This window comes from Eleutherodactylus coqui, chromosome 1, assembly GCF_035609145.1.
Source record: "Eleutherodactylus coqui strain aEleCoq1 chromosome 1, aEleCoq1.hap1, whole genome shotgun sequence".
Taxonomy (NCBI): domain Eukaryota; kingdom Metazoa; phylum Chordata; class Amphibia; order Anura; family Eleutherodactylidae; genus Eleutherodactylus; species Eleutherodactylus coqui.
The window spans coordinates 479,544,469-479,688,647 of record NC_089837.1 but is presented as its reverse complement, the minus strand read 5'-3'; the positions used below and the strand labels follow the sequence as shown (position 1 = coordinate 479,688,647).

At 47.0% G+C, this 144,179-nt stretch overlaps 3 protein-coding genes across 4 annotated transcripts in view; 1 reads left to right on the top strand and 2 right to left on the bottom strand.

The window, feature by feature from the left end:
• The window catches only part of SLC39A5 (solute carrier family 39 member 5), a 17,077-nt gene extending 13,278 nt beyond the window's left edge, over positions 1–3,799 (bottom strand). The window contains exons 1-4 of the mRNA XM_066594055.1: positions 3,755–3,799; positions 3,355–3,624; positions 1,519–1,670; positions 1,140–1,365 (exon numbers count right to left, since the gene is read on the bottom strand). Coding sequence (XP_066450152.1) covers positions 1,140–1,365; positions 1,519–1,670; positions 3,355–3,624 — 648 coding nt within the window. The 5' untranslated portion in view covers positions 3,755–3,799. The remainder of the gene's footprint in view (positions 1–1,139; positions 1,366–1,518; positions 1,671–3,354; positions 3,625–3,754) is intronic.
• Positions 3,800–26,578: 22,779 nt separating this feature from the next.
• NABP2 (nucleic acid binding protein 2) lies at positions 26,579–45,305 on the bottom strand. 2 transcript variants are annotated; one of them, XM_066585304.1, is made up of 7 exons: positions 45,224–45,305; positions 41,895–42,009; positions 40,362–40,500; positions 39,667–39,738; positions 34,144–34,225; positions 33,088–33,154; positions 26,579–30,650 (listed from the first exon to the last, which is right to left on the bottom strand). In XM_066585304.1, exons 2-7 carry the CDS (start codon positions 41,971–41,973, stop codon positions 30,472–30,474), a joined length of 618 nt encoding a protein of 205 aa, XP_066441401.1. In that variant the 5' UTR covers positions 41,974–42,009; positions 45,224–45,305; the 3' UTR covers positions 26,579–30,471. The 2 variants fall into 2 exon arrangements, with proteins under 2 accessions (XP_066441401.1, XP_066441408.1); XM_066585311.1 differs by lacking the exon at positions 45,224–45,305 and adding an exon at positions 45,111–45,215.
• A 35,923-nt stretch (positions 45,306–81,228) lies between these two features.
• On the top strand, positions 81,229–130,992 carry RNF41 (ring finger protein 41). The gene is made up of 6 exons (XM_066585290.1): positions 81,229–81,378; positions 114,799–114,906; positions 118,793–119,064; positions 124,760–124,895; positions 128,493–128,596; positions 129,984–130,992. Exons 2-6 carry the CDS (start codon positions 114,817–114,819, stop codon positions 130,333–130,335), a joined length of 954 nt encoding a protein of 317 aa, XP_066441387.1. The 5' UTR covers positions 81,229–81,378; positions 114,799–114,816; the 3' UTR covers positions 130,336–130,992.
• Positions 130,993–144,179: the final 13,187 nt, after the last annotated feature.

Sequence of the window (144,179 nt, the reverse complement as noted above, 5' to 3'; positions counted from 1 at the left end):
ATCAAAAAAATAATCTGAGTCGAGAGGCAACTTTTAGGTCTCAAATCATGAACGAATGTGCAACTTGTGGGAGAATATACACTTAGGAAGGAAATAAACACTTTCTGGAGCATTTAAGTAAATTGATTAATGAAAAGCTATATAATCAGTTCAACAGGGAGGGCATAGGGATTTGGGTCAAGAGTAGGGACTTTCCTGCCAAAAGACATCACATGAGAGGTTGGAGGAGCTCATATGCATCAACACGTATTTCGTTTTATTGACTTCTAATGAATTTTCATCAGGTGCATTTCGGATCAAACAAGACCAGTACCCAAGGCAATTTATAGATCAAGTGTAAAATGCCCAGTGCCACATTAACCCTTTCCAATCCAATTTGTATCCCGGTTTTCCTAGGGGGCTTACTCTTTTTCTGCCATTATACAACAGCGCTATATGCTGGCTAAAGCCAGTACTGCATGAGGTGACACGTTGGATAGGCTCCAACAGCAGAGAGGCTGGCAATATACAGCAAGAGAACCCCGACGGACGTCTTCCAACATCGGAGCTGTACAGCCTTAAATCATAATGTCTTCCGACGTCAGACAGTGGATTGGAAAGGGTTAAAGGAAGAGCATAAAGGGTTTGTCTCCCGAGGCCTCCATTACTCAACTCCATGAACAGGCTGGTTTTATTAAACCGGTTGTTAAAATCACAGCTAAGAACTGGTTGACCAGTGGGTACAAGGGAACCTTACGCTTCTTTCTTGTCATACACCTTGCAGACTACAGGGTATTTCTTGCTGCAAGCTACCATGCATCCTCTTTACACAGAGACTGACTATCCTATCTAGCCAAGAAGAGATTAAAATATGGCCCTCTACTCTGAATTGAAGTGTAAAGTAGTTGCTGGCTTCTCTGTCTCTGCAACTCGATAGGCTTCAATGCTGGGGGCCACACACATGCAATGCCACCACTCGTAGGGCTGGTTGCAATAATGGGTCACAAGTGATCTAAGTCCCAGAGGTGGGCCATATTAATTGCCAAGGACTTCTACAAATCTTGAATATGCCCCTTATGTTTGCTACCTGGAAACACAATAAGAGGAGCTCCGTTAATTCAGAAGGGTCATAGGATTGCTGTAACGAAGCAGTGACTTACGTCTTCATGCTGATGGCTGTTCTCAGTATGATGGAGGTGTAGCAGGTGTTGCAGGATGTCTCCGGGTTGCCCCTGTGTTTGCAAGTGGTTCACGTTCGCACTTTTTCCAGCGTGCACTGTGCTTTTTCTAGGTTCTGGCTTCCTTGTTACTGTATCTGGTACGCTGCTTGTTTGCAATTTATCTGAGAAGTCATGTAGACTATTCTCCCAGAGAGAAAGAGCAAAGCTAGTTGTGTAAAACGTAATGATTATAGTAATAGTCAACAGAAAAGTCAGCAAAATACATTTTTCATCCCATACAGCCAGCGCCGCTTGTTCCAGACTTAATCTCCAAAACAAAAGTTAAATAAATTGTATCCATTGTGATGTGAAAACAAACCTGTCATTATACTTTGTTTCCTCGGGGGTTGAGAGGGCAGATAGGTGTTCCCAGGAGGAATGTACATGTTGGTGTTTGTTGTCTTGAACATCAAGGATATCCAGATGAGAGACGTGATCATGTCCCAGTTCTCTGTGTTGTATCTGCACTACCTGGGGGGTGGGAGATGAGGACTGTTTTATAGTAGTTCACCTTCACAATACAATCAGTCAATGAAATCTGATTAGGCCGGCTTCACACTGGCATATTTGCAGCCACAATACGCAGAGAATAAAACCCATTGATTTTAATGGCTTTTTCACATTTCCATATTCTGTGCTCGCATTTCATGTAATGTTTATTACTGCTCATGATCGCTGCAATTGGTGGCCACAGTGGTTACATGCCATACTGTGAACGATGATGCCAGTAGGATGGCTGCAGTAGTAGCTTAAAGGGGTTGTGCCAAGTTATAAAATTATACTCTACCTACAGGATAGGGGATAAGTTTATGATTAGTGGGGTCCAACTACTGGGATCCTCATCGATCCCAAGGATTGGGGTCCGGCCGGTCCCCAAGTGAATGGAGCTTCAGCAATCTCCAGCACTAGTGAATGGTGCAGTGTTGCTGTGCAGCCTCCGCCTCAGTCACTCAATGACCGACCAGACCCCTGTTCTCAGGATTGGTGGGGGCCTTAGCAGTCAGATCCCTATCGATCATAAGGTTATCCCCGATCCCTATATAACTTGGTGCAATCCCTTTAAAGGGAATAAGCTTATGGGATCAAACTAGCTGACCTGCTGATTCCAGGTATGTAAGTTTTATACGTAGCTGCACTGCTACTGCAATGCATTCGTGGACTACATAGGTGCGTGCTAAATACTCTTCTCATTCTGTGAGCGCAATTAAGTAGTCCGCTGGAAGCGTTCAGTGGTAGGTTTGAGAGCCAACAGCCATGAAAGAATGAGGAAGCTAAGTATAAAACTTAGGCCACCTGCACACGAACAGATTGGTGTTGTCGAATCCACGTCTAGCGTCCACACCAAATACCGTTTGTAGCATGCTATGTAAAGTGCTTCTTCCTGCACACTCGCAGAACCGAATTGCGGGTACCAGTGTTGTCGCCTAGGAAAAGTAAACTTTTACTTTTAGGCTGGGTTCACACGGGGCGGATTCCCAGCGGAAATCTCGCGGTTTGGCTGCAGCGGGAAACCCGCGAGATTTCCGCCGTGAGAAGCGCAGCTTCAAAACCCGCGGCACTTAGCCGCGGGTTTTGAAGTGGCCTGGATGCTCGCTCTTCCGCTGCAGCCGGCGCTCCTATAGAGGAGAGCGCGGCTGCAGCGGAGGAAGAAAAAGAATAAACATGCTGCGGCCGGCAAATCCGTGCCGCAGAGCTGGCTTCACCGCGGCGGATTTGCTGTCCCGTGTGGACAAGATTTCTCAGAAATCTCGTCCACAAGGCTGGCTAACCCGGGGATTAGCATCCGCAGGCGGACTTGCCGTGGCGAAATTCCGGTCGGAATTTCCGCCCCGTGTGAATCCAGCCTTATAAATCTGTACTGCGGATGTCTGATGGCGGCTCGCCGCAACCATCTGGAGTACAGAGAACGGAAGAGAAATGACAGGTACACACAGATGCCGGCTGTTGTCCGTGTCGGATTTCACTACGAGCTCCCGCATGTGAATTCCGACCCGTTCGTGTGCAGGCGGCCTTGCATCCCCGATCTCTGCGGGTAACCTACTTTGAGCCCATAAGCTTAGGTAATAGGGCTCAAAGTAGCTAACAGAATCCCTTTAAGAGCAGTGTCTGCTGCATAATGAATGAAGCGACATTCCTCTATCATTTAATCATTCACCTGCACTTTACCAAGCCCCAGGTTTTGCAGCAGGGAAGTCAATCCTTCATAGGTTAAAGTATCATTCTCGCCGTACAGATGAAACAGTTGCTTAAGATAATATTCTTGTTCTTTTTCAGCTTCTTCCAGTCTGGATCCATTCTGCTTATATTCAGTCTGTTGGTTTCCACTTGAAGTGACATTTTCAGTATTATCTGGGTCCAGACAGGCGAATAAAGGGAAGGAAGTGCAGAGGCTGAATAGCAGGAGCCGGACCCCGTGGAGCCGCATCTAAGGAGGACAAACACTTCAGTGTTACACTAAATAAACTGAAAACTCTGATGAAATTACCAAAACATGTTGACCAAATGGACACAATAACCAAACTACAGAATACAAAGTATCTAATCAAGATCCATACCAATGCAAATGAGGGTCGGCTGGGCCTGATGTCTCCTCTCTCAACTTGTCCAGGAATATGAAAGAGCTCATTTGCCACATTTGTTTAAACGCCCATCCCCCACTTCCCGCCACATTTGTTTAAACGCCCACCCCCCACTTCCCGTAAACATCTTGAATAGAGATGAGCGAACACCAAAATGTTCGGGTGTTCGTTATTCGTAACGAACTTCCCGTGATGCTCGAGGGTTCGTTTCGAACAACGAACCCCATTGAAGTCAATGGGCGACCAGAACATTTTTGTATTTCGCCGATGCTCGCTAAGGTTTTCATGTGTGAAAATCTGGGCAATTCAGGAAAGTGATGGGAATGACACAGTGACGGATAGGGCAGGCGAGGGGCTACATGTTGGGCTGCATCCTAAGTTCACAGGTCCCACTATTAAGCCACAATAGCGGCAAGAGTGGGCCCCCCCCCCCTCCCAACAACTTTTACTTCTGAAAAGCGCTCATTAGCATGGCATACCTTTGCTAAGCACCACACTACCTCCAACAAAGCACAATCACTGCCTGCATGACACTCCACTGCCACTTCTCCTGAGTTACATGCTGCCCAACCGCACCCCCTCCCCCCCACAGCGCACACCAAAGTGTCCCTGCGCAGCCTTCAGCTGCCCTCATGCCACACCACGCTCATGTCTATTTAGAATTGCGTCTGCCATGACGAGGGACCGCAGGCATACACTGCAGAGGTTGGCACGGCTAGGCAGCGACCCTCTTTAAAAGTGGCGGAGCGATAGCCCACAATGCTGTACAGAAGCAATGAGAAATAGAATCCTGTGCCACCGCCATCAGGAGCTGCACACGTGGGCATAGCAATGGGGAACCTATGTGCCACACACTATTCATTCTGTCAAGGTGTCTGCATGCCCCAGTCAGACCGGGCTTTTTAATTCATAGACACAGGCAGGTACAACTCCCTATTGTGAAGTCCCTGTCGACCCACAGCATGGGTGGCTCCCTGGAACCCACCGGCGGTACACAGAAATATCCCATTGCATTGCCCAACACAGCTGAGGTAGTAATGTCGTGCTTAATGCAGGTGGGCTTCGGCCCACACTGCATGCCCCAGTCAGACTGGGATTCTTTACAAGTGGACACATGTAGGTTTAACTCCCTGTGGACCCACTGCCTGGGTGGGTGCCAGGAAGCCACCGGCGGTACATAGAAATATCCCATTGCATTGCCCAACACAGCTGAGGTAGTAATGTCGTGCGTAATACAGGTGGGCTTCGGCCCACACTGCATGCCCCAGTCAGACGGGTTCTTTAGAAGTGTACAGATGTATTAAAAACTCAGTGTGCACCTACAGCATGGGTGGCTCCCTGGAACCCACCGGCGGTACACAAAAATATCCCATTGCATTGCCCAACACAGCTGAGGTAGTAATGTCGTGCGTAATACAGGTGGGCTTCGGCCCACACTGCATGCCCCAGTCAGACTGGGATTCTTTACAAGTGGACACATGTAGGTTTAACTCCCTGTGGACCCACTGCCTGGGTGGGTGCCAGGAAGCCACCGGCGGTACATAGAAATATCCCATTGCATTGCCCAACACAGCTGAGGTAGTAATGTCGTGCGTAATACAGGTGGGCTTCGGCCCACACTGCATGCCCCAGTCAGACGGGTTCTTTAGAAGTGTACAGATGTATTAAAAACTCAGTGTGCACCTACAGCATGGGTGGCTCCCTGGAACCCACCGGCGGTACACAAAAATATCCCATTGCATTGCCCAACACAGCTGAGGTAGTAATGTCGTGCGTAATACAGGTGGGCTTCGGCCCACACTGCATGCCCCAGTCAGACTGGGATTCTTTACAAGTGGACACATGTAGGTTTAACTCCCTGTGGACCCACTGCCTGGGTGGGTGCCAGGAAGCCACCGGCGGTACATAGAAATATCCCATTGCATTGCCCAACACAGCTGAGGTAGTAATGTCGTGCGTAATACAGGTGGGCTTCGGCCCACACTGCATGCCCCAGTCAGACGGGTTCTTTAGAAGTGTACAGATGTATTAAAAACTCAGTGTGCACCTACAGCATGGGTGGCTCCCTGGAACCCACCGGCGGTACACAAAAATATCCCATTGCATTGCCCAACACAGCTGAGGTAGTAATGTCGTGCGTAATACAGGTGGGCTTCGGCCCACACTGCATGCCCCAGTCAGACTGGGATTCTTTACAAGTGGACACATGTAGGTTTAACTCCCTGTGGACCCACTGCCTGGGTGGGTGCCAGGAAGCCACCGGCGGTACATAGAAATATCCCATTGCATTGCCCAACACAGCTGAGGTAGTAATGTCGTGCGTAATACAGGTGGGCTTCGGCCCACACTGCATGCCCCAGTCAGACGGGTTCTTTAGAAGTGTACAGATGTATTAAAAACTCAGTGTGCACCTACAGCATGGGTGGCTCCCTGGAACCCACCGGCGGTACACAAAAATATCCCATTGCATTGCCCAACACAGCTGAGGTAGTAATGTCGTGCGTAATACAGGTGGGCTTCGGCCCACACTGCATGCCCCAGTCAGACTGGGATTCTTTACAAGTGGACACATGTAGGTTTAACTCCCTGTGGACCCACTGCCTGGGTGGGTGCCAGGAAGCCACCGGCGGTACATAGAAATATCCCATTGCATTGCCCAACACAGCTGAGGTAACGTCAGCTGTAATGCAGGTGGGCTAAAAATTAATTTGATTACACTGTAGGCGAGGGCCCACAAAAATTGCTGTACCAACAGTACTAATGTACATCCCAAAAATTGGCCATGGCCAGCCAAGAGGGCAGGTGAAACCCATTAATCGCTTTGGTTAATGTGGCTTAAGTGGTAACTAGGCCTGGAGGCAGCCCAGTGTAACGAAAAATTGGTTCAAGTTAAAGTTCCAATGCTTTTAAGCGCATTGAAACTTATAAAAATTGTTCTGAAAAATTATTTGAGTGAGCCTTGTGGCCCTAAGAAAAATTGCCCGTTCAGCGTGATTACGTGAGGTTTCAGGAGGTGGAACAGGAGGAGGAGGAGGAGGAATATTAGACACAGATTGATGAAGCAGAAATGTCCCCGTTTTGGATGGTGAGAGAGAACGTAGCTTCCATCCGCGGGTGCAGCCTACGTATTGCTTACGTATCGCTGCTGTCCGCTGGTGGAGAACAGAAGTCTGGGGAAATCCAGCCTTTGTTCATCTTGATGAGTGTTAGCCTGTCGGCACTGTCGGTTGACAAGCGGCTACGCTTATCTGTGATGATTCCCCCAGCCGCACTAAACACCCTCTCCGACAAGACGCTAGCCGCAGGACAAGCAAGCACCTCAAGGGCATACAGGGCTAGTTCAGGCCACGTGTCCAGCTTCGACACCCAGTAGTTGTAGGGGGCAGAGGCGTCACCAAGGATGGTCGTGCGATCCGCTACGTACTCCCTCACCATCCTTTTGCAGTGCTCCCGCCGACTCAGCCGTGACTGGGGAGCGGTGACACAGTCTTGGTGGGGAGCCATAAAGCTCGCCAGGCCCTTAAAGACTGTTGCACTGCCTGGGATGTACATGCTGCTCGATCTACGCACATCCCCTGCAACATGGCCCTCGGAACTGCGCCTTCTGCCACTAGCGCTGTCGGCTGGGAATTTTACCATCAGCTTGTCCGCAAGGGTCCTGTGGTATAGCAACACTCTCGAACCCCTTTCCTCTTCGGGAATCAGAGTGGGCAGGTTCTCCTTATACCGTGGATCGAGCAGTGTGTACACCCAGTAATCCGTAGTGGCCAGAATGCGTGCAACGCGAGGGTCACGAGAAAGGCATCCTAACATGAAGTCAGCCATGTGTGCCAGGGTACCTGTACGCAACACATGGCTGTCTTCACTAGGAAGATCACTATCAGGATCCTCCTCCTCCTCCTCCTCCTCCTCAGGCCATACACGCTGAAAGGATGACAGGCAATCAGCCGGTGTACCGTCAGCAGCGGGCCAAGCTGTCTCTTCCCCCTCCTCCTCATCCTCCTCATGCTCCTCCTCCTCCTCCTGTACGCGCTGAGAAATAGACAGGAGGGTGCCCTGACTATCCAGCGGCATACTGTCTTCCCCCGCCCCCGTTTCCGAGCGCAAAGCAGCTGCCTTTATGGTTTGCAGGGAATTTCTCAAGATGCATAGCAGAGGAATGGTGACGCTAATGATTGTAGCATCGCCGCTCACCACCTGGGTAGACTCCTCAAAATTACCAAGGACATGGCAGATGTCTGCCAACCAGGCCCACTCTTCTGAAAGGAATTGAGGAGGCTGACTCCCACTGCGCCGCCCATGTTGGAGTTGGTATTCGACTATAGCTCTACGCTGTTCATAGAGCCTGGCCAACATGTGGAGCGTAGAGTTCCACCGTGTGGGCACGTCGCACAGCAGTCGGTGCACTGGCAGCTTAAAGTGATGTTGCAGGGTGCGCAGGGTGGCAGCGTCCGTGTGGGACTTGCGGAAATGTGCGCAGAGCCGGCGCGCCTTTACGAGCAGGTCTGACAAGCGTGGGTAGCTTTTCAGAAACCGCTGAACCACCAAATTAAAGACGTGGGCCAGGCATGGCACGTGCGTGAGGCTGCCGAGCTGCAGAGCCGCCACCAGGTTACGGCCGTTGTCACACACGACCATGCCCGGTTGGAGGCTCAGCGGCGCAAGCCAGCGGTCGGTCTGCTGTGTCAGACCCTGCAGCAGTTCGTGGGCCGTGTGCCTCTTATCGCCTAAGCTGAGTAGTTTCAGCACGGCCTGCTGACGCTTGCCCACCGCTGTGCTGCCACACCGCGCGACACCGACTGCTGGCGACATGCTGCTGCTAACACATCTTGATTGTGAGACAGAGGAGGAGGAGGAGGAGGAGGGTGCTTTAGTGGAGGAAGCATACACCTCCGCAGATACCAGCACCGAGCTGGGGCCCGCAATTCTGGGGGTGGGTAGGACGTGAGCGGTCCCAGGCTCTGACTCTGTCCCAGCCTCCACTAAATTCACCCAATGTGCCGTCAGGGAGATGTAGTGGCCCTGCCCGCCTGTGCTTGTCCACGTGTCCGTAGTTAAGTGGACCGTGGCAGTAACCGCGTTGGTGAGGGCGCGCACAATGTTGCGGGAGACGTGGTCGTGCAGGGCTGGGACGGCACATCGGGAAAAGTAGTGGCGACTGGGAACTGAGTAGCGCGGGGCCGCCGCCTCCATGATACTTTTGAAGGACTCCGTTTCCACAACCCTATACGGCAGCATCTCAAGGCTGATGAATTTTGCGATGCGGACGGTTAACGTTTGAGCGTGCGGGTGCGTGGCGGCGTACTTGCGCTTGCGCTCGAACACTTGCGCAAGCGACGGCTGAACGGTGCGCTGAACTACACTGCTGGATGGGGCCGAGGACAGCGGAGATGAGGGTGTGGGTGCAGGCCATGAGGCGGTAGTGCCTGTGTCCTGAGAGGGGGGTTGCATCTCAGTGGCAGGTTGGGGCACAGGGGGAGAGGCAGGGGTGCAAACCGGAGGCGGTGAACGGCCTTTGTCCCACCTTGCGGGGTGCTTGGCCATCATATGTCTGCGCATGGTGGTGGTGGTGAGGCTGTTGGTGTTGGCTCCCCGGCTGAGCTTTGCGCGACAAAGGTTGCACACCACTGTTCGTCGGTCGTCAGGCGTCTCTGTGAAAAACTGCCAGACCTTAGAGCACCTCGGCCTCCGCAGGGTGGCATGGCGCGAGGGGGCGCTTTGGGAAACACTTGGTGGATTATTCGGTCTGGCCCTGCCTCTACCCCTGGCCACTGCACTGCCTCTTGCAACCTGCCCTGCTGATGCCCTTGACTCCCCCTCTGAAGACCTGTCCTCCTGAGTAAGCGTTGCACACCAGGTGGGGTCAGTCACCTCATCGTCCTGCTGCTCTTCCTCCGAATCCTCTGTGCGCTGCTCCCTGGGACTTACTGCCCTTACTACTACCTCACTGCAAGACAACTGTGTCTGATCGTCATCGTCCTCCTCACCCACAGAAAGTTGTTGAGACAGTTGGCGGAAGTCCCCAGCCTCTTCCCCCGGACCCCGGGAACTTTCGAATGGTTGGGCATCAGTGACGATAAACTCCTCTGGTGGGAGAGGAACCGCTGCTGCCCAATCTAAGCAGGGGCCCGAGAACAGTTCCTGGGAGTGTTCCCGCTCCTGAGCAGGTGTCATTGTAGTGGAGTGAGGAGGCTGGGAGGAAGGAGGAGCAGCAGACAGAGGATTCGGATTGGCAGCAGTGGACGGCGCAGAACTGCGGGTAGACGATAGGTTGCTCGAAGCACTTTCTGCCATCCAGGACAGGACCTGCTCACACTGCTCATTTTCTAATAACCGTCTCCCGCGTGGACCCATTAATTGGGCGATGAATGTGGGGACGCCAGAAACGTGCCTCTCTCCTAATCGCGCAGCAGTCGGCTGCGACACACCTGGATCAGGAGCTTGGCCTGTGCCCACACCCTGACTTGGCCCTCCGCGTCCTCGGCCGCGTCCACGTCCTCTAGGCCTACCCCTACCCCTCAGCATGCTGTATTACCAGTGATTTGATTTCACAGGCAGGAAATAAATTGGCGCAAGACTGCAGGCCAAATATAATTTTTGCCCTTTTTGGAAAACGAAAGGCCCCACTGCCTCTAGTGAATGAATTATCTAAGTTTAATAACTGTGCTGTGTCCCTGCTTATGTGTCACAGAACGTGAGGGTAGCAGAGTTATTAACTGTGGCAGAGCAGGTATTTTTTTTCCCAATTAAGGAAAGCAAATGGCGAACCCAGCAGTAAAGCGTAGCTGGGTGCGTATGATTTAGCAATGTTTTTCACGCAGCTCACACGTCTCCACAGGCGTAAGGACGGACACAGGCTGGACAAATAGATTTGTTTTCAGTTTTTTTCCCACCAACAGGCAGCACTGCGTATATTCAATGAACCTGAGAAGTTTAATAACTGTGCTGTGTCCCTGCTTATGTGTCACAGAACGTGAGGGTAGCAGAGTTATTATAACTCTTGGAGAGCAGGTATTTTTTTTCCCAATTAAGGAAAGCAAATGGCGAACCCAGCAGTAAAGCGTAGCTGGCTGCGTATGATTTAGCAATGTTTTTCACGCAGCTCACACGTCTCCACAGGCGTAAGGACGGACACAGGCTGGACAAATAGATTTGTTTTCAGTTTTTTCCCACCAACAGGCAGCACTGCGTATATTCAATGAACCTGAGAAGTTTAATAACTGTGCTGTGTCCCTGCTTATGTGTCACAGAACGTGAGGGTAGCAGAGTTATTATAACTCTTGGAGAGCAGGTATTTTTTTTCCCAATTAAGGAAAGCAAATGGCGAACCCAGCAGTAAAGCGTAGCTGGCTGCGTATGATTTAGCAATGTTTTTCACGCAGCTCACACGTCTCCACAGGCGTAAGGACGGACACAGGCTGGACAAATAGATTTGTTTTCAGTTTTTTCCCACCAACAGGCAGCACTGCGTATATTCAATGAACCTGAGAAGTTTAATAACTGTGCTGTGTCCCTGCTTATGTGTCACAGAACGTGAGGGTAGCAGAGTTATTATAACTCTTGGAGAGCAGGTATTTTTTTTCCCAATTAAGGAAAGCAAATGGCGAACCCAGCAGTAAAGCGTAGCTGGCTGCGTATGATTTAGCAATGTTTTTCACGCAGCTCACACGTGTCCACCGCCCGTAAGGACGGACAGAGGCTGGACAAATAGATTTGTTTTCAGTTTTTTCCCACCAACAGGCAGCACTGCGTATATTCTATGAATAATAACTGTGTTGTGGCCCTGCCTATACAATTCTTTCCCTGCAGTATCAATGGAGGGTGGAATGCTCTGCAGAGGCGATTTTGAGAAGCCCCAAAAAAATGCAGCACAGCCAACAGCAGCCTGGACAGTACTGCACACGGATAAATATGGCCCTAGAAAGGACCGTTGAGGTTCTTGAAGGCTACACTCACTCCTAACACTCTCCCTGCCTATGCAGCACTTCTGTCCCTAATGCCAGGTGCAACGGTCTGCAGAGGCGATTTTGAGAAAAAAAAAAATGCCACTGCTAACAGCAGCCAACACACAGCTATCAGTGGCCCTAATAAGGACCTTTGGGGGGTCTTGAAGCCTACACTAACTACCAATTCTTTCCCTACAGCAGCTCCGGTATAAACAGCACTGTCCCTCATCTAACTCACACCGCATCTGAGGCGAGCCGCGGGAGGGGCCGACTTTTATATTAGGCGAACACCTGATCTCGCCAGCCACTCACAGCAGGGGGGTGGTATAGGGCTTAAACGTTGCAGGGGGAAGTTGTAATGCCTTCCCTGTCTTTCAATTGGCCAGAAAAGCGCGCTAACGTCTCAGGGAAGGAAGTGAAAGTAACCAGAACACCGCATGGTGTTCGTCACGAATAACGAACATCCCGAACACCCTAATATTCGCACGAATATCAAGCTCGGACGAACGCGTTCGCTCATCTCTAATCTTGAACTATCATTCAAGGGACAGGATGTCTGAGGTCGGCGTCACACGGCTGTAAGCGCATCTACGCACAAATTTGTATTACATATTTGCACAATGGATGTTGAGCTTTTGGGCATGCCTGTGCGGGTTTCTGTATTTTTTGTGCACGGAAATTATGCATATTTTCTTGCGTGGTAAAAGCACACCCCCATTGATTGCAAAGGGGAATTAGTTAAATATTTTCTATTTTCCTGCACAAATATGCAGGAAAGTAGAGCATGCTGCGTATTTTTTGCGCAAACTAAACGTGCATGCAAAATAACAAGACTGGACATATTCATTGTGTATGCGCAAAATGCTAGGCAAATACACCTATGTGACACAGGAGTTTAGGGCTTATTCAGACGACTATTTCGGCCAGGTTTTCACGCCCGGCCGATATACAGTGTCCCTCTCTGCAGGGGGAGGAGGCTGGAAGAGACTGGAGCAGTGCACTAAGCTTACGCCCCTTGCCACTATTTGCAATGGGAGGTGGTGGGACGAGGCGGAGCTCCGTTCCGCCCCTCCCATTGCAAATAGTGGCAGGCGGCGGAAGCTTAGTGCACTGCTCCAGGCTCTTCCAGCCTCCTCCGCCTGCAGAGAGGGACGCCGTATATCGGCCTGGCGTGAAAACCCAGCTGATATACGGTCATCTAAATAAGCCCTTATTCACCCAAATGTATTTGCGCAGCGTATTGTGCGCACAAAGTTTGCTTGTGCAATACGCAGTTAATGTATTCGCATTTCATTCGCTCAAAAAAAAAAAAAAAAGCAGCATGCTCTATTTTCCTGCACATGTGCACAGAAAAATAGCACATATTGAATTAATTACACTAATTGCCCATTGCAATCAATGGGACTGTGCATGCGTGCTTTTTTGCACGCTGAAAAATGCATTTTGCACATGCAAAAATACAGTAAGGACTCAAGGCCATTGGGCATATGCGAAAAATACTGCTGGTCTACCCATTTTTTTGCACATTTTACCCATTTTTCCACCCCACGCTCTGCTGGCAGAGACCGTACATGCCCACGTATCACACACGGACATGCACAGTGTGATTTTTTATTTTATTCCCCGCTCTGTTTTAGAGCGTTTCATACACAGGCCATACAAATGTATATGGCTCATGCTGCGAGGGTACGCAGAGAAATAGAGCATGCTGCGATCTATTTCTCTCATGAATCGATACGCAGTGCCTACACGCCGGTGTGTATGGATCAATGAAAGTTCATTGACTTTCATTGACCCCATTTATCACGTATCACGTGTCCATGCAACACACGTGTGATATGCGGTGAAAATACAGTCGTGGACATGAGCCCTAAAACACACAGAGGCATATGAAAAAATGCAGTGCCCATCGTACAAATATTCAGCGCAAGTGCGTGTGTAAAGCCGTCCTTAAGATCATATATAAAGGCATTAAAAATCAGAAAAATAATGTCTCTTTAGAAGAAACTATTTACAGTTATAAGCTTTACAAAAAGATTATGATCAATCATAAGTGAATTTGTCATTCTGTTCACTATTATAGGCACAGAAGTAAGGCCCCCTGTCCATGGGCGTTGCGGTATCCTCCGGCGGATATCTGCCGCCCGGGAGCAGGAACCGTAGAAGGATCCCCGCTGTCAGCCTAATCTGACAGATAGGCTGACCGCGGAGAATCACGGCAATTCACAGCATGCTGTGATTTGCCGTCCGCAAGCGGAGAATTGCAATGATTCTCTGTTTGTGGACACTGGGCCGGTGCTTTCCATAGCAACGCTATGGAAAGCTTCGGACGGCGTGATTCGCTGGCGATTTACCTCTGGCAAAATCACGGCCGTGGATAAGGGGCCTAGGCTGCCTGTCCACGGGCGAGTTTGAGTTGCGTTCCCCGCGGCGATAATCCAGCTGCGGTGAACGCAGTGAACGCTCTCCATAGCATTGCTATGGAGAGCGCAGCCCCCTTGTCAACAAGGGAAGAATCATTGCGATTCTCCGCTTGCGGCTGGCAAATCGCAGCATGCTGCAATTTGTCGTGATTCTCCGTGGTCGGCCTATCTGTCAGATAGGCTGACAGTGGAGATCCGTCTGCCGGCTCCTGCTCTCCGCCGCGGAATACCGCAACGCACGTGGACAGGCAGCCGTACTAACCAAGAATTTTTAGAAGGGATGAGCGGTGGTGGCAATTTAAGTTACAGAATAACCTGCAAACTCGTCCAGCTTCAAAAACATCTTGGATCCATCTTTTCTTTATTACAGACTCAGAACAAGCCTCCTATTGTGAATGAATTGTCCTTGACTTTATGGGAAGTTGGTAATCATGTTAATGAGACACTTAAAATTGCTGACATGATGGACCGCTGGTGTTCTGCTGTGAGACAGCAACATATTGCTAGATGATGGCAACTGAAAGACTCCGCATAATGATGGCGAGTATCCAAGTGCCTGGACAGCAGCCAATCACAACTTCAATGACTTCTAAGTTTACAGTTAGGGCTAATGCCCACAGCCGGATTCCTGCTGCATTTTACGCGGTGCAAATCTGTGGCATTGCTCTGCAGCTATTAGGTTCTATTGAACTTAATACCTCAATTTTCACGCTGTGGAACTCCGCAGCGTGAAAGAAACCGTGGTATGCTCTATTTGCCATGGGAATATGCACGGCCAGCTTTTATTGTAGTCAATGGAAGCCGGCCATCACGCTATACTTCCGCTGTAGCACATCGGCCACCGCCAGCCGCGAACATCCCGCACTGCCAGTGCGTCAAACCGCTGTACTGCGCATGTACGCTGGCCCGCCAGGAGGGACGCGTACAGCGGATCCGGAATGGTGAGTATGGGGGTTTTGGAGGGCGCCGTGGCGGACTCCACTGCGATATTCCGCAGGCGGAGTCTGTTACGGCCGTGGGCATGAGGCCTTAAACATTTTATATTATATTCAAACTTGCGCAGCAACTGATGAATTTCTTGGAATCATTACTACTGAGCAGGAGCCTATTTGGGGCATTATTACTGAGTGGGGGCATGAAGGGAGCTTTATTATTGAGTTATGGCATTTGTACTGTGTGTGGGGCAGGATGAGTGGCACTTACTCAGTAGGGCCTGTGTAGATCTAGTGTGGAGTTCTGTTAGAGATGCCACATTCTTGCTATAGGCAAGAGAAACTGGGGAGTGTTTGGGGGAGAACACATATATATCACGTTGTGCCGCCACCGTTCCCACACAGTTATTCTATATGGCAGAGTAATAAAGACTGGACAAGTGTATCATAATTCGGGTCCTCAGGAACGGTTGGGGCCCGGTAAAACATTACTTGAATAAACTTTGTAAGCAGGTAATTACAGGTACAATCACAGTAGCAGTTACAGGTTGGGAGGAACAATATGACCCTATAGTCCACGTTATCTATATGTCACCGGATATTATATATACTCTGGAGGAGGTAAAAAGTCAAGAATCTCTCCACATACTCTCTGGCAATAAATCACTTAGAAGGAGGCTTAGCCTAGATGCACCCCTAACATTCTCTGCATGGGTGTCACAATCATGTACCTCTGTGTGGTGATCCTATTGACGGAAACACAAGAAAAATAAATGCCTGTAGTGATTTGCATTAGGCAAATTATTACTTTGTGGGGTCACAGAGTGGGTATTATTCATTTTTAGGGCCACAGAAATGGAAATATAGTGCTATGGGGGAGGGAGGTCACTGAGAGGGGCATTAGTGGTAGCAGGAGGATGGGGGGTCTTTTTCCTGCGCAATTACTCAGTGCTTCATGCATCTCCAAGCGTATTTCACAAGCATTTGCGCATCCTCATTAACCTCTATGGGGACCTTTGGTGTGCAAATGCACCGGAAAATAGAGAATGCCACAGTGTTTTTTTGCACATGTGAACGAACAAATTGAAATCAATGGGTGCTATTCACTGCATATTGCGTGTGCAAATACATCCCTTTGCATCTGGTCTAATTCACAAGGCCACCGACCGACTAAAAAATAGAAACCAAAAGACCAGTGTTTTTCCATTTTATTTCAGTCTCCCCTCCAAAAATAGAGCAGAGAGACGGAAACTCTGAACTGACCCTAACACAGGTATGAAAGCAGCCTAACTGTAGGGTAATCACTGTGTAGAACCGGTATCTGACCCCTATTTGCATTAGTTAGTGATACACTACCATACACAGAGCTGAGTCCCTGTATCTAAGCCCGCCATGTTATAGATATACCGTCTCCAATTTTTTTGAGGGGGGGGGGGGGGTTTCTTTGGGGCCCCTTTACTTCTATATACAGCTACACAACAGATGATTAAGAAAACAAGCTACAGGCTTACTTCAAGGGGTTATCCGAGTTATGTAAACTGCATGTAAAGGGTCCCCCATGTTGAAGAATAAATCACCTGCCAGAGGCTCTGGGTCTCCCAGCTGATGTAATTACAGGCTGTAGTTAGTCTCATAAACAGGCTGCTGCAGCCAATATCAGCGCTCATCACTGCTCGTGGTCATTGGCTGTAGCAGCAGGTTTACAGAACATCACAGCTTGCAAACATTACGTCAGCGGGGGGACTATCGGGGAGAGGAATACCAAAGAATCGTCCAACAAGTACAGGCCTTGACCAAAATATCCAGCAGAAAACAAAAATCCTCATTAGTCGGCAATTACTTACCACTAGGGGGTTGTAGGTTCTTAAGTAACCTTAGGCTGGGTTCACACGGGGAGGATTTGCCGTGGAAATTCCGTGCGGAATTTCGCCGCGGCAAATCCGCATGCAGCCGCTAATACCGGGATTAGCCAGCCATGTGGACAAGATTTCTCAGAAATCCCGTCCACATGGGACGGCAAATCCGCTGTGGCTAAGCCGGCATAAGCCACTGCTGCGGAGCGGATTTGCGGGCCGCAGCATGTTCATTTTTTTTTTTTTCCGCTGAGGCCGCGCTCTCCTCAATGGGAGCGTGAGCATCCGGGCCGCTTCAAAGCCACCGCAGGTTTTGCAGCAGCGGTTCTCCCGGCGGAAATCTCGCCGAGAATCCGCCCTGTGGGAACCCAGCCTTACTGAGATGTCTTGCATGCACAAGAAAAAACTTTGCTATACAGCTGAAAAGTGGACCTGCACACGTTCTGCCTAGATTTAGCGTGGCCCATGAGAATAATTTCCTTTAATGGGACCGAAAGAACCCAGTCCCTCACTACACAGAGCAAAGCCTGAGCTACAGACAACTATTTCCAGTACTTACCTGTTGTGATGGCAGAAATCTGCTCTGCAGTCCTCTTCACAGGTGCTGCATTGGCAAATGCAATACTAGTCATGGACTAACCTGATGTTACCTGGGAACTTCTCATGTGCAGGTGTGAAGAAACATCTACATTCCAAAGGATCAATCTGATTGGAAATGACAAAGCAGTCGGGTCAGCAGCGACCCGCTACTGCCACATGCTGGAGAACCAGATTCCTTACAGTCTTACAAAATCGCATGGACTCCCAAGGTAAAAGAAAACGTGTATCACAGGGTACAAAGGTCTTCATGGCAAGAACCATAGCTAATTACTCAATAGCAAATATTCAGACATACGTGTAGCTTGGGCTGACAAAAAGTATGAAAACAGGAACAAGAAATAGAAAAAGTTTTGTAAGAAAAGAAAAACGTTTTTTCTTTGGCTGTGTTCACATGGGATGGTTGGGGTGTGGTAAAAACTGCCTTGACACAACTGTGGCACGAATATGCGTGGTTTTGCTGAAGCTGTTTTCACCACACCCCATGTGAATACAGCCTAAGCTTAAGGCTACATTTCCTGGATGGGCGCGATATCGGGCCAAGTTTCTTGCACTTGCCAACTTGCGTTATTCAAAAACGCCTCGCATCACTTCTGTGAAATTGCAATCCTCCGGCGGGTGTGTCACATGTATCAAAGGATCACAAATGGTTTCCATCGATTTCAATGGAAAACATCACATCGCATAGCATGCAAATGCCATGCAAAGTCTTTTAAGACTCCATTGAAAACAATGGGCGAGGCGTTCTGTGGGAACACCCAAAGCTAGAACAAGGCTGCGAATCTTTTTTTTCCGCTCATGTGAATAAATCTATTTAAAAGAATGGATCTCATATTCGTCTGAGTGTTGTGCGCATCGCACAAAAGCCGTGCGGGAATATCACTCGGGTGAATAAGACCTTCCTGTGTACAACACAAATGAATCCTATTCAGTTCTATCATATTCCCCAACTGCAACCAATGGCCACATTCTATGGGTATTTGGACATTATACCATTTTGCCTCTAATACGATGGCAGAAATCTATGGTTAAGCCGCAGATCCACACGTAGATTTGACCCTGCAAATATTTAAAATCCATAATTCACGCAGATCCGCATTAAAAAATGACGTGTCAAGAATTTTGCCCATTCAAAGAGCAAAATACGTGACCAAAATTTGCAGCTTAGCCGCAGATTTCTGTAGTGGCTTTAGGGTTCAGTCACGATGCGCCCGTGTTACTGCACGAAGAAGAAGGCCGGACTGCAGGACGGACGACTCACCACAGTGCCGGAAGAAAACACATGACCGGGAATGGAGTAGTTCACATGTTCTTTCTTCCGGCGGTGCGGAGAGTCATCCGCATCTGTAGTGCGGCCGTCTTTTAGTGCAGGAACACGGGCGCCGATGCGCCCGTGTGACTGAGCCCTTATAAGTGGATTCCGCTGTGTATATATACCCTTAAGTTGAACAGTTGGATGCAGAAGACAAGCGACCCCGTTTGTCTTCTTTCCCCACTCGGAGTGCAAGGTGATCACTCAACGATCACTCACCTTGCGCTGTAAGCACACAACGATTATCGCTCAAAAATCGCCCAAAAGATTTTTTGAGCAATGATCGTTGTGTCTAAACAAGGCTCACAAACTGCAGTCATGCTCATAAAATGTGTTCTGTAACTTAGATAACCCTAGGCATGAGTTCTGTTGGGGCACAGTGTAAAGGAAAGCTGGGGCTACATGGAGACTTACTGTAGCGCGACCTCCCAATTTTAAAGGGGTAGTTTGAGTAAAAATATGTTCCCCATGAATAAAATAACGAATCAGCCTTTCCTCGCCTGTCCCAGCTCCCGCAGTGTCCTGCGCCGCTGCCCCGGGTCTCCCCTCTGACGTCACATTTACAGGCTGCCCCAACCTGTTTACAGGACGTCACAGGCGCTGCAGTCAGTAACAGAGTTCAGCGATCTGTTTGGGACTGCAGCCTGTAAACAGAGTAGTGGAGACCCGTACATCGGGAGCGGTGAGGGGTGAATATGTACCGATTTATTATTTTGCTGCATGGGGAAAAAGGTTTACTGAAAAAATAACTTGGACGAACCCATTGGCCGCCTGCAGACGGCCGGGTCGGATCCGGCAGCGAGAATTCCCGCCGCGGGACCCGACCCAAGCGCCTGCAGAGAGCAGCGCGTACTCACCCGCGCCCCGCAGCTCCGGATCTTTCATGTGGCAGCCGGCGCATGCGCAGACCGGAGCGAGCCCCACACAGAAATAGAACATGCTGTGGTCTGTTTGCCGTTTGAGATTTAGCGCGGCCAAACTGCAGCCGTCTGCCTAGGATTGCGTTTGGGGGGGGGGGGGGGGGAACGGCATGCGATGTTCACACGAGTGCAATGCAAGGTTCCCCATTGAAAACAGTGGAAAACACCTGCCGATCAGCTGCACAAGAGGATCGCAACTGTACCGATGGGAGGCGTTTTTTTTTTTTTTACACAAACGCCTCGCTTCTGCAGGGACATCGCACATGCAGGAGCGTGATATCGCGTTTGGACGTGTGTAGGAAGCCCAAGTCTGGGTTGCAGCAGAGGCACCACCGACTCTCTCTGTGTAGGAGTCCTACTCTTCACTGCTGCGGCCCTTTCCAAATATTGAGTAAGCTGCAGACCTGTAAGGCCGGCTTCACACAAGCGATAAAATCGCGCAAGATTTATGTGTTACGAGAAACAAATATGAATCCCATTCTTTTGAATGCGGTCATACACATGAGCAATATTTTCCTGCATGGCACCGCGATACAATGCTATGTATGAAACAAATCGTGGCGTATTCTATCTTTTGCATTGTCTTGCATCACTGCCCCCTTATTTTCAATGGGGTCAGCAGCATCGCACAATGTGCAAAGTACATACGATGTGGTGTCTCCCGTTGAAAACAATGGGAGAAACTCTGTGAACCTCCACGCCGGAGATTCCCTGCATCCCCGAAGTGATGTGAGGCTCTATTCACATGAAAACGCCTTGCATCCTCGGAGATCTCACATGGTGGGCAGCGCAATATTGGCTGGATTCATGGCCCCATATTGCACTCGCCTAATGATGTATTTCTGAGGGTATAGCACGAGTCCTCCCACCCAGTCCACCGGTTTATTTACCCATGTTACTATATTCAGGTGTTGCCGATGCCAACATGGAAATTGCAGTCTCCGGCCTCCATCACAGCGTGGCATTTATGGATCTAGCAATTGGCTGGGCAGTTACACGTACAATGAGCGGCACAAGACCGAAGCCATTTCTACTGGGACCGGAACAACAGGGAACATATGATTTTATTTTTTTAAAGGCTTTAGGGGTGTGATCACAGCCGATTTAATGCAGATTCTGTTGCTAATTTTGGTGTGATCTACAGTAGATTTCACCCTTTCAATTGACGTTGAAGGGGTTGAAATCTGCTGCAGACCCACCCCAAAATCAGCAGCAAAGCAGCTGTGCGAACACAGCCTTAATTTCAGTTTGCCATTGCCTTCCAGTTATCTTTTACCCCCCAGCAAGCTGGGTACTCATTTTACCGACCTCACAATGAAGGAAGGCTGAGTCAACCTTGAGCCGGCTACCAGAACCAAGAAATGTAAAGATACAGTAAGCTCCTGAGTTTTCAGCTAACTTTTCAGAATAACCTTCTTTCGTGCCATTATATGACTTATATTCTGCCTTCTTCCCTGCCTATGGTATACTGTAGATCTGGTTCTCTATCCTCTCAGGACCGGTGGAAGGAGCAGCTGCTGTGATCTGCCTATAGACCTTCTTAAGAGAACTACAGAGATTGCTGAAGCTACTATCTCACAGGCAAGCACAATTTCAGGCTAAGAAACCCAACCCGATATCATACTTGTGAACGTGTGTTTTACCCGCGGACGTGAGGCGTTTATCATGTAAAAACACCTCGCATCACTTCTGCAAAATTGTGTTCCTCTGGCACTTGTTTCATACCCGTCAGAGGATCAGCAAGTATTTCCCAATGATCTCAACAAGGAAGATCACATCACAGCGCATGGCCCGAGATGTGTGCCTGTCCCATTAAAAACAATGAGCGCTGCCTTCTGAGGAATGCACTAAAATAGGACATGCAGCGATTTTATTTTAATTCGCAGCATCGCGATGAAGGAAAACATCACTCACATGTAGGACTCCATTCAAAAGAATGGCGTTCATATTCGCACAAGTTTTATGCGTTTCGCAACACACAAGATTCGCACTCATTAAGGGTCAAACCCCACTGTCATATGTTGCTTCCTTTAACGTATGGAATTTGGAAGTATATCCCAGCCTGACTGCAGGGCTCCTGCCTGCATATGATGCTCGGAGGTCGAGTTGGGAGACCTGCAGTCAGCCCATGACCCACTTCTGAAGTCAGTGTAGTTAACCTGTAAATGCTAAGTCCACACACACAGACAATCTCATTAGGCATTAATGTGCCCAAAAAATTAGTAGTGTACCTCTGTCTAAGGCCAGATTCATACGGATGTTTTTGTGGAGAGAACAAGGTTTTTTCCGTGCGCAAGGTATGGACATTTGCACGCACCAATTGCAATGGCTATTTAGTCCCATGAGTTCAAGAGAAGTTTTTTTTCCTGCACACTTACACAGTTTTTCATGCATGTCCTAGCGGGGTTTTTTTTGTGCATTTTGGATATCCCTATTGATTTCTATAGGGACATTTGCTGCACAGGAAAATAAAGCATGCTGGGGGGGTGTTGCGTGACCAAAGAGCACAGGAAAAATACATATATGAAGGAACTCATTAAAAAGAATGGGTTCTATTCTCTGCGTATTGCGCGTGCAAATATGCCAGTGTGAATCTGGCCTAAGCAGCAGCCATCGCCATTATCTCTACTTGTAGCTCTCCGTCTGAGGGTGCATTCACACGAACGTATGTCGGCTCGGTTTTCACGCCGAGCCGATATACGTTGTCCTCGTGTGCAGAGGGGAGAGGATGGAAGAGCCAGAAGCAGGAACTGAGGCTCCCGCCCCTCTCTGCCTCCTCTCCACCCCTCTGCACTATTTGCAATGAGAGGAGGCAGGACGGGGGCGGGGCTAAGGTCCGGGAATTAGCCCTGCCCCCGTCCCACCTCTCCCCATTGCAAATAGTGCAGAGGGGCGGAGAGGAGCCAGAGAGGGGGCGGGAGCCTCAGTTCCTGGCCCTGGCTCTTCCATCCTCCCCCCTCTGTACACGAGGACAACGTATATCGGCTCGGCGTGAAAACCGAGCCGACATACGTTCGTGTGAATGCACCCTGAGTCTTCACGTTCAGTTCAAAGAGCAATGACGACTCATCCCGACTGTCCTATTGTCCACACCAGTCAATCAAGAGCTAGCAGACAGTGGCCAGCAAGGTAGGAGCAGGAGCACTTCAGAGTGATTTTTCAGCACAAACCCATCATTTTAGATAATTGACAAAACTGCTATGTCCTTTATTTATCACACTGGTTATCATATAAGCGCAAGTTGTTTAAAAAGTTAGTGTTGATTTACATTTTTTTTATCTTTACTTGGCACCAAGACACTGGAGACAAAACAGGTGCAGATGTAGAAGGACTTCAAGAGAACAGGGTACTAGTCAGCAGGTGACAGCAAGGTTACAGATAGCTTTATTAAATATACTTATATGCCAATTCATCTCCATTTGTTTAGATTTTGGTTAAAAGTTAACTTCCTTCACCCTAACAATTTTGAATGGAGACTAATTAAAGAATTTTTTCCAGCCAGAAGCTTTGATCTCAGGAGTGTCCATCTACAGGCAGGCAAAGATTCAATCCGCTACGGTCTGCGCTGTAAGTTGCATTGGGGAGGAAGGTGCCAAAGAGAGCTAACAGAAGGAGGAGGATAAGCTAACATGACTACATCCACATCTTTAGGGTAGATTCAGACGAACATATATCGGCAGGGTTTTCACGCCCAGCCGATATATGTCGTCTCTCTCGGGGGGGGGGGGGGGGGGGGGGGGCGGCTCCTGTCCCCTCTCTGTCCCTCTGCACTATTTGCAATGGGGAGAGGTGGGACAAGGGCAGGGCTAATTTGCAGAACTTAGCCCCACCCCTTTCATTGCAAATAGTGCAGAGGGGCAGAGAGGGGACAGGAGCTCAGTTCCTGCTCCTGGCTCTTCCATCCTCCCCCCCCCCCCCTGCAGATGAGGACAACGTATATCGGCTCGGCCTGAAAACAGAGCCGATATACGTTCGTCTGAATCCACCCTTAGGCCAGTTTCACATAAGTGTATTGTAATACTGACATGTTACAAATGACATCAGTCAACGAAGACATATGGTTACATTGTATTGGCAAGAATAAAAGTCATGCTGCGTTTTTAAAACCAAACCATGAAAAATGAAGTAAGGCCATGTCAAAAGATATATAAATTTGCATTAGCTGCCCAGTATGGTCCACAAAATACAGACCAAATATGTAGTAAAAATACGCTTTCCTGAAAGTGGCCTTAGGTCTAGCATATACAGACATACCAACTTCTGGGTGGCTTAGGAGCCGCTATGGCTGAAGGGAAGGAATGGCTGATTTATGAAAGAAAGACAGAGCACAGTCCCTGATTAACACTTTAAAGGCCCATTAAGATACAATTATCGTTCAAAGGCAATCTTCTGAGCAATAATCGTTGTGTGCATTTACACAACTAAGTGATCGTTCAAAATGCGCTCAAACAGCAGTTTGAGCGACAGATTTGAGCGGTCACTTTGCATAAGCTCTTAAATAGCTAATTATGAGCTTCGTAGTGTGTAAATGAAAGCTCCCGCTCTACACAGAAGACAGCTGGGGCTTGGTCTTCTGTATACAGCTGCTATGTTGACAGAGCGCTCAGCTGGTATCCCACTGAGCACTCCAAGCTGGGTATGCAGAACACAGCTGGAGTGCTGTCTTCTGCATACTCCTGCTGTGTTTACAGAGCACTCAGCTGGTATCCCACTGAGCACTCCAAGCTGGGTATGCAGAACACAGCTGGAGTGCTGTCTTCTGCATACTCCTGCTGTGTTTACAGAGCACTCAGCTGGTATACAGCAGAGCGCTCCGAGCGGGGTATGCAGAACACAGCTGGAGCGCTGTCTCCTGCATACTCCTGCTGTGTTCTCCAAGCTGGATACCAGCTGAAACAATAGCATCAGTGGTATCCCAGCGAAAACTCAACGCGAAGCCCTGAAAACCGATGAGCCAATCGTTAACAAAAACTGCACGATGGCTGCGTGTTTAAACACAACGATTATCGCTCAAAAGATGGCTTTTGACCGATAATCTGAGTGTCTAAATAGGCCTTATGCACTGGAAATACTTGTTTGAAATAGCCAAGACATCTTCATAGGGCCTGCAGTGGCTTCCTAATCAAGTTACACGTAATCAAAATGTAGCTGAATATGTAGTTGTTAGTTGGCTAATAAGAAAGTTTATATTATGCGCCGGACTGCAGAAGGCAACTAAAAGTAGCTGAAAAGTTGTGGATCATGTTGCAGTTATAAAATAAATAAAAGTTAGGGGTTATGGGTGATCAACTTTAGGTATGGAGCGTCAAGCCTACTTTAGTCACATTGAAATAACGACATTCAGCTAAGAAAAATCTAAAATATTCTGGTACCGAGGATAGACTCTTTAGGGGAATAATGCTGCAGAAATGGTCTAAAGGGTATAAAAATTCTTTGGCATCCCTTTGAGACACAATGGATTCCGCCATCATAATCTTTCTACATCACATTTTTTGCATTCTGCTCTGAAGGGTCCCCAAACCAATATGACAGGAGCTAGGCCAGCAGACATCTATGTTTGGAGATCCTTGACAGCGATATGCAAGTAACAGATGAGCAGCCCTTTGAAAAAAAAAAAAGTTTGTTCAGTTTGCTAAATTTCGGCAAACATTTGGTTCAGCCGGAATTAGTGAGAGCTGAACTGGATTTTCACAAATACCCCCAAAACTGGTATATAACAAACACTGCCTCTAAGAGCTATTAAAGCACTGCATAAAAGACACTTAAAGGGGTTGTCCCGCGAAAGCAAGTGGGGTTCAGCACTTCTGTATGGCCATATTAATGCACTTTGTAATATACATCGTGCATTAAATATGAGCCATACAGAAGTTATACACTTACCCCCTCCGGTGTTGGTCGGCGTCCCCGTCTCCATGGCGCCGACCAAAGCCTTCTTCTGCCTGGATTAGATGTGCTTGCGCAGTCTGCCCTCTTCTGTCCGGCTCTGGCGTGCTCGCGCCGCAGAGGTCTTCTGCGCATGCGCAGAAGACCTGTGCGGCGCGAGCACGTCGGAGCGGCTCCTTCAGCGCAAGCACGTCTAATCCAGGCAGAAGAAGGCTTCGGTCGGCGTCATGGAGACGGGGACGCCAGCACCGGAGGGGGTAAGTGTATAACTTCTGTATGGCTCATATTTAATGCACGATGTATATTACAAAGTGCATTAATATGGCCATACAGAAGTGCTTAAACACCACTTGCTTTCGCGGGACAACCCCTTTAAGTCACTTAAGTACTTTTGAGCGGTTTTAAAAGGCAAAGTTAATAAAAGTGGAAGGAAAATTAAAAAAAAAAAAAAAAAAAAAAAAGAGAGGAAGGATAATGAAGACAAAGGATAAAAGGAATAATGAAGAAAAGCAGGCAAAAGGATGAATAAGAAGAAGGGGTTCGGCCAAGATGAAGAAGCCAAGGTTCCGGTTTGCGCTGAACCAAACTGTTGGCAAAATTCAAAAAGGTTCTACTTCTTCAGTTCTCTCAACACGAATAAGTAAAATGACCCCAAACGATGAAGCTCATAAGCAGAGATACCCCAGCAAAGGGCAAAGTAGCACCTGAATACAGCCTATAACTGATCAGCAGCGTGAAGGGGCAGCGGGACGTGTCGCCTTCATTATCTATATACCATTGTTTATACGGGCTGCCTGGTATTGCTAGGAGATTACATTGCAATACTAGTTAGTGTCACCCACATATGGGTACTCCGTTTACAGAATCCTCAGTTTACAATAACCCCTTTTAGTGCCAACCAACCATTACAGACCGGCAAAAAAATGAGACAATATAAGAAAGCAATTTTATTAAATTGTGTGCTAATCCCCCATTCATAGTTGTAAACTCATTCAGGTTGAAAGAAATGGCAAGTTCCAGCGGAATAAGCACAGAGCCGACATACATGCGCTGGAAAACACATACGCTACAAGAGGAACAGATCACATATGAAAGCATTAACCTTTAAATTCACAGTAGGATTTGGTGCAACAGAGCATATATAGTGCACAGTGCATGTGACAAGGGGTGTCGGGTCTATCACATTCACATATACCTTATCATACAGAAAGGCAACTTGTTGCTCTCCGGTGACTGGCAGAAGATACTACAGGCCAACGACGAGAGCCTCAGTATATGGCTATGCCAAAGAATACTTTTCATAAGGTAATCTAAAAAAGAATATACGTCATGAACCTCCTATTCAAGCAGTGGAATAATAGAAACTAGTTTCTCCATTTGGAGAATGCAGATTTGGCCACATCCACACAGGCGACGCAATAGCGATGCCAGAAAATCTCAGCAAAAATCGCATCAGTGGTCCGTGCTATATAGCTGCATTTTCTTGGAGCAATTTTGTGGCGCTACAAAGTCACATGACTTTATAGCACCACCTGTGAGAATTTTCAGGGAGTGGGTGGGGCTTAAAATATAACTCTTCTTCAGTCTTCTGCCAGCCCTTCCTGGATTGGAAGATCAAAATCCCTGCTCCAGGAAGGGCTTTCTCTGATTGTCTGAGCACGGTCAGCCAATCAGAGCCGGCACTCGATGAACCAATCACAGCATTCATTCATTGAATGGCTGTGATTGGTTCATCGAGTACTGCTTCTGGTTGGTTCCTGAGTGCCGTGGCTCAGCCAATAACAGCCAGCACTTCCCGGAGGGATTTTGATCCTCCAATCCAGGAAGGGCTGTCAGAGGACTGAAGATAAGTGACGGATGTGAAGAAGAGACCAGCGCCAGAGCCAAACAGCGCTTTTTAGGTGATTTATTATTATAATTTTTTTACTGCAGCTAGGGCTTAGCTTAGGGCTTTTACAGTAGGATTTCCTACTGTAAAAGTTGCATCGCACGAAAATCGCGTTTTCGTGCAATGCAACAAAAGGAAGGCTCTATAGAGAAACATGGGCTAGAAAAACAAAAACAAAAACAAAACACAACTCGCGGCTGTATAGAGCAGGCCACGATTTTGTGGTCTCGCAATGTCGCAGGCTACAAACATCACTTGTGTGGAAGAACCCATAGGAAAGCATGGGCTCTACATACATGCCATTTGTAGCACTGTTGCATTGCGATAAAATTGCGCAAGAAAAAAAATAAAAACGGCTGTATGGATACGGCCTTAAACATATAGATGATCCCCAACTGCAGTGTGAAAAAAAACAACCACGTTAGCAGAAAAATTTGCGTAATATGTACGAATCCCTCAGCTCTAGGCCACGTGGGATCGTCATCAGATCACACTTTTATCGATAGTGTTTTAGGTAAGACATATTTGCACTGAGTTTACAAAAACACTTGACTAGGTAAGATTTGGCGGTCAAAAGGTAACACCAATTTCCACCGGTTTGGGGGCACTAAACAACGTTACAGATGACATAGGATTGGTTCCAGGCTGACTTTTTTGTGTGTTTTTTTTTCTCAAAGTGAAAAACTAAAAAAAGTGTCAAAAGTTTAATTAAAGCAGTCAGATGAAAAGAGATAACCAACCGCCGTGTTTAGATAATGACTAACGGCCCTATGCGCACACACAAAGGATGAGCTGGAGATTTCCATGAAAAATCTGCAATGAAAACCTGCAACTTAAGTCAAATGCAGATGAAGGGGTTTTATGGAGGACCATGCACACGCAGCGGGAAAAACCATCTGCGTGGATCGGAATGCATGCTGCGGAAATACAAAGGTGAACTCTAGTAAAGCGAATGAGATGGTAGAAAAAAAATGTGTTAGAAAATACAGTTTACTGCAACAAAAATGGAAATTTCTATGACTTCTGAGACAAAAAACAAAACAAAAAAAAACTGAACAGTGCGGATTTGGCTGTGTTTTTTGATGCAGATCTGCTGCATATTTCAATTCCCGTATTGTTTGACTCCACAGCATTATTTGGCGTGCTGAAGAATTAGAATCTGAAACTTTTTTTTTTTTTTGAAAAGTTGTGGAAAACTTCTGCACCTCGTGAAGCAGACTGTAGAACTCTCCTCCACGTGGCTGGTGCTGTAAATTCTGCAGCATTTCTGGAATGTGTGAAGCTGGCCTTAGGCACGTTCACATGTAGCGGATTTATTGCAGAAATTCCTGCAGATTCATCAGTGTAAATATCCCCCAAATTACTCTTGGATTTCTTCTGTAACGAGGGTCAAAGAGACAAATCGCACCACAATTTCATATAAGGAAATAAGATAAGAACTGGTTAGGAACAGTAATGAGCAATTGTCTTTCCTCTTCTGAGCTTTGCTAACTTGTTTGGCAAACATTTGGGGATTCATTTGCTTACTATATTGAAATATAGGGAAAAGGTACCGAACATTTTTATGAATTAAGTGCAGAATTACACAATCTTGGTTTCTTTTCACATTCCTCTCCAACTATAATACATTTCATTTAGGAAGGCAAACGGAAATTTCCTTAAAAAAAGCGAACCAGTCACCTGTTCATGCTGCTCGAACCACCGGCACCAAGAACCCGGGAAAGATATGCCCATCTGGCTCGTGCAAGATTTATTCTGCAATGCTGCTGCATGTCAGAAAAAAAATGGATAAAATTTGAATTTTGACTGAGCCCTCGAGTTGAAGGGGTGAGCTGCGCCAGACTCTCCCTCCCCGCAGCATCAAGGGTGACAGCATCTCTTCCTGTTTATTGTATAGGCAAAGGGCTGCCAGTCTTGATGTCTTGGGTAGGTAGAGCCAGGCATGGCCCGCCTCGTTGACATTGAGCTCCAAGTAAAAAAAAAAAACAAAAAAAAACCAAAACTTTTAAGTATGTTTTTTCTGAAACCTTAAAAAATAAAAATAAAAAAACGTGGGTCGAACGGACATATCTGTACCGGGTTCATGCTGCCTGTGGTTTGGGCAAAATAAACCTGGTGACAGGTTCATTTTAAAGTCACTTTTTTTTTTAATTGATCCGAAAACATTTGTGGGAAATGTGAATCAAATTCAAAAAAAGGTGAAAAATTGAAATATACTTATTTTTTCTTAGTTGACTGACCACGCTATTGTTCAGAACACACATCTGTCAGTGGCCATGTTTAACGTATAGTGTTATTACAGTATACGTTCCTTTAATGGGACGCCCACTGGATCCAACAGGTGCTTCTAGATCAGTAAGGATTATTAGCAGGTCATACAGTAGGAGATGAAGAGATCCTCGAGGAAGACAAAGAGCCCAAAATGGATACATGGGCTACATGTACGTAAAAAAAAAAATAATAATAAAGGCTACCCATAAAATAGCAGAGCATCAGATGTCAGAATAAAAGAAGTTTGTAAATATAAATGCCTCCTGATAAATACATCCAGTTGTGTCAATGAACAACAAAAGTGGAAAAGAAGAAAAAAAAGTTGGATTTTTTTCTGTTTGGCCAAGTAATGAAAAAAAAAAACCTGATCCAAATAATTTACCTGCCATTGACACGGCTCTGTTACGTACAGCAAGAAGACACAGGTCAAGGATGCGCCACTACTACAGAACTACTAGAAGACACTGAACTTTCACATTGTGAGAACATTTCCTTACATAGGTTTTATAATGCACTAGGAGGCTTCATTATATCATCCCGATCCCGACCTCTTCTGGTGAGAGGAGCACAATAAAAATCAGGTTCCTCTCCAAATTTAAACTAGGCGCCATGTGTAAAAACTAGGGAAGAGCAGAAGACAGTTTTTTGGTCACCATTTTTTAGGTCCGCTATCTTTTCCCAGTCCGGCGTGTTTCTTTGCCGTTACTGATTGAGTTTGACGCTCCAGGGGCAGAGTGGTTGGGTTGGCTTCGTGTAATTCGCCCACTGGACTGGTGAGGAGTCGCTGCAGGCTGGTGTACAGCACTACCTTGGTTGTTGTTTCCATTACCGTTCGGTAGTTCTGAAGCTGGAAATAACATGAAGATACATAATGAGGGGACTCAAATCATATATACTGTTCATGATGCCCAATATAACCAAGAGGATAAGGAGTATCTACGTAGGCATTTCTATAATATTTCAGTATCTACTATTGCAAGATGTCTGATTTCACAGAATCATTGCACAAAAGGCATTAAAAGAAAAAAAAAAAGTACCAGAAATTCTACAAAAGGAATATATCATACACCAATACAGCTTACACCCCCAAGATTAGTGACATAATCTCTAGGAAATGCAGCATGTGGAGGTGAGAGGATGGCGGGTAGAAGAAGAAGGGCAAATTCATCCATGTATATTCAAATATGATTTAGAAAGAGCAACTGTGCTTCACAAAAACTTCTGACCTCTGGGACCTGGCTGCCAAGACCACCACTGATCGCTAGAACAAGCCAGCTTCATTGCTCACTCGGCCATTGGCTACTGCTTGGACAAGCACTTCAGCCAGCTCGTTCTAGTGATCAATAGGGGTCTCAGCAGACGGACCCCAGCGATTAGGGATGAGCGAGTATACTCGCTAAGGCACTACTCGCTCGAATAATGTGCTTTAGCCGAGTATCTCCCTGCTCGTCCATAAAGATTCGGCGGCCGGCGCGGGGAGCTGCGGGTAGGAACGGAGGGGAGATCTCTCTCTCCTGCCCGCTCCCCGCTGCGACTCACCTGTCAGCCGCGGCGGCTCCCGAATCTTCAGGGACGAGCGGGGAGATACTCGGCTAAAGCACATTACTCGAGCGAGCAGTGCCTTAGCGAGTATACGCGCTCATCCCTACCAGCGATCAAAACTTTTTGTGAAGTGCAGATACTCTATATACTGTCGTCCATATTGATTATCAAACTCAGTTTTGGGCAGGTCTAGAGCTCCATTTTCTCCCATATTGGAGACAAATAATTACCATATTTTTCTGTGTATAAGACGCATCCGCTTTTTTAAGCCTAAATTGAAGAAAAGAACATTTTAACCTCTGGCATGTATGCTCAGCGCTGGTCTCCTATCTCTGCTGCTAGCGGCTCCCAGCTCCTGTCGCTGTCTCGTGCGCTCTGCCATCTGCCCTCCCGCTTCCAGCGCTGTCATTCTACTCCCCCCCCCCTCCCTTCCATCTCCGCTGCTTTAACATCATCTCCCCTCCTGGGAATTCTCGGTTATCGGATGCGGCACTGTGCGTTCCCGCCAGCCTCCCATCAGCGCTGGAATCTGTCCGGCGCTTTCAGACTTCCATCCCGTCACCTGTCACTGGCCTCGGCGCTCTGCCTTCTCCGGCGCAGTCGGTCACCCGCTGTCAGTCTCCGCGCTGGCCTCACCTAATGGCTGCAATGTGGGACGGTAGCGAGGAGACTGCCAGTGCAGCAGCAAGATGCACTAGTACTAAACAGCCCTAGCTAGGCTACATGTAAAAAAAAAAAAAAAATAATAAATATATATATATATATATATATATATATATATATATATATATATATATATATATATATATATACACATATATACACATACTTCTCACCTGACAGCCGGCATTAATCCAGCGCTGCATCAGCCAATGAAAGCTGGCGCTGGATTAACCAATCACAGCCATTCAATGGCTGTGATTGGTTAATTGAGCGACAGCTCTCATTGGTCAATCCAGCACCGTGTCAGCCAATCAGAGCATTAGCTTGCTGGAGGCGGGATATTTAAGCCTCGCTTCCAGGAAGAACTGCTCTGTCAGCGTGAAGGACGACACGGCAGGCTACAGCAGCAACAGGGACCAGCACAAGGGACTCGAACGCCAGCTGCTAGTAAGTATTAGATACCCCCAAAGAAACATGCTGCTAAACCCAGCCCCCGTGTATAAGACGCAGTTAGATTTTTAACCCGATAAAACGGGCAAAAAAAACTCGTCTTATACATGGAAAATTATGGTATATGTTAGCAGAACATACATAAATGGATTTTATAGAGAAGAAAAAGCCAATACAGATTACCTCTGTATATGGAATCTAATAAAGCTACATTAAATAAAGAAGGCCGGCTGCACACGACTGGGATTGCATTGCGAAATCCGGAGCGGACGTCTGCCTCAGAGTTCTGCAGCAAATACCTTCCATAGCATGCTATGGAAAACCGCTTTTTCCTACTTGATATTGCGAAAAAGTCACGGATTCCACGTCATCACTAGGCAATGATGCTGGAAAAGCAGGGGTTTAAATGTGTAAAAAAATAAAAATAAAACAATCTGTACTGCGCATGTTCAATGGCGGCCGAAATGACAGGTACGCATGGATGCCAGCCGGGCACAGGGTCGGATTCTGTTGCGGGCTCCCGCATGCAGAATATGACCCAGTCGTGTGCAGCCGGCCTAATGTGGACGAGTTTGAAATACATTCCTGTGAATAACTTCTATAGCACAAAGTGTTTTTTTTCTTGTTACCTGAAGAAGCAGCAGCACTATTGGAGGAGTTGTGATTGGCGGCTCCAGAGCTGCTCTCAACCGGTCCCTGAAATCATAAAAACAAGATATTTATAAACACTTAAGGCTAGAGATGAGCGAGCATGTTCGATAAGGCGATATACTCGAGAGAGAGAGAGCATCGCCTTTTTCGAGTGCCTGCTGGCTCGTCCCTGAAGATTCGGGGAGGGGGGGGGGGGGGGCGGGCGAGAGATCCCTTCAATGAATGGCTGTGATTGGTGCATCCAGCGCTGACTGTGATTGGTTGAGCCTGCTGACACTCAGCAGGCTCAGCCAATCAGAGAAAAATCTTTCTGGATTCGGGGGTCTTCAAACCCCATCACTGTCAAAAGATCCTCCGTCGGCGATGACAAGTATTGGGAGCTCCAGAGAACAGCAGAAGGAACTGGACAGCACCAGCTAGGCGAGCATTGATTTTTTATTTTTTTTCAGCATCTTTGCCTGCGTTTTCAGATGTGCTGAAACCGCAGTCAAAACGTTGTAAAAAAAAAACAAACAAACAAACAAAAAAAAAGTATGACAATGCTGCTGAAACCGCAGTAAACATAGCGTTGAAAAATGCTGCGTTTCTACAAACACCTGTGTGAGGGGGGCCTTAAGAGGTTAGCACAGTAAAAACATTTATGGATGATCAATGATAGCTGTGTGATCGCTGGGGGTCCAAAAACACTGGGAAAACCAGGAATTGTGAGGCTGGTGATCCCCAAGTCCTTGGAGTGTAAGGAGTGGCATATGCACCCCTCCATTCACCGCCTATGGAGACAGGAGAGGGCAATGCTTTGCCATACCCATAGAAGTGAATGAATCAGTTATTATACATGCGCACCGCCACTTCATTCACTATGGGGGACTGAGGATGCGCCATTCTTGTGATCCCACTGGGGATCCCAGCAGTTATATCATCCGCGATACAGTTATTACCTATCCTGTGGAACAGTAATAAAAGGTTTTGTTGGGATAAGCTTTAATTTAGTAGCAAGAATACCACTGTGGAAAAGTAATACTAAGCCCACCTACCTGTTTGCTTTGGGATTGCTGTGCGACGTATTCAGGGTTTGGTTCACTAAAGTTAGGCACTTCAGAATAAACCATGCAGAATCTGAGAATATATAAAAAACATGTAACTCAGTACAGACCTATAGAAAACAATTTACATTTACAGGAAAGAGCCAACATTTCGGTCTGTATTACCCTTCTACAAAGAGGTGAACATATACAAATCTACACGAGTGATTGTGAATTTCTTTGTAACAACGGGAAAGCTTTAACCTCTAGGCAACATCTGCCATATGTGCATCTATTGAGAGTGCTAATTGCTGTGGTTAACCATTTAGATGCTGCTGTTAATTTTCACAACAGCATTTAATTGGCCCGATAGAGGGAGGGGGTTCCCTCTGTCTCCCGAACTGCCACCCAATAATAAGATCACGAGATGCCAGTCAGATGTCATGGCAAACTGGCAACATGTAAAGGCTACCATACGTTTCTGCCTATTAAGTCATGCCTGTGGCAGGGATCAAGAGAATTCCTGCAAAGATACAATATACTGCAATATTAAAGTACTGCAATATATTATCAAAAAACAACTAGTTGACGTTCTCTATAGGGTATTCAAAAACGTTAAAAAGTACGTGAATTTCTTTTATTACAAAAAAATAAAGATAAAAGTGACCCATTTTTAAAATAACAAGAGAAAACTAAACCTGGGATATTGCTGCATCTGTAAAAGTCCAATCTATTAAAATAACATCAGTGAACGCTGTTGGGGAAAGGCTGAAATAAAAAATGCAATTCCTGAATTGTTTTTGATCATCCTATCTCCAAGACAACATTTCATAAAACGCAAACAAAAAACAGATGCCTTCACATAACCCCATTGATGCAAAAAGGCCGGGCTCACACGAATGGGTCGGATTCTGCATGTCGGAACTGTAATCATTAACGGAAAGTAATTGTGAATGGTCGCGGAAGATCGCGAATATGAGCGTTTTTTTCCTTGTAGATGTACGCGTATCCACAGCATATAGTGTCTGCGGAAGAAAGATCTCTCTCCCCTCCAGCCGGCATTCCCGCTTTTCTATGTATTTTCCTATGAAGTTGAGAGTTTCCACAATGTTAATTGCGTATGGACGATGGAACACTTGCATTTGTTGACTTAAATGGAGGCCGTCCGCACGGAATCTGCGCTAAAACAAAGCATGCTTTTTTTCCCTCATTGAAGAGGTAATTCCTACCTGCGAGTGTAAAGGAAAGTCCAAAAACACATGCCTTTCAATGCCCGCGTCTTACCGCAGACCTTCCTCGCAGAGGACAATTGCTGTGTCCGCAATCAAAATCTGTTTGTGCGAGACCCCCTTATAGTAATCAGAAGATGGCAACAGAAAATTCTTATTTGCTGTTGTACTACACTATTTTTTAAATATATGTTATATACACTCACGTAACTATAGAGGATGCAGGGGATGCGGTTGCACCCGGGCCCAGGAGCCTTAGGGGGCCCATAAGGCCTCTCTTCCCCATATAGGGAGCCCAGTACTATGAATAAAGCATTATAGTTGGGGGCCCTGTTACAGGTTTTGCATTGAGGCCCAAAAGCTTCAAATTACGCCTCTGTTTTAAGGGGTTAAGAGAAGTTGTGGGGCCCCGAGAAACTTTTGCACCCGGACCCATGAGCCTTTAGCTACGCCCCTGGTTATGTACACACATATGCATAAGCAAAGTTTTTATAAAAGATTAGTATTGTTGCAATCACAGAATAAAGTTAATCAATTTTTTGTCGCAGTGTACACTGTAAAAAACAAGACCCCTACCCCCCCCCCCCCCACCCCAAAAAAGTTTTTTTCAATTTCTTCCAACTTTTTTTTTATAGTGCATTATATGCTTAAAGGGGTTGTCCCACGCCGAAACATTATTATTTTTTTTTTTCATAGACCCCCCCCGTTCAGCGCGGGACAAACCCAAGGGACATGATAAAAAAAAAAATAATAATTTTACTTACCCGAATCCCGTCTCTGCAGCTTCTTTCTTCTTTGCAGCCAAGATGGCCGCCGGGATCTTCACCCACAATGCACCGCGGGTCTTCTCCCATGGTGCACCATGGGCTCTGTGCGGTCCATTGCCAATTCCAGCCTCCTGATTGGCTGGAATCGGCACACATGACGGGGGCGGAGCTACGCGATGATGCTTAGAAGGGGGCGGAGCCAGAACGCCCTTGTGCCGAGACCGAAGAGAAGGGAGAAGACCCTTCTGCGCAAGCGCGTCTAATCGGGAGATTAGACGCTAAAATTAGACGGCACCATGGAGACGGGGACGCCAGCAACGGAGCAGGTAAGTGAATAACTTCTGTATGGCTCATATTTAATGCACGATTTATATTACAAAGTGCATTAATATGGCCATACAGAAGTGCTTAACCCCACTTGCTGCCGTGAGACAACCCCTTTAATTAAATGGCACCACTGAAAAACAGAACTTGTGCCATAAATACAAGCAGCTATATTGACGGAAGAATAATAAAGTTGTGATTTTTGGAAAGATAAGAGGAGAAAACTAAATTTTTAAAAATGACCATACCCTAAAGAGGCTAAAGGAGTTTTTCAGGTAGCGTCGGCTGTCAGTGCCGGGCTACGCAGATTCTATTAAGTCTGCTCCTGCCTTTCAACCCGATTGTTGGGTTCTGTAATTAAAGGGGTTTTCTGAGCCAATAATCAAAATTTAAAAAAAGGTTGATTATACCTACCCGATAATCGGGTTTTACGGGAGTCTCCACGACAGCACCACCTGAGATAACCTCCTCCTGATAGGACAGGAATACACCGAGAGGTTAAAAGCTCCCTCTTCTCCCACCTCCCTTAGTGGTTTCCAACGAATTGCCGGGGGTGGAAGCGTAATTTAAGAATTTTTACCTAACTGTTTTTTTATCCACTTCTACTTAAAGGGGTTGTCCCACGCCGAAACGGTTTTTTTTTTTTTTCAATAGCCCCCCCGTTTGGCGCGAGACAAACCCGATGCAGGGATAAAAAAAAACAAAAAACAGATAGTACTTACCCGAATCCCCGCGCTCCGGTGACTTCTTACTTACCTTGCGAAGATGGCCGCCGGGATCTTCACCCACGGTGGACCGCAGGTCTTCTGTGCGTTCCATTGCCGATTCCAGCCTCCTGATTGGCAGGAATCGGCACACGTAGAAGGGGGCGGAGCCAGAACTCCGCTGCTGCCGAGACCCAAGAGAAGGGAGAAGACCGGACTGCGCAAGCGCGTCTAATCGGGCGATTAGATGCTGAAAATTAGACGGCACCATGGAGACGAGGACGCTAGCAACGGAACAGGTAAGTGAATAACTTCTGTATGGCTCATAATTAATGCACAATGTACATTACAAAGTGCATTAATATGGCCATACAGAAGTGTATACCCCCACTTTGTTTCGCGGGACAACCCCTTTAAGTTGAAATTAAATTTTTATTATTTAAAAAAAAAATTTTTGGGGGGGGTGGGGTGGAATGTACGGGTGCTGTCGTGGAGACTCCCAAAAACCCGATTATCGGCTAAGTATAATTAACCTTTTCCCAGTCGTCTCCACGACGACACCACCTTAGACGTACCAATTAAATTATTTAGGGTGGGATTGCTGCCGAGAGGACCTTACGGCCAAAGGCCATATCCTCCTCTAGCTGCACATCTACCCTATAATGTTTAATGAAAGTGTGCGGCTTCTTCCAAACTGCGGCCTTACATAGCTGTTCAATGGACACTGAACTATGCTTGGCCCATGAAGAAGCTACTGTCCTTGTGGAGTGGGCTTTAAGTTCGGATGAGACTCCTTTATTTAGTACCCTATAAGCTTCCGTAATAGCCAGGCGGATCCATCTAGCTATGGAGTTCTTTGCTGCTTTATTCCCCTTATTTGGGCCGCAAAATTGGACAAATAAGTGGTCATCCCGTCTCCACTGACTTGTGGCGTTAATATAATTCAGGACTGCTCTCCTGACGGTCAGACAAAGAACCCAGCATCCCTGGGTTTATCGAAAAACGAGGGGATCACTACATTCTGAGCCGTATGGAAAGGTGACACTACTTTGGGCATAAATGCTGGCTCTGATTTCTTTGTGTCGGTAACTTTAAGAAAGGGGTGGCGGATAGATAGGGCCTGCAGTTCACTGACCCGCCTCGCCAAGGTAATAGCCACTAGGAAGACGGTCTTTATCGTTAGCATTCTTATTGGAAGTGATTCTATTGGCTCGAATGGGTCTGATGACATGGCCCTAAGGACCCAATTTAGGTTCCAGTCAAGGAATATATTTGTAGGTCTGGGTCGCAACCAATCAGGAGGCTGGAATCGGCAAATGTGACGGGGCGGAGCTACGCAATGATGCGTACAAGGGGGCGGAGCCAGAACGCCGCTGCTGCCGGACCGAGCCGAAGGGAAAGACTCATCTGCGCAAGCGCGTCTAATCGGGCGATTAGATGCTGAAAGTAGACGGCACCATGGTGACGGGGACGCCAGCAACGGAGCAGGTAAGTGAATAACTTCTGTATGGCTCATATTTAATGCACGATGTATATTACAAAGTGCATTAATATGGCCATACAGAAGTGCTTAACCCCACTTGCTTTCGCGAGACAACCCCTTTAAGTATTGGAGCACCCTCGGGATTGGAGGAAAGGCGTAAACGAGCTTTCTGCCCCAGTTCTGGTTTAGCGCATCCATTGCTGTTGGCTGGTACCCTGGTCTGAGGGAGAAGTTCTTCACTTTGAAGTTTTCTTTTGTTGCAAATAGATCGAACTGTGGGGATCCCCCCTGTCCATCAAAATCTTGAAAGGTCCCTGAGAGAGGGACCACTCTCCCGGGTTCATACGCATTCTGTTGAGGAAGTCCGCCCTCTGATTCAGTGTTCCCTTTAAATGTGTTGCCGAGACTGACAGGACTCGGGTCTCTGCCCAGCAAAAGATCCTCTGTGAGACGCCCTGTAGGGCTGGAGACTTTCCTCCCCCTCCCCCCCCCCCCCCCCGGTGTCAAATGTGGGCGACCGGCGTAGTATTGTCTGACAGAATCTTTAGGTGGGGATTGCGCATGTCTCTGCAACAGATCAGCATTCCTTCCTAGTCAGTGAAGGCTATGTCACAGGGGCATGACCATCACTGACCTGCAGGAAGAAAAATGCGAGGAATGCATGCTTTATAATAGCAGTGGATCCGGCCAGCTTGCCCCTTAAAGGCTAGGCTCACATCTGCATCGTAGGGTCCATCAGAAGCTTCCATTACAGATTTCATCAAAAAAGCCAGAAAAAAAAAGGTGCAGCATGCTGCACATTCCCCCCAGGAAAAATGACAAGACACCATGATGGCAACCTGATACTCCCAAGTGTCATCAATGACTGATCTGACACTGCTGTTATTTTTGTTTTTCTGTTGCCATAACAGAAGAGAAAAGCATAATTCAGAATACCCCTTTAAGTACATTCCATTACAGCTTCTTGATAGCATTTCATGAAATCCACATGGCTTTTGTGATTTTTATAGATTATTATCATTCCTTACTCTCCAATCTTCTGCAGTTCACCTCCCCGTCCTGTATAGAGGGTGAGACAGCCTTTGAAGACAGACGCATACCTGAAATAAAAAAAAAATAAAAAAAAACACATCATGCGGGAAAGAAGAGATTTCTGACAGGCAGCACATGAAATTAAGTCCGAGCAACAGTTAAGGTGCTTTAAGATGGAACAAATTATTATTATTTTTTTTAAATCATTCAACGAATGAAAGGATAACGTTTAGTCTAACCGTGAGCCAACGACTGAACGGCGTAGGATAATCGTTCATAAAAACCATCGTTGGCTCGTTCACTTATCGTTCGGTTTAAACAGCAATTGTTCAGTCTCTCATTCGCTAATACAGTGAATATGAAAGACAGAACAAATCTTGTTTCAATGAACTTGTTCGTTCCAACGATAATTTTCTCCTCTAAAAGGACCCTTACTAGAGATGAGTGAGTAGTGCCTTAGCCGAGTATCTCGCCATGCATCTCTAAAGATTCGGGGGCCGGCGCGGGTGACAGGTGAGTTGTGCAGGGGAGCGGGGGGGGGGGGGGGAGAGAGAGATCTCCCCTCCGTTCCTCCCCGCTCTCCCCCGCCCCCCCCGAATCTTTAGAGACGAGTGGGGAGATACTCGGCTAAGGCACTACTCACTCGAGTAATGTGCCTTAGTGAGTATACTCGCTCATCTCTAACCCTTACCCTTTTGTAAGTCTGATGATGTCTCCAGGCTGAATCAAATTCCCCACATCATCCCACACCGAGATGTTGATGCTGCCAGTCTTGTCTGCCACTTTACATGTTCGGACTTCATGTCCATCCTTTGTTTTGGTCACTCTACCTGCAACATCAAAGAGAGGATAATGTAGAACAGGTCAATACATTTAGTTTATATGTACAAACCTGTTACAATGTGCATATATGAAGAATTCCGATACATTTGTTTGCTTTAGAGCGTTTAGAAAAGGAGGCCTCATCACTAGCTGTAGAAGAGCATGACACTTGATTTGACTACAGGACTTTTACAAGACTTTACACCCAACACCGCCACCGCTCATCTAGGTTTTTTTGAGCTGCCTTTGCTGGGATGAACATGGCTCTGTACAATATGTAGTGGCCGGTAAGCTCAGTCGTATTTACCTGAATGGACCCGTGTTGCAGATCTCTGAACAGGAGATGAACATGAGTGCAAACACTAAAAGGGATCTTTATGTGCTTTCAAATTTGCTGAAGGTCTCAGAGGTCAAACACCCCCTATATTTGATGAAAATACCCTTTTAATCTCCCTACTGACTACGCAGAGTGCTGTTCGTTCATCAAAAAAGGAAATTACCGTTTTGGACAAACAGAGCTCATTCTAGTTTGAACAACTGTAGCTCCTGTTCTACCACTGTTACAGTCACACTTTTGGCCTCATGTTAAACGGAGACCAAAGCATGTATGTAGCTGTGATAAAACCCGAGCTATAGCAATGTGAAGGGACAGTGGGAATACTGAATTTACAGCAGTCACTTCAGTCTGTCTCCCAAGAGAGGGGTAACAAGGACTTTGTTATCACCCCCTATATCAATCAGAAATGATATTTGCTCTTTAATTATCACATATGGCATGAAAAGATTAGCACTTGCTAATCTAATCCCTCCTGTAAACTATTTAACCCCACAGATGCCATGGTCTTTGCTGACAGCGGCATTTAAGTGGCTTTACAGAAAAAAAAATACCTTTTTTTGCCTCCCTTACACAATTCTATAATATTGAATAAACTACATCATTGGTTTTATCATATCTGTAACAACCCATATTATAAAACGTCACTATTTTTCCAGCACGGTGAGTTCCATTAAAAAAAAATATATATATAGATTTTCAAGTCAAGAAACTTTATATTGGTACCATTTTGAGTTACATACAAACTACCAAAACACTTGGGATGTGCTGACACAAAAGAATATTGCTCCTCTCCGTGCAAAGAAATTACGTTTCTGGTGTACATTGTAGTAAATATGATGGGCTGTGTGCAGCTAGCCCCCTAAAGCCGGACCCTGCCCACTTTCTGAAAAAGAGGCAAGGCACAGCGGAAATGCCCAAAAAGTTGCAGGTTTGGTGTGTGTGCCAATATTGTGACTTTTGAATGCCAAATTCTGATGTCCAAGGCTTCTTAAAATGTGCCCCAAAGTTACACTTTCTTTTTTTTTTAGGGGTTTTCCCTGTTCTGCTTTCTTGGCTATGCTTTACCTGTTTCAAGGACAATGAAAATAATATTCAGGTTTTTAAGTCCCGGCTTCACATCCTTTACAAAGGTTTCAGTGGTCATAGTTGCCTATCTCCCCAGCCGATAGCGGTCTAATCCCTATAAAGTAAAAACACTGCAGTTGTCATATTTCTATGTAAAGTTCACACATATATAAAATCTCAATCAAGTGTTCTGCGCCAAAGTTGTTTTTCATAAAATGGTGTCATAGTTAATGTTCCAATGGTGGGAAGCGACAGATAAAAATGTTGGTAACCAAAGAAAAAAAATTGGACCGAGCACAATTAGTTGTCACATAGCAAAAAGAAAACAAGTCCCAACGATGCAGGTATTTTTATTTTCAATAGGATACAGTCCAAGAACAAAAGACAGCAATTCTCTGTAATCGGAACAGAGGAAGGAATATACATATTTAGCGACGCGTTGGATCTCTTTTTTGGGTTACTGCGGCCCTCAAAGGCCGTCAGGTGACATCACCAAGAACCCATGTGAGAACACTACTGGCTGAGGCGCTCCGCACTGTCCTGATCTCTCAGCTCACTAGCTTTTAGTTGGACACCAACAGAGTTCTTGCATGAGGAACAGAAGGACACTGGTGGCTCAGTGTGCCCGCTTGTCTTAGCTCTCCATTCGCGCACATTATCTGCCTCGTGACTGCAATTCTGCCACAACTTTGTATGTGAAGGGCTTAATAGCGTTGTCCGACTCCTAGCTGTTTTGATGCAGGAAGCAGACAGCTCCATATATTGCGCAGAGGCCTGCAGTACCAACCCAGGCCACCGCGCAACGTACAGAGCCATCCGCTTCCTGCACTACCAACCCAGGCCGCCACACAACGTACTGAGCCGTCTGCTTCCTGCACTACCAACCCAGGCCGCCACGCAACGTACAGAGCCATCTGCTTCCTGCACTACCAACCCAGGCCACCGCGCAACGTACAGAGCCATCCACTTCCTGCACTACCAACCCAGGCCACCGCACAACGTACAGAGCCGTCTGCTTCCTGCACTACCAACCCAGGCCGCCACGCAACGTACAGAGCCATCTGCTTCCTGCACTACCAACCCAGGCCACCGCGCAACGTACAGAGCCATCCACTTCCTGCACTACCAACCCAGGCCACCGCACAACGTACAGAGCCGTCTGCTTCCTGCACTACCAACCCAGGCCGCCACACAACGTACAGAGCCGTCTGCTTCCTGCACTACCAACCCAGGCCGCCACGCAACGTACAGAGCTATCCGCTTCCTGCACTACCAACCCAGGCCACCGCGCAACATACAGAGCCATCCGCTTCCTGCACTACCAACCCAGGCCACTGCACAACGTACAGAGTAGTCTGCTTCCTGGTGTGAAAAGTAGTGACTACAAATACTAGAGAATTGCTGTCTTTTACGCTTGGCCCTGTAGGGGCATTCCAGTAAAAAAGGATCACCCAAGGGGTAACACCTGACCATCTCCAATTTTTGTACAAAACTTTGCACATATGTTCGTTACTAGACTGTAAATAGAAATCACAATTTTCAGACACTTCAGGCTATAGGGTCAAAAAATACAGGGGGAGGGGGGGGGGGGTCAATTCTCCAAAGATCACCAGGAACCGTCACTTCTGATGGTTTGTATTTTGGAACCTATGGGGTGTAGGAGGCTGTGCCAGCTGCAATTCACTTTGTAAGAGTATGTAGATTTATAACATTTTCCTAACACGGTCATTTCAATACAAGTTAGGCCGCTGCACACGGGTGGATTTGCATTGCGGAATCGGGACCGGGCGTCCGCCTCCGTTTTCCACATCAAATACGGCCATAACATGCAATTGAAAAATGCTTTTTCCTTTACACGACCGTAAATCAACTGCGATTTTCGCTCGCAGAGGGGAAAAAAATGTTTTAAAATTGCGGCATGTTCTATTACTGCGCGGATTCCGTGGGGGGTGGCTTCCATTGAAGTCAATGGAAGCTGACCGATCCGGAATGACATTGCCAAGCAATGACGCCATGTGGACCATCCACAGTACGGAGAACGGAAAAGACAGGCAAGTATGTGCGGATTCCGGCCGGGCACACGGTTGGATTCTGCAACACGTTCCGATCATCACGTTGATTTACGACTGCAGTACAAGAAAAAATGGCGGCCCCACTTGTGATTTGCATGCGATTCGTCTTTTAAACCTATGGGCTGCTTCAGGCTGGTGAGTGCGATGTTAGGCCGTGATTCATAGCCGAAATTGCGCACCATGTGAAACCCCCATGGATGCCAAGCGGTTTTATGGGAAAACAGCCTTGCATCACTGCGGGCATAAAGGGAATGCCCGCTGCGGCTGTTACAGAAGATAGCGTTCTGCCATTGCTCTCAATGGGCCGGCGCTGCTGCTGCCGCCGCCAACCCTGCTAAACCCAATGGGTGATCTTGCTGAAAGCTAGGACGTGCAGCGATGCGTTTCCCGCATCAAGGTGCCATACGGGAAAAACATTCAAAAGAAGGGGTTTCATATACGTGCGTCTCGCAGCGCGATTTTTCTTGACATCCTCAATCGCCGAGCAAGAAGAAAAAAATGGAGTCAACCGAAAATTGATGCTTGCAGTTTTCTGCGATTCTTAAGGAAAAACTTTGTTTTGAGGCGTTGGGCCGGCTTCACAGAAGGCCCAATTGTATCCCACTTAGTGAGACTTATTTGTGCCACGATTGAGGCTTTTTTGTGCGCGTTGGCATATTTGACTGTACTTTTTCTGCCCGCAGGACACAAATATACACCGGTTAAAAGGCTAATTAGTTCCGGCGTGCGCACCCCCATTGACTTCTATGGGGACCTAGAGTGCGCAAATAGGCAAAAAGCTAAAACACGTTTTTTTGCCTAACCGAAGTGCGCTCCAAAATACGGAAATCTGGACAAACCCATTAAAATCAATGGCTTCAATCTTTGCGCATTATGTTCTAGAATACGTTATATGTACCCAAAACGATGCCGTTAAAAATACTTGTCGCACAAAAACAAGTCTTCGAACGGACGGATCAGCGGGGAAAAAATAAAGTAAAAAAAAAAAAAAAAGTTGTCACCCAATGAATGCAAAAAAAATAAGAAAGTCTGAAAAATGGGTTGGTCATTAGTGGGCAGCATCAGGCAGTTACTGGCGGCCGGGCAGCACTTGTCAGTGAGGCTCATCTAATGCACCGCATGGAAATCTCCCCTCTTCACTAACTCCATTAGTTCCTGTGTGGCTCCCGGGAGCCGGATGGGTCGTCCCCCCGAGAGGTCCTGCCGGGGCTGCGGGCACACCGCTCGGCAGCACTGGCCGCACACCCCATATACTACCTGAGCCGGGCGGGTCTGCCGTCTGTCAAGGCGGTTGATGCTACTCCTAGTGGGCTAAAGGACCTCTGGTGATGTCACACCCATGTGACCAGCCATGTGACCAGCCTATTGTGTGGGAGGAGCCATTCTGGAGTTTGCTACATAGTGTCGGTTTAAGCTGCAACAGCAGAAAAGAATCATTATGGGGTTACAGAAAAAGATCGGTTTGCTGCTTCTTACTGGCGGCTACATTGGTTATTGAGATGCTCTTTGGGGACTCTGGCTTGCAATGTTCTGCAGTCCTGGGGTCTCTGTGCGCACTAGAATGCAATGACCTGGGAGCTCTGAGTGCACTGCGGGCTCTGGAATGCAATGCTTGTGTAGACTGGGTGCATTGGGATGCAAGGGAATAGGGGCTCTGGATGGACTAGGAAGCGATACTCTGCATGGACTGGGAGGAACTAGGGACTCTGAGTGCTCCAGGTGGACTGGGATGTACTGCTCTGCGTGGACTAGGGGCTCTGGGTGCATCGGGATGTAACGATCTGCATGGACTAGGGACTCTGAGTGCTCCAGGTGGACTGGGATGTAATGCTCTGCGTGGACTAGGGGCTCTGGGTGCGCCGGGATGTAACGCTCTGCGTGGACTAGGGGCTCTGGGTGCGCCGGGATGTAACGCTCTGCATGGACTAGGTGCTCCGGGTGCGCTGGGATGTAACGCTCTGCATGGACTAGGGGCTCTGGGATGTAACGCTCTGCATGGACTAGGGGCTCTGGGATGTAATGCTCTGCATGGACTAGGGGCTCTGGGATGTAATGCTCTGCGTGGACTAGGGGCTCTGGGATGTAACGCTCTGCATGGACTAGGGGCTCTGGGTGCGCCGGGATGTAACGCTCTGCATGGACTAGGGGCTCTGGGTGCGCCGGGATGTAACGATCTGCATGGACTAGGGACTCTGAGTGCTCCAGGTGGACTGGGATGTAATGCTCTGTGTGGACTAGGGGCTCTGGGTGCGCCGGGATGTAACACTCTGCGTGGACTAGGGGCTCTGGGTGCGCCGGGATGTAACGCTCTGCATGGACTAGGTGCTCCGGGTGCGCTGGGATGTAACGCTCTGCATGGACTAGGGGCTCTGGGATGTAATGCTCTGCATGGACTAGGGGCTCTGGGATGTAACGCTCTGCATGGACTAGGGGCTCTGGGTGCGCCGGGATGTAACGCTCTGCATGGACTAGGGGCTCTGGGTGCGCCGGGATGTAACGCTCTGCATGGACTAGGGGCTCTGGGTGCGCCGGGATGTAACGCTCTGCATGGACTAGGGGCTCTGGGTGCGCCGGGATGTAACGCTCTGCATGGACTAGGGGCTCTGGGTGCGCCGGGATGTAACGCTCTGCATGGACTAGGGGCTCTGGGTGCGCTGGCATGTAACGCTGTGCATGGACTAGAGGCTCTGTGTGCGCTGGCATGTAACGCTCTGCATGGACTAGGGGCTCTGGGTGCGCTGGCATGTAACGCTGTGCATGGACTAGGGGCTCTGGGTGCGCTGGGATGTAACGCTCTGCATGGACTAGGGGCTCTGAATGCGCTGGGATGTAACGCTATGCATGGACTAGGGGCTCTGGGATGTAATGCTATGCATGGACTAGGGGCTCTGGGATGTAACGCTATGCATGGACTAGGGGCTCTGGGCATGTTAGGATGCAATGTTCTACTTGCACTGGGAAATAATACTTTGTGTAGTCTGGGGGCTCTGGGATGCAATGCTCTGCTTAGACTGTGATGCAAGGGACTAGGGGCTCTGAGTGCTCCAGGTGCACTGGGATGTAATGCTCTGCATGGACTAGGGGCTCTGGGTGCACTGGGATGTAATGCTCTGCATGGACTAGGGGCTCTGGGTGCACTGGGATGTAATGCTCTGCATGGACTAGGGGCTCTGGGTGTGCTGGGATGTAATGCTCTGCGTGGACTAGGGGCTCTGGGTGCGCTGGGATGTAACACTTTGCATGGACTAGGGGCTCTGGGTGCGCTGGGATGTAACGCTCTGCATGGACTAGGGGCTCTGGGTGCGCTGGGATGTAACGCTCTGCATGGACTAGGGGCTCTGGGTGCGCTGGCATGTAACGCTGTGCATGGACTAGAGGCTCTGTGTGCGCTGGCATGTAACGCTCTGCATGGACTAGGGGCTCTGGGTGCGCTGGCATGTAACGCTGTGCATGGACTAGGGGCTCTGGGTGCACTGGCATGTAACGCTCTGCATGGACTAGGGGCTCTGAGTGCGCTGGGATGTAACGCTCTGCATGGACTAGGGGCTCTGAGTGCGCCGGGATGTAACGCTCTGCATGGACTAGGGGCTCTGGGTGCACTGGGATGTAATGTTCTGCGTGGACTAGGGGCTCTGGGTGCGCCGGGATGTAACGCTCTGCATGGACTAGGGGCTCTGGGTGCGCCGGGATGTAACGCTCTGCATGGACTAGGGGCTCTGGGTGCGCCGGGATGTAACGTTCTGCATGGACTAGGGGCTCTGGGTGCGCCGGGATGTAACGTTCTGCATGGACTAGGGCCTCTGGGTGCGCCGGGATGTAACGTTCTGCATGGACTAGGGCCTCTGGGTGCGCCGGGATGTAACGTTCTGCATGGACTAGGGGCTCTGGGTGCGCCGGGATGTAACGCTCTGCATGAACTAGGGGCTCTGGGTGCGCCGGGATGTAACGCTCTGCATGGACTAGGGGCTCTGGGTGCGCCGGGATGTAACGCTCTGCATGGACTAGGGGCTCTGGGTGCGCCGGGATGTAACGCTCTGCATGGACTAGGGGCTCTGGGTGCGCCGGGATGTAACGCTCTGCATGGACTAGGGGCTCTGGGTGCGCCGGGATGTAACACTCTGCATGGACTAGGGGCTCTGGGTGCGCTGGGATGTAATGCTCTGCATGGACTGGGTGAACTGAGGTGCAATGCTGTGCTTGCACTGGTGGTTATAGCTGTACTGGGATATAATGTTCTGCATGGACTGGGGATTGTAGATGTAAAGTTGTGCATGGACTAGGGGCTCTGGGCATGTTAGGATGCAATGTTCTACTTGCACTGGGAAATAATACTTTGTGTAGTCTGGGGGCTCTAGGATGCAATGCTCTGCTTAGACTGTGATGCAAGGGACTAGGGGCTCTGAGTGCTCCAGGTGCACTGGGATGTAATGCTCTGCATGGACTAGGGGCTCTGGGTGCACTGGGATGTAATGCTCTGCATGGACTAGGGGCTCTGGGTGCACTGGGATGTAATGCTCTGCGTGGACTAGGGGCTCTGGGTGCACTGGGATGTAATGCTTTGCATGGACTAGGGGCTCCGGGTGCGCTGGGATGTAACACTCTGCATGGACTAGGGGCTCTGGGTGCGCTGGCATGTAACGCTCTGCATGGACTAGGGGCTCCGGGTGCGCTGGGATGTAACACTCTGCATGGACTAGGGGCTCTGGGTGCGCTGGCATGTAACGCTCTGCATAGACTAGGGGCTCTGGGTGCGCCGGGATGTAACGCTCTGCATGGACTAGGGGCTCTGGGTGCGCTGGCATGTAACGCTCTGCATGGACTAGGGGCTCTGTGTGCGCTGGCATGTAACGCTCTGCATGGACCAGGGGTTCTGGGTGCGCTGGGATGTAATGCTCTGCATGGACTAGAGGCTCTGGGTGTGCTGGGATGTAATGCTCTGCGTGGACTAGGGGCTCTGGTAGCGCTGGGATGTAATGCCCTGCGTGGACTAGGGGCTCTGGGTGCGCTGGGATATAACGTTCTGCATGGACTAGAGGCTCTGTGTGCGCTGGCATGTAACGCTCTGCATGGACTAGGGGCTCTGGGTGCGCTGGCATGTAACGCTCTGCATGGACTAGGGGCTCTGGGTGCGCTGGCATGTAACGCTCTGCATGGACTAGGGGCTCTGGGTGCGCTGGCATGTAACGCTCTGCATGGACTAGGGGCTCTGAGTGCGCTGGGATGTAACGCTATGCATGGACTAGGGGCTCTGGGATGTAACGCTATGCATGGACTAGGGGCTCCGGGATGTAACGCTATGCATGGACTAGGGGCTCCGGGATGTAACGCTATGCATGGACTAGGGGCTCCGGGATGTAACGCTATGCATGGACTAGGGGCTCCGGGATGTAACGCTATGCATGGACTAGGGGCTCCGGGATGTAACGCTATGCATGGACTAGGGGCTCCGGGATGTAACGCTATGCATGGACTAGGGGCTCCGGGATGTAACGCTATGCATGGATTAGGGGCTCCGGGATGTAACGCTATGCATGGACTAGGGGCTCCGGGATGTAACGCTATGCATGGACTAGGGGCTCCGGGATGTAACGCTATGCATGGACTAGGGGCTCCGGGATGTAACGCTATGCATGGACTAGGGGCTCCGGGATGTAACGCTATGCATGGACTAGGGGCTCCGGGATGTAACGCTATGCATGGACTAGGGGCTCCGGGATGTAACGCTATGCATGGACTAGGGGCTCCGGGATGTAACGCTATGCATGGACTAGGGGCTCCGGGATGTAACGCTATGCATGGACTAGGGGCTCTGGGATGTAACGCTATGCATGGACTAGGGGCTCTGGGATGTAACGCTATGCATGGACTAGGGGCTCTGGGATGTAACGCTATGCATGGACTAGGGGCTCTGGGATGTAACGCTATGCATGGACTAGGGGCTCTGGGATGTAACGCTATGCATGGACTAGGGGCTCTGGGATGTAACGCTATGCATGGACTAGGGGCTCTGGGATGTAACGCTATGCATGGACTAGGGGCTCTGGGATGTAACGCTATGCATGGACTAGGGGCTCTGGGATGTAACGCTATGCATGGACTAGGGGCTCTGGGATGTAACGCTATGCATGGACTAGGGGCTCTGGGATGTAACGCTATGCATGGACTAGGGGCTCTGGGATGTAACGCTATGCATGGACTAGGGGCTCTGGGATGTAACGCTATGCATGGACTAGGGGCTCTGGGATGTAACGCTATGCATGGACTAGGGGCTCTGGGATGTAACGCTATGCATGGACTAGGGGCTCTGGGATGTAACGCTATGCACGGACTAGGGGCTCTGGGATGTAACGCTATGCACGGACTAGGGGCTCTGGGTGCGCTGGGACGTAACGCTATGCACGGACTAGGGGTTCTGGGTGCGCTGGGACGTAACGCTCTGCACGGACTAGGGGTTCTGGGTGCGCTGGGACGTAACGCTCTGCATGGACTAGGGGCTCTGGGTGCGCTGGGACGTAACGCTCTGCACGGACTAGGGGTTCTGGGTGCGCTGGGACGTAACGCTCTGCACGGACTAGGGGCTCTGGGTGCGCTGGGATGTAACGCTATGCACGGACTAGGGGCTCTGGGTACGCTGGGATGTAATGCTCTGCATCGACTAGGGGCTCTGGGTGTGCTGGGATGTAATGCTCTACATGGACTAAGGGCTCTGGGTGCGCTATGATGCAATGCTTTGCTTGCACTGGCAGTTCTGGATGCACTGGAATGCAATACTTTGCACTGGGATGCAGTGCTCTGCAGTACTGTTGTATTATGTCGCCACCGGAAGTTAGGGGTTGCGACATAATTCAGCTAGGTTGACGTCCCCAGTTAGTTATTGACTGTTCCCGTGGGGCTCTCGGCTGAGTGATGTGCTGTGCAGACTGTCCTCCCCCTGGCCACCCCGCAGCCTGCAACACTGTCCTCCCCCTTGCTGTAGTGGCAAGATGCGGTCGCTGAGGGCTATTCAGCTCCCTATCCGCCTCTCGGCAGCAGCACCAGTGACAGCTGCTGAAGGGAGTGGAGGCAGGGGAGCGGAGTAGTCGTCAGTGGGTGCATCCCCCTGAAAGTGCGGAGAGCATTGAAACGGCCTCATCAAGTGCGGTGAGCGGCGCTATAGCACGGGGGCAGGACAAATTGCGGCAGCGGGATCTGACCCGGCCGTTTGCATGAGGCGTAAAGTAGAAGGAAAAAAAATATGATTTTCATTTTTTTGGCAATTGTGTCATTTTAAAAACAGGGTTTTTTTTGTACAACACACATATGAACGAAGACTTTCATCCCAAAATGGATCCCCCTGTTTGTCATGTGTTCATAAACATACCCATTGTGGCCCCAATCTTATGTGTCTATGCACAATGAGGCCCAAACCGAAAGGAGCAACCGATGGCTTTCAGGGCACAAGTGAATAAATTCATAAATTGCTCACTTGCAGAGCTATGAAGGTGCCAAAATGATAGAACGTTCCCACATGAGAGCCCATTTTGAAATCTAGATCCCTTAGCCCATTTATCTAGGTGTGTACTGAGCATTCTAACCCTACAGGTTTTTGCAAAAATTATTATAAAGCATGTGAAAAATAAATAAAATTATTTGTCATTTTCATGACAGCTTTGTTTCGAGCAGGGAAACCCAGAGAGACGCGCCCCTCATTTTATAACACTAGTTCTTCTGTCTTCAGCAATACCCCCATTGTAGCCCCAATCTACTTATAGGACACGTGGCTATTCCAGGTCCCATTGCACACTTTTGCACAAAAAATGGACTCCCTAAAAAGCATCTTTTCACCTCAGGGGTAATTACAGAGGTCTTGTTGGAATGGACATATGGGGCAATAAAACAGGGAATCCCTTCTCCCATGCTTGCTGCAAAGCTAATGCTTTTCTGGGGGGTATTTCTTGACCTCAGTGGCAGGGATAGGGTGTAAAAAGTTACGCAAACTGCGCCTTCGCACGTCCTCAGACTCGTTAGCTGGCTGAGGTGCGGCGGTCTCAACAAGCTGCTCCTGGAACTGCAGGAAGGCGAGCGCTCCCGTGGACTTCTTGTAAATTACGCATTACAGGTAGAAATCTGAATAACGCCGGGCTCACACGGCCGTATGTGGAATCCACTTGTGGAGGCCCGCAGCGGATACCGGCCGTGAGCCAGGCCGGTATCAGCAGTCCATACACAATGCAGTTGCATATGGACTGCGGATATATCCGTGACCATAGAGCACAATGGGCTTTATGTCACAGATATCCACCGTACAATAGAACATGCAGCGTTCTGTTTTCCCTGAGTGGATTATGTAATTCCAGCCCGCCAATATGAGCGAAATTGTGTAATTCAACGTATTTGATTGATCTGCGTATTACCGGAGATTAAACACATGTGGAATCCCTAATCCCTATCTGCTCTTGTGAGACCAGCATATATAGATCGCTACCTTTTAATCACGTGACCAGGGACTGATCAATGAGGCCACCGGTCACTGTTCTAGGCTCTCGGCTACATGCAACCTTTTTTTACTTTTACATGATCACCATTATCCATTTGATAATGGCGATCATGTGACCAGGGACCGCATAGCGCGGCTTGCCCCCCTCCAACCCCATCCCACGTGAAATCCCTAGGCTCTCGTCTACCTTCAGAATCCAAGAGCAGGGAGATTTTAAATTTCCAGGGCAATCCTTGGATTTGCGCATGCATCTGCCATCTTGCCAACGGGCACATGCGCAGAAGCTGGGGTAGGGTCCATGGATGAAGATTCTATTGCGGGATAAATCCAAGGGCTTTAGGTACGTAATTTCTTCTCTCCTCACGGATACAATCTGTGAGGGGAGTTAAAACTTTAACTTCTATAACTTTTTTAAAACTTTTTTTTTACTTTGCATTCATAATGGCGAACCAGTGACTGCATACCGCGGCCCCCGGTGATATCTCCCTGCAGTCAGCTATGTTTGACAGCCGGGAGCAGGGAGATTTTAAACTTCCCGGGCTCTCCAGCCTTCTGCACATGCGCCCGACACTTTACGTCTGGCACGCATTCGCAGAAGATGGTGTGAGGTCCTTGCAGGACCAGAACGCCGCGGGACATCACGGAGCATGGAAGGGAGTAGTTTCAGCCACACTCCACAACCCCGCGGCTTTCGTCTACAGGGCGAGCATGTTTTTACGGCCCTGAGGATTAAAGCCTAGACACCCAGGACGGTAAAAAAAACCCACATATGGGTCACTAAGGGGTTAACTAAACCAAAATACATCAAAATTGTACTTGGATCCATTTTATTCGCCAAGGCCAAACACACCACTTGGATGTCAGCACTTTATTTACACCTGTAAACACGAGGCAGATAGTTTCACAGTCTGATATGAAAGGGTCTCTGGTATTTACCAGAAAAGGGTCGGGAGTCGTAGACTGTAGCCTCTGCTCTAGAAGCTTCGGGGTATGTCCCCACAGGTTGGGTGCAAATACTGCAGAATTAACTGTTGAAAATCTGCGACATTTACTGTACAAGTATTGCCAATGGGATTTTAGAAATCCCATCCACTCACTGAGTACAAACTCCGCAGCATAATTTGACCTGCCCTGCGAACATTAAGGGCATGTTACCAAGGGGCATATTATTGGCAGCAGCAAACCCGCACTGATTGGTACAGATTTTGGTGCGGATTTCACCACATGTCTATTTTCACATTGACGTAGTGTGGATTTTTTTTTCTACAGCATTTCAAAATCTCACCCACATTGCAGAAATCTGCTGCAAAGGCAAATCACATATACTCTCTACAGCGCTATCCAGATGCTGTCCTGCGTTTCATTTGAATTCCGCATGCAGTTTTCTGTATGGAAGATGGAAATACCACAGAATTTTGTTTTAAAGGGGTTGTTCCATAATTACACTGTTTCCCCTATCCACAGGATACTGGGTAACTTTCTGATCGTTGTGGATCTCACCACTGAGAATGGGATTCCCGTGTCTTGCACTGCCTGTCACTCCAAGTGTCGCTTCTCCTACGCAGTGACGTCACCATGAATGGAGCTGTGGCCGTGAATGTGCACTCAGCGCTCCTTTCATTTCAATAGGGCTGACAGAAATGGCCAAGTGGATGCCATTCAACTATCTCCACAGTCCCATTGAAAGTGAATTGAGCGCTAATGCGCTTACACGAGCAGCTCTCCATTTACTTTCCTCACTGCGGGGAGAACGGGGGACACGGGACCTTCCTCAGAATTGTTGGAGGATCTCAGCTAGTTATCTCATATCCTGTGGATAGGAGATAACATCTAGTGACTCCTGCACTGAGCAGGGGGTTGGATCTGATGACCCTAGAGGTCCCTTCCAACTCTACAATTCTATGAATCAGAAAACCCCTTTAAGTACAAGGTAACCAGGAACTTACATCCTGTGTTGTTAAGGGGTTAAATACTATGGACACCTTTGGGGGGCATGTTTTTATGTTAAATGCATGTATTTGGGGCTGACAAACATTTTGCAATAGAGTTTAATTAAAACTTTTGCTCTATTTGTCTTTTGAAGCTTCTACATATAGGCCTCATGCCCACGGCCAGGTCGGATTCCAACCGTGAAATCTCACAGCGGAATTAGACCTGGTGCCCCCTAGAGACCCTATACTCACCTTTCCTTATCCGCTGTGAGCATCTCAGCTGGCGAGCTGGCGCACATGTGCAGTGCAGCACATGACGCGCCGGCACTGGGTGGTGACGTGATTTTCTGCGATACTTCTGCTGTGCTCACAGCAAAAGTATCGCAAGACGGACGGCTTCTAATGACTGTGATGGAAGCTGTCTGTGCGATTTTACACACAAATTAGAACATGCTGAGATTTTCCGCTGCAAGTGGAAAATTGATTTCCGCTCATGGGCAGGGGAGACTTGTTTACAGGGCATGTCTATGGAGGACATTGCGATATTCGCGGTGGGTGTCTGGCCACAAAGTGATAATCCGTCCGTGGGTATTGGGCCGTAACTGTATATAGTGTGAGACGGTGACCGGCAAGGTGCTGGAGGGCAGGTATATTTCGCCTAGGATGCTCTCCTATGCTGCTTTGGGGAGCGCTTGGGCAGATACGTGCCACCGAGCAGCCTGGGCTCGGTGGAGGAAGCCGGCAGTATAGTGTTAGTAGCATTAAGCTACTAACACGTTGTAGTAAGTAAGTGGCTCCAAGCCGCATAATCCGGGCCGGCTTTTCCTGGAGTGACCAAAGTGAAGGGTGGGATGGTCACTCCCACGTACCAGGTGAGGCTGGTACCAGGCCATATAAAGCCTGGGCCTACATGGCCTAGGAGAGAGCTGAGACCTCTGCAGGTCTGAGAGTCCTGGCTGGCTGTGTGCAGGAGCCATTTGTGTTACCAGTGTGTAGACAGGGACGCTCCATGTATAGTAAGTGCTCAGACGAGCAGGATTTACGTTATGTTTGCCTGATGTTAAGGCCTGTATTTTGCTTTTGTTTGCTTGGAAATAAACCCAGGCAAAGCCTGGACTAAAGACTTTATCGCAAGTGTCACTGTCTCTGACTGCTTATGCCCAGGTTGCTACCGATCCTAAACGCTAATCCCTCACAATTGATACTGCAGTCAGTCTCCATAAGAGATCCATCAGTGTCCTGGACTGACGGAGTCTCTGTCTCTTCTCTCCTGCACATTTTTTTAGCTAATTTATATCAGCAGCAAAGATACATTTTGTTTACATTGTCTATTGGTTTAATATGTCTTATTTTGTCTATGTTTCCTCTGATTTGTAAAGTGCTGCAGAATATGGTGACACTATATAAAAAAGAGTATTATTATTGCTAGCTGTTTAGGATGCATCATGAACAGCCACCTCTGGGGACATCTGACGCACGTGCAGCGAAGCGAAGGGTACTGACCTCGGCGTCATCTGTGCATTGTGCACGCACCTGATGCCACTGGCTTTTAATGATGGACTCCTCAGTGGATCGGGACAGCCCACATGAAGATGTACATACAGCAAGCACTGAATTATAAGTTCTTTTTATACGAAATAGTAAAATAGACACTTTTCACAGGAAAATGTTTAAAAGCCAATTCCTAGCTGTGTAACAACACGGTGCTGGTTTAGTGCATGAAAATCGAGTGACAGGCTCCCATTAAGCCTTTCTAAATTGGTAGTCAATGGCTTCCTATTTCAGCAATCTGTATTAAATTGATCTATAAAATGTAAATGCTCTTTTGGCAACTAAATCTAAAACTGACCATAAGGCCGGGTGCACACCTGCCGTGTGTGTGAGTTGTGCCGGATGGGTCTGGGCGCAGCTCGATTCGGACACCTGTCCGTGTGCTGTCCGATACACAGACAGCCCGCACATTGTTATGCATGTCGCAATTGTAATCTGTGACACGGACCAGAACATCCAATCAGTCCGTGTAAGAATGAAAATGGCAGTATGTATATCCCCATAGGCTATAATGGGGGTGTTTGCTGTCCGTGAGTTAACACGGACAGCACACAGACCCAAATACCGTAGTATGTTGGAGGTCTTAGATTGATACTTTTTTACCTGTACAATTATGTTTAAATCATATGCCATGATTATTCCACCAGTCATGCTTAAAAATGATTCTTGGAAGTCAAGCCTAACTAAATTTTTTAATTTTCTCTCAATTTCTTACCAGCTATCAACGCTACTGTTGTAACAGATAGATTAGAGACCCTATGTTGTTGCTAAAATGTGGTGCTTGTGTGGTAAGGCAGCAGTATGCAGTCCTAAACTCTCACTCATGACCTGAAGGTTGTGAGTTCAATCCCCGCGTGGTTTGGGTAACCAGCCCAAGGTCAGAAAAATAAGTATCCAGCTTGCTGGGGAGTAATAAATAAATTACCTGAAAGCACTGCAGAATATAAAAATAACAAATCCCTTCCCTCCCCCCTATTGAACCTAATTGCGTTTTGCCTTGCAATGTTCACACTGCTGAATTCTACGATGGAATTCCGCAGCATGAAAGAAATCGCAGCATGTTCTATTTGTCGCGGAAAAAAATGCATCCGGCTTCCATTGTAGCAAATGGAAGCCGGTTGTCATGTGATACTTCTGCTGTAAGCACAGCAGAAGTATTGCGTGATTACGCGTCACCGCCGACTGGCAGTGCATCATGCGCATCGGCTTGCCGGACAGGACGGGACTCTCGCGGCAGATCTGGAGAGGTGAGTATGGGGTCTTTGTGGGGTGCCGTGTTGGACTCCACAGCAATATTGCACTGGCGGCGTCTGACAAGGCTGTGGGCAGGAGTCCTTAAGCTTTGCTAATATGCACAGTCACTTGATTACTTGGTAGTTCCTTGGTAGTTCTCAGGCCTTCTTGAACACTGTCTCCTAATTAGAATCAGGCCTTCTTGCAATGTACACAGTTTCTTAAAGTGATTGTCTAGAGCAGTGATGGAGAACCTTTTAGAGCCCAAGTGCCCAAACTGCAATCCGAAACTCGTATATTTATCGCAAAGTGCCAACATGTCAGGGGGCGGGGCTTATCACGGCATATGATTTTACCTCCGTCGTTCTAAAAAGGACCGGGCCGCTTCAAAATAGATAGTGTGCAGATTTTTTTAAACTGATTTTTGTGGTTCAAAATGTGTTTATTTGTTTTCTAGATTTTTATAAAGCCTATGGCCGCCTGCACACGGGCGGAAATCCCGCGGCGGTATTTCCCGCGGGATTTCCGCCACTGAAAGTTTGCATAGGAGTGCATTACAATTATTGTGCGGGGCTCGCACTTACCCGGCCTCCGGCTCCGGTCTGCGCATGCGCCGGCTGCACCGCAGCCGGCACATGAAAGAGCCGGGGCCGCCAGGTGCGGGTGAGTACGCGCTCGTCCCTGCAGGCTCTCGGGTCGGGTCCCGCGGCGAGAATTCTCGCTGCCGGATCCGACCCGCTCGTCTGCAGGCGGCCTATATCAACAGGGCCTACAATCCAGGCCAATTTACAACGTTACATCGGTCTCTAGCTTATAAACACATAAGTTAATAAACTTCTCCAAAGTTAGTTCTGTTCTCTATTATTGAATAACTTTACTCTTAAGAACCGATTTCAATATGCAACTTCAACTTAGCAAATTAATTAATTGTTCCAATACACCTCCAGAAGAGACTCAAGGTGTATTAGCTCGATAAGAATGAGAATACAAGATAGAAAGTTGGTAGTGTTGGGTTTGGGAGGAAAGATGGGGGAGGGTGGGGAATGATCGGGGGGGGGGGGGGGGGGGAGGGGGGACTGACCTGCCTTTCCCCGTTAGTCCCGTTCGCGTCTGCTGGTTCCAGCTATCATTGTGTGATATGGCCTCTCGTGTGAGGAATTGATCCTGTTTGGGCCCAAATGGGTATCTCCGCTGTCACTCTCCGGGAGATCCATACACTCCACGTCCCTAGGTATTTGCTATGCCTCATTTTATCTCTGGCGCATAACTCTTCCATATACCCCAACCTATCCATCGTTTCTAGCCACATTACTCTAGAAGGTACAGACGCTGCCTTCCAATTTCTCGCGATCACATGACGGGTCGCTAATATGAAAAATTTTAACAGTGATTTTTTGACACTTGCCAGGGACCCAGGGAACATTGAAAGTAGGGCCACCTCTGATGTCAGCCGCAGCGACCCCCCACTAACCCATGAGTAAAGGGCTCCCACCTCCTGCCAGAGAGAGCAGATCAATGGGCATGACAACCACATGTGCATATAGGTACCTCTTTCCGCCTGGCATCTCCAACATGAATCCGATTGCTGGGGGTATATTCTGGCGAGCTTCTCCGGTGTCCTATACCATCTGATTAGGATCTTGTAGCTCAGCTCTTGCGATCTGCAGGATATGCTCAATTTATGTGTGAGGGTGAACGCTTTTTTCCAGACCTCCTCCTGGGGTAGGAATCCCAGCTCCGTTGCCCACTCCCTCTCCAAAGCTATCCCACTTCTCTGTGTGTCTCTCTCTACCATAAAGTGATATAGGTCAGATGTTCTTCCCTTCGTTGATGAGTTTAAGGCATATTGACTTTCAAAGGGAGTTGGGTCGGCCCCTAATATCTGGTTTCCTCCTAACGATCTTATGTAATGGCCCAACTGTAAGTACTGGTACCATGCTCCGGTCGGGGACTACCTCCCCCCCAGAATCTCTTCCAGTGTTTTCAGTTTGCCCTTCTCTGTCATATCTCTCACTCTGGGGATATCTACTGATTGACCCTCTTGCAACATGTTTACCAGAGAAGAGCCCCTATTAAATGTTGGGATGTCTTTATTGCCCACCAGCGGTGTCAGTGGGCCAGGTCTTCTGATCAGTCCCGTTCCTGTGGCCCAACCTATCCAAGCTGTGAATATCCCCTCTATAAATGGGGATAGACCTACGTCCTTATATTTCCCATTTCCCGGGATCCAAATTAGACCTGTCACACAATGGTCGGCTGCCTCTCTCTCCATGATCACCCACCGCTTTTGCGACCTGCCCTGCGTCAATTCTAATATGCGTCTGGTTAGTGTCGCCCTATAGCAGTGATGGCGAACCTTTTAGAGCCCGAGTGCCCAAACTGCAACCCAAAACCCATTATTTACTGCAAAGTGCCAACACGTCAGGGGGCGGGGCTTATCACGACGTATGATTTTACCCCCGTCGTTCTAAAAAAGGACAAGGCTGTTTCAAAATAGTCAGCGTGCAGATTTTAACTGCTTTTTGGATGTGGAAATACTGCAGTCCTCAGCGGAAATTTATGTGGAAAATTCTGAGGCATTTCCGCATCCAAAAAGCAGTCAAAATCTGCACCCTGTCTGTTTTGAAACAGCCCTGCCCATTTCCCGCCACCTGTAAACATACCCCAGTGGTAATAGTGACATCCCACAGCGCCCCCCCCCCCCGCGTACCAGTGACACCCCACAGCGGCCCCCCACCTACTAGTGACACCCCACAGCGCCCCCCCGCGTACTAGTGACACCCCCCACAGTGGCCCCCCGTGTACTAGTGACACCCCCCACAGCGGCCCCCCACGTACTAGTGACACCCCCCCACAGCGGCCCCCCGCGTACTAGTGACACCGCCCCCAGCTGCCCCCTGCGTACCAGACACACTCCTCCCCAGCGGCCCTCCGCGTACCAGTGACACCCCCCCCGGCGGCCCCCCGTGTACCAGCGCCCCCCCCCCCACGTACCAGCGACGGCCTTTCGCGTACCAGCGACACACCCCAGCGGCCCCCCGCGTACCAGCGACACACCCCAGCGGCCCCCCGCGTACCTGCGTCACACCCCAGCAGCCCCCTGCGTACCAACGACACCCCCCACCGCGCGGCTCCCCGTGTACCAGTGACACCCCCCCAGCGCCCCCCTGCGTACCAGCAACACCCACCCAGCAGCCCCCCCGCGTACCAGTGACACACCCCCCCAGCAGCCCCACAGTCTGTGCTGAAGTTGCTCTGTGTCCTGCTCTCCAGCTGCTGCTACCGCCGCTCTCTCCAGCCTCCGCTGGCAGTGGCTGTGCTCATGCCTCCGGCGCTCAGTCTCCTGCTACCAGCGGCGCTCCCTCCAGCGTTCCCGGTGCAGCGATCGCCGGCGCTCCATTCCCTGCTGCCGGCGCTCCGTCTCCTGCTGTCGCCGCCGGCGCTCCGTCTCCTGCTGTCGCCGCCGGCGCTTCGTCCCCTGCTGTCGCCGCCGGCGCTCCGTCTCCTGCTGTCGCCGCCGGCGCTCCGTCCCCTGCTGTCGCCGCCGGCGCTCCGTCCCCTGCTGTCGCCGCCGGCGCTCCGTCCCCTGCTGTCGCCGCCGGCGCTTCGTCCCCTGCTGTCGCCGCCGGTGCTCCGTCCCCTGCTGTCGCCGCCGGCGCTCCGTCCCCTGCTGCCGACGGCGGTGCTCCGTCTCCTGCTGTAGGGGAGCCGCAGCCACTCCAGGTACTCACTAGTGGTGAGCGGCCAATGGCTCTGCGTGCCAGCAGGGAGAGCTCTGAGTGCCGCCTCTGGCACGCGTGCCATAGGTTCGCCACCACTGCCCTATAGTATAAAGCGATGTTTGGGACCCCCATACCGCCCTTTTCCTTGTGGCCTGTGAGAGCCCTCCAATTCCGTCTGGGTCGCCCCGAGCCCCAAATAATTCATCAGTAATTTCCTGATTTTGTTCAGGAAGGTCCCCGGCAGGGCCACCGGCAGAGTCTGCATAACATACAGCAATCTAGGGAGGACGTTCATCTTCACGGAGCTGATCCAGCCAAACCAAGAAAGGGGCACCGCCCGCTACCTGACCAAGTCTTTTTCTAATTTTGCCAGAAGTTGTTGATGATTTTTTAAGAAGAGATCTTCTGTTCTCGGTGTGATATTTATTCCTAACTATTTGATTCCCTCCTTTTCCCATTTAAACGGGAAAGACGCCCGTAGGGCTCTCTCCTCTGGCTCAGGTACACTGACATTCAAAATCTCTGATTTATTTAGGTTGACTTTAAAATTAGACAGCTGTCCAAATTTCCGGAACTCCTTCAACACGTTGGGGAGAGCCACTCTTGGGTTTGAAAGGTATATTAAGAGGTCATCGGCGTAGAGTGCGACCTTCTGTTCATTTTTAGCTATTTGTACCCCTCTGATGCTGGGGTTCGCTCTAAGAGCGTTTGCCAATGTCTCCATCACTAAAATATATAGAAAAGGAGACAGCGGACAACCCTGCCTTGTTCCATTCCCTATTTGTACCTGCTGTGAGAGTCTGCCGTTTACCCGAATTCTCGCCGATGGATTGTTGTATAGTGCCATTATCCACCCTAAGAATCTCGGTCCTAGTCCAATCTCTTTTAACACTGCTTCTAAGAAGCTCCACTCTACTCTGTCGAACGCTTTTTCGGCGTCGACCGACAGCAGGCACAGGGGGTCCCTTGACTTAGTGGCCCTCGAGACCAGCGCTATAGATCTTATAGTGTTATCTCCTGCCTCCCTCCTCGGCACAAAGCCCACCTGGTCTTCGTGAATCAGAGTTGGGATGTAGTTTTGCAGACGTCCTGCTATTAATTTGGAGAATAGTTTGGTGTCGATATTCAATAGTGAAATCGGTCTATAATTTCCGCAACTCTTTGGGTCTTTGTCAGGTTTGGGAAGGACCGTGATGATCGCTTGTAGCGCCTGTGTCGGGAAGGGACACGTCCTAGAGATTGTGTTAAATGTCCCCAGCATCAGAGGGGCCAAACAATCCATGCAAGTTTTATAAAAACGGGGTGAAAACCCGTAAGGGCCTGGGCTTTTCCCTACTTTTAGTGTTGTTATTGCTTCCTTCAGCTCCTGTAGGGTGAAGTCCTCGTCTAATGCGTGTGCCTCGTCTCTTGAGATGTGCGTGGGTGCATGTTCGGTTACGTATATGTTTCTTTCTGTCTCTAAGTTTCCTGTGGGGTCCTCGGGGTGTTTCCTAAGGTTGTATAGCTCCTGGTAGTACATATGGAAGCTTTCGAGGACCTCCGTGTTGCTGTGGACTATCCCTTTCCCCGGTTTGTGTACCTCAAAGACATATGTTTGGGGTGACCGCGGGTTAAGTGCCCTGGCAAGGCCTTTGCCACTTTTGTCCCCATGTTCGTAGTGCCACCCTTTTGTTTTTATCTCTTTGGCACAATGATGCCTGGTCTAATATGCGCAAGATGTCAATTCTGGTTGTTGAGATTTCTGCTACAATGTTTTCCGAGGGTGTATTTTTGTTAGCGGACTCCAGGCTATTTAATTGTACAATTAGCCTCTCTAGCTTGGCCGTCCTCATTTTTTTAAGACGCGTCCCGTGGGAGATGAAAATTCCCCTGAGGACGCATTTCAGAGCTTCCCATTTCAGTGGAGCTGATGTGGTGTCTGATTTATGGACATCTACGAATGTGTCTATGGCTTGCTGTATATCATGCAGGCACGCTCCATCCTCCAGCAAATTGTTATTAAGTCGCCATGAGGGGTTTGTGTCACCCGTTTGTCTCCTAGCCAATGTTCCCCAGACTGGAGCATGGTCAGACCATATGAAGGAGCCCATAGTTGACGTTGGTGTTCTATCTAGTAATTTGTGTGAAATGAATAAATAGTCTAACCTGTGGTAGCTATTGTGTGCTAGGGAATGAAAGCTGAAGTCTTTCTCTCCTGGATGTAAGACCCTCCATAAATCTATCAATTTGAGGTTGGCTAATTCTGATCTGATTCTGTGTAGTGCTGATGGGGGGGTTCCCCGACTTACCCCCGGAGGTATCCCTCATCGGGTCCATAGCCAGATTAAAGTCTCCGCCGAGAATGATGGAAGATCCTCCCGCAAAAGTCGCCAGGGCCCCCAGCACTCGGACTCCGAAACGCTTCTGTTCCTGGTTTGGAAAGTAAACATTTGCCAGCGTTAAAATTTCATTATCTACTTGGCTTTTTAAAAATATGAATCTTCTTTTCTTATCTATCTCCGTGTCTAGTAGTTTGTGAGGTAGCCGTTTGTGGATCGCTATCGATGTGCCGCCCGCCTTCTTATCTGGGTGTGGGCTATGGTACCATGTCGTATAGTGTCGATACTTGCAGTTAGGTATTTTCGATTCCTGAAAATGCGTCTCCTGTAGGAAGGCGATCATGGTCCCCTTACGATGTAGGTGATCCATGATCTGTCCTCTTGGCAGGCCCATTCAGACCCCTGGCGTTAAAGGTACAAAAGGTAATGTTAGCCATCATCCTATGTCATATGAAAGGTGGGACTTTGAGGCAGGGAAGTTTAGGGTAGACAGGTCAGTGTGGGAAGGTGAAGGGGGTGCATGTATTGTAGACATGAGAGGGTTACAGCTTTGGGGAGAAAGGAAAGTTCGAAGGTAAGGGCCGTAAAGATGTGCCCTTGCACAGAGTATAGCTACTGTGTCTGCAGTCAGGGAGAGCTACTGGTCGGCAAGTACCAGTATTCGCTCAAGAAGCGATTGGTCGCCCTGTGTGTGGAACGCGGAGGCACCGGTCAGGATAGACTTGGGCCCCCCGCGTCCCTCCCACAACACAACCTTTGTCGGTTTGCTACTGGCCCTTTTCTAGGGCCTTGGGTTAAAGCACTAGAGACACCAAAAAGTAGAACATAAACATTGATGAAATAACCATATGAACTAGTTTCTGTCCTTATAGAAATTGAGGCGATCCCTCGCCCGCACATGTGGCTGAGTATCCGCTCTATGGCAAGCAGGTTGGGCTCCTGCATATTCCTGGGGGCCAACCGGAAACAACCATTGGTCAGTCCCTTGTGATGACTCTCCATATATTTTTATGCGGTTGCAGGGCTCTAACCAGTTAGTTCCATTTCTTTCATCGGGTAGGCATGTGCTTGGTCCTGAGAAGGCAGTGATCTTTTTTGTAGTGGTCTGCGGGGTACTCAGGTGTTTTTGAGAGATGGTTTCTCTCGTCGGGCTTTGGCGCGTATGGTCTGCCATTGTTCTTGTGCCGTGGGGGCCAGAACTGTAGGTACCATGGGCCAGTCCGGTATTGCCACCATGGGTAGTTGGAAGGTACCCAGAAAGTTGTGAAGGTCACCTGCGGACCGAAACACCGCCGTCTTCCCGTCTATGTTGGCTGTTAGTGAGAAAGGGAATCCCCATCTGTACTGGATCCCTTTAGCTTTCAGGGCTGTCAGCAGGGGTCTTAGGGCTCCCCTCATTCTCAATGTTTGGCGTGCGAGATCCTGTAGTAGGATTATTGGTCTTCCTTCATATTGTAAGTCCCCTTTTTCTCTGGCCTTACGTAAGATCGCATCTTTGTCTCTATAGAAATGGACTCTGCAGATAATGTCCCTTGGCCTGTTTGGGTCAGTGGCTTTAAGGCCAAGCGCCCTATGGATTCGGTCAATTTCAATGCGGTCCTCTGCTTTACGATTAAGTAGCTGTTGAAAAAAGGACTGCGCCCATGAGTCAAGGTGTTGCTCCTCCACTTCCTCCGGGAGACCCCTGATCCTCAGGTTGTTTCGCTTGTTTCTATTTTCTAAGTCATCTAAATGCATAATGATGCCAGAGATTTGGTCAGCTTGTGCCTGAATCGCCTGCCTATGTGTTTCCAAAATGGCTGCCGTGTTCTCTTGCGTCTCCTCAACTTGTAGTATGCGATGACCTAAATGTTGCATATCCTGGTGGATGCTTTCTAGGGTTTTTTTGTTGGATGCTTCTAGTCTCAGGAAAAATTGATCAAGATCTTTTTTGTGGGGATGTCCATGATACGGCTCTTCCATGTCTCCTCGTTTATTTTATCAGTGGGGCCCCTTCCTTCCCTATGTACTGGGTTGCTGGCTGTGCTTGATGCTTGTGAGGGGGGCCAGCGGGGACTACTACACCCATCAGCTGTGGGTGACTGTAGTGTGTGCAGTGGTGAGCTCTGCTGCATGCAGGGGCTGCTGCCAGGGTTACTCACTGTGCCCTCTGGATCTCTGCCTCTCTCCTGCTGGTCATTCCTTCTCTCTCCATGGGGCTGTGGGCTTTCTCTTTGTGCAGGAGAGCCTGTGCCTGACTTGTTCCGGCCCCCCTGCTTCTCCTCCCGACCTCTGGAGTAGTTAGCTGGCTCAGTGCTGTCTTGGGACTCACTTGACCGCGGTCTCGCGGGAGCCGGTGCCATCTTGTCTCCGCTGGCGGTCTCACCCCCGCTGCTCAGAAATCGCTCCAGGGCGCCTCCGCGTCTCATCGGAGTGCAGGACTGCGAGCACGGGAGCCTCCTCTTGCCCATGGGGTATCGGGCGGTCGCCGTTCACTGCTCAGCGGTGCCTCCGAATGCAGTTTCAGGTGAGGGACGCGGGAGCTCGTCTGAGGAGCATCTTATCCCGCCATCTGCAAGCCACGCCTCCTTAAACTGATTTTTGGATGCGGAAATACTTCAGAATGTCCTCAACAGAAATTTCTGTTGCAAATTCTTCAGCATTTCCACATCCAAAAAGCAGTCAAAATCTGCACCCTGTCCATTTTGAAGTGGCCCTGCCCATTTCCGCCAAATGTAAACCTACGCCAGCGGTAATAGTGACCCCCCCCAGCGGTAACAGTGACCTCCATCTCCGACCCCAGCGATAATAGTGACAGCCACCCCAGCGTCCCCCCAGCGCATAAAAGCGACACCGCACAGCGGCCCCCCAGCAAAGCTTAATAGCGACATCCCACAGCGGCCCCCAGCGAAGCTTAATAGCGACATCCCACAGCGGCCCCCAGCGAAGCATAATAGTGACATCCCACAGCGGCCCCCAGCAAAGCATAATAGCGACATCCCACAGCGGACCCCAAGCATAATAGCGGCATCCCACAGCAGACCCCAAGCATAATAGTGACATCCCCCAGCGTATAAGCGACATCCCACAGCCTAATAGTGCCATCCCATAGTGTTCCCCAGTGCAATAGTGACATCTTATTGCGGCCTCCTCTCCCCCACTCACTCACAGTTGTGGTGCGCTCTCCTCCTGCATCTCAGCCTCTGCCGCAGCTCCCAGGGTCGGCGCTGTCCTCTGTCCCGGTGCTCCCTGCCTCACTGCTGTCCTCCATGCTGGGGCCGCTGGCCAGGCCCTGCACTGCCCATGCCAGTGGTCCCAGCCTTGGGCCCACAGCTCTCAGACTCGCCACAGTCCTCTGCCACCAGCCAATCAGAAGCTGAGGGCGTGAACCAGTTCTATGACAGGTGTATTATGTCGCCACTCCTTACTTCCTGTGGCGACATAATACTCCAGTGCCGTCCGATTCCGGCTGCACACTGACGTCACAGTGTGCGCCGGGATCAGCGATGTTAGCACAGCAGCTGAGTGAATGCCGGCAGGGGAGCCGCGGCCCCTGCTGGTATTTACAAGTGGTGGGCGGCTGATGGCGGCGCGTGCCAGTAGGGAGGGCTCTGCATGTTGCCTCTGGCACACGTGCCATAGGTTCGCCACCACTGGTCTAGAGTTAGTGTTATAGTAATAATATATGTATTCTATTGTATATATAACTTTTCATGTTTCTCACATCAACTTATGCAAATATGTATAGATAGATAGATATTGGTATATCTTCCTTGTTACCGTGTTTTCCCAAAAATAAGACATCCCCTGAAAATAACACCTCCCCCGAAAGTAAGGCCTAGCTCTGTCCCTGCTTTGCAAGTCTGCTGTGATGAGCTCCCCCTGGTGGCCAGAAGCTGCCATACCGTCCCTGCTGTACAAGCGGTCCAGGAACTGCTGTGGGTGATCGTTACAGTCTCCAGACAGTGTGTGGGAGCCAGGTACTTTACAGCCCTTATTTTTTGTGGCCCTGAGTGTGTCAGGCAAAACAAGAAGTACTCATTTAAGGACAGTGCTATTGCTGGACATGAGAGATTTGGGCCAATGATTCTGAAAGAAATGAGTCACAGGAAATTCACCAGGAAATTCAGGGGTTGGATTGTTATGATGATGTTCCAGAAGATGATGACATGACTGTCATTGAATACATCTTGCTTTGTGTTCATAGATATCGGGATCGGTAAATGTACCATAGATTGTTGTACATGGAGATAACAGTAGTAACAAGAAATTTGTGATAGTTTTCACAGTTTGTCTGGTTATACTGGTTTGTGATGACAACTACTGTAGAGTATATAATAAATGTTCGTTTTTTTTTTCAACAATAAATGTAAATTCTTCTTCATAGAAAAATAAGACATCCCCTGAAAATAAGACCTAGCACATCTTTTGGAGCAAAACATAATATAAGACACTGTCTTATTTTCAGGGAAACAGGGTAGTAAATAACAGCATCCACATGGTTAACTTGTTCAATTTTATACACTAGTATGTATCAGATTCTTGTCCTCTATCTCCTACGCATGGTTCTCAGGTTTCACCGCCCTCCCACAGATATTTCCCACGAGAGCGCTCTGGGGCCCCCACCTTCGCATTTGCCCAACGATGATTTTGTTTCCGGCTCACAATTAGCGTATTCTTATGTATTCCCATCTGCTGAATTCAAAAATCACCATAAAAATTACCGATCAGCTCTTGCTTTAGAGATACTGTGACATGTCATTTTTTAGAGTTTACATTTTTATTTTGTGGAAATTTTTTTTTTTGGGGGGGGGGGGGGAGTTGTCACAACTTTCAACTGACATAACACAACGTTCTCCATATGTTTGTAGGTTGTAAACATAATAAATGTTGCTATGACTGCGTTTCATATTGTTTCTCGTTTTGGAGTGCATATGAAGTGTAAAATTTGCTATATAAAAATGCCACAAAAATGTGTAAATTTAGTGAATAATTTTTGTTACATTTGTGGTGAAATAACATTTTTGCCACAGAAACGCAATCTGACGCCTCCTGTGAAGACTGCCTATCATCATTATTTTGGTATGAAGGTAGGGGACCAGGATAACTCATGGGCTCCACATATACAGTATGTTGTAACTCTTGTTCAGTTAAACTACAAGAATGGCTGAAAAATAAAAAACTATCTATGGCTTTTGCTGTGCCTATGGTTTGGTGGGAGCCTACAAACCATACAGATGACTGCTATTTCTGCTTGACTCCACCTATAAAGGCAGGATTGTTCAATGAAGAAAACTGGAACAGTTCAATACCCGAATCTTCCATCTGCTATTCGATAGTTTTCCAGTTTGTACTCCACCACAACATTATGAGCTTGAAGTAGAAAATGAAGAAAGTATGGAAAAAGAAGAACCCAACAAGCCTTCCACATCCCATAACCTTGACTTTGAGGTAAAAGATGATACACCGCACAGATTGAGTCAAGCGGAATTGAGTGATCTCATTCGAGACCTTGACTTGTCAAAGGAGAAGTTGGAATGTCTATGGTCAAGACTACAGCAATGGAATCTTCTCCAACGTGCTGTCAGGGTCTCGCAGTACAGAGAACGTCAGAGGGATCTGCTTCCTTTTTTTTTGAGAAGCAAAACAATCTGATTGTTTGTTGCAACGTTAATGGCTTGATGAAATGTTTGAATTTGAACCATGATTCAACTGAATGGACTCCTCCAAGCTTAATTTGGAAGCTGTCTTACTTCACAACGGCAACCGTCTTCCTTCTTTTCCTGTTGATCATGCAGTTCACATGAAGGAGACTTATGCAAACACAACAGCCCTTCTCGACTCAATCAAATATGCTGAACACAAGTGGAAAATCTGTGGCGATCTTAAAGTCATCGCTGTACTCTTAGGAATGCAACTGGGGTACACTAAACACTGTTGCTTTTTATGTAGGTGGGACAGTAGTATAGGAAATCACATTACATTCAAGCGGGCTGGCCTGCAAGAAATCTTGACTCTACCGAGAAAAATGTCATTGCCGAGCCTCTCGTGGACCCCTTCATATAAAGCTGGGTTTAGTGAAAATTTTTGTCAAAGGTATGAACTAGGAAGGACAAGCATTTAAATACTTAAGAGACAAACTTCCTAGATTCAGTGATGCAAAGGTTATGGAAGGTATTTTTGTTGGGCCACAAATCCGACAACTTGTAAAGGATCCTGCGTTTCACCAAGTTTTGGAGAGAAAAGAAAAGGAAGCTTGGCGAGCCTTAAAGGAAGTTATTCATGGATTCTTAGGCAACAAAAGAGATGATAACTACACTAGTTGGTGACAATCCTTCTGAAAAAATGCCATCAATTCGGATGCAACATGTCCCTTAAAATCCATTTTCTCCACTTCAACCTTAACTTTTTCCCTCCTAGTTGTGGAGCTGTCAGTGATGAACACTGAGAAAGATTCCACCAGGATATTTCTGTAATGAAACAAAGATATCAGGGCCATTGGAATGAAGCAATGCTTGCGGATTACTGCTGGTCTGTGTTTAGTGATGCTCCAGAACTCACTTACAAGAGGTAAGTCAAAAGAAAATGATTTCATGAAGTCACCACATGATTCTCTTCACACCGAACCACTTGCTAGAAATTCTTCCATCAATTTAGAACTTTTAGAATGTAACTGTCATTAAAAAAAATGTCAAATGCACTTTCAATGTAGTTAGCATATGTAATTAAAATGTATCATTTTCTCTTAATCCGTTAAAATAACATACTTCCACCTATTGTATATCACAGAAACTAGAGCTAATACAAATTTTTCTTTGCCATATTCATTTTTCTCACCCTAAAATTAGTAAGGTTTGACTCATGAATTTAAGGAAACATTCCAAAATATTTTTTTGTTGACCAGTGAATGAACACAGTATAAGTTTTGTTTCTTAGAAATCATGTGTTTTAGTAGTAACACACCTTAAGGCATTAACATATGTTAATCATTAGAAACTAAGCTAATCATGAGTTCTTATGACTTTAGGGGTATGTATTTCTATTGCTACGTCATTTGGAGTATATATGTACTATGATGCTATTAACAAATCAGAAGCATACTGACAGTGATACAAGCATTGTGTCAGTCTCAGTGACTCTGCATGCAAGCACTTCTCAATAACCAATTTGGAGCAGTACAGTGAAGTCAGGGATATGAATTTTTCCCATAACATTAAAAAAACATTGCTGCTTCATTCCAAACACAGCACCACCCTTGTCCATAGGGTTGTGTTTGGTATTACAGCTCAGCTCTACTGCAGTAAATGGGAGCTGAGCTGCTGTAGCACACAAAAGAAAAGGAGAAAAATCCCAATTAAAAAAGGCGCACTTCTGGATATAAAAACAAAAAATTCTTTAGTCCAAAATACATATAATAATAGACAAAGGGTATTAAAAACACTTGAAAACAGACACACTCAGCAACCAAAAACTAGCCTAAAATGTAGCTTAATGGGGGTATGGTAAATGCAGAATATATATTGCAATGATTTATATGGAGCAAATAAATATAAAAAGATAAGCAAATTCATTAATTCAACCTGCAATAGACCAATCTGCAAGAATGTTACCAAAGCCCCTCCAAGGGGAAATAATGCAGTAAAGTACTACAACATGGGTCAAGAGCAGCAATATCTGGAGTTTAAAAACCTAAAGATAATCCATGACCTGTCTATAAGCAATCACCCAAATTGCAAAATAGCACCAGCAACCAAAGGCAGGCTCAAATCATACATGTGAAGTCCTGGGGAAAAAGAGCCCCCACACGTATTGCCACCAGAAATGTGGTTTCCTCTGGGGGCTTCAGCAGCAATATTATTTGGTTACCGATTCTGCCTGTGCTTTTAAGTGTTTTTAATGTGCTGGTGCTTTATTAATTACTACTAGTAATTATTAGGAAATTATAGCACCAGTGTTTCTGGTGGCGCAATACACCACTTACTAATATAATATAGTCAAAGGGATTGGAGTTGGTCACAGGTTCTAAGCCAGCAGAGCCGAACAGCAGCCGTGTGCTTACAGGACTTGTGATGATGTCACCATCATGTGATCAGTCACCGGGGCTCCGAGCTCCACCCCTGATCACATGATGGTGATGTGATTACAGCTGCTTAACCAGCAGAGCCGGACAGCAGCCGTGTGGAGCCCCGGTGACTGATCACATGAAATTCCCTCATTAAGTGCACAGGGATGAAAGACCTGTGATGACGTCACCATCATGTGATCAGGGGCGGAGCTCAGAGGCCCAATGACTGATCACATGATGGTGACATCATCACATGTAACTCGCAGTCTCTCACAGACAGGTCCTGGTCATTAGTATTTTGATATGTCTTTTGGAATAGAGAATTTGTTTTTTTATATCCAGATGAGCACCCTTCTTTCATTTTTCTTTCCTTCTTTGTGCAGCTTTAATATACACCAAATTGGTTGCACCCTGTTTTTTCATTTTTTCTTCTCTTTATTGAGCTGCAATATCAGACACAACCCATGGAAAAGGGTGGCCCTGTGTTTGGAACAAAGCAGTGATGTTGTTCAAACCCTGTACAACGTCTTTAATCATTATCAGGCCTCTCTTGGCCCTATGCGCTCTCAACACAGTAGTCATTGTAATTTAGACTCACAGTCCTTTGGTGGATTTTCTCTCTCTCACAATGCGGCAGTAAACGACCAAAGCTTCTTCAGCTCCGATACTTGATTGTCAGGCATCCCAGTCCAACAGGAGGCTTCGGGGACTCTTACACAGCTCACACAACTCTGCTCCCAACCTCTTATACAGGCTTTCGACCTTGCTCCACCCATTCACTATTTCACACACTTGTCTGATACAACAACACACATCAGCTCTGCAGCCAAGATACTCAGCAAGGATAACAAGGCCAACATATGGGCCACATCCCACTTTTTATACCTCACTCAGCACCACTCCGGTGGGTCCTCTAATTTTCCTGCCACACACACAGACTCCACCCAGCAGGGTAACCATTTGCAGAGCATTCCCCAATTGTCATTCCACACTTGTCCACAAGGGCCCTGACAGCGGCTTTTACTAATGCCAAAATCAACATATGTACCACATCCTGCCTTTTATACTTCACTGGGTTCCCTGGTTCCATTATTTTTCTCTCACACAGGCAATATTCTAGCAACTATGCCATTATATATATCCTATATCTATACTTCACATTAGCTGACTAGCTACATTGACTCTGTATAGCTAACTCTACCTATAATTGTCAGATTCCTGGGTAAACAATCAAATATTTCTAATATTACTCCCAATAATCAGCAGCATTATTAGTCTTTGTTCTAACACACTCTGGAAACATGGCATTTTCCTATTAAAGGGGTTTTGCAGGGAGAATACTACTAATGACCTGTCCTCAGAATAAGTCATCAATAGTTGATCGGCTAGGGTCCGTCGCTTGGGACCCCGACCGATCAGCTGGGTGGACACATGCTGTCAGCGCCGCAAATACACAGAAGTTGGAGCGCTGACCTCTGTGCAGTGGCCGGCGCTTGTAACTGCAGGCAGGCAAGCGACGGGCCCCAGCCAATCAACTATTGATGACCTATCCTGAGGACTGACGAGCCAGGTGTTGTCCAGTTGTAAAATATGAATTGACTATTTGCAGGATAGGCTATCAATAGTGGAACAGCGGGGGGTACGCTGCCCAGAACCCCTACCGATCAGCTGTTTGCTATGCCGCTGTACTTGTACATGCAGCTAATTTCTGCAGGAAGCAGACAGCTCTATTCCCACTGCAATGGCCAGGCTTGGTATTACAGGCTATTCACTTCAATGGCAAGGTGACCTGCAATACCAAGCCTGGCCACTGCAGTGGGAATGAAGTTGTTTGTTTTTTGCAAAAATTAGCTTAGTGCACAAGCATACCGATCTGGAGAACATCTAATCAGCGAGGGTCTCGTGGCAAACCCCCGCTGATCAACTACGGATAGCCTAGCCTGACGATAGGCCATCAATAGTTTATAATTGGACAAACCTTTTAAGGGTTGGTAAGATGGTTTGAGAGGTCACAAAGCCTGCACCACGTGAACCCATTGTACACGTGTATCGTAGGCAGTATCAGAAACAGAGGAGCACATACTGCCCCTGGACTCCTGCCACTGTATCCCCTAGCAATAGGAAGAGTCTTCATGCTGAAGGATGGAATACCACAGCTGGCATTTCACATCATGCAGCCAGATCCTTACTGTGGCAGCTATTCATAGGCACTGCCAACTAGAGCCATTACTAAGTTATTAAAACCTCCTTGGGCATAGGCTTCCTGCCATAAACATCTAAGAAATACAGTGATGCTGAGCCAGTTTAAACCTAAAATGTGTCAGTGTCTTAGAAACAAAGAAGCATTACATTCAACATTATAAAATGCTGAAATAGTACAGGAGGCTCAAATAATACAGCCATAAAAAGAAGTAATAGTACTGTCATATAGAGCTAAATGAATCTTGAATACAATGCCATAAAATGCTTAAAGGGATTTTCCATGGGTGCAATCAAAGTACAAAAACTGGCCAAATCAGTCCCAGATTCCCGGATATATCTGCTCATTACCTTATTGTAGGTCCAGTCATTGTGTTGCTGTCTCCTACTGCACCTATGGCATGACATGTGTTTACATTCTTTACTTCTTGTCTTGTTCATCGACCCTGGCTGTTCTATGAGACCCATCTCCCGTAACGCCAACATCTCTGTCACTTAAAGTGTGCATGCACCGTTCTACCTTCAGATGGTGAGACTGCGCATTCTCTAGGCTGACGGCAGTTTCCTGCACTGTCCGCCCGCACATCTAATGAAGAATCAAGCCCATGGACATGACATTGGTGGAAGGGAGAAAGACTAGATTTTAGCTGGGTAATGTGACGAGCAGTTGGGACTGCTAATCAATGACAAGCAGATACAGAAAGCAAGTTCAAGAAAGTTTGGCTCATGCATAGTTTGTTTTTATGTGTAGTAGTCCCAAAATACCCCTTCAATTAATAGTGCCATACAAATCCCAAATAATAGCGCGACGCAATGCCTAATTTCTAGCACTACGCATTACCCAAATAGTTGGTGCCCTTGTCTACTGAAAGAGTTCCAAAAGAAAAAATGTAACCTGTTGATTTTTTTCTCTCTCTTGACCAAGGAATAATTCCAGAGGTGGCAGGGAGCTTCTGGCGATCAAGTTAGCCCACGGGTCGCGGGCTCAGCTAGAGGGTGCCCCTCATCCTGTTAATTAATGTAGTGGAAAGGAAAGCTGACAAGGCGCACAGCTATACCCTAGTACATATTTTGCCTTATCTATTCTTTATTCATATTTGTTTGATGCCTGCCCTTCTAAAACATTTAGTAATTCATTCTGTTAATGTCTGTACCGACCACAAAAATTTAACATATCTAAAGTCGGCCCCATGTCTAAACCCTCATCAGGCCAGGTGATGACTTTTCTTTGCTCAGTTTGATTTCCAGTTGCACTTCAGGCCTGCAGATAAAAATATTAAAGCCGATGCTCTCTCCCGGTCATTTGAATCCTAGAATGGTAGAGTTGGAAGGGACCTCCAGGGTCATCGGGACCAACCCCCTGCTCAATACAGGATTCATTAAATCATCCCAGACAGATATTTGTCCACCCTTTGTTTGAACACTTCCATTGAAGGAGAACTCCCCACCTCCCGTGGTAACCTGTTCCACTCATTGATCACCTTCACTGTCAGAAAGTTTTTTTCTCATATCTAATTTGATGTCATTGGTCTTTGCATTAAAACCTCAACAAATCTGGGGGACTCCCCACTTGACTTTGTGGGTGCGTGGGAAGAAGAACTGGATAGGAATCTGCCCCTGGCCGAATGGGAAAAGGCTTTTGCTTTGACACATAAAGGGTCGGTATATTGCAGACTCCAACAGCTCAATTTTAAAATAATCTCTCGCTGGTATAGAACCCCGGTCAGGCTACACAAAATGCTCCCACAACTCAGCCCGAAGTGCTGGAGATGCCCAAACGCAACGGGAAACATGTCCCACATCTGGTGGAGCTGCCCGCCAATAGCCTCGCTGTGGAAGGATGTATTAAATCTATTTAACAAAATAAGCGGAGGGGACGTGCAGCTCACGCTCGAGGTGGGAGTGCTATCCATGTTCCCGGGTTCTATATCCAAAACCAAAAAGGGCCTATGGCGCTTTTTTGTACAAGCAGTCAGACAGATCATTCCAAGGTTCTGGCAGTCTGATGCCTCCCCCACCAGAGGTCATTGGGTCGAAGCCATCAACCAATTAGTAAGATATGAGGAGATGAAGGCGGAGGAAGACATGAAGCGAGAGGACTATTATGCACTCTGGCGGCCATGGCTGGAATACAGGAAAACCACAGAAGCTAAAAAGTGGGTGGAGCAGGGGTCGCTGGGTTCTCGGTTGCTCGCTAGGCCAGCCCCCTCTCCAACTTGATCTGGGGATTCAGGGAGTGCACGACAAGAAATTCAAGGTCGAGCGGTCGTCCTGGTAAGGGATGACTTGTGTAGATTTGGCCGTTGAGACTCCATAACGCCGCTTAAATCAACAATCATGGCTGCTACACGGTTGCCTGACCCATCCCCCACCACCACTCCCTCCCCCTTCCCACCCCCCCTTCTATACTTCTAGTCTTCAAACTAAGTCTTTTCTCTCTCTGCTGTTTCTGTCTTAATCTTGTTCTACCATAAATTGGTGATCAACCGAGTTCTACTATTAATCTATTATTAACACAAAATAGAGGACAACTCAGCTGTCACTTCTATATCAAAGTGAGAGTGGGGCGGAATGAGTAGATGTCCATAATCTAATGTAATCGTCTTGAATGCCCTAACTGTATTATTGCACTGTTTGTCCGAATAAAATCTTATTGAACGAAAACCTCAACAAATCACTGAACCAATCTAAATAGTCTCGGTGACCACATTGCACCTAAGGGACATTTTCCCTGGGAAAACTGTTGGCCATGTTGCACATTGCTATCGAATCACTTTTTGGGGACATGATTTCAAACTGGTTGGTCACTCTGGAATCAAAAAGACTCTAGGCCTCATTAGTATTGGTGGCCCTGCTTATCTAAAGATGTACAGAATTATGTAACTGCCTTCCAGATCTGTGCCAAGAATAAACATGAGCATCAGCATCCTGCCAGTTTGCCTCTACCCATGCCAGAATGACCTTGGTGGCACTTCATCATTGATCTGCCCAGTTCCTCAAATTGCTCTATGATCTCATGAACAAATGCTAGAAAATGGTGCGCTTTGTCCCATCTGCCACTCACCTAGCTTCTAACTTCTTTAAACATATTTTCTGTCCTCATGGTCTCCTGCAACAGTGTCAACGTCATTGTTCTACCAAGGGGTACAATTTACTTCTGGCTTCTGGAGGGCGTTTCACCCCTAGTCTAATGGTCGGATGGAAGGAGTAAACACTTAAGATATATCTGCGACACATAGTGTCTTCTTGTCAGGATGATTGGATCACTTCTAACTTGGGAGATCTATTACAACAATCAGGGAAATTAAACTATGGAGGTCTGCTTCCTGTGGTTTCGGCTTTGATGGTCCAAGCAACAAACCTCTCCTATGAGTAATTACTTAAGAATTGGCAGGAGGCCACAACATGCTTGTCATAAGTCATAAGTCAGTTGCCTGTATAAAAAAGAGTGCAGACAAGCAGCAGAGACCACCACCAAGTTATGCCCCTGGAGATCGGGTCTGGCTGTCTTAAAAAAAATATTTGGGTGTGATTACCATCATTTAAATTTGGTCTCAGGTGCGTAGGACCATTTCAAGTCATCAGACAATTGAATCCAGTGGCCTACAAACTTCAACTTCCATCTACCTGTCAGATCCCTAATTTATTCCATGTCTCCCTTCTGAAGCCCTCAATTCTGAATCGGTACTCCAAATCCTCTATCCCCACTACTGCCTTTACCATTCCAGAGGAGGAGTTAGAAGTGAAAGAAATTTTAGATGCCAAAAGAATTAGAGTAAAACTGTTCTACTTGGTGGACTGGAAAAGCTTTGGTCCTGAGGATAGAGGTCCAATAGAAAACATTAATGCCCCGGCTCTTCTGAAACAATATAATTTATGGTCTGAACCAATGAAGAGAAGGTGTAAAGGGGAAGTGCTGTCATATTGCAGATCCGCCGACTCTCCTCACTTCCTTCCCCCAGGGATTACAGCTCTTCTGTAATCTGTAGCAGACGTCACAAAGTGCTCTGGTCCAGGACAGCTGCCCGAAGGGTGCGTGCATGCACTCATCCCGCACCCTAGAGAGCCTGCGCACATACACAGCTTTCTAGAAAATCCAGATAGGCTCCAGACTATTTAAGACACCTTTCCTACTAGAGGGAAATCCCAGGTGCAGCCCTGGATCTAGCTTTAAAGGGGTTCTGTCATTAGAAAAAAAAATTCTATACTTACCTATTCCTCCCCAGGCAGCCTACTTACCAAATCTTCTCCTCCCCGATCTTCTCCTGTCTCCTCCAGTCCCCCGGGTCACTTCACCGCAAGCCAGCCGGATCCTCTTCTTCCTTTGACATTGTGTTGATTTGCTGCATTCTGCTTCCCGCAGGGCAGTGTACGCTATGTGACTGGCGAGCAGGGAATGCTGAATCCTCAGCAGCCTGTTTTAGCGCGTAGACTATTGCCGTGACTGCGGATATACAGTGTCTCGCGACAATAGCATATGTATATTCGCCCTCTTTAGTGCCCTCTTTAGTGGCCGCAGCAGTATTAGTGCTCCCTTTCAGTGGCCTCAATAGTAATAGTGCCTTCTTTAGTGACCCCAGTAATAAGGCCACCACGAACATGTAAATCGCTGAACCGAAAGACGTTGTGAAAGACAAGAATGCATGGAGAACATTGATCCATAGAGTGACCGAAGGTTAGATGTAACTGAAGGGTGGCCCCCATAATAATAGTGCACCCTTTGGTGGCCCAACGGTATTACTATCCCCTGTAGTAGCCTCAATAGTAATAAGGCCCTCTTTAGTGGCCAAAGTAATTGTGCCTCCTCTTGGTGCCCTCCCCACCCCTGAATGGGCAGCAACCACTCAACAAGCGCTAGAACTCACTCCTAGGTTCCTATCGGGACACAGTTGTGGCGCTCACAGAAGATTCTCACTCCTCCCGGCGTCTGTGTTCCTGCACGTACTGTACGCTGCGCAGATGGTGGGGGGAGTGCGGATCTCTGTAAGTGCTGCAGCCATGTCCTAATGGGAAATTCAGAGTGAGTTATAGAGCTTGATGAGCTGCTGCCCCCCTTCAATTACTGGCAGGGGGCAACCCTAATCATATGCCGGTCAGCAATGGCACCCTACGAACAACAGTTACCTGGCATATGGGGCCTCTTTGTGAAGCCATTACCTCCAGATACTAGCGTAATTTGGCCCAGAGTAATGGAGTACTATTTTTACAACATATTTACAACTGATTTGCGCTAAAAAAGAATGAAAAATTACGAATAGCTCTGCCTATTTTATTCCCTTACAAATGTGGGCGTGGCCTCTGTGTCAGATGTTTACGGCACATTTACGAAGCTGAAAACAGACGCAAAAAATAAGCGCAGATTAGACCAAGTAGAACTTGGTCTAATCAGCACAGGTAATGCGTTGGCGCTTGCTATGTATTTGCCGAATTTGATGCAATTGTATCGTGCAATCTTGCAGCCTCTCAGGTAAATTTTGAGCACAGTCAGAAAAGCGTTCATTCTGGTGCCTCTATGTGGTTTTTGGCGCAATGAAGCATTTTTTTTGCTGCATCTCTCGTCATTTTGGCGCTCACATTGCTCTTGCTTTTATAAACTCTTCAAACATTTGTATTATGTCAGTGTGGTAACATCCTTTATACGGCAGTGAGTCCAGACCCTCGGCGTGAAAATCACCTCGGCACGCACTCTGAGGTAAATTTTGAGCAAAGTCAAACTAATTCCAATTTTGGCGCATCTATGTGAATTTTGGCGCCCCCGGCATAAATTGTGGCTCATCTCAGCTTCGTATACCTCCTCTATTGACCGTTTCCTGGCCTGTGTGCGTCATCAAAATGTGGCGCAGTTTTAAAGTTTTTCTGACGTTTCTAAATATTTTTACCACATTTACGAAAAAACGTTCATCTCTTTCATAAATATGGCACGAATTACACCTGTCGGGAATAGTAGAAAAATGGCGCAGATTTCACCTTGATTGATAAATAAGCCCCATTATTGTTAATAAAAGCGTTGCAGTCTACGTTTTTTGGACGAAATCATCGTTTTTGATTTGACCAAGTCACGAGTGTAAGGCCGCTCTCACACAGGAATGGGGCAAAGCGCTGCGATTTTAAACACGGCGTTTTGACGCGATTTTACTTTCACTTTCGACCGCAGCTCCCTGTGGCCGACATCGTGATTTAGCGCACCCCGTCATTGTGATGGGTGATGAGGTGTGCTAAACGGACAAATATAGAGCAGATAGCGCTAGAAAATCGCGGAGCGGAAAAGCGCCGCAATCAAACATGTCTGTGAGGCCCTAATGATTTTAATGTAAGCGTTATACCGCGATTAACATGGCGTTCAGAACGTCGCATTAATCGTGGTAACAAGCGCCTGTGAGAGAGGCCTTCGTTTACCGCATATTATGTGCGCATGCTACGCGATAATTCACAGGCAAATACATTGCCTTACGCTGTTTTGCTCACATTTGCGCGCTTGTATTGTGCAACACACGAGCGCAAAAAGGAATGCGGCATGTTCTATTGGCGCTTATTACGTGCGAAAGAGACCATGTTTTCCATGGGCGCAAAACCAACGCTGCTCATAGCAAATGTAATATATATATGGTGTATCTATGCGCCATTACCAAGCGACAGCGCAGGAAGTGTAAACAAAAAAAACTAGGAAGACTGCGCATGACAGCGTGCGCCAGATACGCTGTCATGCGCAGTACCATATCGCTGCCATACGCGGCGATAGACCGCCAGGTGCACAGCCGTAAGACCCTGCGTGACTACAGTCGTGCGAGCCCAGCCTTAGGCCAGCTTCACACAGGCGTACTTGCGTGCGCAATACGCAGAGAATGGGACCCATTGATTTCAATTGTTTCGTCCACATTTTCGTATTTTATGCACACACCTTTCGGTCGCATGCGAAAAAAATATATATGGGACACGGTCCATTTTTCTGCGTATTTGTGCACTAAAGGTCCCCATAGGGGTCAATAGAGGGTCCGCAAGAAGAGGCGTGAAACATGGCGTAGTTGCGCAATAAAAAGAACTAATTAGGCGTTTTAATCGCTCCATCTTTATTTTCTGCACGCAAGTGAAATACTATAAAATATGAGCGCAGAAAATCCTCGGTCAGCGCGCAAATACGTTGCACTAAGGCGCGCGCCATTTTGTGTAAAGCCGGGCTGATGGTTTATTGTAACTGTTGGATGTTTTAAGGACACGTGACTAAATGACCTAAATTCTTTAATCGTCATCTGTGACTAAATGTCCCCTCAGGCTTCCCGTTGTTCGCATTTCACCTCAGTCCGTTATCACCCCAGCCTACAGACTGCACTGACGTACTGAAGCGGTGGAGACTGGTCGTGTACCTCATAGCGAAAAGCTGCAATCAATACATATTACAGCCTGAAATAATAAATTCCCCCTCTAAGATGAGGTATCCCACTCCCCCCCGCACTACACCTAATGAATGGTAAGAACCAAGATGGCGTCCAGAATTTACAGTGCGCCGTAATTAGAACTCTATGGGCGCACGCACAGGTGACGTAGGAAACAATTGACTAGCAACTACACTCTGATTGGTCGGGAGTTCCTCTGACGTCACGCGCTCAGGAATGAGTTAAAGGTTTTCCCTTCTCTTAGGACACATCCATGCCTTACTCCCCCCGCCTTTTTTTTGCCCTTCTCGTCGATGATTGGTCAAAGAGTCCCAAAAACAACGCCCACTTTTCAGAATTCTAACGTGTGATTGGTTAATGCCTCCTATCAGTCACAGAGCGGACGGGGCGTGACTTGGCTGTGGGTTGCGTAGCAGCAGAGCTCAGAGACCGGTGGTGGCGTCAGCTTCTGTCAGGGGTAAACGGAGAGACGGAGCATCCGGGAAACGGAGACTCCCTGCCCCCGGGGGAGGCGGTGTCCGCTCCGTTGGGGTCGGGGCTGGTCACGGTAAGTTCCTGCGGGGGTCGGTGCTGCTATTAGCGGGCATGAAGGAAGTAAATCTTCGGGCAGGTGGGCGAAAGTCCGAGTCCATGCTGTTGTATGCGGAGCTCGGCCGGGCACGGGGTCACCTGCGGGGGAAGGAAGGCACTTGGGAAAGTGTACATGGCGGCAGAAGTTAATGGTTTGTCGCAGGAGCTTCCGACTTGTTCTGCTACTCTGTAACAATTCTGTAGATTGTTGCTGCTGCTTAGAATGGCTACATGTATGAAGTTGTTGGTTGAAGCGTGTTGGTGCTGCACACGTATGACCGCGGCGCTGTGTGTTGTGCATGCATCGCTTTTTCTTTGCAGGGCATGTATTCCATTGCGCAGGCGGGGATCAGCCGCGTCCTGTCGCACACCATAATAATGATCAATTTACGACTGCGCGATACCGGAAAACGGCGCATCTGATACGTTCGCACAATGGACCCCGCCGAGGCCTCTGGATGTGTCAGGTATAAACAATGCGTCCTGGAGCCGCTGAAGCAGCATAGTCTTACGGCCTTGGAAGGCGCTTTTTAGCCGCAGCGAAAGCGAACAATCGCGTGAGCCAACCGCGAACTAGAATTGATTCTTTTAGACTCGTCGTTCATTTTATGCCGCTGTAAAAAAAATAAATAAATAAACCTTGTTAATCTTTCGGTGTAAACAGCGCTTGTCCGGTCTCCCCTGTTCGCTTGTACGGCGAATGGGAAAGGCAGAACGACTCGTAACATTCTTGCTTTTGCGCGAACCAACGGTATAAACGGGCCGGGCGGGCTAGTGTCGTGCGTTCGGATGGTCGTCGGCTCGTCTACAAGCACTCGGGCTACTAAGCTTCTTCTAGACGCAAGAAAATATAATTTAACCCCTTATGGCTAAATACGCATGGAACGTGCGTTTTTTTTTTTTTTTTACCCCTTTAGCCTATAATGGGCTTATTACGAGCCAAGTAAGGACAAGCTGTTTTTTTTTTCTCGTGTGTAATAAAAACTCACGTCTAAACGGCCCAATGAGCTTTTAGCTCTGTGAATGACAAATATGCGCTGGTGAGAGCGTAATGTAGCGGCGTTGTACGTGGTGGATGAGTCGGTGACCGGCCGCTGATTGTCGTTGATCCGATCCACTTGTATTATATGCAAGTAAAAAAAAAAAAAAAACGCAGCAAGTTCTATTTTACCGCGTAGCCCACTCGATGGGCCTTATTGGTCTCTATGGGTGCGTATTAAACGCCGTACGTATGCAATTACACTGTGCGTGTGATACTTATACGCAATGTCACTGCGCGACAGAGGGGAATTTAAAAAAGCAAGTCCGACTGCGCATGACAGCGTGTGCGAGATACGTGGCCACACGCGCCGATACGCCGGCTCAGACAGCGGTATAATGCCGTTACACACCGCGCTCGTGCGAGTATGCAGCCCCCATGCGTCGTGGGAGTGAACCCTTGGGCAACTCTCACACATGCATTTAGTTAAATGTCGCTCGAAACCGCAACATTTTCCTGCCATTTCGAAGAGTGTGTTTGAACGCACGGTACAGTGTTTGACAGCGCTTTTTAACGCATCCATCATCGTGATGGGTAATGAGGTGCGTTTAAAAAAAGAGCGCAAAAATGGCAGCGTTAAAGCACCGGTCTGCGAGGCCCCATTGAAATCAATAGGAGCATTGTACCGAGATTAGCGCGGCGCTCGGGACGCCGTGGGGAAAAGCGGTCGGTGTGAGCGGTCGTAGTGCCCACCAACACACCTTTTTACTGATCCTACTAATGGGCTCTAAAGGGATTCTGTCATCAGATTTATGCCGCGGGTAACGCAGTATTTAAGCGCATGAACGGACAGGCAAAAATACGCAGGGAATCGGCGTATGGACCGAAGAACGCCCGTTTGAACGAGCCGTAAATGCTATTTGAAGCTAGACTTGGAGCTGAGCCTTGAGTCCCAGGGGCGGGCCCGCTGCCGAAAGACTGACCGCTCCTGCGCCTGTTCACAAACGGGGAGGTGAGCCGCCAGTCTCCGGGCAGCCTCTGGGTTTGGAGTTCAGCTCCGAATCAAACCTCAAAATATATGAATTTTTGCGCGATAATCGTCCCGTGTAAATAACCCTAATAATGATGGCTTTTCCTCAGACTAAGTCATCAATTTCGGATCAGTGGGGGTCTGACGCCTGACACCCTTGATGATCTGCTGTGCGCTGCCGCTAGCTCAGCTCTGTACACCGGCCCCCCAAGATGGTACCACCAGCTCAGGTGATTGTGACGGAGTTTGCTGTACCCTTCTGGGGGCTGCAGTGTATAAAGCTGTGTTGGCTATAGCGAGGTGCCAGACCCCCTCTGACCTGATACTGCGGATATGTCCTCCACATTACAGTTCTGGAAACCCCTTTAAATTGTCAGATGGTCTCCTTCAGTCCCTGTAGCAAATCACCTTGAGGTAACAAGACCGGAGCAAGTAAATGTGTAATAAGGAGAGATCAAGAAATAAAATGGCCAGTCCACCTCCAGATTTAACCATTGTAGTTCCACTTGACTGCTCCAGCAATTGTACTTTCTGTGGAGGATGCTTTCTGGGACTCTGATATTGATAACCGATCCCCAGGAGGGTTACCAACACCAGATCCGTGGGGGACTTGACTGGGGCTGATCTGCTCTTGGGCTATGAGACCAATGAATATGACATTGGAGGCCACCTGAGCGCCGTGGCCTCTTTGATCAGTGGGGGGTCCTGGCTGGCAGACCCTCACTCATCTGATGATGAACTGTCCTAAGGATAGGTCATCAATATCTTAGTCCTGGAAACCCCTTTAATTACTCACCAAGGTGACACAAACAAGTTCATCAGATTAGAACCCATGCACCGCTCCTGTCCATAGTGTGACATACAGGGTAAGGCAATTGGGTTCTTCTGTGCCATTCGCCTATTTTTTACTTTTGTGAGTACTTCTAGTGGTCCACAATCTCTGCAGTGGTGCTCAGTGCCGTATACATGTCCATAGCAGCCGATCCGTACCAGGATCCTGGTTAATGGTGGAACAACATCCGATGGAAGCAGCGCTTGCAGGGTCTGTGGATTGTTGCATGGTGCGGAGCCCCTTCTATAGGAAGGATTGTCTGTGTAGCTGATGGCACAAACCGTCCTCCGCCTGCCTAGGGTTTTATGCATAGGTGGGTTTCCTCACTGTTTCCATATAGTTGTGGCATGTTCCATCACATGCTCTTATTACAGAGGTATTCTACCATAGGCTTTGTGGACCATACACAGCGCACACGGGGCTTTACACAGTCCATGTCTTACTCTTTTGATTACTGGTTAAAGGGAACCTGTTGTCGGTTTTTTCGGACATTATTCTGTAGGACTTGCTAAGTGCTTGGATGCATGCACTTCTTGAAGATCGATGGGGGTCTGACTGCTGGTGCTCTCGCTGACCCCAAGAATGGGGTTCCTGAAGGTCCCCGCATGAACAGAGCGGTGGTGTGCATGCATATTTCAATGCAAGTGCTGAATATTGCCAAGCACTGTGGATAGAGGATCACTTCATATTTGGATATTTTTAAGAATGTGTCTAAAGCAGTTAGCCATTGTGCTAGCATCATGCCCTGTTTTGGCTTTTTTTGCTGCAGAACCTGGGGGTTGTTTCCCTATAAAGGGGTTATCCAGCCTTTAAAAATATCCTAGCCTCAGGATAGGCAATCAATATTTGATCAATGGAGGTCTGCTGCTTAGGATCCCCACTGATCAGCTGACTGAAGGGGCCATGGCACTTGTGGAAGCGTTACAGCTCAGTACTCAGAAGACCCTGTTTTCAGCGGCTGTCCTGAGTACTAGAGGCTTGTCCCACTGAAGCCAATGGCACAAGCCTGTAGCACTCCTAACGGATGGGGCTCAGATGTAAACATTTAGATGTTGCAGCAGGAGCGCCACATCCCCTTCAATCTGCTGATCAGCAGGAGTCCCAAGCAGCAGACCCCACTAATCAGATATTGATGGGCCATCAATTTTTAAAGGCTTGGTAATGCTCCTAAGCCCCCCACTGATTACCCTGAGCTGTGTTTATTCAACTGGAAAAGAACATTAGTTAATTCTATTGTGGCTACACTTTTGTCTCATTTTAAAAACCCGAATCTTGGCAAACTACACAACTGGTATTGCCACATCTGTAACAACCCGCACTATAAAATATTCCTGTTTATCAGCACCGTAAGCTGTTTAAACATTAAAAGGCTAAATAAATGTGGTGCTCTAATAATGGCCCGAATAGTGAAGCTAACAATATTTATACCGGATGAACACTGTAAAAATACATCACAATATGCTGCAAAAAACTAAAGGGCCACCCAGGGGAAGTTTTTAAAAATTAATTTATGTAGGGTCTCTTCCCAACCCTCAACAATGCGATGCAGCCACCAAAAAGGCAAACACATTTGTATTAAGAGAAGCATAGAGTCTAGATCACGTGAGTTAATTATCCCCCTCTACTCTTCCTTAGTCAGACCTCATCTGGAATACTGTGTCCAGTTCTGGGCACCCCCACTTTAAGGCCGCCTGCACACGAGCGGGTCGGATCCGGCAGCGAGAATTCTCGCCGCGGGACCCGACCCGAGAGCCTGCAGGGACGAGCGCGTACTCGCCCGCGCCTGGCGGCCCCGACTCTTTCATGTGCCGGCTGCCGCGCAGCCGGCGCATGTGCAGACCGGAGCCGGCGGCCGGGTGAGTGCGTGCCCCGCACAAAAATAAAACATGCCGCGGTCAAACCGCGGCCGTCTGCATAGGAGTGCGTATTGTAATGCACTCCTATGCAAACTTTCAGTGGTGGAAATCCCGCGGGAAATCCCGTGGCGGGATTTCCGCCCGTGTGCAGGCGGCCTAAAAAAGATAAACTGGAGCAAGCTCAGAGAAGAGCTACCCAGATGGTGAGCGGTCTGCAAATCATGTCCTATGAGGAACGGTTAAAGGATCTGGGAATGTTTAGCTTGCAAAAAAGCCTGAGAGGAGACTTGAGCCCCATTTACACGCAACGATTATCGCTCAAAATTCGTTAAAACGATGGCTTTTGAGCAATAATCATTTGTAAATGCTACCATTATGCACTTTTCGTTTGAACGATGATTTTTAGATCAGCATAAAAACCATGGTTCAGACCGCACACTGGGAGAAAGAAATAACATTGCATTCTCTGTGTAGCCCCTAGGCGTTATCTACACAGCAGCTAAAGATTACATTGTTTTCTCTGAGCAGCCCCTGGCTGAACAATGGAGCTAATTACAGAACGCAGACCTCCTGCTGAGTTCTGCAACAGCCCCGGGAGGCTCATTTGCACGCACATGAAGCTGATAAAGTAGTAATGGGCATAAGTACCCATTAGTAATTTATGTAAAATGATTGCTCAAAAATGTCAGACGGCTTCCATTAAAGTCAATGGAAGATGTCCGATCCGCACCGCACCTGCAGCTGTCACTGCGGACATGCCACAGATCTTCGGGAAAGCAGGAGATTTGAAAATTTTTAAAAAATGCTTTGCGCAGAAGCACTGAGGAAGGTTTACAGGACTTCACTGATGACTTCCCTGAAGGCCTTCCATTGGCTGCAGCGGTCGCACGGATAAATGACCCACGTCGGTGCCGCCATCACAGTAAGGGGAGGAGCGGCACGCAACGGGAGGAGAGGATGCGGGTCTTTTGCTTTACCACATACTTCGTCCTCCTACTGCAATGTTAGAAAAGTGTGACTATCCCTTTAAATTAGTCAATCCCTCCATATATACTAGAAATGTATTTCTATAAAAACTAAAACGCTCTGAATCCTAAATTCACAGCCTAGAATCAATATGTCCAGAAATGTTTCTCCAAGCCTAATGTCACAGGAGTACAGAGTATAGATCAGAACGCCCTGTGATACTTTGCAGTGACTCTAGCAGACTAACTACAGAATTGTTCTTTCCTATGACTAGTATCTGACTATAGTTGGGGTTCATTCACACAGGCGAATGTTGCCAGGTATTAACCACGTAATACACGGTGCTAAAAGCCCATTGAATTCTATAGGGCGCATGAAAAAAACCCCAGCATGACCTATTTTGGCGCATATTATGCGGGTAATCCCCAATAAAGGCAATGGGAATGTACAAAACAGCAAATGTGCAGCCTGACGTCCGCCCGTGTGATTGAGCCCTTAGGGTTGGCATTTAATTAGTCATTTGCTAAATGGAACATATGTGATAAGATGCAATGGTATAAACGGCGCTTGGTGCCCACATTGGATGATGCTCTTCTTTGTTTGTATTTCCCGCGATGATGCAAAGTTAATTGCTTGTCGCCTGCGCTCAGATGCCTCCATTGACTTAAACGGAAGCTGTTTGTGTGGATTCCGCCGCAAAATAAAGCCATTTTTCTTCCGCTTGCAGAATACGCAATTTATATCCTGGAGTATGAATGAAAATGCATGCCTTTCGCTGCCCGTGTTATATCTTGGATTGTCCATGCGGACGGTGAGCGCGGATTCTGCTATTCAAATCTGGACGTGTGAGACCGGCCTCAGGGCTCCTGTTCATGGGCGAATTTTCACTGCGTTCCCCGCGGCGATAATCCGGCCACGGTGAACGCTTTCCATAGAGTTGCAATGGAAAGCGCAGCCCCCCTGTCCACAAGCGGAGAATCATAGCGATTCTCCGCTCGCAGTCGCCAAATCGCAGCATGCTGCGATTCTCCGCGGTGAGCCTATCTGTCAGATAGGCTCACTGCAGAGATCCGGCAGCTTCCCGAGTCGTTGCATCAGCCGACTAGTCGTGCCCCCTCCGACTCCTGATGGCAGCACTTGTTGTGTTCAATATGACGCATGCGCGGTGAGGCCTTCTGCTCGTGTCTTCATGCATGCGCGGTGAGGCCTTCTGCTCGTGTCTTCATGCATACGCAGTGAGGCCTTCTGCTCGTGTCTTCATGCATACGCAGTGAGTTGAGGTGTATGTATACACCAACTTCACCATGCCTGGGCTGTAAGATGTGAGCAGCGATGCAGTGACTCGGGAAGCTGCAGGCACTGCCCGGATGACTCGAGACCGGGTATACACAACTCGGATCCGTGCGTATGAACAAAAATGAAAATGCATGCCTTTCAATGCCTGCCTGTTACTGCAGATCGCGATTGCGGAACCTGAAATCCAAAACCACCCGTGTCAGCCTGGCCTACTGGTGATGGACTCCCTTTTGAGGACACTGATTACACTGGCCAACAAAATTGAAAACATTTTTTGGTGCCGGGAATGTTACAACTGATTTATTGTATATTTGGCCTATTATTTACGAATATGCAAACAGTTTCTCTCAATCAGCTATAGTTTCGGCACATGCGCATGGCCAGCCATGCCGCGTCACATCACCAATCTTATTCGTACATTTACTTTGTCCCGGCCGGTAGTGAGGAACAGTTGTGTACATTTATCGTCCAAGGTGTTGTGGAGTGTTGTAACTATACAATCATTGTGTTCAGGGGCGTACCCAAAGGCTCAGGGGCCCGGGTGCAAAAGTTCAGCTTGGGGCCCCCCCCCCCCTTCCTAAATCATGCTGCATACAGCTGCAAAACAAATTTCCATACATCATCTAACCCCTTAGGCCTCCTTCCCACGAGCGTGACGGGGTCCGCCGCGTAATATTACGCAGTGAAGCCCGTCACGGCGCCCCCCAGAGCCCCTATACTTACCTGCGGGAGATAGCGTGAAATCGCTTCCCCGCCCACCGCCGCCGCGTCACCGGCCGCGTCACGTGCACGGCCGGCCGCGTCACGTGACGCGGCCGGCCGCGTCATATGGCGTCATATGACGCGCGGCAGTGGGCGGGAAGCCGTCCGTTCACGCTATCTCCCGCTGGTTACAGCGGGAGATAGCGTGAACGGACGGCTTCCATTGACTGCAATGGAAGCCGTCAGTGCGTACAGCCCGTCCTCACCCGCAGAAAATAGAGCATGCTGCGGGTGAGGACGGGAGAAATCGCGGTGCGTAATTCCGCGGTGGAATTACGCATCGTGAGCATTGTGCTATTAGGTTCAATAGAACCTAATAGCTGCGGGCAACGCAGCGGATTTTCGCCGCGAATTACGCGGCGGAAATCCGTTCGTGGGAAGGAGGCCTTAGGCCTCATGTCCACGGGGAAAATCAGGCCCGCTCCGGATTCTCCATGTAGAATCTGCAGCGGGTCCCTCCTGCCCCGCGGACATGAGCGTTGAAAATAGGAATAAATCAGAATTAACTTACCTCTCACACGCTCCGGATACTTCCTTCGCTGTGGCGTCATCTTCTCTCGTCGCGGCCGGATCTTCTTTCTTCGGCTCGGCGGATGTGCATGATGACGCCGGTGACGTGCCCCGCGCATGCGCCGGGCCGAAGCAAAATGATCCGGCCACGACTGAGAGAAGATGGCGCCGCGGCGAAGAGAAGAACCGGAGCCGGTGAGTAAAATCTGATTTTTGTGTCCCGCGGATCCGGACGGCTTCCATAGGCTTCAATAGAAGCCCGTGGGAGCCGTCCCCGCGGGAGACCCGCACGAAAATGGAGCATGGTCCAGATTTTTTCATGCTCCATTTTTTTTTTTAAATCACTTTTATTGACCATCCGCGGGTATTTATCTACCCTGCGGGTGGTCAATGCATCCCTATGGGGTGCGGATCCGCGGGCAGGAGAAGAGTTAAAATCCGCTGCGGATTTTAATTCTTACTTTGCCCGTGGACATGAGGCCTTAGTGTAATCTTTCCAAATATGATGCATTTCCTACGCTACATGAAAATTTGTTTGCAGCCCCTTAGGCCACTCTCACACACACACACTAGAGTATACACACACAAGGGTACTATGTGATCACTGGTGACATCATCACAGGTCCTGGATGCTGTTGTTGGCTCCCCCAGTGGGGGTCTGTGTGAGACGGCTGTGAGGTGAGTGATAGCAGCGGCTGTCCTCTCCTCTCCAGGACACCTGGGGTGATCTTCTGCTGGCATCCCTTCCTGCTGGTGACCAGCCAGCCAAGCACTCAGCATGCAATCTCTATATCGCTGGGGTCGCTGGGCCCCTGATCGCAAGGGGCGGGTGGGAATCGCCACCCTTGCTCCCCCTAGCGATACACCTGTGGTTGTGTTGTTTGAAAGTTTATACACATGATGGCCTCTACCAGTCGGAGAAGTTGTTTAAATCAGTGGTCCCCAACCTTTTTGGCACCAGGGACCGGCTTCAAGCAAGACCATTTTTACAAGGCCCGGCAGGGTTGGGCGGGACATGGGCGGGGCTTTGGTTATAGGGGGCGGGGTTATGAAGGGGGTTGGAGTTTAGTGCATTCTTATTTAGTTATGACATTAGAATGTCCTGGCAGTACACACATAGGGTAGTGTATAATCCCCCCCCCCCCAGAACACACATAGGGCAGCATATAATTTATCTCCCCCCCCCCCCCCCAGTAATAGACAGCCCCCATCCCTCAGTAATAGACAGCCCCCACCTCTCAGTAATTAGCAGCCCCTCCCCCTGTAATAAGCAGGTTCCCCCCCCCAGTAATAAGCAGGTCCCCTCCCAGTAATAAGCAGGTCCCCCCCCCAGTAATAAGCAGGTCCCCCCCCAGTAATAGGCAGCGCCCCACCCCCAGTAATAGGCAACGCCCCCCCCCAAGTAATAGGCAGCGCCCCCCCCCCCCAAGTAATAGGCAGCCTCCCCAGTAATAGGCAGCCCCTTCCCCTGTAATAAGTAGTCCCCACCCCAGTAATAAGCAGCCCCCCCCCAGTAAGCAATCCCCCCCAGTAATACGCAGGTCCCCCCCCCAGTAATAACCAGCCCCCACAGTAATAAGCAACCCCATTCCCCTGTAATAAGAACACCCCCCCCCCAGTAATAAGCAGGTTCCCCCCAGTAATAAGCAGCCCCCCCCCCCCCCCCAGTAATAGGCAGCCCCTTCCCCTGTAATAAGTAGCCCCCCCCCCCCCAGTAATAAGCAGCCCCCCCAGTAAGCAACCCCTCCAGTAATAAGCAGGTCCCCCCCCAGTAATAGGCAGCCCCCCCGTAATAGGCAGCCCCCCAGTAATAGGCAGCCCCTTCCCCTGTAATAAGTAGCCCTCCCCCCAGTAATAAGCACACCCCCTCCCCCCTCCCCAGTAAGCAACCCCCCAGTAATAAGCAGGTCCCCCAGTAGTAAGTAGCCCCCCCAGTAATAGGCAGCCCCTTCCCCTGTAATAAGTAGCCCCCACCCCCCAGTAATAAGCACACCCCCTCCCCCCTCCCCAGTAAGCAACCCCCCAGTAATAAGCAGGTCCCCCAGTAGTAAGTAGCCCCCCCAGTAATAGGCAGCCCCTTCCCCTGTAATAAGTAGCCCCCAGTAATAACCAGCCCCCCCCCCCAGTAATAGGCAGCCCCTTCCCCTGTAATAAGTAGCCCCCAGTAATAACCAGCCCTCCCAGTAATTGGCAGCCCCTTCCCCTGTAATAAGTAGCCCCCCAACCCATAGACTTACCTCCTCCCTGCTGTCGCTCTCTGTCTGCTTGCCCTGACGTCAGCCCGGAACGCTTCCTCCCCGAGTCCTCTCCTGCGGAACTAATGAGCAGGGGACTCGGGGAAGAGTATCCTGGCTGCACAGACGTCAGTGTGCGCCGGCATCAGCGCGATTACCAGCGGGGAGCTGCGGCGCCCTCGCTGGTAATCGCTTCGGTGGTCAGCGGCGTCGGCACGCCGCGGGCCACATAGCACAAGGCAGCGGGCCGGATTCGGCCCGCGGGCCTTGTGTTTAGAGTAAAAGTTCCCGGCGGTGCCGCGGACCGGCGCTAAGCACCCAACGGCCCGGCCCCGGGCCGCGGCCCGGCGGTTGGGGACCCCTGGTTTAAATCACCTAAATGTATTTTGCTACATCTGTGGGGAATATACCCTACAAGACAATAGAAAACCTATATCAGACTTCGTGAAACAGGTCTACCATGCAATGGATGATGGGATAAACATATGATGGCTGATTACTGCTGGAATTTGCAAAGAGACTCTCTTACCAAAGTTCATTCCCGAATGTCCCATAAAAGAAACCTAAACTATTGTCCGTTTCATTTATGGTTTCATTTTCATTATTTGGAATAGGAAATTGTTACATAGTCCACTTTGTTTTGTTCCTTGCATCACGATATTGTAGAAAATAACACTAATTTGTATGGTATTTGTTTAATTATATTGATCGTATGTGTAATATGGAATAGGGTAATAAAATTCAGTCGGTGCCTATATCACAGAAGCTAGAGCTGATAGGGAAAAATGCATGGCATATTTGAAATTTGCACACGAAATATACCTTATATCAGCTATCAAATGCTCTGCACCAAAATATGTGTTGGCCAGTGTTATCAAATGGCACACGGACGTCGTGCCCGATTTTTGCATCCAACTCCGCGGATGACACAGACGCTCGCTCATGTGACTATAGCCTTGGGATTTATTCACATTTTGGCTTGCGCATCTTCACAGCACCCTGAAGTTTGTGCCGATCTCTTCTGCGAAGCTCTGGGATTGGAATAAAAATGTAATTTGTATAAATTGGTTCTGTGTGAATGTAAATTACATCTGGATTGTTGCTCACTTCGGCTGCAGCAATTAGCAGCATTTTGTTTTCTTTTGGGCTAATCTGTTGCAGGCAGACGTGAAGTCTCTAGTAATATGGCTTTGGGGTCGGTGGCAGCGTGGCGTGGGGTGGTTTGTTCATATAATAAAACGCTTCACCCGCAGCTGTCAGCGTTTAGTAAATTACATGTTTTGCAAAACGCAACCAAAAACAAAAATGTGGGGGCTGCGTACACGCCAGTTGTTGGACCGCACTGGCATGTTGCACTATGTTGTGTAGCATATGCCAGGATGATGTGAGCAGAAGGCTATGTTCGCACCATACTGGCATGTGTTACACAACATAGTGTCATACTAGGAGATACAGTTGCATATGTTGAGCTGTACACGGGCTCTGGAATCGGTAGATCTCACTAATTCTCTGACTCAAAATTAAAAAATATAATAGGTTATTAATTAAATTAGATTAAGCCTGCAGGAAGTTTTCGTTCACATCGCCTTTTATGTCACTCTGCATGCGGTGGGCGAGGAGGGCCCATCACGGCCGCTTCCATGACTGAGAGCTCAGCTCCCAGTCAAACGTCATAAACCCGGTGACAGAATCCTTTTTTTAAAGGGGGTTTCCAGGACTCTACTTTTGGTGACCTATTATCAGGGGTCTGAATATATTGATCCCAGTTGATCAGCTGCCGTTGTTGGGTACGGCTCGGTCCCTAGTGCAGTCCCTAGTACAAGCACAATTTCCACTTAATTCAATTGGGAGCTGCACCTGCAATACCAACCTAAGCCACTGCACAATTGACAGCGCTGTTGCTCCCAGCTCTGCCCACAATGACAATGGGTCATCAATAATAGAGTCCTGGAGAACCCCTTTTTAAAACGAGGCTTTCTGCTTTTAGCTAATTGCTGGTTGGCTTATTGTCTTAAATGGCAATTACATATGCCACCCGACAATTAGCGTTGATCTGCATGCAGTTAGTGCAGTTTGTATGGGCACCCAGAAGGCATCTTATTGGTTCTGTTAAGCTGGAGTTTAGCTGCTGGGCATGCTACCTAACTTTCTAATGTGTATGGACCACTAATTGTTTTTTTTCTTTGACCACACTCCGATGAAGAGCTCTTACCAGTTGTCTGCTCTGAGCCAACTCTTACCCTAGTGTGCCCGTGTGGTGACCTGCAGACTCACCGCTCCGTGTTGGGGCTATATACCCCCAAAATGGAGCTAAGTGACTATCTGCAAGATTTCCTTGCTTTACTTTACATGCACTGTACAAATTTCTGCACAAATCCCCGTCTTCTGAGGTGCGGCCGCCGTGGGTCAGACTTGTTTTTCCAGCACGTTCCACAGATGCTCGATCAGACAGATGTGGGGAATTCGGAGGTCTAGGCAACACCTCGGACCTTTCATGCTTCTGACCGGGGACACTGCCATTGGGGTGTATTGGGCTGCAGCAATGGTTAGGAAACGTCTGCAAGGTCTACAAGACGTACCGCCTATCAGTAGGAATATGCATCTGTTAACCCCTTAGGGCTCATGTCCACGGGCAAAAGAAGAATTAAAATCCGCAGCAGATTTTAACTCTTCTCCTGCCCGCGGATCCGCACCCCATAGGGATGCATTGACCACCCGCGGGGTAGATAAATACCCGCGGATGGTCAATAAAAGTGATTTTAAAAAAATGGAGCATGAAAAAATCCGGACCATGCTCCATTTTCGTGCGGGTCTCCCGCGGGCTTCTATTGAAGCCTATGGAAGCCGTCCGGATCCGCGGGAGACCAAAATAGGAATTTAAAAGAATTTACTCAGCCGGAGCGGGCGGGGAAAGTCTTCTCTTCCTCACGGCCGGATCTTTCTTGCTTCGGCTCGGCGGATGTGCCCGGCGCATGCGCGCCGTGCCGCCGGCGTGACGACTTCATCCTCCGGCCGAAAAAGAAGATCCGGCCGTGAGGAAGAGAAGACCTTCCCCGCCCGCTCCGGATGAGTAAATTCTTTTAAATTCCTATTTTCAGCGCCCATGTCCGCGGGGCAGGAGGGACCCGCTGCAGATTCTCCCTGTCGAATCCGTAGCGGGCCTGATTTTACCCGTGGACATGAGGCCTTAGTGAAGAAGCCTGTTTGCACCTTAATGACCAACTGATTCTTCAGTTCTTTTCCAGGAGCCATAGCTTTTTAATTTTTCTGGTGACATAGGCATATGAGGGCTTGTTTTTTTTGTGGGACAAGTTGTATTTATTTTTTGTAATGCCATCAATTTTGGGTAGACTTTATTTTAGGGTGATTGGGGGGGGGGAGGGGGGGTTGTTGTGTTTTTTTGTTTTTTTTGTCTTTTGTCATTTGGATTTCATTTTTATGTCTTTCAGTGTGCAAAATAAATGCCATAACTTTATTAGGTCAGCAGAACAGCGGCCATACAGAGTTTGTACAGGGTTTTTGTTCTGCTATTATTGTACACGCAAACCTTTTTTTTAAGATTTGCTGTAGTGTCGCCCTTTATCCAAGAATATTTTTATTTTTACATAGACTGAGCTCTAAAAGGGCTTTTTTTCATTTTTTTTGCGGGATGAACTCTAGTCGATTTCCCTCTATACTTCCGCACTGCTCACAGCAGAAGTATCACAGGACGGACGGCTTCCATTGACTGCAATGCAAGCCGTCTGTGTGATTTGTTTTTTTGTTTTTTTTGTTTTTGTTTTTTTTTTTTTTAACGTACAGATTAGAACATGCTGCGATTTCCCAACGAGTGGAAAATCGCAGTTGGTTTCCGCTCATGGACAGGGGAGAATCATTTACCATTGCATGTCTATGGGCGGACTTTGCTGCAGGTATGTGGCTGCGAATTCCGCAGCGATAATCCCGTCTGTGGGCTTTTGGCTTTACACATTCCTAACTTGCGCCGCCTGCGACCCGACCCGCACCCCTGCAGGGACCAGTGCGGGTCTCACCTTCTCTCATGGCTCCAGCTCTCTGATGTGCCGGCTGCCTTCCGGCGCATGCACAGAGAGGGGGCCGGCAGACCGGGAGTGACATTTCTGTGCGGCCTCTACGAGCCCCGCACAGAAATAGAACATGCCACGATTTGTTTTCCACGTTTGATTTCACGTGGACAAATCGTGGCCGTCTGCATAGGATTGCGCTTTTTTTAATGCAATCCTATGGCAGCTTTCACGGGCGGAAATTCTGTGGGAAATCCCGCTGTGGAATTTCCGCCCGTGTGCAGGGGGCCTTACATAGTGTTTTTTTTTTTTTTTTTTTTTTTTTTTTCTTGCAGCTTTTTCTCACATCATGCAGGCATTAATGCAGAGGTCGTTACCGAGCAAAGTAAACGAAGATTGTCAGGGGCTGCTACAGCCAAGGTGCTGGAGCAACAATGGATTAAATGGTTTTGACTTTTTTTTGTTTTAGTCACATTCTTGAAAAATAATCTGAACACACTCAATAATTTTGCTGTAGCTCTGTCCAGTCGCTCCTCCTTGAGCTGCAGGCATCTTTTTTTGCCACCGTGTTTCAGGCTGCAATTAAATTGTCCAACAGGTCTCTGTTTACTTTCCCGCAGTGCTGCAGTTTAAGGTAACTTTACCCGGGAGCGATAGTCTGTTAGACAATGGAGGTGGAGTGGGCTGGAGACGTCTTCAGCCGCCCACCTCTGTTCACTGCGAACAGGCAGTTGCTTAGAGATGGAGTGACTCCTGGTTACACGGAGCGAGGAGCCGCTCAGCGGTCGTTCTGTTTCAGTGAGCCGAATCGGAACACCTGAGTGACTGCTCGCTCTTCGCCCTGTGGGGGGGCCGTGTGAACATGAGCCGACAGTAACCTATAATCACCTTGTTCGAGTGGTTTATTCTGGCAGCGATCTGCCTGTGTGAAGGTATTCCAGGCGCAGATTAACACTTTAAAGTCTAATGTACATCATCACAATAAGTCACTGTATGATAGGTTCACTGTTCCCGGTCCAGCTACTTCCTTCATTTTTCCATCTGTCACATGACCCTCCACTTGGACAAATCGTCAGGAAGTGGAGATATTTTTCATCTTTGCTACTTCCTCCAGCTTCCTGTGAGCAGTGCATGATGGGAGGACAGGAGCGGAAGCACTGTCCTGTATTGATCATGTACAGCTTTGAGTGCTGGACCTCCTGGCTGCTGCTTCAGCAGGTGATCTTTGGCACTGAGGTTGGTGCTGGTAAATTGCAGGACCTGTAATCTGTGGGCGGAGCTACAGAGCTGGCGCTAAACAAGATCGATGCATGCTGGAAGTTGTAGGGAAGTCTGTTGTGTTTACTGCGGAAGTGATGCATGTAAACACAGCGGCAGAGCAGCAGCTGCACGGGACAAAGAGTCCAGAGCGGCAAAGTGGCACTTCCTGCAACGCCTGTGTGGGGGAGGACTTAAGGTACCTTACTACTTTGTATAAAGCTGGTATAGACTACAGAGATGGGTGGGATTCTTTCTTTGTAGGCTGCTGTGTGACATTCTTGCATTGAACGGGATGTTGCCTAACATGCCTCGAATCGCTCCAATCTGGTGATCAGTCTTATGTCCGCTGTGATCAGTAGAGAGGAATGCTATGACCTATAGAATAACAAATCCTGTGTTAATTAGTCACTATTCTTGTAGCTGGACCAGCCCTGTAACTTCTGGATGTAATCCAATGTGGCTCGACAAGACGGTAAGAGGGGCAATAAACGAAAAAAAGAAAGCGTTCAAACTACTAAAGCAAGAAGGCAGCGAAGAAGCGCTAAAATCATACAGGGGAAAAAAACAAAATATGCAAAGATAAGATCAAAACTGCCAAGGAGGAAGCAGAAAGACTGATCGCCAAAGAGAGCAAAAACAACCCGAAGCTATTTTTCAACTATATTAACAGCAAAAGGATTTGCAGGGAGAGCGCTGGCCCTTAAAAAAGAATGCAGGAGAAATCATTGATGATGACGAAGGGAAAGCAAATCTACTAAGCAGTTTCTTCTCAAGTGTATTCACAAACGAAAAGGAAATGCCACACGAGATGCAGGGGAATAAAATGAACCCATCACAAAATATCTCATACCTAACGCAGGAGGAGGTGCGGAAGCGACTAAAGAAGACTAAAATTGATAAATCGCCGGGCCCAGATGGATTACATCCAAGGATACTAAGGGAACTAAGTGACGAGATAGCTAGGCCGCTATACCTAATATTTCTAGACACTATCAAGACCGGTGTAGTACCGTTGGATTGGCGCATCGCCAACGTGGTTCCAATTTACAAAAATGGGAGCAAAAGTGAGCCTGGTAACTACAGGCCAGTAAGTCTCACTTCAGTAACGGGAAAAATTTTCGAGGGGATTCTGAGAGACGCCATCGATGAGTACCTCAAGGAGAACAAGGGAATAACTCCTCACCAGCATGGATTCATGAAGGGTCGCTCATGTCAGACAAATCTGATCAGTTTCTACGATGAAGTAAGCTCTAAGCTGGACCAGGGAGAATCTATTGATCTTGTATATCTGGACTTCTCTAAAGCCTTTGACACTGTGCCACATAATAGGCTAATAAACAAAATGAGGCAGCTCGGACTGGGCGAAAATGTGTGCAAGTGGGTAGAAAATTGGCTCAATGATAGAAAACAGAGGGTGGTAATAAATGGTTCGTACTCTGATTGGACCACAGTCGCTAGCGGGGTGCCACAGGGTTCAGTATTAGGCCCCACTCTGTTCAACATATTTATCAATGACCTGGTAGAGGGGCTGCACAGCAAAATATCAATATTTGCAGATGACACAAAATTATACAATATAACTGGCGTCTTCCGCATTCTCCTTCTGCCTCCCAACTCGGCGATCATGTGACCGCTGGGGTCAGGTGGCACATGGTGGTCACATGATCGCCGGGCCGGGAGACAGAAGGAGAACGCGCAAGACGCCGGTCAGGTAAGCAGGTCCCACAGTGCAGGCTCCCGGCTCGGCGTTTATGTGACCGCCGGGGGTCAGGTAACACCGGCGGTCACATGATCGCGGCCGGAATCTCTATGCATTACATAGCGCTAATTGAGCGCTATCTAATGTGTAAAGGAGAAGGCAGAAAGGGTTAAAAACCCTTTCTGCCTTCTCCTAGGGGGTCCTCGATGGGGACCAGTGCAGAAGTGTATCTGCACCCAATGTGTCTGCCGATCGGGTGCAGATGCACTCCTGCACTGCAGTGTCGGGCCTGCCCCAACATTGGAGCTGTGGAGGAAAATGATGTCGGGGCAGGCCCGACATTGGATTGGAAAGGGTTAAAAGAGGTATAGGGGCGAAGGACGAGAACATTATCCTCCCACTATATAAGGCACTTGTCAGGCCTCACATGGAATACTGCTTACAGTTCTGGTCACCGGTGCTCAGGAAAGATGTCACAGTGCTTGAGGGGATTCAAAGAAGGGGAACTAAACTAATACATGGAATGAAGGGACTGGAATACCCAGAGAGGCTATCAAAATTGGGATTATTCACCCTGGAAAAAAGACGGCTAAGAGGTGATCAAATAACCATGTATAAGTACATGAGGGGACAATACAAGGATCTCTCCCAAGATCTGTTTATACCCAGGACTGCAACGGTAACAAGAGGGCATCCGCTATGATTAGAGGAAAGTAGGTTTCATCACTAACATAGAAGGGGATTCTTTACTGTAAGAGCAGTGAGACTGTGGAACTCTCTGCCGGAGGAAGTGGTGATGGCAAAATCCATAGAGGAGTTTAAAAGGGGACTTGATGGCTTTCTGGAGAAGAAGGATATTATAGGATATAAATCTTAGGTTAATTGTCAGTCCGGGTATACAGGCAGGTAGGAACTATTAGGGGTTGATCCAGGGAACAGTCTGATTGCCATTAGGGAGTCTGGAAGGAATTTTTTCCCCAAAAGGGCTAATTGGCTTCTGGCCTTGGGGTTTTTTGCCTTCCTCTGGATCAACAAAGGAGGATAGACAGGCTGGACTAGATGGACATTGTCTTCATTCAGCCTTACATACTATGTTACTATGTTAATCTGCTCATTCTTCATATAAGATCCTTCTCATTCCCGCCCCTCTTTGGATGGTGATTGAAAACTCGAATGTCTACAAGTTGTCGGCTCCTGGTTCCCATTTAGACTAATGAACGCCGTTAGGAAGTATTACGACATTTCTGTTGATTGCCTTTAGTTTAGGCTTACGTTATACATACCATGTCTATTAGCGCTGAGTGATTCCAGATTTGCTGCTTCTGTGGTGACTGCTTCGTGTCAGTGGATAACACTTTATTTTGGAAGGGTTCTTCTTGACATTCTTCATTTTGACCCCTTATTAAAAGTAATTGAGATGGATGCAAATGAAAGCCACATTCCGACAGCTATAACCCGGCCTTGTATAGGGGCCGCGCTGTGTGTTTATTTACCAACGTTCACTATTGGATACGGCTAGAACAAAGAGGGGGCACTTTTTGAACCAAACCTTTCCATGTTTTTGTTCTGACTGGAGACGTATTGCAGCCATCTATATATACGGCTCAGGGTGGTTGTACAATGAAATGGATCTAGTTTATAGCGAAGTGCAGGCAATAACTATAAACAGTTTTTTTCGTTTTCACTTATGAAGGGTGAACGCACACGGGTGGATTTGAACTGCGGAATCCGGAGCAGGCGACCGCCTCCAGGTTCCGCAGCAAATGCTGCCCATTGCATTCAATGCAAAAATGATTCTTCCTGCACACGGGGCGGAAACCAATTGTGGTTTCCGCTCGTGGATGAAAGATCGCAGCATGCTTCATTTTCCTGCAGATTGTGCACGGATGGCTTTAATTGAACTCAATGGAAGACGTTCGACCCACGGCCCGTCCGCAATGGCTGAGGATTCCACGTGAAAAGCAGGAGTTTGAAAAAAAAAAAATAAATAAATATATATATGAAAAGCAAAAATACAGGTACGTGTGGATGCCAGCCGGGCACAGGGTTGGATTACCCTGCGGGCTCCTGTCATGCGGAATTCGACTCGCACGTGGCCTTAGGTTATCTTTACACGACTGGACTTGGCGTCATAGCCTAGCAATTGTACAAGAAAAACAAATATTAAAAAAAAAGTTTGTATTACGCATGACTGACGTCTAGCATCCGCAGTACAACAAAAGCAGGTACATGGGGTCGCCGGCCGGGGTCGGAGCTGGAATCCGCTGAGCAGGTGCTTGGGGTCGCCGGCCGGGGTCGGAGCTGGAATCCGCTGAGCAGGTGCATGGTGTCGCCGGCCGGGGTCGGAGCTGGAATCCGCTGAGCAGGTGCATGGGGTCGCCGGCCGGGGTCGGAGCTGGAATCCGCTGAGCAGGTGCGTGGGGTCGCCGGCCGGGGTCGGAGCTGGAATCCGCTGAGCAGGTGCGTGGGGTCGCCGGCCGGGGTCGGAGCTGGAATCCGCTGAGCGGGTGCGTGGGGTCGCCGGCCAGGGTCGCAGCTGGAATCCGCTGAGCAGGTGCGTGGGTAAAAACAATACTGTACCGGTAAAACAATGCAGGTCACACACGGTCATGCAGGGTTGCTTATGAAATCGCCACCCATATGCAGTGTATTGCGTATGGACAGTGTTTGCATACGCTGCCTATACAAAAGTACAGGGCTCGCGCCGCGTGCTACGCTGAGAAATGGAGCATACTGCGATCTACACGTACATGCATCAATAAGAAGTGCATTGAATCCATACACCGCTTATCACGCGGCCGTGCAATGCACATTAAATACGTGATGAAAAAAACGTCCGTGGACATGAGCCCTCACGCTGGACTCGCACGGGCGGACTTGGATTGTGGATTCTGTGATCGCTGTCTGCCCGGGAAATCTGCAGTAAAAAGCGGGCATTGAAAGGTATGCAATTTGCTTTTCTGTTCACACTCGTGGATGCGAATTGCGTATTCCGCGAGCAGAAGAGAAATCGCAGCATATACTATTTTTAGCGCAGATGGCCTCCTTTTTTGAAGTCAATGGATGTGAGTGCTCCGTCATCCATACACAATTAACTTTGCGTATGAGCGTCGGAAACGCTCGCAGCGTGAAAGGAAAATGGATTAAAGGGCCAGAATGCCGACTGGAGGGGGGAGAGAACGATCTTCCATGCGGACGATACGCTGTGCATGGCGAACATCCATGTGGAAAAAAAGCTTGCATATGCCATCCACAGTTAATTTCCACGAGTGGTCTTGGGTCTTCCGCTGTGGAAATCCAGTTCGTGTGCGCTCGGCCTTATGTAGTAGTCCACTGAAAAATATATCATTTATAGCCAAATGCGGTCATATATTATAAATTTATTTTTTTTATGCGTTTTTACTTAAGGCTGCCAGTCCACAGCCGTAATGGAATATCGCTACCGATACTCCACTGCAGGGGGGAGAGCTAACAGGTCTCCGCGATAAGCCTATCTGATAGGCTCACTGCAGCAAATCGCAGCATCCTGTAACTTGAATCCCGCGAGCGGAGAATCGCTAGGATTCTCCGCTCATGGACGTCGGGCTGGGCTTTCCATAGTTTAGTTTATGGGAAGCGTTCGCTTCGTTACCCATGACCTTCATCCACAAAGCCCTCCACAGCGCAGCGCCCCCCTATATCGCCTCCCTCATCTCAATCCATCAACCAGCCCGGGCTCTCCGCTCTGCTAACGAAACCAGACTGAGCGCCTCTATAATTCGAACTTCTCATTCCCGCCTCCAAGACTTCTCCAAAGCAGCACCGGTCCTCTGGAACGCACTACCAAAGGCTACCTGGGCAATCCAGGACTCGCAGAACTTCAGGCGTGCTCTAAAAACGCACCTCTTCAGGGAGACATACCGCATACCCTAAACAAACCCCTCTGTACTCCGCCTGATAACATGCTCCCTGACCTACTGACTGCAACCCCTGCTAGTCACCATAAACCGCTCCTGCAGTCATACTGTTTCTGCCGTCACACGGCTAAATGTCTGACCGTTTTCTGTGTATATCACCCCTCACTCTCCACCTCGCCATACCGTGCACATCTCCACCCCATTACTTGTAGTATGTAAGCTCGTTGGAGCAGGACCCTCACCCCTACTATCTCCATCAATTGATTACTATGTAACTGTGGTTCTGTAATTTTTGTATTTTTTTGTCTCTGTATCCCCCGTCTATGTAAGCGCTGCGGAATATGTTGGCGCTATACAAATAAAGTTTATTATAGCCACCTATAGCGCAGTGACATATCGCCCGTGGACAGGAGGCCTTATTGTTTAGACATCCGAAGATAAACATTTTTGTGTCAATACCAATATTTTTTCTAGCTGGCTGCAGCCTATAATTATACACCAATAATATTTTCCTGGGACGCTCCCTATATATTAGGGATTCCTGCACTGACACTATGAATGTACGCAGCCGCTCACCCACATCAAAGACGCGCGGACTTGTTTCTTGTAAATGTGTTTTTCTTTTAAGATGCCAGCATTTTCTCGGGTATTTCTGTGTGCGTACTCGCCACCCCTCCCCCAACACTAACAAAAAGGCATACATTTTAGTAAGTTTTGCATATCGCAGCTTCACACCCACGCATCCTCTCCTCGTTGCCTTTCAGAACTGCTGATCAAAAAAAAATCATAAAAGTAAAAAAAATTCTGATGTGATTGGGCTTTTCTTAGTGCAATTTGTCCTACAATTCTTGTGCATTTTGCCCGTTTAAACGCTCTGCACAAACTTTAAAGACTTTCACTGGATCCACTTTTAAGGGCCACACCAGGTACAAGAACATATTTACATCCCCATCCTCACATGATTGCCTGTAGTCTCCTATGTATATTACAGTGCAGCCTCCTGTCTGATGCTTATCAGCTGCCATCTCGATGCTAAAATTTTTGCATTCACATCAATCCCATGATGCATCAGAACAGCATTACATGGGCAGCTGGAGACTGTACCATCTCTGCTGCAGGGAACATACTGCCATTACATTCTGTAGTCACTTAAACTGCAGACCAAAAGTATTAGTCAGGAGGATGAGCTGTAACCTCCCCCTAATAACACTGTGACAGGAGCCTTCTTTTGAATGGAGTCATATACTTGAGCCTCCCCCCACCCCCCTTGAGCGTTCCCTTGAGTGAGTGCGATGCGAGATTTTCAGTTAAAAACAGGGAAACCCTTGCCGATCCTCTGGCGCGGCTGACTGCTACTTCCCTGGAGTGATGCGAGACGTGTTTGACCCACAAGCATCTTGCATCCGTTCCCAAGCGTGATATTAGGCACTTCTTAACATGCCCCATCATTGTGATGAGGTGCGTTGCGTGTGAAGACACACCATATAGAGCAGATCATGCTCAAAAATCGCGGTGTTGGGAAACGCGGAGTTCGAGCGCGGGTCTGTGAGGCCCCATTGAAATCAATGGAAACATTGTATTGCTGCATTTAAAACGCTGCATTAAGAAGTGCATGTGGCCTAAGGCTACTCGCACACAGCGTCGGCAGAGTGGTGCGATTTTATTTTCGCCTCCTTTTGCCCGCAATTTCACCGTTGCTCTTGGACACGGGTAACTGCGTCCTGCGTTTTTTAAACGCACCCCATCATTGTGATGGAGGGGCGTTTTTAAAAAGCGTGAAAACGCAAAATAGAACAGACAGCGCTCGAAAATCGCTGTATTCTAAAACGCTCCATTTCAGTGCGGGTCTACGAGGCCCCTTTCAAATCCATTGGGTCATGGGGATTTGGGAAGGCGGTTCACTAACATTGTACTCTACTTTTTGTTGTGGAATTTCGTCACTCCTTACACAGCCAAAGTTCCGTAACAATTCCACGGTGTATGAACGCGCCATTCTTATAGGTTCAGAGAACAGTGATGGATGCAGTGCAGCTTCACGAGCTCCAACCTGGATGACTACAGTAGCTGTCGGACAGCACTTTCCCGTCTCTGTGCTCAAGGTTTTTGCAGCCATTGGATTCAGACAGCTGACTAGAAGAAACGGACCGATGGCTACTATACTTAAAGAATACTCAGCTAGGCTCTTGAAGCCTTAGGGCTGGAGTCATGCTCTAATGAATTGCCCTTGCCGATAGTTTGGCACATTCGCCTACAGGGTGTAAACTCTGGGATTGGATGCGTTCGTGTAGTAGAATGCCCTACAGCTTGGTTTACTTAGTCTTTAATATGTGGAAAAACTTCTTCCCTCTCTGATAGATGGCTGGCTTTACAGTTTGTCCTTCTAATCTCCTGCTAAGCCACTTCTTGGCACCTCGTAGGAGCAGATCTGCTGATGTCATGGCTAGAAAGCTGCTGCTATCGGAATTGGAAACACACCAGCTTATTAATTACTTGATGCACTTCATATTAAAGAGAAGCTGTCGCCTCTCATAATATGTCTGTTCTAGTAAACAATTGCGTCGCAGGCACGGTCAGATGCTGGTACTCCGCTGGCGTAGTCGGCAGTCTTAGAGAGCAGCGACAAGGCGCAGCAGTTGTAGGGGAAGAGTTCAGCAGTAAGCTGTGACAATGGATGGTTGAGACTACTATTGAGTTGGTGCAAGCTAACCATGATGTGCGGAGGCAATGGAATTCTGCGTAGTTCACCATTATTTATTTATTTATATTATATTTTTTTTTAACCTTGTAACACTTACTGCAGTTTGTTTTAACCCCTCAGTGATCAAGCCTGTTTGCGCCTCATGGACGAAGCCAAATTTTGGAAATCTGACGTGTCACTTTAACATAGAATAACTCCGGAAAGGTTTTGCATATCCAAGTGATTCTGACATTGTTTTTTCGCCACATTTTGTACTTTTATTTAGGTGGTAAAAATAGACCGATAGAATTTGTATATATTTATTAAAAGCAGCAAAATTGGGAAACTTTAAAAAAATTAATTCTTTTCCACATTTTCAACTGCAATATCTCAAATGTGCAAACCTACTGCTCACACTTTTGATAAGACATATATTTCTATCTGTTTCCAGTGTGCTTCCAGTATAAAGTAAAGACTTAACATTTCTTTTTAAGTCATTAAGGATTTAACATTAATTATTAACATTTCGAGGAACATTTTGTTTTCCTACACCAGATTGCAAAAGAGTTAAAGGGGTTGTCCCGCGGCAGCAAGTGGGTCTATACACTTCTGTATGGCCATATTAATGCACTTTGTAATGTACATTGTGCATTAATTATGAGCCATACAGAAGTTATCAAAAGTTTTATACTTACCTGCTTCGTTGCTGGCGTCCTCGTCTCCATGGTGCCGACTAATTTTCGGCCTCTAATGGCCAAATTAGCCGCGCTTGCGCAGTCCGGGTCTTCTGCTGTCTTCAATGGGGCCGCTCGTGCAGAATGCCGGCTCCGTGTAGCTCCGCCCCGTCACGTGCCGATTCCAGCCAATCAGGAGGCTGGAATCGGCAATGGACCGCACAGAAGCCCTGCGGTCCACAGAGAGACAGGATCCCGGCGGCCATCTTCAGCAGGTGAGTATGAAGACGCCGGACCGCCGGGATTCGGGTAAGTACTACCCGGTGTGTTTTTTTTAACCCCTGCATTGGGGTTGTCTTGCGCCGAACGGGGGGGGGGGGGGGGGGGTTAAAAAAAAAACAAAAACCCGTTTCGGCGTGGGACAACCCCTTTAATGCAATTTAGAGGAGGAAAAAAGTTAAATTTCCTGTTTAAAACTCATTTTAATGCAGGGTTTGTTTTTTTCCTATAGTGCACGTGAAAATGATTATTTTTTTTTGTTTGTTTGTTTTTTTTAACCCCAAAACGGATCTCCTGATTTGTCCTGTGTTCAGAAACATACCCATTGTGGCCCTAGTCTTACTTCTCTATGCACAACGGGGCCCAACCCGAAAGGAGCATTAAACTTCAACAGTTTTTTTTTGTTTTTTTTTTTACTTTTATGTCATTGCCATTATCCTTGGTAATGACGATCACATGACTGTGAACTGCTCTCCGCAACTCTTAGTCACTGCTCCAGGCTCTTGGCTACCTTTTAGTAACAGGAGCAAGGAGATTTTAAATTTCCTGAGACCTCCCCAGCTTCTGCGCTTGCGTACGCAATTTTGCGTAGGGGCACATGCATAAAAGTTGGGGAAAGGTCCGCGGATTAAGATCCTGTCAGGTGACATCGCCGGAGGCCTTAGGTAAGTGATTTCACCTTCCCTCACGGATCGGATCCATGACGGGAGGTGAAATTTTAACTTTTTTTTACCTTAACTTTTGCATGATCAGTTATCCAGTGGATAGCGGTGATCACGTGACCAGGAACCGCATGTGCTCTTGGCTACACATGCTAGCTGGGAGCTGAGAGACTCTAAATCTCCCGGGCCGCGAGGCCTTCTGTGCACGTGCCAAGCGTTTACGTAAACATCTGGCGCACCTGCACAGAAGACTACGTCGGGTTCTGGTAGGACCGGAACGTTGCAGGACATCGCGGAGGATGGGGGTGAGTACTTTCGGCTCCCTTCATAGATCCACTCCTTGAGGGGAGCTGAATACTCTTTTATGTGATTGCGGGTCAGAGTGTTGTTGATTGCTGGGGGGGTCCCGCTGATCTAGGGATCCTGAAGTGTAGGCAGTGGTGGATGCGCATGTTTTCCTCCATTCACTTCAGTGTCATTACAGAAGTTAGTGGAGCATTTGAATGGTTACCTCTGTCAATCCCATGTAAGTGAATTGAGTGGAGGCCTGCATGCGTGATCTCTTCTGTTCAGAATGCGCTAGGGCTGCAATCTCAGGATTGGTGAGGGTCCTAGTACACCAAATCCACAACAAAATCTTCAGCATATCGGCGAAGTGTGAATGCACCCTTAAGTTGTTTTTTTTTTTTTGTTGTTGTTTTTTGCATTATTGCTGGGGTCTAACCATTGAGATCTTTGGAGATCCTGAGATCTTTGGAGATCCTGAGATCTTTGGAGATCCTGAGATCTTTGGAGATCCTGAGATCTTTGGAGATCCTGAGATCTTTGGAGATCCTGAGATCTTTGGAGATCCTGAGATCTTTGGAGATCCTGAGATCCACATGAGAATAGAGCTGAGGAGTGCATGCGTGATCACTACTCCATTCACTTCTATTGGATTGCCAAGCCTATCAATTCCCCTCTGCCCCATAGAAGTGAATGCAACAATAGACACGCATGAGGACCACAGCTCCATTACTTCGGGCACGTAGATCTCGGGATGGTAGTGGTTAGACCCCAGCAAAGGTGGAAAAATGTCATAACTGGAGAGGTTTCTTTAAGTTTTTGATGACATGAAGGTGGTTTCACATCTGCGTTGGTGGTTCCACTTTCCTGCTTCGTTTAGGGAGCGGTAAAAGGAGTATCCTTGCGGCTGGAGGTATTACTGTATCTTGTCAGCACCAGGAAGTACTGGTGGAGACCAGACTGACAGGCTGGTTACTCCCCCTGTAGCTGATTGGCTGTTTAACTGGCTGTTGTCCATTTCCTGGAAGAACACTAAGCTTCCAAAGGTAGTGTGCAGCGGGGAGGAGCGCAAGGCCATCCACAGGAGCCACAGGTTGAGCCGTCAGGGGAGGAGAGTGGTGAGCCTACGACCGCTGGCAGCATCGCCGCCAGGACATGCTAAGCCACGGGCTGCAGGACAGCCAGAGGAGCCAGAGGCCGAGCCGGAAGGGGAGGAGAGGGGTAAGCCTACGACTGCTGCCGGTGGCAGCGCCGCCAGGAAATGCTGAGCCACGGGCTGCAGGAGAGGCACAGGCGTCCTTCATCCAGGAACATCAGCTGCAAGGGTCAGATCGGGGGTGGTGGCACGGGAGGCAGTGGGAGTGCAGCAAGCACAGCCACAGCACTTTGCCAGCTGAGGGTAAGCGTGAGCGCAGGGGGATTACTGCAGCGCGACATGCAAGGGGGACACCACCTCCGGCCAAACTCCTAACACCAGCGTGTGTATAGATTGATGCCTGGGCTGGACGGTTAGGGGTTGGTGTTCAGGTTAGGCTTATATTATTCACTGTAAATACTTCCATTTTACTCCTGTAACACGGAAGTCTTTACAGCTAACAATCTAAGCCTCACCTGAACACCAACCCCTAACCCTAACCTTCCAGCGCAGGCAGCAATCTATACAGACGGTGCTACTAGGACCTTGCAGAAGTCACCCAATGGGGAGCTAGGGTTGTGACAGGGGTGTTCCTGCATCCAAAGTCTGTCAAACCCCTAGCTTCCTGGTGGTGACAAGATACGATAATACCGCGGCCGGACAGTTCCGTCTGACGGGACGAATGGCATTGGCTGGACGCCATTGACTACACTGGGTTCCGCCCAGCTGGGCGGCTTTTGGACGGAAGAAGAGGCATTGCGTGCAGCGCTTATTCTTCCAGTATTTTCAGGTTCATCTGATGGAACCTCCCTCTGGAGGCAGATGAGAAATCGATCTGTTTTACAAAACTTTTTTGTACTAAAGTAAATGTTGGTGTCACAATTTATCCACTTAGAATATATCACAATCTGCTTCAATTGGCTGAATTATACGGCTGGATCTCTACATGGCGGTAGTGACGTTACCAAATAGCAAGACCTTCACGCTTTTTAGTGTAGATGACCGCAATTTTTATTTATTTTTTTTTTTTTTGCTATGGAGGGAATTAGTTTTAAAAGTAATGCAACAAAATAGCGTGAAGGAAGCCGACTGATGATCTTGTGCCTCGTTCTTGTGGATTCAGAGTATGGGTAGAATATGTGGCCACAAAGGCCACCAGCAGTTTATCTTCCCTCTCTACTAGTTTCTATAAACTATCTGGACCGGTTTATTTCAGCATTCAAGGAAAATCTATTCCTACTTCAAAAAAATGTCATGACCTTCCTTGCTTCAGGACGTTAGCAGGGTACAATGGAAATCGGGTTCTTGCTTCCGGTTTTGCATGCCACTCATATATTGCTAGATCCTCTACAGTGCTTTAGGTAGAACAATAAAAAAATATCATATAAGGATATATGCAAAATATAGCTGCATTCATGGGGACAGATTCTTCTATTACCTGATGGTCGGACATAATGGATTGTCTGTAGCTGTGCAGAAACTATACAGTAGATTATCTGCCAATTTTTTTTTTTTATATATATGAATGTGTATTTTGGGGGGCATCCACTTTTTTTTTCTTTTTGATGGATTTTGAGTACTTTCCTTCAGTGTAACTGGTAGTCATGCGACATTAGTTTAGCGTGGATGTGTTTACTGTCTGTAATGCAGAGATTGCTGCAGGGTCAAAATCCAGACTCTGCATCCTATTTGCATGTGATTAACCTAGATATACTGTAAATGAGAATTCTTGATGGCAGAATAATAATATAAAGCTGCTTACATCACCGGATCGCGCTCAACCCATCTGCAGGGCAGAGGAAAAGGCTGCCACGAATCGGTTGTAAAACTATTGATCTAACGTGATGAATGAAGGACTCTGGCCTACATTTATCACAAGTGGTGTAATGTTAGCCAACGGTTGTTAACACTAGGTCAGCTTATTGACAAGTGGAACCGATTTGGTAAACTTTGTCACTGACTAAATCGCTGGCGTTAAAGGTGGTTTCCGTGACCTGGATATTGATGGCTTCTCCGTAAAAATGAAGAATTACAATAATTGGGGGATTTTCATAACCCAAAATATCTCTAAATCCCAGATGAGCAGAAGACAAATATATTTGAGCCCCTAGAAGCAAAGCATTTCATGTATCATAATGCCTCTACAGCTGTAAGGTTGAAGAAAATCCAATAGACCAAAACATTCATTTTAGTGTGACCCTCTAGTTTTGGTACAGTGTTCTGTCCCGGGGCAGGAGATGTATTGCCTGCTGTTCTTCTCTGCCATCTCTCCAATCCACCAATTCCAGGTCCCATTTTCTAGCTACCTAATGCACATTGTGCACTGATTGGCCACTGCTTATCACATGAGCAACTCTGGCAAATCAGAGCAGGTACAGTGCGTTGGTAGTCTAATATTACCAATGCACTGTGGGGGTTCTGTAGTCTAAAGATTGTATCGACCAATTTGGAAGGCTGAAAGCGGGCCCCGGAACTGGCAGATTGGAGGGAGCGAAGAGAATAGTTGCGGAAAATGCAGCCCCTTCAGCAACGGGACACAATTTGTCTTACCTGGTTAGGCTTGTCGAACATTGTATTTCTCGCTACAAATTACTTTTTAAACAAAAAAAGGAAATTCCAGGAGTAAACTATTGGACATATCCTCTGAATAGGTCATCCAGTGACCGATCGGTGCAAGTCTGGCAACTGGGACCCCTGCTGACCAGCTTATTAGGGACTTTTCACACAGGGTGGCATATTCGGCACCAGTGTTGTGGAATATGCTGTCCCTTACTTCCATACCAAAATCCACTGCAGATTTTGATGCAGAATTGCCATCAGGATTCTGATCATTTCAATTCCACAACGCTGTTGAATATTCCATCCGGTGTGAAAGGTCCCTTACACGGTGCTCGGGTTGGCGCAGTGGTCTAGTTTGGTATTGCAGCTGTCTTTGAAGTGAATGGGAGAGAGTTGTACTACTAAACCAGCCCACTGCACTATGGATGGAATTGACCAGTTGTGGCTAGCTGCAGCTCCTAATCAGCTGGGGTTGCAACTGGTAGAGCTCTACTAATCACTATTGGTGACCTACCCTGAGGAGGACAGGTCCGTGTGTGTTTTTTTGTTTTAAGTGTTGTGGATTTCTTCATCTTTGAATATGCAGGCTGCAGCAAGCACTTAAAGAGCATGAAGAATTAGCTTAAACAGTAAGCAGGAACATATTCCTGATTTGTATTAAGCCATGAAATCTGTTAAGTATCAAAGTCGGTAATGACAAAAAAGTATAATAAACCATTCCACCTTGGAAAAAAACTGTTAAGGCACACTTATCACCCCCATATTGCTTAGGACTCTTCTGCAAAGTCTGCAGTTTGTTCAGCAACGTTAACCACTGGTCAACCTCTGTAAAAAGAAAAATGTTTGGTACTGATGGCCATGGGGCAAACAGTGATTGTGTTCAGTAAGGCCAGTTTCACATCTGTGTCGGAACCTCCAGCTGGAGATTCCATTGTAGATCCAGAGGAAGAAGCGCTGCATGCATGCAGCACTTCCATCCCAAAACTAGGCGCAATGTGGACGGACTCTATTATAATCAGTGCGGTCTGCCCGGCACTGTTTGGTTCTGTCCAGAGACGGAACGATTTGGCCGCGGGGATTCCCCTTTTCTGCTCCCCGAACAGAAGGCTGAATCCCCAGTGCAAGTGTGAAACCACCTTTTTAAAAGAAGCAAAGTCCTCTTGTAGGTATGATACCATTCAGTGGCCAAGTTCTATTGCTAGTGCAGGCTTCGGAGACTTGGGTCTCATTTGGCATGGTTCCATGCCAAAGTGTTCCATCGCCCACATGAAATTAACAATACGTATAAGCGCCGGAAACTCTTGCAACTTCAGAAGAAAATAAAAAAGCCGGAATGCCAGCTGGAGGGGAGAGCTTTCTTCTGCGCAGACGATGCGCTGTGTAGAGCATACATCCTAGTCGGGAAAGAATCGCTCATGTTTGTGATCATTCGCAATTGCTTTCCACGCATGGCCTTTATGTGGAAATCCGCATGCGGTATCCAACGGGTTCGTGTGAGCCCGGCCTTAGGTCTCATTGGGTATGGTATTGTCCCCGATAAAGACACACACAAGTAGGTAACGGCGTTAAAGATCCGAGTCGGGAGAGGAGGTGACCGTCGAGTAGCTGCTTACGTCCCTTCTTGCCAGTGTGCCAAGTTGTGAGGGCGGGGAGGAGAGGAATATGCTGGCTTTGGTCTTCATATTCGCTCGTACTGTCTGTACCATAAAGCAGCATGGCCGGTATTTGAGGAATGAGGATAAGAATCCTTGTGGGATTTCACTAGAACATTTCTTCAAGGGGTTTGCTATTGATTGCTGCATTTAAGTGGTTCAACAGCCAAGATGATTCTGTGATGTTGTGAATGGAAACTACAGCCCTGACCATGACACGTCGTATCGCCAGAACTGCAAAGAACCTAGATTTTCTTATAATGGCTGCAAAATATGGGGGAAAAATATGCAAAAAAGGGAAACTACAGGTGGTTGTTTTTCTTCCTTTCATGAGAGGCAAGTGTGTTTTGTTTGGCCTTTGCAAATTTTCTTCTTAACGGAAAGTAAATTAAATGTGAGGTTCACTTGCAGTAGACCTCCTATCTCTTTGAGTGGGTTTAGAAGATGGTTCTATAGTTTTGTGCCAACCAATACTTTGGTTGATTTGAGAAACCTGTCACGTTGGAACAGCACCATATACAAAATCATGGTTCTGCTCCTGTAGGTTACCAGGATTTGGGGAATGTCCTTTTTATAATCGTCCAGTTCCCTTTAAATCCGTGCTCTCTGTGGGCATAAGGGGTTGTACCAAGATCCAAAGTAATCTCCTATCTACAGCATGGGGGATAACTTGCTGATCGGTGGTGGCCTCTCAGCTGGGACGACAGATCACGAGAACAGGGATCCCTGTACTTTAGGGTGTGATTAAAAATGCTTGAGGTGGTGGTGGTTATATACACTGTGTATTGGGTTCAGTGTTGTACCTGCTGAACAGAATATTAAAGTGTACCTTGGTAATGTTGATATTCTGATATTGTAATGCATTAATTATAGGCACTCAAGAGTTTTGCTTCATCAATTAATAATATAAGCAAAGATTATCAACTTTGTAATATACCTAGTTGGAAAGCAAATGCCTTTTTCTTCACTGAAAAGCCGCTAATACCCACATTTTCTGCACTGATCGCTTGCAACTGTAATCTAATCTCTCTGTACAGATTTTAACCTATTCAGAGCTGAGGGGGGAAGAGCTGCAAGAAAGGGGCACACAGATGTTTGTGCAGCTTCTTGTAAGCCTTCTGTCTCTCCCCAGTGTTGGATTCACAGCTACACTGCTCAGTACTGCTTTATAATGTCTTCCATGATGCTGCTGTTTCTGAAGGTTTGCTGCAGAGAGGAGGGAGCAGGAACTCCTCTTCTGTATGTTCAGTGTATGGGATGTAGCGGCTAGTTTCCACCCACCAATTCAGCATACAGTGGGGAGAAACATGTGACAAAAATGTAGGATACAAGTTGTATAAAGCTTAGAAATTGTGTTAAGGCCCATTTAGACACAGCGATTATTGCTCAAAATTCGGGTTAAAAGCCGTGTCTTGAGCGATAATCGTTGTGTCTCACCGCACTGACATCGTGCAGTTTTCTTTAAGCAGTCGCTGGCTGCTGTCTTTCAGCGTGCTGAAAGACAGTGATCAGCCTTATCAGGAATTCACAGCGGGATACAGCTGATACTATTGTTTCAGCTGTATCCCGCTCCCTCAGCACAGGCTGGGTATGAAGAACACAGCGGTCCAGCTGTGTTCTTCATACTCTGCACGGAGTGCACAGCTGTATACCAGCTGAGAGCTCTGAACAGCTGGGGTATGAAGAACACAGCAGTCCAGCTGTGTTCTGCATACCCTGCTTGGAGCGCTCAGCTATATAACAGCCAGGTGCTCCCAGCAGAGAACAGCTAAATGCAGAAGACAAGCGGCACTGCTTGTTTTCTGTATACGCCGCTCTGAGCACAAGGTAATCGCTCAACGTTTGAGCGATCACCTTGCACCATAAAGGCACACAAATTATTGCTCAAAAGACATCTTTTGAGTGATAATCGTAGTCTAAATGGGCCTTTAGTTCTCATGGACAAATGTTTGTTTCTTATTCGGAAAAGTAATCTGAAAGTTTTAGGTACACCTAGATACTTTGTACCTGTGTCAATGGGCTGTTAAAAAGTGGTACATAATGATAAACTAGTGTTGGGTAAAGGGTAATAAATGTAGTGCTTGAATGAATAATGGGTGTTTTTTCTTTTTGCCATGTTCTTTAACTTGCAGTGTTGTCAGTGATGAGCGATGGGGTATGATGTAACACGCTTCCAGGGTGATGTGGACGAAGATCTTATCTGCCCCATCTGCAGTGGGGTTTTGGAGGAGCCAGTTCAAGTAAGTGTTCACCATTCCTGTAACTGATTTATAGGCTTGGGGACTTGGTGTCTCATTTCATGTACATCTTAAAATGATCTCTTAGCCACTTTACCAGTCTCCTAATTGGTCATATGGTGAAGATAAATGACAAAGCCGCACCAGATTACGGACTACTCAATATAAGGCTTTGTTGTGCCCCACATCTGCATACAACGTATCTCTATACTACTGGGCTACATCCACCCGGATGGACACTTTGTCTTCCAAGCTTGATCTAGATCAGTGGCACCAGGCACTACAAATATACCTTTACCCACAATGGCTACTGTGTACACTAGTGGGCACTGTGTGTCTCTCGCTCCCCGGCACTGTCACACCTTTTAGGGCGCTCTCTCATGAGCATTTCCCAGCGCATACCGTGTGCAGATCTCCCGCGCTCGGAACACTCAGCAGTACACAATACGTTACATACTGCTGTGTGCCGACAGATCCCCATACACTTTGTTGGCCTGCGTGCGTGAAAAACGTGGCAAAATAATACATCTCGTGTCCGTCTTTTTTTTTTTTTTTTTAGCGCGTGCTGTGTGCACGAGGCGCTGTCGAAAATAATGTGAAGTTACTTGCTGCGTATTATGTGCTCAAAACCAGTGTGTGTAATGCACGGTAAAGGCTTGTGTGAGAGCCCTAAGGGCAGGCTCACATGAGTGTATATGTAAACGCACATACGTTCACATGCTGCGTGATCCGGCATTTCGCAGTGCATTAGTCTTCCTGTGTTTTTGGGTTTTTTTTCCCCCGCTCTGTCTCTTCGCGACGGTGCATATAAACACCGCTGATATATACAACATTCATTACGCACCCATACAGAACAGTAGGGCTCCATTGTGCGTAATATGCGGTTAAATGGAACATGCGTTCTTTTTTACATATGTATTATACGCAAATATGAATGGCTCAGTATAAAAACGATGTACATTCATTGGCTCTGTTTACTGCTTATTATGCACGCGTTATAGGCGATTCCATTGAACTTTTGTGATCCCACCCTTTAAAACGGGGGTTTTTGTTCCTTTTTTTTTTTTTCTCTAGCTCAAGTGAGATAAATGCAAAGTATTGCAGGCCGTCTGTCTCTTCCATTTCCGGTCGCTCCGACTATTTAGCCAGTACTGATCTTTAGTATTGCCATATACATGGTATTGATTGTTTACAGTGATCTTGGGTTTTCTTCTCGTAAACCCATCATTCGTACTCCGTTCCCTTCAGACTGCTCTTGCTGTAAACGAATCTTCAGTATAAAGCTAAGCCGTTCTGCCAGGCGGGCACTTTAATGTTCCGGTGGGACTTGTGAGTACCGGTCACATGAGCTCGCTGGTGTCTGGATGCTTCCGTCCTCTCTGCACTGCCCAGGTGATACACTAAGGTTAAATCCTCCACGAATCTCAGCTGCTGCTCCCCACGGTAATATCACAGAAGCAATGCAGATAGATTTATGCCGTCTTGGGTGACCTGCAGTGGATTACAACTCTGCAGAATTAAAAGCTCTCGGTACTCTGACAATGCAGGGGATCTTAAAGGCTCACTGGGGACTTGGGGGGGGGGGGGGGGGGGGGGGGGTGCTACATTGCATTTTATTTGGAGATAATGTACATGGTGGCTCAAATTCAAGTGCCCCCGCCACCCTCACATTGGCCTAACAGAGGGTTTTAGAATCCAGTTAATAAGCAAGCTTAATATAGCATCAGAACTGTAGACGGGGCAGACTGCATAAATCATGCTGTCAACTTACGTATTTCTAATTTTGTAGTGTGTACATACAGTAATATATATTTTTAAAGGTCTTTGATTTGCTCCTATTTAGTTTGCATGATGTGTTATTAAAGTAGGCTTCTATAAAAATCTCATGCATATATCGCTGTATAGCAATGTGTTAAATGCCAGCGACCTTTGCATGCACATGGAAGACAGTTGAGCCTATTTCGGAAACTTCCCAGACAACTCTTATGTGCAGCAGAAAGTATTCTGGCCCACTTATATGGAATGATGATCGTCCCATGTAAATGCAGGCAACGACTGAACGAGTTGCTTAGGCCTCATGTCCACTAGGAAATTCGGCCCCGCGCGGATTCTCCATGCAGAATCCTTAACTCACCTGTTCAGACGCTGCGGGCTCCTGTCCGTCGCGGCCGGATCTTCTTTCCTTCTGCCCAGTGGACGCACTCGGCATGCCGGCAGCGTGCTGTGCGCATGTGCCATGCACTCTTTCTTTTTGAGCTCCTGCTCTCCCGTGCTCCCACGCCGGAGAGCAGAAATTCAGCTGCGGGTGTACTGCGGGACCGGACGGTTTCCATAGGCTTCTATGGAAGCCTGTGGGAGCCGTCCCCGCGGGAGACCCGCAGAAAATGGAGCATGCTGCGTTTTTTTGGGTTTTTTTAACCCCGCACGTGAGAAAACGCAACAATGTGCCGTTCCACGTCGACAGCAGTTCACTTTTGAATGACTGTCTGCTTACTGTGAATGGAGGCGGCCTTGAGGAAGAATGCTTTCGCCTCCATGCCAGCAGTGCTATCGGGCATTCTAGCAATACTCACTGCTGTGCTGACAGTACAGGAGGGAGCATCACTGGGACGAGCTGTCGGGGGTCGTTGGCCCAACGGCTCGTCCTGTGTACAAGGGGCATAAGACGTTCTTCTCTTCTGAAGACCTTCACTTAGATGTAAGGCTGTGAATCTTCTACCAATGCCTTCAGGGTACAAGAACGGCTGTGTAGACATGAGCTGCAGAAATTTAGTAAGTCAGACCTCTTGTAAATTCTGCTATTTTTAGGGAATCTGGAGTTATGTTTAGAAATATTCCACAAGGAAAATTGCTAACAGCTGAAGTGTTTACTTTTCCATTCCCGTCTTGGCAGGAAATGGCTTCCATTTCTCAAACTTTTTCCTTCTTTAAATACCCAATTCCTCCTACATACATGCATGTGGTCGTATCAATGGTCATTCTTTGTCATATTTGGCTTTATATGTGTCCTGCGGAAGAACAAAGGGTGAATGTAGCGTGTTACTGACTTCTGGGGGATAAACGCCCGGCCGTCTGACTTCCTGGAAGTAAAGAATGTTTCTATTGAATAATTGGCAAACCAATTTCTCAAACATCAAGTCATCGGATACTAAAGTGTATAGAATATGTAACGTTCATTCTGCAAAAAAAAGGAAATTTTTGGAAGTTCTTATATTTATTGCAATAGTAAAAAGGTTATCCAGCTTAGGAGAAAAATTAAAAACTTCCATTTCTGCACGAAAAAATCCAAAAACGGGGTAGTCCTGGGCTTCCCTGACGATCCTGCGTTCTGTTCCCCACTGGTCCAGGTTTACATGTGGGTGTGAGTGCCGGTTCATACTGCTGGTGGGCGCTGGAGCAGTCACGTGCCTTACTACTAGCATTATGGCTGCCTCTGCTTGGCGGTCATGCCAGTAGTAGGACACGTGACTGCTGTAGCCACTGATTGTCGGTATGGACCATCAGGGCTGAGTTCTGGCTTTCTTTAATGTCCAACTTTTTTATTTTCTCTGAAGTCTGTTAACCTCTTCAAACATGTTGACTGGTTTCTAGTATTTGGCTCAACTATTACATGCTGATCAATGTATTTAATATTTTAGTGTCGGGTCAGTGCAATACTAGTTCTAGGCTTTGTTCATACTTCCTTTGTTCTGTTCCATTATGGAATGGAAGCGTGAAAATAAAACATCTGCTGGATTTGCCCTCTAATGGGGTTTGCTGCGCCATTTATGATGAAGTGTGTCAACAGAGCTTACAGTCTGCCAGATGCAAAGGTTTACTTTTTCTGCCTAATGTGGAAATCTATGCCAAAATCTCTTCATCTTGATTTGAGAATTCTCTTCTTCCGCAGGCTCCTCACTGTGAGCACGCCTTTTGCAATGCCTGCATCACACAGTGGTTCTCCCAACAGCAGACCTGTCCCGTGGACCGCAGCGTCGTCACAGTAGCACATTTACGTCCCGTCCCCCGCATCATGCGGAATATGCTCTCGAAGCTGCAAATTACATGTGACAACGCAGTTTTTGGCTGTACCACCATTGTGCGACTGGACAACCTCATGTCTCACCTCAACGACTGTGAACATAATCCAAAGCGACCAGTGACATGTGAGCAGGGATGTGGGTGAGTTCATGGTTTTTGTTAAAATATTTAAATTATTTGTACTTTAATAAAAAAATTAGCACTTCTATTCGTGTGGTTGAATCGCTGCTGTATTGGCACGAGCGTTCAGTGTGGAGCGTCCTTCATTCCTTCAGCTGCATGAAGCTGCCAGCTTTACAAACCTTGGCTCTCAATGACGACAAATATGCTCCAAGGGAAACGTGGCCAAGAAGCTTCTGGATAGAGGAAAAGTAGAAGGAACATGTTCAGGACTGCTAAATGTGATCATCTAATGAGAAGTGATTCTCCAGATTCATAAACTGGGTAGTCTTATTCTTTGTAGTATACGGGATGACTGAAGCGTTCCAAAATTATCTTGTGAGGCTTAAAAATAGCATCATGGGTGTAAAATCTGACTATGATGGCAAATTCCAGTTCTTCTCCATGGACCTATAGGAACAGACCTGACATTCAGCTGAGTGGGCAGTCTTAAGGTACTTTGCCAGTCATCCCAGCGACTATTACTACCTCTATACCTTCACACAGGAGCGATGATTGCTCAATGAATGGAGGGGGAGTGCGCCAGAGATCTATTCCGATCGTCCACCATGGGCCGACAGTTGTTCAGTTTTTAGATGAGCTCAAAATCAAGCAACTCTGACAATTGAGCAATTCTTGTTTTCATTGACCAACAGTCAACTGCAATCTTTTGAACAATCACTTGGTTGACTGTCAGCCCATGTAAAAAGTACCCTAAGCTTCTGTCATTGCTGATGACAAAAACAATATTACCACCCTTCCCCCTACACATGCGAGTTTAAGAGTCTGTCTGAAGGGAGTATGGGTTAACAAACTAAACCAAAGCTCTTCACTAGTATGTGACTTCAATGTACTTTATTTTTCATGCACTCTAAACATAAAGTTTTAAAAAAGTTCCACTGAAAGAGCCGAAACCTCAAACTCTGACCGCCGCTGAGGATGAATAGAAAAGGCTAATAGTACATGGTGCCAGTGACATGTGCTGCAGGTATGGTGCTCAAGGGGGTGTAAGGGCGTTCAAGCCAATTTTATGAGTACTGCGGTTCAGTCTTATTGCATAGGTAGGATAAAGGTATATTTTTGATTTTTGGGACATAAGCATTTGCAAACAGATTTGCTGGCGTTGGCCAATAATCTAATGTGTCTGGGGGATATCCTGGTTCTCTCCATGGGAAGAAAGACTAGGCATACTGAAATTCAATATGTCAAATCCTTCTTGTTCCCAACAGATGAGCCGCTGCCAGCGACCGTACATTTGGGGATTGAAAACGAATGTTTTACTGGCTGCTAGCTGAGCTGTTTGACCACCATTAGTAGCAGAGGTTCACTCGGTCCATTCCTTTTTGTTAAGAACTATGGTTTTCAAGAATATTGTAGGGTTCAGTTGAATATTGTTACCACTTCAGGGCGTAGGCTCTAAAATTGCCATCGGATAAGACTCCAAATAAGGGAGGTTCACGAATGTATTTTAATTGCGGAATACGCGATCGCCGTCCACGTGGCAAAGCTCAGGCATTGAAGGGCATGTAGTAATATGAATTACGAATCACAGTATGCTCTATTTTGCCACGGAGGTCAATGGAGGCGTCCAACCATTGCGTACGGGCTCTGGGTACATGCGCCATTGCTAAGCGATGGCGTGCAAAATACAAACTAACAAAAAAGAATCCTATACTGCGCGTGACCCCATGCGTGCCTACGTGCCATATGCATTACAGATTAGTGCTGTATGCAGGGTCACCAGCTGAGTTCACAGCCAGAACCTGCATACAGAATCTGATCCGCTCGTGTGAGCCCGGCCTTAGGAAAGGTTTTGAGTTGACAACCCATCTTCAGATTATCTGGTTTTCTACACTGTGATAAATCTGATACATGCTGAAGTTCAGCAAAACTAAACTTCTCTTGAGATGTACCGGACATTTGTGTAATATCTTCTGGCACAAAGATTTGTCTAACTTTTATCATACATAAAGAGAATGTGAAATGGTGCTTAAATAAAACTGAGCAGCTTTGTAAGTCTACTTTATATATTCTGCACTGACAGCTACAGCCAAGAGCTGTATTCCTAATTCTGCTGTCTGCACATTGGGAACATTCGGTAAGGCTACATCCTGAACAGCTTGGCTCAGCTTCTCTGTTGTATTTGGAGAAAGGTGCGGTGTGTTGTTTTTTTTCCCCCTATGTCAGATTATTGTACAATGCCTGGTGCTAACGTGACACTTCTCCGTGTGCGAGTGACCCGAACAAGCCCATGCAGATATTAAGCCAGCAAGGAATGTAGTTAAGTAATGCAATGTGTTTTTAGGAAGTCTCACTCATTCTGTGTGTAAACCAGTTTTCAAAGCATATAGGCTTTGGCCTACTTGATCTTGTAACTAGTTGGTCCTAATGAGCAATTTAATGCAACACGTTGATGCGTCATGACGTGTGTCTGTGCGACGCAAACAGGAGGTAGCGCTCATCCTAACGATCATATGGTCGCAGTCCTGTGAACTCTCTAGTGAGAAAGTTGCTCTCAAATGACAGCCATCATCATACCAATCTTCAAGATCAGAAAAACTTCAGATCCTGGTCACTAACACCATGCTGTTATAGGGGTAAGCAATGGGAGTGGGCTGCTTTGTCATCTTTGTAAAGCCCAACGCCATGATCATGGGATTTACCGTCTCTATACGGGCATCCTGGCCTATTAAAACATAATGCCCTATAGGCATTTTAATTGAAGTTTAAAATTTAAAAAAAAAAAAAAAAAAAGGGAATTTTATAGATCACGATTAAAAGGAAAAAAATGTGTTGCCTTTTGTAAGGGAGGGTTGGAAGTAGCCGAATTCGCTCATGTGGCTGCTTGGCAGCCACATCCAACTCTGTGGAGAGGGACAGTGCATGTTTATCCTGCTTTCTGGCTGAGAACAAAGGCTTGGGACCCATTGCTCTTGGCAGAAGCAACACATGCATATTGTATTGATGTCTCTAGAAAAACAATGGCTGATTTTATATATTCTTGGTATCTCTTCCCCCCATTTACTAAAGTGTATCTTCACATCTGCATATAAGTTGGGAACCTCCTTTACTGATTCTCTACTTTTTCATGTGAAGAATAGTGCTGCATTCACTCTCCACCCCCCACTTCCCATATAAAAGAAAAAAATAAATAAATAAGGGCGGTCTCACATTTGCATCGGAACCTCCGGGTTCCATCACAGATCTGGATACAAACACTGGAAGAAAGCACTGCATGCACTGCTTTTTATTCCATCCCTGAAGCAGGCAGCTGGGTTGGTTCAGGGATGGAATAAAAAGCAGTATCCAAGCGTTGTTCAGTTCCATCCAGAGACTGAACCATTGGGCTGTGAGGATTCCCCTCTTCTTCTCCACAAACGGAGCAGGAAAGCGGAATTCCCACCGTAAGTGTGAAACCATCCTAAGCCACTCCATGGTACAACTTTTTTTTTTTTTTTGCTACCAAAGTTATTCTTGCTTCTCCCCACCCCCACCCCTCCCCAGGACATTCAGGGCTATTTTTTTTAGGATCCTTTTTCACTGACTTTTCCCCACTTTTGTTGGTAAAAAGCTAGAAAAATGTATATAATAAATAAATATATATATATATATATATATATATATATATATATATATATATATATATATATATATATATATATAGCGCTATGTACCAGGGAAAGGAGATGGCAGAAGTGGTTAAAGAGCGCTTCTCCTTTCTCCTTGGGGTTCTTGGCTGTAACTAACAGCTGACAATCTGACCTGCTTCTGCTTGATTGCAGGAGCAGAGGCTTTAACCCACCCGCCATATTTTTACTATCAGCCGGGATTAAAGCCCAGGACCAAGCGCCATATATTTACCACGCTTGGTTCTTAAGGGGTTAAACTTTCTTGGAGTCCTGAGTACACCTACACACTTCCTCTCATGTAACGCTCTTGAGGCAGCGCATTGGTTTAGTTTTGCCAAATTGATATTAACTGGGTGCAGCGGTTTCAATGTACAGCTGACGCCTATGTGTAACCGCTAGTAGAGTGATCTATCAGGCCAAGTATACATATTCCCATTGCTTGTATCACCAAGATGCAATAATAAAATGTTGTGAGGAATTACAATGAGAAAAACGAGTCAAAACTAGAGATGCCTCCAGCATATCCAGATGTGAGACAAGGATCAAGACTGCTACCAGTATGTAGGTGCGCCCATATGTTGACCTAAGGAAGTCTACCTTGCCTGCAGATAGATCATAGTCCACATCCACGGGAAGTCTGTATCCAGAATATGGGATTATTCCTTTTTCCCATCTGCTTGAGCGCTTGTGTAATCTTTATTTAAAGGAATAGAAATCCATTCTGAAATGCCTATTGAGGCCGCCTGAGCCCGCAGGGTAAGGGCTCCTGTTTGCAGAATTACTCCACTCTCAGAAGGTGTTCTAAGACGTTATTTCACTCCAATTCATCAGTGTATTACATGACTGGCCCAATGTGCAGAATAGAACGCACTGTTGGTATAGCGGATATGAGAACTCTTCAGACACTTCCACCTATTGGTGTTGGAGGGGAAATCCAGAAACGGGACTGTCGTAGAGGGACGAAATAAAGGAGTTATTCTATGGGTATAAACCCATTAAATTATTTGGTCTAACGGTATCCCATCTGCCAGAAACTCTTATATTTTTACTACAGCCGCTGTCTTGTGTGGTTTAGCTGACTGGAATCGAGCGGTACTGATAAGCACTCCTTCTCAAGCCAGGATATCCTGTTTGATTCGAGAGCCTTTGATCTTTGAAAGTCCCTTCCTCTGCTTCTGTGCCCAGGGTATACTACGCTCTCCTGGGAAAGACTTGGTCCTCTGGGAATGTGTTTTATTTTGTGTGAAGGACATAATGATCTGCATACAGTGTGGATATTGGGATTCATGCCAAAGCTAGTAGTTTGGGTGATACCTGGAATAATGCTTCTGCACTTTTCTGCTTCAATAGAATACAATCACTCTAAAAATAAAACAATTTGTTTTTTTGTAATTATTGCACAAATTGTTTATTTTTTTTTTTATATGCATTTTAGCCTTATGTGGTGTGGTTTATCAAAGCCCTGCCCTCGTGTACGCGTTTTGTACTGCTACACCTCACACTTTCACTCTACTTCACCATAGCATCTACCACAAACCATGTCTCTACATCCACGCAAGCTGCGTGCAGCTACACCTCGCAATTGAACATTTTATCATGTCCCATAACATATACACCATTTCATCAATCCTCCGCTGAGGTTCCATGGCGACTATTTTACAAATCTCAATTTTTAACACGTTCTAAATTGAAGTCCTATGAAATCGCGGTCCGTCCTTGAATATATGATGTCTCGGGCTCTCTGCATGCGCAGTTCAGCGCTCTTTGCCAACGAAGGGACCTCCATGTTGGTTTGTCTTGGGTATTTTGTGTATTTGAATTAGCTGATTCCTTTCTATTATTCCTAATTTCCACTGAATAATCACCCTCAGCATGGCTGTATATGCAGTGGCCGTCCTGGGACGAGCGCTCTACTGGATTACATATTTCTTAGTTTTTGTTTTTTTCCTTACCCTTTTATAATGCTGTTATACATTTGTCTTTGAGAAGTACACTTCCTCATCATTTTAGTAAGACGTTTCTTTTTTGTTTTTGTTTTTTTTGTTTAGCTTGGAAATGCCCAAAGATGAACTACCAAATCATAACTGCATAAAGCATCTCCGCTCTGTAGTCCAGCAGCAGCAAACTCGTATAGGGGAGCTAGAAAAGGCAGCGGCTGAGAACAAGCACCAGCTATCTGAGCAGGTACAGTATGAGCATCGCCTTCTAGTCCGTTTCCTGAAATCAGAGCGGTAGAACATGAGCAGAATGTCCTTTTTCACCTGTCCTAGGTTTTAGTCACATCTTTCAACAACTGACGAACCCGATAAAACCTTCAGCATTAACAGCTTCTTGCCCATCGTGTGCACTGACCGTTTGGGAAGCCAGGGGTAAATTATCTCAATATCCATTGAGGCTTACACAATATTTGGGTGAAATATATCCCTTTTCAAAATCTTTCTATTTAAAAAAAAAAAATTTGAAATCTGTTATGCTGGAGAAAAGGATTAAAAAGACATTCCTAAATGTTTAAGATCCTCTAAGTTGAGAAGTACAGAGATCTGTCAAACACGCCCTACGTTTGAGATATGGAAGAGCTGCCCAGGAGTTCGTTATTCTACTAGAATTGTTTTTATTGAGAGAAAATGTTTTTTTTTCTTTAGGCCACTGTTAAATTTATAAGTAACAGTCCTGTTCGAATATCAAACAAACTTTCTTCAAATTATGTATCAGCAGAAATACTACATCATTTCCTCATCCAAAATAAGTGGACATCCACACCATTGGTATGGATTTTGACTCACGTTTGCTGTATATCTGCAGCTGATTTCAGGAGATATAGTGCTCCCTTCGCATCCAAAGTCTTGGTGCTGTCAGCGCTGGCCGGTACCTGTTGGCTTATGGAGAGCATAGTGCTGCTGAGGCAAGCACAGTTACCGTATTTTTCGCTCTATAAAGACCCTTTTACACACAATGATCGCTCAGTATTCGCTCAAAAGCCATCTTTTGAGCAATAATTGTTCGGTGTAAATGTGTGCCCACTGCGCACTTACCATGCACTTTTCGTCCATTGCAGAGTTCAGCTCTGCTTAAAATCCATCCAGACTGATAAGACAAACCGCACACTGAGCTCTCCGCGGGCAGCGCTGATAACTTTCTTTCAGCAGCTGTCCCACTGGAGAAGAATAGTATTAAAAAAAATAAAAAAAAAAAAAAGACCACCCGCTGTTCTCTAAACACATGCAAATGAAGCTAGTTAGCTACTAATGAGCTGATTAGCCCGTTAGTAGCTAATGCAAAATGATCGCTCAAATCTGTCAGTTTCTGATGAATTTTGAGTGGTCATCTGTGTGTAAATGAACCTTTAAGTGGCACTCTTCCCTGTCTTATAGAGCAAACGTATCGAAATTCAAGGTTTCCGGCGCTGTCATGAGTTTTAACTTGTGATCGTGCAAACTGAATTGTGATCCCGCAAACACACCCGCATTTGTACGAAAGAATGCGCGATCGTTTACCTGTACCGCTGACGGGTGGTGAGCGCTGGCAGGAACTACTGCTGCTCCCCCACCTCCACCATATAGATTCTTCCCTTCCTCGGCCACTACACGAGTGCCGCTGTCATAGAGATCCGGTTTAGCTCTGCTGCTCGGTCACCTCGTACTACACCCTCCACTGTCCCTGGGTGACTTTAACATATTTTTCTCCTTATTTCCGCCTCTAAAACGTGGGGGCGTCTTTTATAGAGCGAAAAATACGGTATCTTCTGAAATCTTCAAATACATAGCTGATTTTTAGTCCAAATCTATAGCGGTTGTGCAGATTTCAACTGTTTTTGATGCAGAAATGCTGTGGAATTTGCCAAGGAAACTCCACTGCATTTCTACTACATTAAACCTACCCTAAGGCATAGTCCTTTACCGTATATACTTGAGTATAAGCAAAATGTGCTGAAAAAGCCCCCCTCGGCTTATACTCGAGTGAGATTTTTAAAAAAAACCCCGCAATACTCTCCTCTCAGCTGGCGTCTGTGTCCCCCGTCGCGATGCTCTCCCTGGTGGTGCGGCAAGCTGCTTCAGTCCTCTCCCTGTCTTGGTTTTGAATTCCCCCATTGTCGGCGATTTGGATCGAGCGGATCACGGCCGCCGCTCGATCATTCACAGAGAATCAGTGAATGACATCACTGAATGGCTGTGATTCGTTTATCAAGCGCCGCCTGTGATTGGCTGGCGCTCAATCCAATCACAGTACTTGGTTACACAGCGTTGACAGCGGGCGAATTCAAAACAAACCAGGGAGATGACAACGGGGAAATGTCTGAAGCAGCTTGCCGCACCGCAGGGGACGACATCATGCTGGGGACACAGATGCCGTCTGAGAGGTGAGTTTTTTTTACCTAGTATATACTCTAGTATAGCTAGGCTTATACTCGAGTCGATAAGTTGTTGTTTTTTTGTTTTTTTTTGTTTTTTTAATATACCTTTTTTTTGTGGTAAAACTTATTGACTCGGTATATACTCGGGTCGGCTAATCGAGCATATACGGTATTTATGCTGGTATCGGCTGACTGCTGTTTAAGGGGAAGCTGTCATCAACTTTAAGCACCATTAACTAAGTTTATGGTGCTTATAGTTTAGCTGTCATGACATCCAGGGAGCCACTCTTCATCCTCTTCTGGTCCCCTGTTCATGTGGTGTCCTCCCACAAAGTCTGCATGTGGTACAGCAAGTTAACTCTGGTCAGATGACGCTGCACCGACTTCCATACAAATAGACGTGCACACGCACAGCCTTCTGAAAAGAGTCAAGCTTACTGCGCATGCGCAGAGCTTTGTCCGGGAGCACTTCAGAACAAGGGACCGGGGAAGTATGACGAGGGCTCCCCAGACTCCATATTACCGGAACTCGAAACAACATAACTTTAGCTTTTGGTGCCTAAAGGTGATGATTGGTTCTATTTTAAAGGAAGCAGAATCTGTCACGTTGTAGTAGATGAAATATTCAGTATAACGCACACGTATAGGTATGTGTATATATTGTGGGGTTTGGAGTCAGTCGACAACTATTTCTACTTGCACACAGATGAGGTGGTCACATTTATACTAAATGTTTTTTACTCCAAGTCTATACATCAATCTACTAAGCTGCTCTGTATCACACTGCCTACCAAACGGACACAATGGAAAATAAAGTAACTGAATAGGTGAATGTTTTAACGGGGTCAGTCTGTGCAAAAAAAAAACAACACATTTTAAGGCTTGTTTACACCAGTGTTCAGCCTGCATTCATGTTTTATGTCTGTTTTTGTATTTTCAAGCAGAAGTGGAATTAACTTTTTTTTTTTTTTTTTGTTCCAGTGGGTTGTTAAAAAGCGCAGTCTACATTGCTGTTTTGTTCCAGGTGTCCAATTAAAGCTGAAAAGGAAGCAAAGCTTTGCCTTCCTGTTTAAAAAAACAACAACAAAAAACCACAATAAAATCCGTTGCAAAGGGAAAAAAATGTTTCATTCCTTTTTAATCCATTTTTCTACTCCAAAAGTGGAATGTAGAGACTAAGACTGAGCGCTGGTGTGAATAAGTCCTCAGTGATGCACTGGAGATTACAGGAAGAGATTGATGGCCATAATTCTGTGTCCATTATACATACATACATACATACATACATACATACATACATACATACATACATACATACATACATACATACATACATACATACATAGGCGTTTACATAAAAGCGAGTATTTAAAAAAAATAAATAAAACTTAAAGGCTATAACTACATTTTACTTTTTCTTTTGGCTTTAGAAAAGAGACATTCAGCTCCTAAAGGCATACATGAGAGCAATTCGCAGTGCCAATCCAAACCTACAGAACTTAGAGGAGACTATAGAGTATAATGAAATTCTTGAGTAAGTAACATAATGAAATGTTTCAATCTTTTGTTTTTACTCCCAAATTAAACGGTTTCTGCAGTTTTATCTTTAACTTTCAAATGGTCACTAAAGGCCCATTTAGACACAACGCTTTATCGCTCAAAAGGCATCTTTTGAGCGATAATTGTGTCTAAACGCACTGCCATCGTGCACTATTCGTTCATTGCTGATTTCTAGCAAGCTAAAAATCAGCGATGAGCCTTATCAGCGCCGTGCGTGGCGTTCTCATCGGGATACCAGCTGATGGCATTCTTTCAGCTGGTATCCTGCATGGAGCTCTCAGTGATGGCTCCGAGAACAAAGCAGCTCCTGCTGTTCTCGGCACTATCAGCTCAGCGGGATACCGGCTGACAGCTCTAAGAACAAAGCAGCTGTTTGCAGAAGACAGTCCTCCAACTGTCTTCTGCAAACAGGGGGCACCTTCATTTACACACTAATTAGCTACTTAAGTGCTTATGCAAAGTAATCGCTCAAAATTGTCACTCAAACTGCCGTTTAAGTGAATTTTGAGAGATCATCACTCCGTGTAAATGCACTTTAACAAACTGTTATCTCGCTCCTAAACTGTCTTGGTAGAAAAGACGGACTAAAATCTCTTACACCGGCCAGTTATTGGGCCTGAACGCTCATTCAGCAATTGGTCCCTGTAAAAAGACGAACAATCAACTGACGAGTAGGCAAATGGTCATTAGTCGTCTGCTTGTCCATTTAGGGGAGCATAAAAATGCTTGCTGGTCAGAAGATATGCAGGCTTTTTTTTTTTTTTTTTTTTTTAATGACGCCTGTGTGGGACTAACCATCTTGATAATGATTGGTTGGTTGTCCCCTCCGTAGGGCAGATAATCTGCCCATGTAGACCTAAAAGATGACCCCTTCTTACACTGCTAATCTCCACTCCCCACCCATCTCCACTGTCGTTCCCCCTTCTAAAGGGAATAGGAGTGCAGCAATGCAGTACGTGAGTCCATGTAACTAGCTGTGGAGTTATAAAACTTCTCTGAAGGCCAGTCTCCTACAAATGTATTACAGGCACATGTACGCATCCGTAGTATGAACGAGCTTCCCAGCCTGACCACACGTGTAATGACCCAAACTCTGCATCATATATCCCTATGAGACAGAGTTCAGGACGCGACACCAGCGGTTAGGCTGGGCCATTCGTCCATATTAGGGGTGCATGAGTGCATTTATAGTATATTCACGTGAAACTGCCCCCCATACCAACCTGATTACATTTTGTTTCTACCCTTTGGGAAAGATTATATTGTGGAATGATAATTAGGATGCATTTATTATAGTAATGTGGAATTTCCAATTTAAAAAATTGGACTTTTTTAAATTTTATTTTTTTTCTTTAATACAGATGGGTGAACTCCTTACAACCGGCCCGTGTGACTCGCTGGGGAGGAATGATCTCCACACCAGATGCCGTGCTGCAAGCCGTCATCAAGCGTTCATTAGTGGAAAGTGGCTGTCCGGCGTCCATAGTTAACGAGCTGATAGAGAATGCCCATGAACGCAACTGGCCGCAGGGCCTGGCTACACTTGAGACAAGGCAAATGAATCGGCGATATTATGAGAACTACGTGGCAAAACGAATTCCAGGAAAGCAAGCTGTGGTGGTAATGGCTTGTGAGAACCAACACATGGGAGAGGACATGGTATTAGAGCCAGGTCTGGTGATGATATTTGCTCATGGGGTTGAAGAAATTTAACTGCCCACCGATGAATAGATGCACTCCTTGTGCTTTTCCATCATCTCTCCAGGAGGCAGGGTCTTCATATGTTAAGCGATGGCTTGGAATAAGAAGTGTTCAGACCCCACTCTTGCCACTGGTGCCTATTAGCCGAGTGCGGGGTAAGGAATTGCCATTGTTGATCTGTGTATGGAGGACACTCCCAAGGGCACATAATCTGATTTATATCGTCCCTCACAGTGCACTATATCAACTAGTTATAATCCCAAGCGATCCATATTCATTTCCTTATTTCTGCTTCCGTGTTTGCTGAAAGAAATGGAAATTGGCCCTTGAGGGGCAAAGAAAACTTCAACGGTTCTTTGGTGACTTGCAAAAGAAACCCGAACGAGACTTATTTTCTACGAAGGAGCAAAGGCGTTCTAACGGAATCATGGGCATTTTCGATGAGTTGCAGAGGCATACTCTTAATGGCTGGTATCTGTAACAAGATCTATGCTACGACTTGAACCCGGACTTGTGCAAGCCACCACGGACTTGGATTTTGCAGGAGAATTTTGTGCAAGTAGGCTAGAATAAAAGAGTAGCTATTTTTTTAAACCCTCTTGTCATTTGGCACTAGCTTCAGATGTTCAGTTTGTTTTTGGTTGTTGTCACAATAAATTAGCAGCAATATGCAGCAGACAATGCAGCCATTTCATGTAAATTCTGCCACTCCTTCTGTCTCATGTAACTTCATCCATAGATGTGAACAAGTAAGGGTACCGTACTGCAGCTGTTCTTTACCCTGAGTGAATGGAGGAGAGCAGTAGGTACAGTAGTTACGGATGTGCGATAGAGCACGTTCGGGGTGTTTTTATACAAATGTGTGGTGGTTTGTGTGTTTTTGGCATTTCCCCTTTCCCAATCTCTCCCACTTTCTTGACACAAGGGAACATGGAGCACAAAAAAACATACTTTTTTTTTTGTTTGTTTTAACTTAAAACATGGGGTTACTAAGTTATGGTTCTGTTAGGGGAGGTGATGGAGTTGGAGGATTTTTTTTTTTTATATAATATACACTCATCCGGTTCCTGCGCCCTCACCCGCCGACTGCATGCTGTATGGCAGTGTGCAGTCTCTCCCATGGGCTTAGATTGTTGTACATGCACTTTCCCATACAAGAGTCGCATTGACAAGTAATCTTTGGTGGGTGACAGTACAGGGAGCAGGTGTATAAAAAAAAAAAATGTGTGTGTGTGTGTATATGTATGTGTATATGTGTATATATATATATATATATATATATATATATATATATATATATATATATATATAAAATTTCAAATAAAAGGAATCTCCCAATTCCTTGTCACCTTCCTAATGGCAACATGTCAGTTTATGGGGCTGCAAGGAGGTAACCAGGTTCATTTTCGGAAAACACTACTATACGCAGGCCTAATGCTGCTTTTCTTCCTCTACATTTTGGGTATACTAGTGTGTTTTTAGTCCTTTTTTTTTTTTTTTTTTCCTGGTTACACGTGTGCTTTTGATCTGCAGCTGCTTCTCCTTACACTTTAGGTATAAAGTAAGGACTTAAAGAGAACTTATTGGCTCAAATACGCTGTCCAAATTGCAGCCATCATGTTAAAGAGCCAGAGGAGCAGACTGATGAATATTCTTATGGGAAAAGATTCAGTTAAACTTGAATTTTACTCACTTATATCTCTGCTCATCCTGGGCTTAGAGGTCCAGTGGGCGGAGCTATCCATGATTGGCAGCTATTTTTGTATGCTCAGTCATCTACCAGCTGTCAATCACTGATAGGACCGCCCACTGGACTGCTAAGCTCAGAGTGAGCAGGGATATAGGTGAATAGAATACAAGTTATATAGTTTTATGGAGAAAGATTCTGTATATCGGCTCTACAACATGCTGCCTGCATTTGGATACCATGTTCGAGCTGAACGAATCCCTTTTAACCTTGCATGCTTTCACCAACGTGGACAAAAGCAAGACCATGTATTCATCATCTTGGTTCTATGAATATACTTTGGTCTGTGCAGGTAAATCTAGTGCATTGCTATTAAGCAATCATATACAGTGTTTCCCCGAAAATAAGACAGTGTCTTATATTAATTTTTGTACAAAAAGGTTTAACTTTTTTACATGTATAGCTGCCTGGACACTATTTAAATTGACTTTATTAATTAACTGTTAGCAGGACTTAATTTTGGAGTAGGACTTATATTTCAAGCATCCTCAAAAAGCCTGAAAAATCCTTTTGCATCCTCAAATTCTGGAAAATTGTGCTATGTCTTATTTTCAGGGAAACAGGGTAGTTAACATTTTGACCATATAGATCCAAGCTGTTGAGTGAAGAACCCCTATGTCGGTCACCAAAAAGGGACATGTTGGCCGACTGTCTTAGTGAAGGAAAGCCAATTTAAAGAACCCACCCTCCCGACCCCCAAACGTATTTTCCTTTTAGATTAGAACTGCTGCATTTCTGTTATTTTGTTTGTTTCCAGTATAGAAAGAAACTTGAATCTAAGCGGAATATGTATCTTCTGTGCCCCAAAACCATAAGTCTTCAATTATTTCTCAGTGGTCTTTTGAAAGCTTTGTATGTATTTTCAGTGTTGCGTTCAATTTTTGTGGCATTGTACTTTTCTGTTTTTTAAGTCTTTTTTTTGTCTTTTTTTGTAACTGTATACATAAAATGTTTTTTTGTGCATTTTGTTTTTCCTCTTTACCCCAACTTTTTGTTGATCAAACGCTGATCAAGGTAACCCCCCTGTGAGATTTTGTGTCTTGCTTTTACGGACGACCTTTTTACAGATTTCTCTAGTATGTATATTTTGTGCCAACAGTTATTTGAAATGCCAAAAGCGTAGAGCAGAGCTTTGGTACATGATCTATTTCTTCAGACAGATAATCCCTCATTTCCATACAGATATTAAATGCCTTATGGAAATGTTTCTTAATCTCCTCCTTCTTTCCAGGGGTTTAGGAAAAATACTGTGTGGAAAATACTCCACTTGCATATTGAGATCAGTTACTGAAATATACCGAAATGATTTCAGATTCTTGTTTTTGTGGCTACATGCAATGTTCTATAATCCCCCCCCTATTTCAAAAATTAGTCATAGGATAGTTTTTAGAGTACAGGGAGATTAGGAATGTATCTTTTTGATATGTTAATAACAATAGTGAAGAAATAGAGTACTGAAAGGCTGTTAGTGTAGTACTTTTTGTTTTTAGTGTAAGAAGCCATTTAGACCCACTGAATATATAAACAATATTTGTAGTTTGGTCAGTGGACAGAATGCCTATCAACCCCCTCCAATCCAATTTTGGATTCAGGGTTTCCTAAAAGGCTTTCTCTTTTTGCTGTTATACAACAGTGCCATCTGCTGGCTAAAGCCAGTGTGTGCATGCCAGAGGCTCCGACAGCGAAGTGGCTGGCAATAGACTGTAAGAATACCCTGTCGGATGTCTTCTGACATTGGAGCTGTACAAGCTTCAATCGGGATGTAGGAAGAGGTCAGACAGTAGATTGGAAAGGGTTAAAGGATATGTGTAAACCACAGCAATATCAAAAGGGTTATCGCACCAAAATACTGTCACCTGTCCACAGGTGATAAATGATTGGTTTGCTGAGGATTTAATCCCAAAGGATCACAAACACAGTATATTCGGAGTCTGCAGGTGAATGAAGCTGCAGTGCGCTTGCGTGACAACGGCTCCATTTACTATTAGGGGGCTGACGGATGGCAGAGTGCTGCTCTCAGTAGACACTGGTCATGCATGCTCACCCCTCTTTCTTTCACTCTGCAGACTGAGGGCACTGGTGGTGTGATCTCTGAGGGTCCCAATGGTTGGACCCCAGTGATCAATCCTCTCCTATCCTGTGGATAGGTGAAAAAAATAACTTTTGGTTGGATTAACCACTAAGTTAAATTTGCGTATATACACTGCGGCAAACTTTTTCTCTGCTACCTAATAGGTGGCCATATTGATCACCGTTCTATCAATCAAGATTCATGAATAAAGAAGTACTGCATCAGGAGTGTCTGAAACATTATCTCCAATAAATCTGCTTATTATGGTCCTGAAATTCATAGATCTGACTGACAAACCAATAAATTCAGGAGTTTATGAAGGGCTCCATTGCAGGCCCAGTTCCATAACTTAGCAAGGTGTTGCTTGCCAACGTAATGGGGGACTAGTTGCATAGCGCGTAAAAAAAATTAATAACTCGTCACAGGACTGGCCCTTTAAATTAAACAAACATTGTACTGAATTTCCCACAATTCTATCTGCTTACCTGCTCTTCTAGAACATACTGCCCACAGATAAGATTGCATTTTCAGTGTGACTGGCTAACTTTTTTTAAAGTTTCTCTGCACTCCTAATTGCTTACTGGCTAATTGCTGTAAGGACAAATCTGCTCATGTGCAAAGTATTATAAACTGTTTATCTCTTTAACCTGGAGGTCAAGGTGCTCACACTAAAGATTTTAGGTCTTTGTGCATTCACATTGTAATTAAAGTTTTTGTATAATTGTTCTTGGGCACTTATCTGCTACAACCCTTGCGTTTCATTCCAACAAGAGGTATATGTGGAGCAGTGTTTTTTTTTGGGGGGGGGGGGGGGGGGGGGGGAGGTGGTCAAAAACGCTATCTTTTCTCCTTGGGGAGAGCAACTATAAACTAAGTAAGGAGACTCAAATGGCCATGCACGCTCCTCTGGGTAATATGCAAATAAGGGAGATGGAATAAATCCTCCACAGTGCCACCTACTGAAAGGCAGCATTCCTGAAGGGCAAAAGCCCTGAAACAGCTGTATGTACATGGAGTCTGGCTTTGCTTGTAATTCCTGGTCATTGTAACAAGGCTTGTATAAAAAGTCTGACTTTGGCTGAAGGAATGCTGCCTTTCAGTAGGTGGCACTGTGGAGGATTTATTCCATCTCCCTTATTTGCATTTTATTTTTTTAAAACCCCAGTATCGGCAAGTGAGTGAGGCAGTGACCGTGGACGCACTGCTGCTGCATTCATTTTAATGGGATTGCCAGAAATGGAGTACAAGCCCTCTTAGGTCCATTGCCATGAATAGAGTGCTGCTAGTGTGCACGTGTGACCATTGATTAATTTGGAGACTCGTCAGATCCCTGTTTTTGCATTTGGACCCCATCTATCAGATATTTAACTTGTCACCCCTCCTAGGTGTTAATTTCATGGGAGACCATCTTTAATGTCAGCTGAAGATGCCAAGTTCAGTGGGGGTCAGTCAACCCTCTCATATGATGGGGGGGGTCTCCTGAAAGTATACCCCAGTTGTTCGTTAGCATATGTGATGGTCTGTGTTAGTTTCCATCAACCGTTGTCAATTTACACTCAACACCTAAAAGTAATCTTTACGTTTTGAGGGACGTATGATGGAAGAGCCTTTCCTTTTTGCCCATCACTTGCAGTTCCGACTTACAAAGTACAAGTGAAATGAGTTTACTGGAGAACTGAAAAGTTGGAGAGTCTTGCAGATACCGAGCAATTGCATGCTGCAAATATACTGGATTAGAAGCATTTCACAGTGCAGGGTGTAGCTAGGCTTTCCTTCACTTGGGGTGAAGGTTAACTTGGCTTCCCTAGCCCTGTATGTAAATAGTCTGGCTAAGGCAAAATAGCTTGTTACATCCCATGCCACCACCTGGGGGCGTAATCACTTCCTAGCGACTCCCCGGACAACTGCGGTGCTAAGTTTTTTGTTTTTTTTTATTGCAGCCATTCGGTGTAAAGTCTATACATGCATTAATACACTTTTTTCAAGGCTTAGTATTCTATGAAGGCATGTATCACTTATAAAATCTATAGTAAGCACATAATCTTGCATTTGGGGTAACGGTGAATATTTGCCACGGTCAGAGCTTGCTTTCATGTTAGATCGCTAACTCCAGATGGAAGTGCGCACTTGTATATTCTGTGTGTCGTGTCTGTCTCTCTAATCTCCAGTGGGATTTCGTCTCTGAAGTTCATTGGCTTTCGGCTTCCTGGACCATAAAGTTGAACACTCCCTACAGCTGCTACTGCTGGAATTCACTGTTGTGCAACTGTGTTAAATTGTGCCATCTTTGTACGGCTTTGACTTCCCTTTTATGTATTGCAATGTGACATTTTAAGTTAACTCGTGGAGAGAAAAAAAAAAAGCTCTAGAAATGTCTGCTAAGGCGGTTTTTGTTCTCGGTTCTCATGCATCTCACATACTATTTAAAGTATACTTTAAAAATAAAAGTGCATATTTTTTCAGACACAGGTATGAATAAACTTTTTTTTTTTTCTTAAGACGGAACTGCATTTGTTATGTTTGTACTCCGGTGTAATTGTATGTTGTAACCAAACATATTGCAAAGTGCGTGGCAGTGCCCAGTGGGGGGGGGGAAATACTTCATGCTCATGAAAACCTTCCTGGTGGAGTTACTGTCGCAAACGAGCCTAGGGTAGCATAAGTTATTCTCTTGTGTGCATGTATCACAGTTTATATACACTATGTATACAGATGCACTTATACATAGTGAAGAAAATGGAGAATATCAAAGACTAGCTTCCGCATCACAATGAGATGTAGCACCTGCTTAAGGTTGGCTTCACACAGGACGGATTCGCTGCGGAATTTTTGTGCGGATTGTTCGCACGGCAACTCTGCACGTGGCTCCTAATTATGGGATTAGCCAGCAAACATTTTTTTGCAAAAATCTCGTCAACACACTGTGGCCAAGCCCTGCAGAAAGGGACATGCGGATTGAAAAACAGACGCAGCATGTCAATTCTTTTTTTTTTTTTTTTTTTTCTTTTCTGCAGCAGCCTCGCCCCTCTCTATGGGGAGAGAAAGCCACACCGAAATGTCAACAGCGAAACTGCTCCAAAATCCGCGGCATATGGCTGGATTCAGACGAACGTATATCGGCTGGGTTTTCACGCCCAGCCGATGTACGTACTCTCTCTCTGCAGGGGGGAGCCTGGAAGAGCCATGAGCAGTGCTCTAAGCTCCCGCCCCTTCTCTGCCGCCCCTCTGCACTATTTGCAATGGAGAGAGGTGGGACAGGGGTGGGGCTAATTATCGGAACTTAGCCCCGCTCCTGTCCCACCTCCTTTCATTGCAAATAGTGCAGAGCGGCGGAGAGGGGGCGGGAGCTCAGTTCCTGCTCCTGGCTCTTTCCTCTCTTCCCCCCCCCCCCCCCCCCCCCCAGAGATGAGGACACTGTATATCGGCTCGGCGTGAAAACCGAGCCAATATACAGTCGTGTCCCGTATGAACCCAGCCTAAGGGAGCTTTCACAAATGGCAGAAAATTCTGCTGTGAAAATTATCATCCACATCTTTAATGTGGCTTTTGCTTCAGATTTGCAGAAAAATTGGAAAGCAATTTTGCCAAAACTCTGCAATGCAATCCATATCTCAGATGGTAATAGCAACAACTTTAGTCATATGATCGGCCATTGGTGGAATACATGTGCCTAATGTGTTACCAAGAGAGCAACTGCTAGGATTTCAACTCCCCACAGCTCCAGGCAATGTTTATAAAGGTGGCAGTTCTGATGAGAGCATTTAAAGGGCTTGTGCCAAGTTATAAAGTAATCCCAAATCCACACGATGGGGAATAACTTTGTTTGCTAGGAGTCTGACCATTGGGACCCCCACTGCTTCTGGGAACAGGGGTCCCAAAGGCCCTGTATGAATGGAGTGTGAAAGTAACAATAGTTTTAAAAGCACATCCTTCCTTTTAGCCAGTTTATACGCTCACAAAGCGGCAGAAAAATACGATTTTTATAATTATGAACATGTGTCCTTGTATTACATACTTCTCATCACAAAGCAACAAGTCAACACCGTATGAACTGGTCTTTTGCACTAGACACATGTAATCATGCCTCCAGATGTACTGGCATCATTCCTAGTTTAAGTACTAGATGTACCCTTTCAAGGCTTCATCTTCTCACTTTTTGATTGTTCCATCCCTGATAAATTCTCTATGAAATGCTTATTAATGTTCACAAACTGTATAATAAGCATTTCACAGCGAATCATAGTAAAAGTTATGCTTTGATTGGATGTGGACGGGGCGAGGTGAGCTGAGCTCGTGATCAGCTCCTGACAGTACTAAGTTTACTATAGAAGATGTAATTATTGTGCTTTAGAAGAAGAGCTTGGAAACGTCACTTGTATGTTTGTTATTGTTTTCTTATCCGATGCATCAAATAAGAATTAGGCATACCTGCTTGATAAGGCTACAATGCCCATTAAGCACCACCTAAATTAGGCGATTACTTCAACAGGAGCAGACTGTTGCTCCATACATTTCAATGTGAACATTGGAGATCGTGGAGTATAGGAGCTCGGCAATTACTGGTGCAGTGCCTCAAATGAATGGTGAGGCGGTGCACATGCAAGATCTCCATTTTTTTGGATCTGTAGGCGTCCTAATGGTCAGATTCCTATTGACTATAAAGTTATACCATAGCTTGTGTGTAGGGATCAACTTTATAACTTGGCACAACTCCTTTTAAGGTACTAATATATATATATATATATATATATATATATATATATATATTTTTTTTTAAAGGGGTACTTCTAATACAGATGTTTTCAACACATCCACAGAATCTGCCATAAATGTTTGCGAGTCCCATTACAAAACCTTTACCTTTAGGCCTCCTGGCCACGGGGAAATTCGGGCCCGCACGGATTCTCCATGTAAAATTCTGCAGCGGGTCCCTCCTCCCCCGCAGAAATGAGGCCTTAAAATCGATTTATACTCACCGCTGCAGATCTCCCCTCTGTCACGGCTGGATCTTATTTCTTGGGCCCGACGCCTTGCACGGTTTTTTTCCTTTTGAACTCCTGCTTTACCGCGGTCTTTTGGCAAAGCACAAATAGAGCTGCAGGACTGGACAGCTTCCATAGGCATCAATGGGAGACGTCCGTTCGGGAGACCCACACAAAATAGAATATCGCCCGGGTGATTTTCCGCACGTGCGATCAGTGCGCCAGGGAAAAATGACATCCACAGGTATTTACCTGCGGGTGTCCAATTATTCCCTATGGGTGCGGATCACGCTTGCGGGATACTAGCGTAGATTTACAAATTCAATTTTGCCCGTGTACATTGGGCCTTAGGGTGGCTTCATACATGGAGTCTTTGGTGTTTAAAAAAAATAAATAAATAAATTTTCCCCCCACAAAATACTGAAGACCAATGTTAGCTTGAAGCAAACATTGAAATATATAAAACTCTACAAACTGTTCATGGGTCTCTTCACTTTTGGCTGCCTTAAAGCAAAGTAAAAAAAAATGATATATAGGTTTTCCCCAAATATTTGAATTATCCATATGACTGAAAAAATGCATGTAAAAGATTGTTTTCAATGAGGCCATCAGCAGCAGTGCAGTACTTTTGGATCTTGTCTCCACCAGAAAAATGGATGCAGACCTGCTGAGTGACACTGATGCCTTGTTGAAGCCCCCAAAGCCCCGGATTGACTGATTAGGGGCCGGAACTTTCCTGGAGCTACTGATTGGCTGACAAGGGTCCAGAGCTTCCCTGTGATCCCCTGCTGCTGATCCTTCTGCAGCCGATGGTGCCTCAGCGCTGACAGGAGGGGAAAGTCTCAGCAGCGGAACCGAGGCAGAACAGCGGCGTGTGTGAGAGCAGGGCAGAGGGCAGATTAAGGAGCACGCCAGGGCCTGTGTATGTGGCGGCGAAGTAAGAACTGCTAGATGCGTGACAGGAGCCCGGAGGGGAGAGGATGACAGAGCGGTAGACCAACTCACAGCCGCATGGTCGGCAGCGGAGAGGCCAATCCGTAGTTTCCTGTAAGTTTCCGGAGCTCCTGTCACTTACTGCTCCTTTGTGGCGTTGCGGCTACTGCGCGTTCAGTCTCTCCGGCGCTGTGTTTCTCTGGTCCTGCAGTGCCAGTCTCCGCGAGCGCATGAACAACACCCAGGACCTCACATGCTTCTTGGGGAAGGAGGGAAACCCGAGCAACAGTGCTAGTCCAGGAGCCAATTGGCAGCTAGGGGCTTGTCAGGGACGTTCCCTACTGCTACGGGCTGTCAACCCCTTAGCTTCCGGTGGAGACCAAATACAACAGTACCCAGCAGCGCATGATGTGCTAGGTGCACTCTATGCTAGATCTCCCATTGAAAACACCATTGGAGGATCGTTACATCCCCGCAGTGATGTGAGGCTGTTTTGACATAAAACCGCCTCTCCCCTGCGGGGATTTTGTATAGATGGCAAGCGTGATATGGAACTGTGATTCAGGGCCCCTATATCGCGCTGACCCATGTAAAGCTAGCCTTAGGGACCTTTCACATGTGACAATATTACACCGCAGCCACAGCCAAATCCACAGCTGTGGAATTCTACACCAAAGTTAGCAGGTCTCCCTATAGAATTTGCTGTGGAATTGCAGGCAGGTTTTAAGCCATTTTCGATTCCACATTAAAATCCGCAGGTAGCCTGCAGAATTCACAGTGGCAGGCGGTGCATCGTGCTGCCTATTCTATCTCGTGTGAAAGGTCCCTAACGATGCTGAAGATTCTGCACCAAAGTCCACATGTAGCCTGAAATCCGTAGCAGCAGATTAAGCTGTGTCTTTAGGTACGGCTTGCAGAAACATTTTGCACGTGTGAAAGGTCCCTGTCTTCATTACTCATTGTGCTAAAATCTTCCATTGTTCGTAATGAGTAACCAGTTTGTGAAATATTTTCCATTCTTTTGGAAAGTTGGCTGTAATATTTTGGCTTCTGTTATGTACACTACTCGGTGAATTCAGATAAGCTGTCTGTTAATCATTTAAAGCTTTGTTTTCCAAGTTAAAAGGAAAAAAAATGCAAAAAGAAAAACCCTAGCACACACCACATGCTAACACACCCTAATTTCCAAATAATCTACGAATGGCCCGGGAAATGCCAACAGGCTTCCATGCAACAGTCTCTAGTAGTTCAAAATGTCAAGTTTTTTGTGGTTAAAAAATACTTTTATTGCAAAGCTGCATATTCAAAAAAAAGGCATGGTTATCCTTCTGATGGTTTTTCTTCTACAATGATGATCGGATACAGCCTTAAGGTCCATTTAGACACAACGATAATCACTCAAACCACAGTTTGAGTGATCATGTTGCAGAAACTACTAAGTAGCTACTCAGCAAGTAAAAGAAGCCTTTTGCGGAATGCAGATAACAGCTGGAGGTCTGTTATGTGCATTCAGGTCCATTGTTCTCCAGTGGGATAGTTGCTGAAAGAATGCTATCAGTGCTACCCGTGGAGAACTCTGCGTGCAGTCTGCTAAGCAGGAATTACCGGTTTCAAGCTGGCTTTAAATCCGCAATGAATGAAAACTGCATGATGGGCGCGCGTTTAGACAGCGATTATCATTTCAAAGATGGCTTTTGAGTGATAATCGTTGTGTCTAAAAGGGTCTTTACATTTACATAACACGTTAGCTTCTGTCTTTAAAATTATTTTAAATAAACAGAGTCCCTGCTACAAACCTTATGGCTTGAGGAAACTTACAGTAAGGCTGCCTGTCCACAGGCGTTTTTGCCGCGGGGAACGCAATGCACACTTTCCATAGCGTTGATATGTAAAGCACAGCCCCCCTGTGCTCGCAGTCGTCAAATCGCAGCATGCTACGAATTGCCGCGATTCTCCCCCGTGAGTCTATCTGTCAGATAGGCTCACACCAGAGATCCGTCCGCTGGCTCCTGCTCCCCGGCGGCAGCTTCCACAGCGGAGATCTGTGGACAGGCAACCTAAGAGAGAAGGTAAGGGAGGAACCAATAAAAGAAAGAGACCGAAAGGAAAAAGACAGTAAGTCAGAAATGCGTGTATGCAGATATTTCCGATTAAGTACTACTTTGTATCATAGATAATGAAGGGGTAATATATTTATGGAGGTTACAATGCCATTAAGGAGCCAAGTTTGCAAACCGGAGGAGGAGCGGTATATAATCCAGGAAGCCCATATAGAGTAGAAACTGGAAAACCTGCTGTAGTCACTGGCACTGAGTTCCTCCATGTGCATTAAAGGGGTTGTCCCGCGCCGAAACGGGTTTTTTTTTTTTCAAACCCCCCCCCCCGTTCGGCGCGAGACAACCCCGATGCAGGGACTGAAAAAAAGAACAGCACAGCGCTTACCTGAATCCCGGCGCTCCGGTGACTTCTATACTTACCGGTGAAGATGGCCGCCGGGATCCTCTACCTCCGTGGACCGCAGCTCTTCTGTGCGGTCCATTGCCGATTCCAGCCTCCTGATTGGCTGGAATCGGCACGTGACGGGACGGAGCTACACGGAGCCCCATAGAGAACAGCAGAAGACCCGGACTGCGCAAGCGCGGCTAATTTGGCCATCGGAGGGCGAAAATTAGTCGGCTCCATGGGAACGAGGACGCCAGCAACGGAGCAGGTAAGTATAAAACTTTTTATAACTTCTGTATGGCTCATAATTAATGCACAATGTACATTACAAAGTGCATTATTATGGCCATACAGAAGTGTATAGACCCACTTGCTGCCGCGGGACAACCCCTTTAAGTTATCTAAGGCCTCCAAAACAAAAACCTTATAGGGGACGATGGAGAGTTCCACAAATTAGGGATGATCTGACACAGGGCTAGAAGGAAAAATCTGAGACCGTCTCTTTTGATTTTAGCTATACGCCCTGGAATCAGGGATACGAGGGCTATCTATGGAGAAAGACACCGTCACCCCATGTAGAGAATTATATAGGGAGATTACTTCCTGCTAAAGGGCATAGATCAGAGGGCATGAGCACTGGATGTGAAGGAAAGTACCCCTTTCCAAAGAGCATCTACAGCACTTTTTGGAAATTTGGGATTACATCTTGGAGAGTCGAGTGGGTACTCTGTACCTTCTAGCCAAAAGCTTGTAATTGATTATCTGGAATTTACATGAGATTGAAAGCTTGTGTGGTAAGAGAAAAGATTTGGCCCAGGCCTTCTTTGTAAAAGAGCGCTCTCTCTCTCCCAGCCTCGGGCAAAGGGTGTTGTGTTGTCTTGCGTCACCTCTGCCAGTAGGATACAATAAACCACAGAGGTCACCAACTCTACAAGCATGGGTGTGACATACATAGGTTTTCAAATTGGGATAACTGGGCAAGTAGTTGAGAGCATTTGCCAAGGACTCCAGCACTTGGACATATAGAAAAAGGGATAGGAGCAGCCCTGTTTTCTACCACTTTTTATTTTTAGGGGTGCAGAAAGAGATCCGTTCACCCAGTCCCACAACGTAGAATTGTGGTGTAGGGTCATTATCCAGTTCAGGAACTGGGGGCTTCCATAAACCCCCGATGGACTCTAGTTAATACTTTTTCAGCATCGACCGCCAGTAAGCCTAGTGGTTTTCCCAAGCAACGAGCCCTCAAAATCAGGGAAATGGATCTAATACTTTTATCCCTGGGCTCACGAATTGGTATGAATCCCACTTGTTCTCCATGAATTAAGGCCAGTATATGAGCGGAAGCTAACATTTTTTAGAACATTTTTGTATCTACATTAAGCAATAAGATGGGTTGGTAATTACTGCATGCTGAGGAAGCTTTCACTGGTTTTGGTATTACTGTTGTTATGGCTTGGAGAGCCTGGTGGTAGAATGGACAGGTTTTAGATATAGCGTTGAAAGCTTTCGAGCAAGAGGGGAGGCAGTAAGTCCCCGCATGCTTTGTAGAATCTAGGCGTAAAGCCATCCGGACCCGGACTCTTGCCTGTCTTTAAGCTTCGGATTACCTCTTGGAGCTCTTGTTCTGCGAGGTTACAGTATAGGAGACTGGAGCATATCTGGCCAGAAAAGCCTTGATGCT

Bases quoted from the DNA above. Each gene is read 5' to 3' on its own strand.
- NABP2 (XM_066585304.1), bottom strand. From the start codon at position 41,973: ATGACCACTGAAACCTTTGTAAAGGATGTGAAGCCGGGACTTAAAAAC. The intron at 40,501-41,894 runs GTAAAGCATAGC...TTGATGTTGCAG, and splicing joins TTTCATTGTCCTTGAAACAG to GTAGAGTGACCAAAACAAAG. The intron at 30,651-33,087 runs GTAACAAGAAAA...TGTTATTTCCAG, and splicing joins TAGTGCTGCTGCTTCTTCAG to CTTCAGAACTACCGAACGGT.
- RNF41 (XM_066585290.1), top strand. From the start codon at position 114,817: ATGGGGTATGATGTAACACGCTTCCAGGGTGATGTGGACGAAGATCTT. The intron at 119,065-124,759 runs GTGAGTTCATGG...TTTTTTGTTTAG, and splicing joins ACATGTGAGCAGGGATGTGG to CTTGGAAATGCCCAAAGATG. The intron at 124,896-128,492 runs GTACAGTATGAG...TTTTGGCTTTAG, and splicing joins AGCACCAGCTATCTGAGCAG to AAAAGAGACATTCAGCTCCT.